The sequence below is a fragment of the Harpia harpyja genome, chromosome 11 (assembly GCF_026419915.1).
Source record: "Harpia harpyja isolate bHarHar1 chromosome 11, bHarHar1 primary haplotype, whole genome shotgun sequence".
Lineage (NCBI taxonomy): Eukaryota > Metazoa > Chordata > Aves > Accipitriformes > Accipitridae > Harpia > Harpia harpyja.
The window spans coordinates 7030509-7152404 of record NC_068950.1 but is presented as its reverse complement, the minus strand read 5'-3'; the positions used below and the strand labels follow the sequence as shown (position 1 = coordinate 7152404).

General features: G+C 46.2%; 2 protein-coding genes across 3 annotated transcripts; both read left to right on the top strand.

Moving 5' to 3' along the window:
• The first annotated feature begins 4489 nt into the window (after positions 1–4489).
• Positions 4490–8676, top strand: CRIP1 (cysteine rich protein 1). Its single transcript, XM_052801714.1, has 5 exons — positions 4490–4634; positions 7548–7642; positions 7734–7791; positions 7923–7970; positions 8325–8676. Exons 1-4 carry the CDS (start codon positions 4595–4597, stop codon positions 7961–7963), a joined length of 234 nt encoding a protein of 77 aa, XP_052657674.1. The 5' UTR covers positions 4490–4594; the 3' UTR covers positions 7964–7970; positions 8325–8676.
• An 8819-nt stretch (positions 8677–17495) lies between these two features.
• On the top strand, positions 17496–94298 carry TEDC1 (tubulin epsilon and delta complex 1). 2 transcript variants are annotated; one of them, XM_052802036.1, is made up of 8 exons: positions 17496–17660; positions 18686–18764; positions 26443–26645; positions 39531–39701; positions 45987–46085; positions 67697–67783; positions 70689–70901; positions 93052–94298. In XM_052802036.1, the coding sequence occupies exons 1-8, from the start codon at positions 17529–17531 to the stop codon at positions 93409–93411; spliced, it is 1344 nt and encodes a 447-aa protein (XP_052657996.1). In that variant the 5' UTR covers positions 17496–17528; the 3' UTR covers positions 93412–94298. The 2 variants fall into 2 exon arrangements, with proteins under 2 accessions (XP_052657996.1, XP_052657997.1); XM_052802037.1 differs by lacking the exon at positions 39531–39701.
• The last annotated feature ends 27598 nt before the right edge of the window (positions 94299–121896 follow it).

The window sequence follows — 121896 nt, the reverse complement described above, 5'->3', positions numbered from 1 at the left end:
CTGGGACTCGGAGGGGTTGGAGAGGTGGGTGAAGGCTACTGTGCTCTTCTATCCCATGGATGGAAATCCCAGATGCATCCCCGGTGTGGCCCTGCATGGGCAGCCCCACGCTTTCCCGGCAGCGGGGCTCACCCCGTCCCCACCGAGTCCCTGTGCCGCACAGCAGTGCCTCGCTGGGCTGGGAGCTGGCTCCGGGGCTCCCGTGTTTGTTTTTGGTCACACAGTGTAACACTAACCGCGTGATAATAATTCACGCCCTGGCTCTTGAGGTTGAGAGCTGACCTGACAAGTGACTGCTGCGGGCAGCCAGCTGCCTTAACCGGGCTGGAAATGTTTTTACAGTTTCTGCTAGAAACAGCCGTGTGATTGCCCATGCCCACAGCGGGACAGACTCTGCACTGCATCCAGGAGGGCAGCGAGCACAGGTTTTGGCATGGCAGGGAGTATGTTACACAGGCTCAAACCATTCGGGGTTTTACAGCACCAGTGGCAGCGTGTTGGCGGGTGTGCTGGGCTCCCCTGCCAGCATCCCCCAGGGTGGCCCTTGCCGAGCCCCTTCCCCAAGCCCCCCACTCCCGCATTGCCTTTCCCGCTGCCATCCTGTTCCCAATTACCCCCAGCCATCGGCCGCCTGTCAGCTTTATGAAGACATACCCCAGAGTTTTTCCTTAGGGTGTAATTTGCCCTGACAGCCGCCTTCGTGCTGTTGTTTTCCCAGCCGGCCGGTAATGGGATTAGCTGCGTGCAAATCCGGAGATGATGGAAGGCGAGTGGGTGGGGGGGGCACGCCGGCCCCCCCGCCGCGGGGTACCCCGTGCCACTTCACAGTGCCGCAGCGCCGGCATCTCGCGGGCCTTTTGATGGGATCATGCATCTGGCAGCTCCCCCCAGCCTCTGCTGGGCTTTTTTTGAGCCACCCTATAATTTTCTTGTCAAATTAGAGTCCCTTGCTGACCTGGGTAGGGCATATTTTACAACAAATCATCTTGGCTGAGCGGGCCTTTGACTTGCACGAGTGTGGGCTGAAATATGGCCGGGGAGGCAGATTTTGCAGGACTCGCGGTTGTGCGAGTGCTGGGAAAACGCTGGACCTGGCTGCCACCAGCCCGTGGGTCATGCCTTCACGGGTGCATCATCTCCCTGCTGTGCAAGCATGCGGGGGGGCTGTGATGTGAGAAGCGTGGGACCCCCTGCCCAACTCCAGCGACGGGGGGGGCAGGAGGAGAGCCGGGAGCTGCTGCCCTGGCAGATGGGCTGGTTTGCTACGCGGAAATAGCTGTTTTTTTCTTGCTGTGTTAGCAAAACAAACCCAAATCGGCTTATGTTACCCGCCCTGCCTGCTAAAATGCCGGTGACTTTTCCAGTCATTAATCACCAGGGGCCAAGTTGCTTGAGGGGGATATTTGGGCAGGCAGCGTCTGCCCACAGCTCTGGCATGCCCAGGAGCTCTCACCTTGCAACCCTGCCCCAAGAGCTCGGGAAACTTTTGGGGGTCCAAGGTCCTTGCACAAAGTATGCCACACACAGACCTAGGGAGCTGGTGCTGGCTCTTGCCGGCGCTCGCTAAGGGACCGGGGAGGGGACCCCGGCCATAACAACGCCACCCAAACAAACAAACGGGACAGCCCAGGTTTTTCCGAGGACGGTTGCTATGCCATCGGGGAGTGTGGGCGCCTGATGCTCTGGGATGGAGCCTCACCCACAGATTCCTAACAGAGGGCACAGCTGAGGCGTGCTCTGCTCTAATGGTTAAATTAGCTGGAACAAGGTCTCCAGATAAGATAATACTGTGGTTTGCTGAGGAGGCTGTTCTCTGTTGGTGTTGGCCGGGTTGTTTCCCTGGCAGGCTATGAACCTTGCTTTGAAGCGGTGCTTGGGCTCGGACATGGCTTTGCTGAAAACACCACCCCTGCCCCTCTCCTGCTGCTCCCTGGAGCTGTCTCTGCCCAGCACCAGAGCTTGCCCGCTGCCTGCCCTTGCCCGTGTCTGTGGGCACGGTGCCGTGGGCAGCGTCCCGCTGCAGAGGGACGAGCTGGCTGCTGCTCGCTGCTGCTCCAAAACAGCTTGCAGACAGTCGTGGCATGGTTTTGGCTCCCGGGGAGGACCCTGGACAGGAGGAAGAGCGGTGACCCCAAATGTCGGGCTGCTGCAGCGTTTCCAGCCAGCTCCCTCCAGCACGGGCCGGCAAGGGCTCGGTTTATTGCCCCGCTACGACGCGCTGATGGGTTTCACACACCGGCATTAGGAGTGTTTATGGACTTGCTCCCTGTAAAACGAGCAAGAGGCCATATCCCGTGGGCTCCCAAGGTGCTGCCGTGCTCCGGGAGCGCCTGCAGCCCTTCCTCTCTGCCAGGGGCCCTCTGCCAGATGGCTTTGCTGTGCTGCCCTGCTGCCGTGCATGCCCACTGATGGATGAGATGAGAGCAGGGCAGTGGCGATGAGCAGGATGCGTGCACAGCCACAGTGGGGCATAGAAACTGGGGCTACTGACCCACGGCAACCTTCACCCCGAGACTGGCTTGCTTTAATTCCCATAGGTTTGCATGGCACACCATGTGCTGACTCTGTGCTTCGGCTCACCCCTTTGGAAAGCAGGCTGGGGGTAGCCCAAGGCGTACACACCCCCGCAGAAGGGCTGGCCAGGCTAAATCAGGGGGCTGGGGAGATGTCTGCCGGGTGTAAAGCCCCATGCGGGCAGGGCTGACAGAAAGCAGTGTGCGGCTTGGTGGTGCCCACTTTGTTGTGTGAACAGTCTCCAGTAAGCGCGTGGGGGAAACAAGGGGAGGAGGTGGCTGGGCTCTGCTTCAGCCGGGTCAGTCGGCGTGCGGTACCGCATGGGGGCACGGGCTGCCCTGGCCGGGACAGTTGTGTTCCCGCTGTAGGCTGAGCAGTCCATGGGGACTGGCCATAGGGCTGGGCCAGCTGGAGGAGACCTGCAAGAGGCCAGTTTTCAGCTGCTTGCTGGCATAAAACCTGCCTTAAAAGGGAGCGCAGCTGAAGACAGCTGTCCTAGCCGGGCAGTGGCCTCAAAGCAGCCTGGCACCGTGTGGGAGGGGAAGCAGGGCCACCAGAGAGGGTAGAGGACATGCCCTGTCCCCCATATTTCATCAGGGTGCCAGCTGCAGGGGGTCCTGGCCCAGGCAATGCAGCCGGTTGCTCACGGGGTGCTGCGGCTCGGTGCAGGGGGACGTGGTGTGGCTGAAATATGGTGTTTGCATGTGTGTGGTATCTCGGGGTGGGAAGGACGGGGAGCAGGCAGGGTGGAGGCAGCAGCCCTTGCAGGACACGGCTGTCCTCCCATGCTGTAAGACACTGTCTCAGCGTGACTCATGCCTTAGCCGGGAGCGGGCTTCCCAGCAACGTCCCTGCCAGTGTGGGCTGCTGACCACGCTGCTGAGCCCAGCAATGGCCTTGCAGCAGCGTGCCAGAGGGGTTCCCCAGCCTGCGGTGGGGCTGCCGGCTGGCGGGGTGAGCCCAGGCCCACGGGCAGCAGCGGGGAGCATCAGCGGGACAAGGGCTCTGGCTGCGAAGGGAGGCTGGAGGCAGGCTGGGTCGTAAAGCAATCCCAGCTGAACCATGAACTGCACCTCCAGGCACAGCTTGCCGCCTCTCCTTCTGCACCCACGGGTGGGCTCCAGTGTCAACAGGGCCCTCTTTGTGCCGGTGGGAGGGCGAGGGGTGCCCTGCATTTCGGAAGGCAGACACTAGGCGTCCTGGCGCTGGGTTTCACAAGCCTTCATGACCTTTGCAGCACAGCAACATGCCCTGGGGAGGATTGTTTCATGCAAAACAGACCTTTGGATAGGCTTTTCATTTCCTTCGCAGCTAAGCTCAAAGGAACAGCAAGTCCTCGCTCCTAATAAAATGACAACAGTCAGTAATGCAGATGGGCTGGCTCTCTGTGGTGAGCAGAGCCCTGTCCCACACCCACACCATTCCCGAGGTCCTGCAAGAGGGGTTACAGCTCCATCCCGCTTCATCTCGTACCCCAAACTTCCCTGCAGGTGGGAGTTGCTGCCCAAGGGTTGACTTTTACACTGCCTCGGCAGAAACAGATCTGTGCTCAGAGGGGGTGAGCCCTGGTGGTCAGCACCCCGTGAATCTTTATCTGGGAGCATGGTTAATTGACAGATGCCCATCGCACCTCCAGCCTTGCTCGGAGCGGGGCTCTGGGCCACCCGCACAGCAGAAGCGCGGGCAGGGAGCCAGGGTGCAGCGACTAGGGGTGCCGAGGGGGCAGGGCTGCAGAGTGGGGGGCGTGCAGGGGGTGTGGGGCACAGTGGATGTAGGGGTGCAAGGGTGCAACTGGTGTAGGGCTGCAGGAGGCAAAGGGTGAAAGGGCTGTGGGGCGCAGGGGGTGTAGGGCTGCAAGGCCTGCGGGATGCAAGGGGTGCAGGGCCCCGTCCTGGGAGCCCCGGCTGGGCTGTGCCCCGGGCGGCTGCCTCCAGCTGCGGGCGGGGCCGCACATCTGGGCGGGGCGGGGCGGGGCGGGGCGGGGCGGCGGGGCAGTGACTCCGGCGGGGCCGGCGCGGAGCACCCCACAGCCGGTGCGAGCGGCGAGCCGAGCCGAGCCCAGCCGAACCGAGCCGACACCATGCCCAAGTGCCCCCGCTGCCAGAAGGAGGTCTACTTCGGTAAGGGCTTCCCGCTCCCTCCCCGGCCGCCCCCAGCCCGCGGGGACCGCAGAGCTGTCGGGCTGCTTAAGCCGGGGTGCCCCGGTGCTGCACCCTGCCGAACTTCAGGTCCCCGGGGCACCCCGGTGCTTACGGGTCCCTGTGCACCCCAGCGCAGCGGGTCCTGGGTGCCCCCATGTTGCGTGCCCCAGCAGTGCAAAGTCTTGGGGCGCCCCAAAGTTGCGCAGCCCTGCGCTGTGGGTCCCCGGGGTTCCCTGGGTGGGCGGCCCTATAAATCCACCCAAGGAGGTGCCTCGCTGCGGGGTGCAGGCTGCGGTGGGTACCGCCGGCCTGCAGACGGGGCCACGGCACGGCATGGGAGCTCAGCCCTATTTCCTTCCCAGCGTCGCTTGCAGCCCCGTGCCAGTTTGGAGCCCAAAGGCCTGGCTGGTGCAACCCACTGCTCTGAAAGCCTGGGTGGGCAAGCAAGCACCTTCCCAAGGGCAAATCCTGCCCTGGGGCATGTTCCTGGGTCAGTGGGTTGCCCGCATGTTGTCCTGTGTGGTTCAGCACAGCAAGATGACAGCCCTGGGACGTTGCAGGCTAGCCACAAGCCTTGTTGGGCTGCTGTCTGCTGCTTGGCTTCAGGCAGATGTCCTCTCTCTGAGCCGGGGTGCTGAAGCTTCAGGTTCCTGCCTCTTCTGGTGCCGTGGTCCCGCTGTCCTGCCCGAGGATATTTGGGGGGGGTTTGAGCCTCTCACCCAGCTGGCAGCAGCTGCTGGAGCAGGCAGGTTCCAGCTGCCAGACCTCCCCACTTCCCTGGTTTAGCTGACGTTGAGGGGGTTTGCTGGGAGCAGCTTATACGCACTCCCCACTTTTTAATTTACTACGGGTGAGGGATCTGAGGCCCGAGTGCCGTCACTGACTTCTGCGATCGCTGCCTTATTTCTGCTCTGCTTGTGTGTGTGCCCCAACTTCTACTTCTGCTCTGCCCAAGAAATCGGAGGCTCAAATACAGGGGCTGCTCTCCCTGCCAAACAGCCGTGTCCGTTTTAGTGATGCCCACCCTGGGGAGCTGTGCTGGGGCTGACACGGGTGCTGTCTGGAGGGCTGCTGGCTGGGGATGTGGCTCTGGTGATTGGGGAACATCTCTGCCTAAACTTGAACTCACTGCTTGCAGCTGGGCTTTGAGGTGGGGTTTTGGCACAATACAGTTCGTGGCTCCCCGCTGCAGCCAAGGGTCCTGGGGTACCTCTACCCACGTGGCTTGATACCAGGAGCTACCAAGGGGCTGGTGTCATTGTCTGCCTTTCCTGTGTCCCTGCGGATCTGCTTTGATCCCAGTTGGGGTGAGCTGGGTTTGCCGTGCTCACAGGTGCGGCCGCGGAGGTGCCGGGATGGGGCCATTTGACCAAGGAGGGGTTTGGCCCTGTGCTTATCAGGCTGCTCTTATGAAACCATCTCTGTTGATGCAGGGGCTGAGGAAGGTTGAAAAGCTGCTGGAAGACAGAGCTCGCTGCTTAATTTCTGTCCCTGGAGATAAGGAGTGCTGAGGCAGAGCAAGCCCTGCTCCAGGGCACCCTGGGCTCTCAGAGCCTGTCGGTCCTCCTCAGGCATGCCTCGGGCTGCTTTTGGCCAAATCCTGTTTGCAGAGCGTGGGGGTGAGGAGGAGATGATGCCAAGAGGGATCATGGGGATGATGGGGTTTGCAGGGCCACCACCAGCTTTCCGGGGAAATCTCACCTGTGTGGCTGAGAGCCAGGAGGGCCCTGCTGCAGCGAGCCTTGGCAGAGCTCCTGCCCACGCGTTGGTGCAAATGTTTGTGCAAGAGGTGGCAAGGCTGAGCTCTTTCCAGAAACCCTGTGATGGGAGGGCCCCACCGCAGGCCAGGCTTGGGCTCCTGGAGCTGCCCCAGGGGAGGATGCTGTGGCCCCTGCCAGGCTGCGGGCACAGGAGGCTCTTTGCGCCACTGAGGGATGGCAGCGGGGCTGCCTCGTGACATTTGGGTGCTGCCCCCGCTGCCACCTCTGCAGCCGCCGGCTCGCTCCTTGCGTAAGCTGTTGTGGGCATATTTGGACTCCAAAGAAGAGGCACTGCGAGCTGCCGAGGCCCCCCCGGGGCACACGCTGCCAGCAGTGGCTCAGTCCCATTGCTCGACCTCCTTTTGCAGGCATGGGGAGACTACTCAGACCTGGCTCTGGTGGGGTTCCTGTGGAAAGCTCTGCTTTATCACTTAAATCCCCAGGAGTGCAGCTGCCAATATGAAGAGCACATGTGTCTGCAGAAAATACCCTCCTCCCCCGCTGTGCCGCAACTAAAAGCCACCCTGTGTTCCCCCCTCTCTCTGTAAACATGTCCTGGCTCCAGCAAACAGCATGTTGTTCCCCCCGCAGCCGCCTGAAACTCAGCCAAGCTCCAGCCCCTCTCTGGTTTGCCATGGTGCATGCAGAATTGGAGCTGTGGCCAGAGTGCTGGTGGCTGGAGGGGACTGATTTGTGTTGGCAGGGCGTGACGATGGCTTTGCCTCCCCGGTCCTCGCCAGCATCCCCCCTTTGCCCCTGCCAACTCTAGTGATTGCTTGGGCTCCAGCTGGCTGGGGAGAAATTCATCCCCTTGCAGGCTGATGTTGGAAGGGGGGAGATCCCCAAATCTTTGGAAGTTGGATAGAAGTCAGTCCATCCGCATGGATGCAGTGATGTTCACTCTGGGCATGGCACTACTGTTTCGGATCCAGGTACCTGGAGGTGCATGGTGATGTGTGCGCACAGCGAGCACTTGGGTTTGAAACACGGTGCCCTCTGTCCCGGACAAATAGACTTGAGAAAATGCCCCAAAATGTCCTTCCTAGGGTTGACGACAGGGAGGCCAACCTGCCAAAACCGACTTGTTGCGCTTGTTCGGTGCCTTAACTAATCCATCTCCTCTCCGTGGCAGCTGAGAAGGTGACTTCTCTGGGGAAGGACTGGCACCGGCCCTGCTTGAGATGCGAGAAGTGTAACAAGACCCTGACGTCTGGAGGCCATGCAGAGGTGAGGTTTGCTGCCCAAGAGGTCCCTGTGGGATGGGGAGAGATGGAGCTGAAGGGTGGTCAGGGCTGATGCTCTTTCTCTCTCCCTGCAGCACGATGGCAAGCCGTACTGCAACCACCCCTGCTATGCTGCCTTGTTTGGGCCCAAAGGTAGGGCTGCTGTGGCTGGGGTAATGGGAGGGAGAGGAAGGGGGCTCGGGGCTCCCGTTTCTCAGTGAGGTACGTCCCTCAGTGCGCTCACTGTCCCTGACAATGCTCACCCTGCTCTGTCTCTCTCGCAGGGTTTGGCCGGGGAGGAGCTGAGAGCCACACGTTCAAGTAAACCTCAGGTTGGTGCCTCCCCTCGGAGCTCCCCTCCTGCCTCCAGCTCCATGGGCTGGCTGGGGCTGTCCCCCCCCAGGGAAGCGGGGAAGGCAGGCGCACCGCGGCATCCCTCCGGGTGGCTGTGACTCCCAACCCTCGCGCCGGTGCTCGGGAGCAACCTGCTGGGTGCCAGCTCCTCCTCTCCACCAGCCCCAAGTGACCGTCAGCACCCGCTTAGCTCCGGCAGCGGACGCCAAAGGCTTTTGTTTTGTGGCCTGTCGGCAAAGACGGGCTCTGTCCCAGGGCACCGTTGTCCCTGGGATGTCTCTGCTCCCAGCCCAGCCTGACTTCATCCACCCCTCTCTTCCATCCCTCTCCAGGTCTGACAGCCAGGGTTCCCAGCACGGCCCGAAGACAGCACAAACGCACTGCGACAGACATGCATTTTTGTTTTTAATTCACTCTGTACTAGACTAGCACGTTAAAAGCAATAGGTAACCAAGGCTGGGGCTGGTGTGGAGAGGGACTCTGCTCCAGATGGAGCGCTGCCAGGGTGGGGGCGTTGGGACGCCCTGCCGGATAGGAAATTTGGCCGGTATTGCTGAAGGCCGCCTGGAGAGGAGACCGCACCCTTCCAGCTAAAACCCAGCTCTGCTTCTGGCACCCAGCTCTCGTGGGTGGGCCCACAGTTGTATTTTCAGTCTTTAATAAACCCAGACCGAAAGATGCTTCCCCCATGTAGCAACTGTACTCTCTGTAACAGGGGTCCCACGGGACTTGCTTGCAAAGTGCTTGCCGCTCGTTTAAGGACCTCACGTGGCCTCTGGATTGAGCCCCACCTCATGTGATGGCTCCGTGTGCTTTTGCTCCCGGCGTGTGTGGGGTCCTGCCTTTAGCTGCCCACCCCAGGGGCTGCCTGAGTCCTCAGGGGTGAGAGCAGCCCCCGGGTGCTGTGGGCACTGGGGCCGAGTGTGCCCCAAGGGAAGGGGTGGTGGGTGTTTTGGCTGTGCTTGTCCAGGGTTGGGGTTTCCCTGGGCTCGGGGGGAAGGTCTTACCTCACCCACGGCCTCACTGGATCCGTGTCGTGACATTTGCAGAAGCCTTGAGTGTGGTGGCTCCCGCCGTGAGCCACCTCTTGTTGCTTGAGGCTGTCACAGGATTAAAGCAGAGGCACGCAGTGCTGCTGGACAAGGGTCTGAGACTGCTGACCTGAGGTCTCTGTGGCACTCAACAGCTTCCTGGCCATGTCCCAGCCCCTGGCAGTGCCTGCTGGAAAGCCATGCCTGTGGGCAGCCCCCAGCTCTTTGCTCCTGGATCTGAGATGGCACTTTGCAGCCCTCGACTGGGGCAGAGAGGTGTCTTGCTGGGAAGCGGCTGACTGTCACATCAGGAAAACCTCGTGTTTGCTGCTTTCGCTCTGAGCAGCCATACAAAAAGGCCAAATAAGGCAGAGGTTATGGGCAAGACAGAGCCAGCCTCCCTTGGTAGGGAAAGCAAAGGTGCAGTATTACAAAGCAAGAGTTGGCTCGCAAGCACTTTGCTCTTTTGTATTTCAACCTCTTTGCCCCGCTGGAAGAACAGCACTGACAGATGTAAAAGATGTCAACTTGAGGGATGTTTCTAAAATGGTTTCTTAACCATGTCTTTCCGTAACCTGAACCACCCCATTTACATATTCAGAGATACTTCATAACACACTGGGATATTTTTGTCTACATTTTATGCATGCATTTCCTTAGAGACTGCTCTGCATCTTGCTGTCACACAAGCCTTCCTGGGACTTGGCCAAAACCCTCAGGGGTCAGAGGTACATGTCCAATGTCAAAATCTTTGGTGTCAAAAGCAGCCTGATCTGATAAGCATCTTAAAACTTCCCATGTGCTTGATGCCAAAAGGCTCTGCACCCACTAGGTGTGCTTCGGTGGGACAAACTTGACCAGCGGGCACTGCCTTGCCTCCCACCCAGTTAGCACAACAAACATGGGCATCTGTGTCAAAGGCAAACCCTGGCTATTGCTGTTCAGCCACTACCACGCCTCCCAGCCAGGGCTTGTAGGCCCCCCTTGCCCTCCCACTCCCACCGCTGCCCTTGCCAGCAGCCTTCCGGGGGTGCCAGCACCCACAGCTCCCGGTCAGTGAGACATGGTCCTGCTCTGCACCACCGCTGGCACCCAGCCCACCCCTGGGGCACTGGGATGTGGCTTTCCTCTGTGAATGGGGCTTCAAAGCAGTCTAGTGATATAATCTCGGCAGCCTTGAGTGTGCCAGTGAGATAGTGTTTACCCTCGGCATTAAAAATAACGGCAAACACAAGCCTCCTCATCCTCTGGGCTTGTGTAAGTGAGTCCAGGTGCGAAAGGGACCCATGAATTGGGCTCCTGGTCTTTCCCAACAGGGACCTGCACCAAAACTTTTCAGGAGCAGCCAATTCCAGGTGCAAGGGGCCAGGCTAGAAGGGATGAGGAGGGAACCAGTGAGAGGTATGGAAAAATAAGTACTGCCTGGGGAGAGTCTGGGGTGATCCAGCCCTCCAGCTGAAAGCCCTTTCCGTGGGCAGCGGCTGCAGCTGGGGCAGCAGGCAGCATGTTGCTGTTTGCAGTGTGCTGCCCGGGGCTGCTGTTTGCTTCGGTCCCTGCCACCGATTTGCGATTTGCGGTGTAGGTGTGGTGGCTGGGGACAGCTCTCCCTGCCCTGGGTGCATGGAGGGATGCAGGAACTGTGCAAGGTCCGCGCAGCCTCAGGAAACCTGCAAAGAAGCTAAGCCTGATCCCGCAGCTGCCTCACTCTGTGCTGCACGTGGTGGGGTTTAAAAACTGGGGGTCCCTCAAGCAAGGTCTGGGGACAAGCCCTTGGGTATTGATTCCCAAATAGCTCCGAGCATCCTATTTCTCTGCCTGCCCTGCAATAGGCACTCCCACTGAGATGGCGTTTAGCCCCAGATAGCTGTCAGGATACTCCTCTCCGAGTGCTGTGCTTGTTTGTACGAGTCAAGCTCTCTGCCTGCTCCAGCCTTGATGCCGTGAGGTTGGGCAGTTCAGGAGCAGGTCACATCCTCAAGGAGCCTTGGTCAAAGAAAATACATGATAAATTGATTTTTTTAAGACTCGCTTCAGTCTTTGGAGAGGAAGCAGAAACAGCTGTATTGCATTTGGATAGGAAATCCGTGCCCGAGCCAGGCTCTCCTCTCTGATGCGCAGTGAGGCTCAGCAGCGGCCAGCGCGCTGGGGAGGTGGGCTGTCAGCAGACACAATCTTTTCTCCATTTAACAGTAAATCTGCATGGCCTGGAGCATGATCTGCGCAGACAGGCAGCAGTGTGGCTTCCAGCGCAACTTGTCTGTGGTGCTCTCGGCTCTGAGCCCCAGCAGGACCTGGGGACGGGCAGAGACGGTCCCTTCCCCCCCAGTGTGGCAATGCCCTGGCTGTGCTACTCCTGCAACAGAGGAGATGGTGAGAGCAGGATGCTCAGGGCAAATCCCAGCTTTTGGGGGGGGAGCAGCCAAGGGATGCTGGCTCAGTGTGCCCCACCAGCTGCTCCCACCACTCTTGAGGCAGAGAGGAGACCCTTGGGAGGTGGCTGGCAGCTCCCATGTCCCACCTGGTCACCAGCCAGCAGCCACAGGGATATCGCTGCCATCACAGGTGTGGTCAGGCCGCAGAGCCCCAAGGTGCCCATCTGGGACAGCAAAAGGTGTTGGGTGATCTCCAGCCTGGTGATGCCCAGCATGAAGGTCCCCTGCTTTGGTGACCTGAAACACCACCGTTGCTGACTCTGGAAGGAGCTGTGCTTCCTCTGCCATTATTTCGGAAGCTTGGGCTGAGATCAGTGAACTTTGTGGGTTACGCGGTGATGGTTGCTATAAACACTATATCACTGTGACAAAAAAAACAAACAACATCACCCATTCCTCTGGCGGCTGGGTGTGGGCGAGTCCCAGCACCCTGGGTAGGGAAGCAGAAGAGGTTTTGGCCAGGGACAGGAAACAGGACGGGTTCAGAAACTAAACTGCTGCTGTTCCCCACCCCGGCTCTGCGGCTTTCTGTACAGAAGAAAAAAGGAGAGGGAGGCAGAAGGGGGGCTGGGGCGTCCTTTAGCTGATCTGTAAGAGGTGGAGGTGTTGCTTCAGCCCCCAGTGAAGGCAGGTGCAGGCAGGAGGGGCTGGTGTGGGTCACCTGGCCCTGTGTCTTCCTCCCAGCACAGATGGGACAGACCTTAATCCCAAGCAGGGGACAGATGTGTCCCTGAGCCCACAGGTGACAAGGGGGACAGCTTAGGTTGGAAGCCTTACAGCCCGGTGCTGCCCTCAGCATTGCTCCCTAGGGCTGTCCTTAGTGAAAGCAGCAGCCTGGGGACAGGGCTGTGTCCTGCCAGGGTGGCTGCGGGAGCCAGCTGCAGCTCACATCTGGGCTAACATATGCTGGGGATCCGGGGGGGTCTGGTTCAGTGCTGCCTCACTGAGACGCTGGTGGGGCCACTGACCCTCCCCAGCCAGCCTAGATGGGGACACTGATGCGACACCTCTGGAGCAGTGATTTTACGTCTCATCTGTGCAGGCTCCAGCCCCTCGGGGGCACAGCAGCCCTTGCTGCGCAGGTGAGGCCAGGCACCTGCCATGGGGTGGCTAGCGGTTTATTTCCCTGCCGGTGTGTTTCTGCAAATAAAGCTGTGTCCTCTTCAGGGACAGGCAGGGTGCAGGCAGGGCAGGGGAGCGTGGCACAGGGGCTGCGGCTGCAGGGATTCCTGCTCTTTACTTCGTGGGGCTCAAGGGGATGAAGCTGGTCGGTAACTGGGTGGTACCCAGCTGACCACCACTTCAGATATTTTTAAGGCTGATTTGTGTTAAGCTCAAAGAGCTCTCATATCTTTTAGGTCAAGAAAGTGTCTGCCCATCTTCTAACACCTCAGAAATCTGCCTTCTTATCCAGGCCATGGTAAGAGGGACCGTGCAGCTGATGTCAGGCAGCAGGAGCTCTGCAAGCTTGTGTGGCGAGCTGAGACTTCCTGGCCCAGCTCTGCAAAGCAGCGGGTTGGGGAAGCCCCATCCCACCAGCGGAAACAGCTTTGCAGAGGTGGCAAAGAGGGGGTCAAACCTCATTCCTGATGGGGAACAACATCCCCAGCAAATACGGAAGCAGCTGAAGATACTGAAGGCAGAGGGGCTCTGGGTAAGGGAGATGGCCAGGGACATAATGAGAAGCGGAGGAGACCATGAATCATGGTACTGGAGACTGAGGTCTAATCAGGGAGCAAAGAGAGGAGAGGATGGGCTGTTCCAGCATCACCCCGTCCCCAGTGCTGACGATCCAGTGTTGGAGAGGACCTGGGTGCAAAGAGCCCTGGCAACACTTGCCAGGTCCAGGGTGGCTTTCCCCAGCAAGGAGCCCGAGAAGAAAAGTTGGCATCAGGCACTAGAGCTGCATTTTACTGTCACGCCTCTTGTGTTATTTTCAAGGTATAAGAGCTTCACACCAAAGCCTCTGTCTTTCTTTGGTGAGTCTTGGATTAAAGACCCAGAGAGGGAGAGGGCAGAGGGAGTTTCCCTCAGTGCAGAGGAACGTCAACAACTTGGCTATTTAAGTAAAAAGGAAAGGGCGAAACTCCTGAGAACAGAGAATTGCAAGATGTCAGATCTTTTTTTTCTAATCCTTCCCAATTCACTTATCATACTGAAAGTGCAGACCCTGCATCAGAGGGCCGAAACGCCAACGCCTATCTTAAGCATCCAACTGCTGGGAGCTGACCTTGAATAATTCACTGTGTCCAGGAAAACCTGCACTAGAGTATTTGTGTAGCCGTTACGGTCCCTCTTGGGGACCCAGTGATCTGTACCTGTTATGTGATGCAACTCAGTGTGTTAAATGTGTGCTAGCCATGCCAGTAATATCAGCACCCTCTGCAGCCACCAGTGAGGAGGGTGCCAGGCGGCAGCTCATTGCTCTCTGACAAGGAGATGCCTACTTACAACCTGACGTGGCTGCTCTGACTGTGCTGATGGCTGGACTACGACAGCAGAGATCCCAGGGTGGCTGGTCTGGAAGGCACCATCCTCTCCCCATCCAGGAAGGGCTGCTCGGCTGATGGAGATATGAGCGCAGAAGTGATCATCATCATCAGATGCTGGGGCTGCTCCATGCCCAGCGGGAGCTGTGATCCCTGAGCCTTCCCCAGGCGGTGTGGGGCCAAGCATCGCTGCAGGCCTGCCCTGCTACGCAGGCGCTCTATGTTCACAGCCCCTGTGCTACTCTGCTCCTTCCTGCTGGCATGATGTTCACCCTGCTGCCAGACTGTGCCTTTTCCTGCTTGGATTAACCTGGCATCCCAGCGAGGGAGAGAGTGCATGTATAAAAGAGCCGTGAGGCCTTTGGGAAGGAACTGGAAACATTTGCAGTAGGAAACGGTGCAGCCTGCCTGATCTGCTCAGGGTGTGAAATGCTACGACCACGCAAAGCCTCCCTTGCACAGGCAGGGAGAGCAGCTGCTCTCTGCTCTGATGTCCGCTCAGCAGCCACCTCTGCTGCGGGGAGGAGAGGCGTGTGGAGAGGAGCTCTGGCTGCCCTGAGCTGGCCGAGGAGTGTGGGAAACATCAATGCACGACTCTGGGGCCTGGCCGGGAGACAGGCTGGCTCCTGCCTGCAGCTTTACAGGGATAAAAGCATTAAAAAAAACCAAAAGAAAAAAGCACAAAGGGGTTGTTTTCCCAGGAGGAGAGCTCACACCTTCCCCTTGGCAGGGCTGGGCCGAGGTGGCATCAGGAAGCCGTGCTGCTGCTGGAGCGAGCAGAGATTGCCGTTATCGCATACAATCTGCATGAGGCAATGGGATGTGGTCATCATCTCTGGCAACGGCCACAAACAGTGGGGCTGTCTGTGGTGGCAGGCTGCCATGGTACAGGCGCAAACAGGCACCCTCGGCCCCGCCTGAGTCACCCGGGATGGAAATGACCCCAGCTGACACATCGCGCCGAAAACAGGCGGCTGCGCGATATCACTCGAGCCCCAGGAACTGAGGGAGGGTGAAGCCCAGTGACCTCTTCCCAGGAGGAGCATCCCTGGCCTCTCAGCACCCGCCCGGACCTTCTCTTCCCGTTGTGGTCCCCACCGCCGCGCTCGCTGCTGGGGCAACCCGCAGCTTGGCACTTCCCGAAACTGCCTCGGTGCCTGGGCAGAGCTGGGGGGCCTGGAGGAGCAGCCAGGCGGGTCGAGCCAAGCTCTTGGAGGCTTCCGCTGGGCTCCTGCGACCTCACAGATACACGCTCTGACATCAGAGTGGTGTGCTGATGTCAGCCAGTCATTACTCATTTGCATCTGTCAGTCCCCATGGGGCCTGGGGTCCAGACAGGGGAGGTGATGGTGGCTGGGATGCAGCGGGGCAGGGGCTCTGCTCCTGTGGGGTGGTATCGCCATCCCTGCTGGGACAGCATGCCAGGTCCATCACACCATCACCTCCTTTGTCTGTCCACAGCACAAGGTCCATCTCTGCGGCAGGAAACCATCGCCTTCCCATCAGCTTCTCCCACCCTGGGAAAACCGCCCAGGCAGCCGGCAGAGCAGATAAGTGGGGCCTCGCATGCTGGGACTGAGCCCCCGCCGCGCCGTGCCGCGCCGGAGAGGCTGGGATTTGCTGCCTGGCGTCCGACTTGCCCGTGGCCGGGCGCCAACCCTCCGCAGCGCCAGGCGTCTTGTGTCAGCTGCGCCCACGGGGCTGCATGCCGGCGGAGCCGTGGGGCCGGGGACCAGGGGATGCCGGCTGGGAGGGCGGCCAGCCTGGCTCTGGGGCACCATGGGGCTGGTCCGGCCAGCGGAATGGAGAGGTGGCATGGTGGGGTCTTGATGTGCTGGGATGGTGTGCATCCCAGCTGCTGCTTCCATGCCAGGTGATGATGCTCCCTGGCTGAGGTCTGGCACCTTGGCTGGGGGACAGAAGCCTAGAGCGGGGGTGATGGGCAGGACCACCCACTGGTGCGTGCACAGTGCTGCTGGAGAGCCCTTGTCTCGGCAGCGGTAAAGCAGGCAGCTGCCCTGGGGAGGAAAGGCCTAGACAGAGGAATGTGTGTGGGGACAGGGATGGCTTTGAGCAGGGTTTATGGAGTGGTCAAGAAAACACAGGAAATTGGCTCCAGCTGAAGGTCCTCCTGCCTGGAGACTGCAGCAGGGACAGGAAAACAGACAAGCGATGTGTCATGGAGGGACCAGACAGCGCCTGATAGCAGCAAGGTATGAAAAGCCAAGAAGGATGCCAAAGACAGCAGAGGATTATCCAGGTCTGATAAGGCTCTGGGCAATAAAAAAGGACTTTATGGGCTGTTGGGAACCAAAGGCAAGGAACCATATGGAGATGCCAAACCTGTTAGGAAGGAGAGCAAAGAAGTGGATAGAGACTGCTGAGCTAGAGCTGGACGAGGGATAAGGAAAAATGCTTTCCAGGCCATTAGGAAAGAAGGAGGATGTGAGACAACAGCTGCTAGAGAAGATATTTTAAAAATCCTTAAGCCTGGATAACTCACACCCAGGGGTCCTTTCAGGGCTGGCTGGAGCAGCAGCCAGGATCCGTGGGGCTGGGAGATCACTAGTGCAGCACTCGGCGTCGGAAAGGGCTGTGCTCCCCAGCACAGGGGTGGGAGGCAGGAGAGACAGCAACCAGAGAGGAAGAGTGCAAATGCAGTTCACATTAGCAAGCGGGGCTTTGCCGAAGGTCTCGTTGGACCGGTGCAATTTCTCTCCTCATTGTGAGCAGCCGTTTGGCTGCGAGAGGCCGTTCTGTAGCTGGAAGGAATTTCACGTGTTGTTTCATGGTGTTCGGATGTCGGAAAAAAAAAGGGAAAAGCATCATGCTAGATCCATAGATAGCACATTAAATGGGTTATGAACCGGGTAATTGGCCAAGAAACCATCAGTGGAGGTTTCGGGCAGGTCTTATGTACAGGGGGATCCCTGCTGTGCTGGTGGAGCAGACCAGTCTCCCTGGCACGTGCCAGCCGTGGTCCCACTGTACTGCCCGCAGTGGGACTCTGTCTCAGGGCCAGGTTTTGGCCATGTCGACCCCAGCTGAGAGGTGGACTTTTTCTCTCTGTGACTCAGGCTATCTCCCAAATGGCAGAGCCGTTTCTCCCCCACCACACCCCCAAGGATTAATCTCCGGGATTGCTTCAGGTAAAAGTTTATACACCTGGGGACCCCGCTGAGCTGAGAGGGAGGCGGGAAGCCGGGGATCGGAGCCGATCGATCCCCTGCTGCCAAACCCGCGCGTTCTCCCGTCGGCCGAGAAGCGATTCCTTGCTCTGGCAGCAGCAGAGTCATCAGTTTAGAAAGGCCTAAGCGGGGTTTTGCCCGAAGCCGGGGAGAAAGGCTCCCTGGGGCGGCCCGGCCGGGCGGCGCCCCACACGCAGCTCTGAGGGAGCGCCCCACGCGTGTCGCCCCCACGCGGCGCAGGGGCCGGCGCTGCAGTGCTCCCGCCCAGCGGCCAGGGGGCGCCGCCGCGGGCGGGCTCAGCGGAAGGGCGCGGAGGGGGAAGAGAGGGGGCTCCCCGCCGCACTGCGCATGCGCCCACCGGCAGAGGGCGGGAAGCGGCGGCGGCGGGGAAGCGCGATGCGGCGGCAGGAGCGGCAGCCGGGCCGGGCGCTGCCGGGCGCTGTGGGAGCGCTGTGCCGGGCACTGCCGCCCCCCGCCCGGCCCGCCCCCGACACCCTCCGCCGCGCCAGGTTTGACCGGCCGCAGGCGGTGAGCGCGGGCCGCCCCGGGACGCCCTTCGCCGGCGGCCCCCGCTGTTGACTGACGACCCCCGCCCCTTCATCCGCGCCCCCCGGGGAGGGGAAGGGGGGCACAGGGACAGGGGCGGCCGCTCGGGGCGGGCCCGGGTGGGGGGACGTCTCTGCGGGCGGGCAGGGATCCCCGTGCGGGGCCGTGTCCCGCGTGGGGAGGGACGGGGACACCTGTGTGGGGCCAGGGCCTGGGGGACGACGACACGACTTCTGTGTGGGCCCCAGCTGGCTTGTCTTACGTGGCTCTCGACAAACTCGCTGCTCTTGAAAGGGTTTTATCTTGTGGTGGTTTTCACTTAAAGCGTGATATGTCACTGTGGTCTGCAGCTCCTTTCTAGTGTCGCCTGAGGTTTGCTTCCCTTGACGCCAGCTTGGGTCTTTCTGCTTCAGGGCTTTACAGGGCGATGCTTGTGAGGCCTCCAGCTCACACGCAGGGTGCTCCACTTGTTCAGTTAGCTATTTTAAGCATTTTATGAGTGTTGACTGAAATTCCAGCTGTAAGAATTGCTGTCTCAGTTTGTCAGTGTGCTGTCCTTGTGTGGCCAAGCAATGCTTTCCGGTTCCAACTCATTGTGTGCTGCCTCTTGTTTGTGGGTTTGTGGTACTATCATGGTCAGATCTTTTCAGTGTCTTCAAGTGTTTGTTTGACTACAGGTGAGTTGTGCCATACGTGGTTATATCAGAGCAGATATTTTGGAAGCCGTGCGCCTGTATGCACGTGCCTCAAAGTAGAAGTGCTGGGTCTTGCTTTACAACCAACATTAGTGGCCCTTCTCTTTCTGAGTGCACCTTACTGTGGGTAGCGTTCGTAAGACAGCTAACACGTGAACCTGCCTGATTCAACAGTGTTGGCAGGATGCAGGTGTGCTCTTCCATGTAACAACTGATGCTCAGATATGGGTTTAATTGCCTAATTTTAAGACTAAAAATATGGCAGATATTTTGCCTGCTGATCCTCCCCCCACCACTCTCTTTCTTTTGCAGAGCCTGGATTTCTGGAGGCTGCTCTACGCTCTTCTGAAACAAATCCACGGAGGCAAATGGACAGAGTCTGATGCCATAGGTAACCTAGTCAGTCTGGCTGACTGTATGATTTCCATCTGTCCCAGGAAAGTAGTGGGACTGGTTTTGTAGCACCTTTTCTTTGGCTTCTTGTTCTCTGTCAGGAATGCCCTATTTTGAATACCTGTGCCACCAACTTACTATTGCATCACAGCTGCGCAGGCAGGTTTACTCCTCTTTGGCTTGCTGGGATGTTCTTGTGTCTGCTAGGGGCTCTTGCTTCCCTTTGACATTTTACTGCAGGTAAATCTCTGCAATGATCTTATGTGTTCTCAGCATCTGCAGAGATAATTGCAGAAATAGATTTGTTTTTCCTTTGATTACTACTTTCCCCATTCCACATATGACGCATGATTCTGTGATGAATTTTCTATCAAGTCCTACGTCAGGGCCGTGAATTTTAGCATATGAACCATAAAGGCAGTGTTTTGGATTGAAGTTCTAGACAAAACAAGAAGTAAAGTGTGTGTGATTATTTTAGAGGGACCATGAATATCTCTGTGGACAGCGCCACTACTCCAGAGAGAAGCTGAATGGAGGTTGGCTTCTTACAATGACAGAGCACTATTTACTTTGTAAATGTGTGTTATTCCAAGTATGATACTACTCCCCAGACTTCTCTCTTGAAAGATTTCTATCTAGAGCCCTTTCATTGTCAGAGGAAGTTTTAGGAATGGGATCGTCTGTGATGGATAAAGGTCTCCTCAGACCAAAACAACTTAAAAACCACTTTTGCCCTTGAAAGCAAAAGAAGCTAAACACACTGATTAAGCCCCTGAAGAGCCGGGAATCTGATGGCTCTGTAAACAGAGTTAAAAAAGGCTAAGCATTGTGGAGTATGGAGCAAAACTAGCATAGCTTTGCTGGTAGTTCAGCAGGCAATCAGCATGGTTCTGTGTTACTCACAGGATTGCTATTTTTCATTTGGCTGTTTTTGCTTTTCCGCTCATCCACAATCTGCTGTGTATGGTAAGTCAATTTATTGGCTGTCTTCTACAGCTTTGTGGAGGTAGTCCTGCACAAGTGTAACCTCACTGAATAATCCTGGCTGCTCCCATACTGATTGCTTGTAGCATTTGGAGACAGGACTTCCATGTGCATGTGGTAGGTTACTGGCTCTAGAGAAAGCAAACCCAGCCTCTGCTGGTAGACTGTGAGGTAGGAATGTGTGGTTCTGCTCAGAACTGCTGAGCTGATTTTTAAGAAACTTGTTAGTCACAACTTGGTGATTAAAACTGAAATTCAGGTTAGAGAGCCGTACTGTTTCTCAAATTACACTAATTGCCTTTGCTTGGCCAAGTGAATGAGTTGTCTGCTGCGAACACGATCAATATTTTACTGTCTTTCTTCTCTGTCCCTGCTCCTGGAGCGCTTGTGGTCTTTCATATATTTATTTCATGCAAATGAAGTGAAAGCCTTGGGCATAGGGGCTAAATAACTTTCTCAGATTTATACAGGATCCTGTTGCACAACAAAGAATTGAAATGGATTCCTCTAATCAAAGTCTAGTGCTTTGGTCTGTGGATCAGGCTTTCCTTTCTTGCTGTTTTTGTACAACCTCTTAATTATCTTAGCTAAAACAAGGAGAGCAGCAGCTGCCAGATCCCAGAGGAAGGCTGTGAAGACTGCTTTGGTATAAGGCTTACTGCGTGCATAGGAACAGCTTTCTGGCAAAGAGAAGCCATACTTACATGGTCTTGTACCCTTTCTTTTTCCAAAGGACACATTGAACTTTGGCGTGTAGTCTGTGTGTGTTGTTGGGGTCACAGTGGTTCTTCTCACTACTCCGTAGAGTGAGACCTACATTTCAAGGACTGCATGCCAGATGTTGGGCCATTTGCAGTTGTGAGGTGTGAGGAGAAAGCAGTGTGTTGCAAGGACAGTGCTCTTGCAGATAAGCATTTTGTCCATGAAAAGTACAGATTTTTCCAGAAAATTTTTCCTGGATGTGTGTAGTCCTTTTTATCAAGTGACTTGGGAAGTTGCACCCCAGTGTGTATTTCTGGTTTTTGAGTTAGTAGTTTTCATTAGTCAGTTTTTGATCTAATCTTGTCATATAGGTGAATTTTAGAGGAGATTAAAATTTGCTTTGAATAGAACAGCTACTAGTCATTCCCTTGTTACGGTTGTGATGTGATATTGTTTAGAAAAACTTTCTGCATCAGGTTTTTAAATGGTTGATGTGTTTTATTGCCTAGCTAGCAGAAAATAAAATATTTGAAAAATCACATTAAAAAAATCCATACAGTTTGATGTTTTAAAATGTAGGAACTATTGCATTCTTTGCAAAAAGAAACCAGAAACCCCAATGAAGCCTACCAGTCAGTGGTTATAAAATTCTGCAAATGACACTTTTGGTTTCTCATTTTGGAAGAATTTTTTCTTCACACAGTAAAAAACACTTACTGTAAACTTTGATGGGAAGCTATTAATACACTCCAGCCCCTTAAACATGTCAGAACAATGGATCTCTTGTCAGTGGAGTACGAGTCAAAGTAAGCTGTGGCATAGAACTCGGCGCATAACCTCACTGATGAAGTCACGATTAGTAGTTTCATGCTGCTCTTTCTTCACAGAGGCTGAGAGCTGATAGACTTGGTTAACCCCCTAACAACCACACCAGGTAGCAGTGCAATATGCATTTAGGTAGTTGGAAGAACTGTTTCTTTCCTGGAGTTGCAATTCACTTTTTATAGTATGGGAAAGAGGTCTGGAGCTGCAATATATTTTTGTTTGTTTGACAAATGAAGTGGAAAATGTTCTTCTGCAGCAGTAGTTTCCCATAATACCACTACCTATGCAGGTGTTTCTTGCCTGAGTGCATGAAGTAATGTATCTGTGTCTGTTCTTGTACTTGATTTAGTTCCTTTCCATCTTAGCCTGCCAGGCAAATGCATAACCCTTATTTGAATATCATGTTGTAATTCACTGAAAATATTTTGCAGGATTCATAAAGCGGAAGAGCACAGCTTGAGTATAGTTTTAAGGGAGCTGAACCCTGAGGTTCATCCACAGCTTGGTCTTTCTTGCTGAACGTACTTTTATAAACAGTGTGCATGCAGAAGGGGATTAGTTGGAAGGACTGTGTGGGTCTTTCTCTATAAATTGCCAAATCCTAATGGAGTGCTGTAAGAAGATGTTGTCAAAGAGGAGGTGTTTGAGTGACTGGTGTTACCTGATATCTGAGTGATGGTTTTTCCCCTCTCAGCTGGACGTTATGGAGGAATCCATCTTGGTCTTGGGTACTTGTATAGCCTCTACTGCCATTTATCTGACACCATTTCATTGTAAGCAGAGCACTGTAGAGATGAGGAAAACTCAGTGCCTTCTCTAAGGTCATGGAAAGGCTCTTTGAGCCCCAGTTCCAGCTCCATGCTTTGACTGCTCACCCACAATTCCTGCCTGATACTCACACCAATTGTACCTTCTCATGTGAGGACAATGTCTTGCAGAGGAAGAGATGAAATAGGGGAAGATAAAGGACCAGAGCAACACAAATTCAGGTGGTGACTTGCCTTGGTGGGTGTCCTAGTTTCAGCTGGGATAGAGTTAACTGTCTTCCTAGTAGCTGGTACAGTGCTATGTTTTGAGTTCAGTATGTGAAGAATGTTGATAACACTGATGTTTTCAGTTGTTGCTCAGTAGTGTTTAGACTAATGTCAAGGATTTTTCAGCTTCTCATGCCCAGCCAGTGAGAAAGCTGGAGGGGCACAAGAAGTTGGCACAGGACACAGCCAGGGCACCTGACCCAAACTGGCCAACGGTGTATTCCATACCATGTGACGTCCCATCCAGTATAGGAATGGGGAAGTGGGGGGCAGGGATTCGCCGCTCGGGGACTGGCTGGGTGTCGGTCGGCGGGTGGTGAGCAATTGCACTGCGCATCATTTGTACATTCCAATCCTTTCATTATTGCTGTTGTCATTTTATGAGTGTTATCATTATCATTATTAGTTTCTTCTTTTCTGTTCTATTAAACCGTTCTTATCTCAACCCACAGGTTTTGCTTCTTTTCCCGATTTTCTCCCCCATCCCACTGGGTGGGGGGGAGTGGGTGAGCGGCTGCGTGGTGTTTAGTTGCTGGCTGGGGTTAAACCACGACAGTGGGTCTGTTCCTGAGTGGTATACCAGAGCAGGAAGATGGTGATAAAGGAAAAAAAACGCCTAGCTTGCTCTCTATTCCTTCTCTTTCATATGTGATTTCTTGGGGAGCTCCATGAACTGCAGATGGCAGCATGTGATGCTTGTTTGCTTCGAAAAAGAAGGAAAGTAGGTACTGGTCTTCCTTCCTTTTGGAGTATTTCTACTTGTACCTGTTATGGCAGTTCCTTTCTTGACAAATGCACAAAGAAAAGGAAAGGACGACATGAAAACCTAGCTCATGTGAGAATGTTCGAGTGATCAAAATAAAATCTCTAATATCTGCGTGCTCCCCCTGTGCGTGAGGGATCGGAGTGCATATCTACAGCAAGATTTTTAGCAAACCATAGGCATTTCTGCCACCCTAGCATCGTGAAGGGAAGCTGCTTGTTTTTACATTCACAGGTTCTGCAAAAAGCAAATGGAGTGATTTAGGTGTTTGGGTTTCCTTTTTGTGTCTTTAATGCAGAAACAAGCTAGGTTTAAAACCATTTGTCCAACCGTCACGTGTCTCTGCAGAAGCTCTGCTGTGCAAAACACTCGTCCTGCGAAAAATCAGTAGCTCTGCACCGTCATGTCACCTGCATAATCATGCTCCTGATCTTGTTTTTTATTCTTCAGTCATGGTTAATGTCTTTGTCAGGAATTCATTTGTAGCTTTTATATGGCCAATCATGTATTCCTGCTCCTACTGCTGAATGAAGATGTGTAGTAATCTGTGTAATGGTTTCAGCTGTGTATTTGGACTGAGGAGCACTCTTGGATATAGGTGTCTCCTTAGGGATCTTCACTCTTGTTTCCCTAAGTCCTAAAGTTGGTCAAACAGTGCAAACAATATATCTTCCTCTGGTTTGTCAAGGCGCAAAGGGCTTGGTGGCTCTTTATGACTACCAGTTCCTTCCAGCCTCAGTGGAGCTGTAGCAATGTACTGCTGCTGTAGGGTTACAAGCATAGGTCAGCTTATAGCTCCTCCCTGTGACTTGGCTTTGTATTACTTTTGGTGGATAAGACTCCTTTAGCGATTTGCAAATCAAGTTAAATCAACCACTCTTCATTGTGAGAGTCTCTTTTAATTAACAAATTCTTTTTCAGAGCAACAGGATTTTTTTTCTTGTTTTGTGTTTTGAAGTTGGTCATTATGTGGTTTTTGAGCTTCAGCAGTCGATGCCAGACAAAGAAAGATTACGATATGTGTCAAAGCTAAGGGATGTTTTTACCACAAGTGGCAAGGAGCAGGCAAATGAGTATGTAATGTGAGGAATTGGTACGTTAATTAAGGACAGCAGTGACAATCTCTGATTGTGCGAGGTTTGTACTTCCTGTTATTTTTGTGTGTGTGAGTGTGTACCTTTTTTATGAAACCCTTCAGAGATACTGAAACGTTATACTGGGGAAGGGGAGCAGCTTTCTTCCTTACTTTGTAAGAATGCCTAAACTGGATCAAACTGAAGGTTCTTTTAGCTCCATCCAGCTGTGGCAGCTGTCAAAAGTGGATGCCCAGGGGAAAGGAAAGAGCAAATATAGAAGGATGCTTTCAGGGGAGTATTCTTTCAGCCTCCAGTAATTTACATCTCAGACTTCCCAAACCAGAGAGGATATCTTTGTATTTCATAAGCTTCCATGAACTCCTGTTCTGTAAATCCAGTTCCTCCTTGAGCCTGTGTAACTCTCAGTGTCCATAGTGTCCCATGGCCAGAAATTTCAGAGCTTTGCTGTATTTTTGAAGAACATCTCTTTAACTTGTTTTGACTCGCATGCTTGCTAACTTTGTTTGGTGGCTCACAGTTCTTGTATTGAATGTCACGCAAACAGATTATTCCCTATTCACCCATTCCACAGCACTTGTGGTTTTAAAGAGTTTTGTCATATCCATTCTCAGTCGTCTTCTCAGCCTACATTGTCAGTTCTTACAATGAAGCTGTTCTGTACTTGAGATAGTACTTGTCCTTTCTCTTTCTTTTTTTCCAAGTCGTCTGTAGCCTTTTTGGGACTGAAGAAATAAAATAATGCTAGCACGTATTTAAATCCCTTAGTGCTCTTGGTCACGTTGCTTTTGAACCTGGCCAGATCAAACTCCTGGATGGCCCGCGAGACACCAAACAGGCTGGATGAGACCCAGTGAATTTGAGATGTGGGGTCACAGAGGATACACACAACAATATGATGTTGTTCCCTGTATTCTGTTTAGTTTCCTTTCTAGGTTTCTCACATTCAGTTTGCTCTTGGATGCATATGAGAAGCAAGTGTGATATTATAATGAAAAGTCTTACTGTCTAAGATGGTGTTCCTGAGTCCAGTGGTCAGCTCCAAGCCCATTGCTATGTCAGTAAAGTTAGGATTGTTTTTTCCCTTGTGCGCATAATTTTTCATTTTTCCTAAAAAGAATTTAGTCTGTCACTTTAAAGCTTGGGCTCATTAAGTTCTGCAATCCTTCACAATCTGCCTGCGTTCCTTACTACTGAGTGATACCACATCAGCACCAATTTTTCTGTCACTATCACATTGTCTGTGTGTCTTTTTGAGTTGGTTTAACAGCAGCTCTTTAGCACAGAGCCCTCATGTGAAACCACCATTTGTTCCTACCCTCTGGTTCTCATCTGCTAGGCACTTGTCATTGATTCAAGTGCCTTTCCTCTCCTTCCACACAGTGGCTTAGTTTCTTTGTGCTAGTTGAATCCCACTGCGAAGTCTGAATGTCCTGCGTTGGTTGAATCTTCCTTCACCACTTGCTTGTTGTTGCCTTTGGAGAACTCCAGTAGCTTTTTGAGCAGGACTTCCTTTTACAACAGCTGTTGGTTCTTCCTCAGTATGTATTGTTTATCATTGTGCCCCCTAATTATGTTCTTTATTATAGTTTTGACTTAGTACAGAGCTGAGACTTAGTGGTCAGAACCTTTTTTAATAATAGTTTTCTCTGTGTTTCCTCAGTATTTTACAGTTCTGTAGTGCTTGTCTTGTAGCTGTCAGGTACCATTTGCTGGTGTGAAGGAATATGGATCAGACCATTCCTGAGAATTAAATAGTCCATGTGGTCTGGTATGCAGTGCAGTGTGCTGCATTATCTCTGCCTGTTCACTGGTGCTCAGAGATTTGCAGCAGGCTGTGAAAATCCTATCTCTAAATTCCAGTTTCATTCAGGAGTAAAGTGACTCAGAGTGTTTACTAATTCATAGCATGCTTCGTGGCTCATAAAAAATGAATAGGTGAATTGGAGTCTTGTTATAGTGGAGATGGCTATTTACCTTTTTTGCCTTTGTTAATCTCCAAGAGGCCATTACTGGCCTTGATCTCAACTTTGAATTTCTTCTTTTCCCTTAGCGGTAGTTCCTTTAGGTCAGAGTGGGGCAGCATAAGGAAGGCTTTTACCCTTTACCTCCTGTCCTTTATCAGTTTTTGATAAACACTGTAGTTTCCACTGTCCTCCACTAATCTTAGGCTTGAATAAAAATCTGGCTCTCAGAGGAGGCAGCAGTTTCTGGAACTGAATGGGTAAATGCATTGAGTAGTGCAGTGTGTTATTCTTGTTTTCTTCTTTTCAGATAACCAAATTAGGTTTGTAAAATCAGCATTGTGGTACCACGGCTATGGCAGGCCAGAACTCTATCGGCTCCCCTCTGACGGCTCAGCGGGTAGTCGGGAGCTGCTGCTGGCATTTTCCTGGCTGCTGCACAGACTCAGCCTCTTGGAGCAGCTTTTGGCTCGGAACAGAGTACAGACAGGGGATGAAACCTCTGTGTGCACGGTGAGCATGTTTGTGTCCTTCCACCTTATCTGTCCATAAATAACGTTCTGTGACAACAGCTGTGTTATCACTAGTGTGTAATGTGTAGTATCTTGGTACCTTTACAAATAAATGCTGTATTCCAGGGTTAGAAATACTTAAAGGGGCCAGCACCTGGAACCTGTTTTCTTTCCCTTCTCTAAACTTTCTGTGTGCAGGTGGTCTGGGTTCCTTCTCTTTCTCAAACTCCCACCCCTGCCTGAATTCCCTGATTTTTATTTCCAGTATAGGTGAGACCACTGTGGAAAAGTGCAAGTAAGTGAATGTCTTTGATCTTTGTGCTTCTGAGTTTTGTGCTTCCAGACTGTAGCACGGGTTGTTGAACAGTGTAGGTAAACAGGTTTGCTGTGAGTGCTGGGTATGTTGGCATAGGGTAGAGCAAGTAATCCTAAGGAAAATAGTACTTTTCAAAAACTTCAAGATCTCACATGGCAGCTACTGCTCTTGGGGTAACTAATGACCTTGTAGCCTCCTTGAGAGAACAGTGGGGTATGTTGTTGTGTTTCCATTAATAAAAAGATGTTAGCACATAGAAAGCCTGCTCTGAAGGAAGCTAAGGATAGCTGATTGTCTGCTTTAGCTGCAATACATATATGTGATTTAAAAAAAAAAAAAAAGGCAAAAATCCCCACAAAAACACAGTCTAGTAATGTTTGGTAATACTGCTTTTAAAATCTGTTCCTTGCATTTAAGACCGCATGCACTTGTTACTGTATAGATAGTTGCTCTGGAGCATAGACTGAGAAGCTCAGGAGAGAAGGTGATGTTTTTCCGTGTTTATATCTTGTTTGTTGCAAAGAAACTGTCGCTGCTCTTAACACAACAGATAAGGTAGGGTGAATTTAAACTGATCAGTGCAATGTGTTAGTGTGACCAAGGCCTTTCTAGATGGTTGTGAGTTTGTTCTAAGTCATCTTCATCTGGTCAGACGTTAATTACTGGTGAGCCTGGTGCAAAATGACAGGCTCACAGAATTGTCTCATTTTTTGGCAAAGGACATTGTAGGTCAGAAACCCTACCTACCTGCTGATATCTCATAATGTCTAAGACTTCGTGGTCTTCATGGTCATGTATATGTGCTTGCCTAGACTGTAGGCTGCCTGGCTTTCTGGAATCTTTTTAGGGGACAGCAAAGCGGGAGTTTGGAAAGCTATGATATGGGTACAGTGTCTTCGAAAGGATAACACTTGTACAAATGGAAAACAGTTCAAAGGGAAGAGTCACCTTTGTAACACTATTAACAGTATTTTGAGAAAAGGGACCCTTCTTGCTACACTACAGTTGTTTGCTGCACAGAATAGAGAGCACAAGAGGCAGTGCTTGGTGTGCTGCGTGTGAGTGGTGGTGCCCTCCAGTGATGTGAAGGGTGCCTTGAGACTTCAGGAAATACACACTTCTGGGGAATTTTTACTTTAAACTTCTCTTACCTTTTTCTTGTTTTTCTTGTCTGGTAGCAGATTATTTTTTGTGTCTTTAATTTCTATTACAAGAGAGCGATAAGTGAAGTGTAGCAGTGACGTGAATTCAGGAAATGGGGCAGTGCCTATGTTACTTTCTCTGAAGGTCTTACGTTTTGCATTTTCCAAAAAGAAATGAAAGAACTATGGTAATACAATGTTATCTCTTATTGCCACACAGAAGCACACTGAGAAATTTATTGCTGTGCCTTTCACTGCAATTCTAACCTGCTCTACCTGTGTTTCTTAAAAGGCCTGGAATACGTATTTCATGTTTTTTTATCCAGTAACTGTCCGAAACAGTGTTTGGAATGGTTTACAGGTCTGGAAAATTTTTTTCAATACACCAGACAAAAATTTGTAGTCTGGGAGTTGGAGTTAGCATGTGTATATAAAGCTCATTGTATTAATGGCAACATTTCTTGTATGGTGTTCATCTAGCAAGTTTTCATGCTCCAGTAAAAACAGATGTTCATGGGGAAAAAATGATAGAATGTAGTTACAGCGTAACTAGTGTGTTTTGTGATTCTACATCACAAGAAAGTTAAAACAAACAGAATTTTGAGGGAGAGGTCTTATCTTTTACTTGATCAGCTAGGCATTACAAAACCAATATAGTCATCCAGTAAGACCCAACCAAATTAAGATCTAGGCATGCATGGTTAAAGATGTAAGGAGGTAATGGTGGGTGAGAAGGAGAAGATAGGTGGGTCACACACCTCATTTTGGTTAGTGAGTCAGTTCCTTGTAAACCACTTATGAAAGCCTGTTGTTTGTTGCATAAAAGTGTTGTAGTTTTGTTATTGTTATGTATTGTTATTTGATAATTGTTGTTATTTTATGGGATACCTTCATGTGGCAAAGTCTACTCATCAGTCAGACAGCATTCAACAATATAGCCCTTAAAATCACAGTAAGAAAGGAGGAAAGTGAGGTTGTCAGTTTGATACCTGACATCTTGTGAGTTAAAGTACAGCTTGAACAATTGGAAGTACTGGAATTTTCACTCTGGGAATGTTAAATACCAGGCACTTGTGATACTTAAGCTGGAGTGTTCGAAGATGTGTAACAAAGTGTAAAGGCATTGCTAAACATGCCAGAGATGTAGTCTCTGCAGTTGTAACTCCCTCCTATTTAAGTAAATTAAAGGAAAAAGGTAAAAGGAAGAAGTAAAAAGCCTCACTAGAGAAAGATCTCTCTCTCAAAAAAAAAAAAAGAGGAGGAAATGCTCTTTAAAACAACTGAAATTCTCAGCTGAGAAAGAGCTTGAAAAATATTCCACCACATGGAGTCTTTTTTTTTTTAAATGATTACAAACAATTGAATTTTTTTTTTCCTGAAATGAAAATGTTGCAAAACAAAAATCAATGAAATAGTATTTGGTTCTGTGCAATGCTGAGATCTCTGCCAAAATCAGCAAAGTGTGAAAGCCAGTACTTACTGGCAAAGCACATCTGTTGGTCTACTAGTGAGAACAAATGTGAAGAAAATCCTTATCCTTTGTCTTCATCTAAAAAAATGGGACTCTCAAGAACTGTAGGCATAGCTGTAGTTCAAACTGATATTCATGTGCTTTGCTTTTAAAATTTTGTCTGAAATCCACAAAAGTGGACAGGGTCTGTTGTATGAAGAAGAGAGAATGCAGCTAATCCCTAAATTAAGGGTGCAATCATGTTCTGACTATTCTTTCAGCCTAAGTTTGAAACAAAGCCTACAGCCTGCTAAATTGCTGATAATATGCCAAATACCCAACATATCAAGGGCCAATTAAATTAATTCCTTTCATTTCATTTCAGATTACCATTCTCTGGCCTTTTTTTCTTTGCAGTTCCTTAGCAACACAGTTTTCTTCCCCTGCAAATTGAACACTTCCATCAGCTCTAAAGGATTTCAGGCCGGTTATTTATAGAGGGACAAGGGCATTCATGACAGATGATGGACATGGAGCTCAGCTGCTGCATGGAATTCCTAATCTCAAGATCCTGAGCTGGGGAAGGCATCCACAAGCTTGCTTTTACATGCACTTACATCTTCAGAATCCTAAAATTATAAACTAAACAGTGGTGAAAGCATGATGGAAGGGTTAAGGTGGTAGGAGGTAGTGTTTAATGTGGCTAATGTGATTAAAAACATAATCTTGAGGTAGTTGTTGGTAAGGACAAGTAAGGTTAGTAGCCTAGGATGGTTATATGGGTTGACTGCTTTTGTGTGTTAGGTAAGAAAATCCTGCAGGGCACCTTGTCTCATGTGGCCTCCAGCTCATTTTTTTTGGAAGGGCAGTGCTGCAGTCTCTCCCAAGCCAGGGTACTGTGTGTCTGCTGCAGGATGCCCCAATGAGCAGGACTGAAGGAGCCACTGCTCTCTCTAGCCTTCCACTCATGGATCTCTTCCAGTATGTGAAGTTTATAAACTGAGGGGGAAGACAGTTAAAAGAGCAGACTGGAACCTGTGTTGCTGTGCAGGAGGAACGGGAGAGGGAAGAGGGGATTGATGGTGCATGTCAAACTCTAGTACCTGGCTGCTGTAGTGCAAGTCCCTTCTCTGAATTTACTGTGCTGATCTGTCAGGAGGCTGGTGACTCCAAAGGCAGTAAGTGAAAGTTCAAACCTTGCATTGGTCAACTGTTTAAAAAAAAGTAATCACTAATTCTATTAGATCTATAAAGACTGAAGTACCATCTGAATTGGAGGTTCACATCGATTTACTGAAGCGTCCACTTGGGAATTCTCACCTGTTGTTATTGCCTTAAAGCACTTGGTGATTAATTGATGGACATTGTCTTCAAAGGCTTTTTACACCCCTTGTGGATCTCTGTCTCAAATATGCACTGCCATGATGTCAGTCTTAACATCTTTTGTCGCTTTGGTGATCATGTACAGGCAGATTATTCTCAAGTGCCATTCATTGATTCCTATTTACACATGAAAATCCTAGAGTACAAAACACATCTGAAGACCTGTAGGTGAAATGCTGTCCTTCACTGAACTTGTAAGGCAGACCTGGGGAGTTCTTGTATTCTCTCTCTCTCTTTGAGAAGCAGATAACTGCTTGATATGAACCTGCCTTTTTAGCACACTCACTATTTGACTAAATTTTTTTGCCTCGCTTTTTAAATTTTAGTGATATCATCACAGCTTTCTCCAAATCTATGATGGTTTGTGCAGATAATAGCAGTACTCTGTGAGCATCTATTCTTTCTGTTTCCAGGGAGGAATACTGCCTGTACTGGTATTATTTCTACAGCTGAAATTAATCTATGTGTGCCCCGTAATTTAATTATGTGTGGAGGCTGTTGAGTTTTTTAGATGGGGGTAGTGATGTTATATCCCTCATTATCACCAGACTATGTTGTACGTTGGTTCCACTAATTCCCTCTGCCTGCTTCTTGCCCTCTGAGTGGAATTGGATTCCCCTCCCCTTTTGTGAATTTATCGTAATCAGCAAATAGAGCTATTATGGCTATTGTAGTTGGAATTCATGCGTGTCTCTAGCATGCCAAAGTGAACTCAGTTTAATTACTTCTGGTGGGGAAAAATGAAACTAAACATGCCTTCTGACTCTTAGGTTTGCCATTTGATTAATCTTTTGTTTGTCACGGTCTAGTTTGGCTCACTGGCTATTTCCAATATAGTGTAAGGCTTACGCTTGGTCTAATCTTGTTGATGAAATGCCTTTCTCTTACAGAAATCTTGACTGTCACTACTGTTCCATAAACCATGTTATTAGAGGAAAGTGTTAACGTAGCAGCCAAGCTTGATGTTCTCCCCAGTAGAAAACCAGGAAACCTTGGGCACTAGTGTCAGTAAATATAAATTTTCTGGGTTTTTTTTTCCCCTCTTCACCTATTCCAGTGGAGGCGGAGGAGGGAATTTTATTAACCTATTGATTCTGACTCAGAAGCATAATTACTTTCCAGATCTTTATGGGCTATATTAGTCTGTCAACCTTCATTTTTTGATTTCGCTCCTTTATTCCCTGTGCTTACACTTCTATACTCTTTGTCCTCCTGTCTTCCTAATAACATTCAGCATTTATCTTTTTGCCCTTTTTTTGCTACTATTGTTGCTGTATTCAGTAGCTGCTAAGGAACACTTTTTAGAAAGCCATCCCTGAAACCTGAACGAAGGGCACAGGATCCCTAAAGTTTCTCCTGCAGAATTTCCCTCACCTCATTTTTGCCAACAAGCAGTGCTGCTTTGCCCGCGGCAGCCTTATGTGTTTGGTGTGTGCTTCACCCCTCTCCACGCCGCCTCTGCGGGGGTAGCACCAGGGCTGGATCTTGCAGCTTGCTGGGCTCCTGTGTGGCTGTAGGTCTATTGTAGCAGTCTCATTGCACTGCTGCCCAACCTTCTAAAGGCTTCTACCAGAAACTAAGGGAGAAAAATGCTTGAATTTTGCTTTTCTGCCTTTTGTACTTTTTTAAGTCACCTCCTGAATAGGTAACTATTGAACCCTGAAGTGTTAATTTTTGTCTTCAGTTACTGATGTTGCCTGTAGGCTTAAACATATTTTGTGGTCAGAGGTGATTAAATTAGGAATATGTTTTGCCATACAAGAACTGGAGCACGTTTCAGTTTGAATTCTTGAAATGCATTTTGTGTGTGTGTTACATGTTACAGGTGATAGCTGAAATTGTCTCCCTGTCATTCTGCATGTGCATATGTACATGCTATTCATTCTGATCTTTTGTGTTTTTTTAATTCCATCGGACTTTTCATGGAAAACAATTTCCTGTGGTGCACTGGAAAATGTGTGGTAACAATATTTATTTCTGCTTGACACAGTGAATATGCTTTTAAGAGTGGTTTTCTTTTTTTTTTTTTTTTTTTTTTTTAGACAGCATGTCAAGGTAAAATGCTCTAAAAGAGTGGTCTGAAATGATCAGAAAGGCTTATAATTTATTGAATCTGCTGTTTCTCTGGTAATGTCTGAATTCCAAGTAAACGCAAAATTTCTTGAACCTGACATTACAGCTGATGTGTTCTGGATGGGGTTCTACCAACAGGCACTGGAGTCACTTGAGCTTTCACGTGAGGAGAAGATGATGAGGACAGGCGTGCTGATAGGAGGGCTCAGCATGGTCATACTGGTACTCTGTACTTTGCTGAAATCCTGTGTAGGGGGCTTCTTCCTTGTCTGTTTGGGAAACAGAGTGATTTTAAGATGTTTTAGTGCCTCTCCTGCCCTCAAGTGGTGGGGAGCAGCCAGTACCTTTGTTACCTTCTGATTATCTTTGCTCTACGGCCTTTTGATTTAAATGAGAACATCCTCTGCTTTTGGTGTCCCACTTTAAGTGATCAGGGTCTAACTCTCATTGGAGGATCTTTTGAAATTAAGCACTTTTTCCTCAGGAGGACAAACAAAAGGAGTGTGCAAAGAAGGGCATGGCAGGCCGCCTACATCCTCTCCTGGAGGGCAGTTACTGTTTCTTCTCCTGTTGGCCTCTTGCTTCAGATTTGCTGCTGATGTAGCACGCTGCATCTTTCGTTCTTCACTGGTTACCCCCCTGTTCAGCAGCTTGCCACAGTGGAGCAAAATGTATGTGGGCAAGCAGGGCTGTAGCTGCAGGCAGAGGAAATGCAGTGCAAGACATTATCTATCCTGCATTTCTTGAGCCCTGCAAAATGTGGTGCTCTGTGAGTTAAGGTCTACCCTGCCATGTGTTTGTTTTAGTATATTTGGTTTCCATGTTTGTCTGAATACATGATGCAGTGAGCTTTGGGATTTAAATGTTATTTTAAAACCTTGCAGCTCCAAAGATTAGGCAATGCTGCTGTGCTCTTTTAAAGGCATAGCGCTTTTGCTCTATTGCAGAGCTCTTAAGTAACCTCCTGAACGAGTGAGGAGGGATGGGATAAGGGACTGACTTGCTCTGGTGCCTCAGGCCTGTGGCTACTGCCAGACAGGTTTGTTTGAACAAGGCAGGAATGGGTAGAAGCTGTGTTCACATTTTCTGTCTTCCCTCAGCACCTTCTCTTTTTCACTCTTTGCCAAGAGTGAGCTTTTGGGAGTGCTGTTGTGAGTAGTAATTTTTACAAAAGGCATTGAAATTTAAAAGCTAAAAGGCCTTGCGGAAACACAGGTTTTTACTTTTTTTTTTTTTTAATTGCTGAATACGCTTTGAGCATAAGTTCTATGTTGTGAACACTATGTTTGTGGAAAACAGTCTTCTGTGCAAATATCTGAATATTTAATTGGTATGTGCTTCATGTGGGAGTGGGTTCTTACACCATCTATCTTTCCATGCATATGTCTAATCTGGATCCTGCCTTGTCTAGGAGGAAATCCAATTAGTGTTGTTGATAGTGCTGCTAATGAAAATAGTGTTGTCCCTTTTGCATTCATCTGTTCAAATTGTTCCCTTTCACATTTTCCCCTCCTGCATATAGATATATGGCTGTATTAATTAAGAAAGCATGTCTGATACTGTTATTTCTGGCTATGGTGTTTAATTTAAAAAAAAAATTATGCTCCGTTTAAAGATCTGTAATTACACAGCTTAACATATGTTATGTCACATCAAAACCATTGTCTGAATTATGAGCGGTTCAGAATGAGCGCTCAGTAAAAGCTGCAGAAGCACTTTATTGGCTTGATTTATGTGATTGCTTTGCTGTTCCTGAGTCCTGCAGTGAGGGATCTAGATATGCTTCTTCCCACCTTTGTGATACCAGGCTGCATGCTTAGTGTAGTTAAGATTTGAGTAGTACCCGAGAATAAATAGTTTCTGTCTATACCCGGATTAACTTAGGTGCAAGTGAGTAGTGGGCTGGGGACATGCATTGGAGGTTTCAACTGGCAGTTGCTTTATTTTGCTCTGCTCATGGATTGATGTCAGGGAGTTGACTTAACGCACCTATCCATGAGTTAAATGTGTTATCCATGTTCCAGTAGGGTTGCTTCTCCATGGGAAGAGCAGCAAGCTGTTTGCTGTCTGTCCAAATATGTAAGCAAAGAGCTGATCCTTGGCGGGATTTGGAAGATGTCCGGGGAAGAGCCGCAGCACGCCGGGGATGAGCCGGTGGTGGCTGGGGTCTGTCCTTTACCGACAGGTGGCAGCTCGTAGTCAGAAAAGAGCATCTCCTGGGGAAGTAGCCCTGCCATAGCCTTGTTTTTACAGCAACGCAGGCAGCATAGGCCTTTTTATTTCCATTGTGCGTACAGGGCATAGTCAATTTATTAAGGTAAGAATTTATGAGCATTAAGATAGCTATATGAATTGGAAAAGTACATAAAGTGTAGAAGTGTGATGAAGTTGCACAACAAAGGGTTTTCTTTGCAGTACTGCTTGTGGCAGATTGGAATATCTCCACTGAATCTGCAAGGAATTTTGCTTTAAAACAATTTTTGGAATTTGTTGAATTCAAAGTGTATGAACAGAGCAAGGTCTACAGCATACCAGGTCACTGAAATCCTCAAATGGAGTCAGTAGTGCAAAAAGTGCTCCCTTCTCATATGTCTACAAACACATTGATGCTTGTGTTGTTCTTTTATAGACTATTTACATGGTTAAGTACTTGTTTAATTATCTTCATCCACTGTTGGTAGAACTGCTCCCCGATTTCCAACAACATGGGATTGCTTTGTATTTCAAACCAAAAAGAAAAGCTTTATTTCTGCTATAAAAGTTGAAACTTCTTAATCTTTAATTTCTGTTTAAACATGTTGCATGCAAGTTGTTTGCTCAGATGTATGGAATAGAATGAAAATTGATATATCACCATGTCTTTTTTCACACCCTCCTTTCTCCCACCCCTTATTCTTCTCTTCTAAGTACTTTTATATCTGATGGCTTTTTTCAGTTCACTGTGTTTCATGAATCTGACTTGTCTGCTCAGAGCACTTCTGCCACGAGGACTGTGTTGGCTTTTTTTGCACTTGCTTCATTGTCTAACCACAAGTCCATTCACACGTTTTGAGAATCATCTGGTATCTTTTTTCATAACAATTGGACTTGAAATAGCCTGGGGAGGAATGTTTAAGGAAAAACTGGTGTGGTGTTGGAGACTGAATTCTAGGCTGCCTTGCAAAAATTTTAAATCTGTGCTCTTAGGACATAAGCCATGTTTAGCTCTGACTAAGCTAGAGATGTATTTATGAGCTTGGGGTAGCTTTTGTAGTTTGTGAGCTACCTTAGTTGGGATGGCGATGCGTGGTATCCTGGAACGTGTATTTATTATGGGGCTTAGCTGGTTATTTGCCTGAATCTTTTCCCACAGGAGAGCTGGGTTTAAGTTCTGCCTAAGTGTGGGCAGGGTGATAGTTCAGGAACTGGCTTGAAGAGAGTTCGTGTAAATATATGCATGTCACCTTCATCAGGCTTGTGCTTGCTTTTCTGAGTCTTGCTAAAAAATGGATATAGAGATCTTCTAACAGCAGTACTTTGAGCTTTTAGGACAGAAAAGCTTGTTTGGAGTGAGTTACAGTGGAAGTGGAATTGAGGGGTTTCACTCTAGCTTCTGCTTAAGTTAAGCTAATCACAGGTGCTCTGGCCAGTCCACATCATCCAGTTTGACAAGACTAGCTCTCATACCGCCAGTGTAATGGGAAAAGACTCTGAAACTGCAATGAGAGTATCGGTACGTGTTGATGCAGCTTTTGTACTGCAAGCCTGTGACACCATTCTTTAGCTGGAGTCCATGTGCCTCCCTTCTCTGAAACAGAATCAAAAAGAAACATTAATTGCAGCAAACAGTTTACAAGTAAAAAAGCTTTTCTGGTAAGTGGCTATGAAGTGATCTCTTCCAGAGCTGGTGTGGAGCATTCCAAGTGCGGGGAGGCCATTGAGAGCCCTGGGTAGTTGCCTTGGCTGCTCTCTCTATGACTTTGACTAAATAATATGCACTTCTGTATCTCAGAAGTGAATGTAGGTGTGTACCCATATTGCTGCATAGATTAGATAAATTCACAGTGATATTTGGAGCAAAGGCTCTAGCTTGGGCTGGTATTTTAGTGATTTTTCTCCCACTGGGAGAGCAGTAAATAGTCTTAGATTGTAAAGATGGGACTAGAAATTGAGGTCACAGTATAATATGCAAGACCTTTTTTTTTACCTTGTTTACTTTATGCCAGGCTAAGTATTTCATAGCAAAAGTAAATTTTTTGTGCAGTTTGTGAAATAAATAAGAGAGATCCTGTTAAAAAATGCATTGCCTGGCTTCCTTATTTTAATATTAATAAGGCAGGTTGCTACAATAAAATTAGCTCTGCATGGTGTTTGTCACTGTACTGCCAAAGCAATCGAGTCTAATGCCATTCCTTCCTGAAATGAATCCCCAGGACAGCAGTATTTGTGCTGTTCTGAAACCTCTAACCAGGGAAGTTGGAGTTGAACTGTAAATTATGGAAAACGCAGATTTTAATCTGGGAATCCCAAGTCTGTCTTTGGCCTTGCGGCTTTCTGGCTGCTTATCTGAAGTGTTTTAATGTTGTTTACACATGCGTTTTCTCTGCTGTAGTGACTAATATCCAATTGCTTGGCTCATCATGCTTATTGACAACTTGGTAATCATATCTGTATGGTTTCGTAGTCCAGAAACCTCTCCTGGTGGGGGTAAGACAATCTGAACCATGAAGGTACTTAGCTAGGACTGCAGCACCCTAGGACACAGTGCCTTTTGATTTAGGGGCACGGGGCTGAAGGCATCTGAGGAAAAAGAGTGACACTGCAGTTGTTGCAAAGGAGATACTGTCTGTTTTTTGTTTTTTTTTTAAGAAAAGATGAATCTGTGCCTTTAAAAGGAAAAGCCCTTTACCAACCCTGTGCCCCTGTGATTTACAGCATGCATTTATCCGAGCCACAGAGCAAAGGGAAAAAACCCTGTAATTTTGATACATTTTGTTATGTGACCAGAACAGCATTTTTGTGCTTATAAATAATATGAACACTCATTGTATTAGGGGCCCTGTCAACTGAGGTGATATTTAGGTTAAAACAAGCATTAGGGAGTTATTTGATCATGGTTATAGATACTCTTCATCTGCATTTAAGGCAAGATTAAACTCTCTTCATTTTACAGTTTGCATTTTTAGTTTAGGATCCAAATTGGAATTACATTCAAGCTTTGCCTGCCAGCTGAATCTTTATAAGATTTTATTGAACATGAAAGTATGTGAAGCAGGGAAGCACATATGTTTAAATACCATCAAGGTCTATGGGTCCAAATATCTGCTTAAGTGTTTTCTTGAAAACATTCATGTTTCAAGTAGGCTTTTTAAATTTCCACTATAAAGAAATGTCTTGAGAGTCCAACAACTGGGAGACACTTTCTTAGCCGGTGAACACCCGTTCTGAATAATCAGGTCTTTGCAGTTCTGTGTTATTTCTACTTCTTAAGATACGCTGTAGTAAAAAATTTGGAATTACAGATTCTGTTTATTATATGTACTTTCTATAGACTGGATGAAGTTGACAGCTCAGCCTTACTTACTGGCATCAGAAGTAAAACAACCCATGTCTTCCTCCCCTTTTAATTTGCAATCTGCAGGAGTCTTAGCTGAAAACGGAGAGAGAGATCTGTTTGTAAACGTGAATGATCTCTTTGTGCAAGAGGCTGGGGGAGGTGGAATTCCCCCATGTTCCTTGGGAAAGAGATATGACAGAAATGTCTTGCTTTATGCCATTGGCCAAGCAGAAATTTCTTCCAGAAGATGGAGATGGTTGTTGGTTGGGTTTTTTTTTTTTTTTCTGCAGCAGAAGGAAAGTGGGACAAGATGAACAAAAGGAAACTCTTTGCTTCTCCCTTCTTCCTTCCAAGTTATTCTAGAGAAAGGCAAAACAAGGCAAGACAGGTGGTGCAGCTGTAGTTGGGAGTGTCTCTGGACTCCTGGCCAATGTTAGCTGCATGATTGATTCTTTTCCTCTGTCCTGCAAGAAAGGAAATGCTGGATGGAGAAAAGAAAATAGCTGGATAAGCACAGGCCCACAATTTTGTCCCTATATAAGGCATTGATTTACAAAATAGGGTCACCCAATACAGCCTGCAGCACTTTTGGGAAGACACTGGAGGAGCTAAATCTGTTTTTTGTGTTCTTTGACTTATTAGAATCTAGTCAAAATATGATTTTTTCCCATCTGGGTAAAGAACATGCTTGCTGTCTCAGGAACACTGTGTCTTCCTGGGTATGGAAAATGAAAGACGGGAGAGGAGACAGTTTACCACGTCATAGCTGAGAAGCTGGTATTTATTCCAGAATTCAGTACTTGTTTAGACTGTTCCTAGTCCTGTATTCTAAAAGATTACAATTTCTCTCTACTGCTGGGACTTACTTCTTTTTTGGGGATTTTTTTTCCTCTTTGGCCTGTTTACCTTGTATGTTCTTCACTACTGAATGAATTGAAAGTGTTGAAGTTAACTTAAAACATTTTGGTATTCTCTTCTGCTTTTAGTGTGAAGATGATCTGCCTAACAGCCAGGCAGGTACAACTGAAATAGCACCTGAATATGGGCTTGAAGACAGAGTAGATGTTCGATACCTTCAGTGGTTAAATGGGAGGCTGAGGTTCCAGTGGCGGAGTTTGCATGCTCAGCACCAAGAGCAATGCAAACTTTTGCACAAGGTAAATGGTTCTTCTAACTCACTGTGGCATTGTTGATTATTTAAAAGCCTTGTCAGCTACTGCTAAATGTACAAATTATTCTTGTTTGCTAGTTCTGCATTTTCTGTAGATAAGAGTGAATTACTCTGAATATAAATACCCCCACCTTTCAGGGGCAGAACCATGAGAAAATGAAGTATGTACAATGTTCATAAGGTTATAATTGTTGTATAAAAGTCTCTCTTGCAGGTTGGCGCATTAGTCACTTCTGCAACCAGAGGCTGTCTCCATTTTTCTCAGAAAATGCCTGGTAGAAGCAAGACAGAGCATTCTGGTCCCACAGACAAGAAGTAGTGATTCAGAACTATAAGTTCACCTGAAATGTGGATTCAAAATATTGAGCCCGAATGTTGAAAGTAATAGCAGCAAAATAAAATGCAGTTTCCTTTTCTGAAGTATTGGGAACATCTGAGCAGAACCTTCAAAGCAGAACCCAATCTGCTTTTAAATCAGGTATCAACAGTGGTCTCTACATTGCTAAGATTCCAGTTCTGTTCCCATTTACGAATGATGTTCATATGCCTGTCTGAAAATCACAGACGTCTGGGAGCATCATGTCTGCTTAGGACAGAAACAGCCTGCAGTTCCAAAGTTGAGAGTGATGGTGACTGCAGAGACAAATTTAAAGAAATGGTTCTAAAGTTAGTCCTAGAAGCTACTCAGTAATGTTTTCCCTAGGCCCCCTTTCTCCATATCTCTTCAGATAACTTATATGGAGCCACTTGATACTGTACCCAGAACCTTCAAAGAAAACCTTTTTGAGAATAAGAACAGTTTTGAGAAATTTCTCCTCAAAGAATAACATTTATCAGAAAGTTGTCAGAATCGGAACAAGAGGGTTTTGAATGAAGATGCCTTCTTGGTTTTAATCCTGTGTCTGACAGAGCAATGCTGAAAACTATAATGAGGTTACATTTTGTTCTTTACATGAATTGATTGCTAGGGAAGATGTCTGATTGACAGCCCGAGGGAAAGATCAGATGCTGTGTGTGCAGCATCTAAAATAACCTTTTGCTTCTCATTGCTCACTGTGAATGTGCTTTCCTGATCTGGGAATGAAGACAGCAATTCACCGTAAGTGCAGGTGCAGTCCTTGGCTTTGGCACTGAGATTACAGACAGTGATGCTATTGGGAGAAGTGGCTTAGTGATATAAAACTCAAATGAAACGATTGGCATCTTCTTCCCTTGATAAGCTACCTCTATTTAAGATATGCTGATTTTTATAGTAGGCAAGGCAAATACCTCCATAACTCATCATCAGTGCTCTGATTTATGTAGTACTTGGCAGTGACAAATCATTAGGCAGCTTCAATACCTCAGCTTGCAGTTAATGAGGCCAAGGAAGAATTAAGAGCAGGTTGAACCTGGGGCCTCGAGTACAAACAGAGGTACTCTCAGTGGTCCAGATCAGGCACTGAAATGATGTGCTCATTGGGCAACATGTAAACTTGTTGACAGGGGAGATGATGACCTCCTGTGGGCATTGTACTTTGAAATAAACTTGGACTTTTTTCTCCCCTGTGGCTGTCTGAGGAAAAATGTTTGCTAAAGTTAGGTCTGTCACAGTCAGGCAAATGTAAGAGGTTAGTTATTCTGCAGTTCCCTGGACCACAATTTCTAGAATCTGGAAGAATAAGGAGGGAGAATATTTCTGTCTGTCCAGTTTCCCAAAAGCTGCCATTACTGCCTTCTCCAAGAGTCATCACTGGACTAAACTGAAAGCAGTAAGCAGTGCTGGTGATGATTCTTGCTATCAGACTATGTTCTGCAGTGTATGTAGAGGGCTGCCATCATGGATGCATACATAGGAGGATAGATTGGAGCCCAGCTCCTCCATATGTGATCACACACTGATATTATGCGTGCTCAAATACGTATGTGCAACTGTGGGAGTTCTGTTCAGAGCTGTAATAAAGTGCAGTGCTCTGATTTATATTTTAGTCTGAATTAAAAACAGGAAAATTGAAAGGTAAAAGTGACTTTGGAAGGGACTTCATTACAGTGCCACATTAATGTTAACATTTATGGTAGCACAAAATATAACATACTTACACAATTTAACAGCTGCATAAACAATAATTGATATTTCCTGACTCTCTGTAGAGAAATTGTCTGTGCTACTGCATTAATTTTAAAACTTTTAAACTAGTCTGTGTTAGAAGACTGAGCTGACCCAATATGACCTCTATATGAGCTGCTGCTTTTCTCATATAAACCACAAAAACAGTATACAAAAGGCTAATGAGTGTTATGTTTTTTAATTATGCTGACAGATTTACAGAGGGCTTTCTCTACAAAATGATAATTATGGCTTTTACTTGCTCTGTTTAATAACTTAACAGGTTATGTATCTCAACTGTGGAACAGTCTTATTTACTGCTGATCACGAGCTATAATTTTTGCCAAGTAGTGGCGACACTTCCACAGATTTCATTCTGTGACTCACACAGGCTCTAAAATACCATATTCTCTATTTGGGGCTTTCTGAGAAAAACACATCACACTTGGAAAATATGTTCTTATTCAGGAGATGACTGCTTTTCCATTCTGTATTTTTTTAGTATGGATATTGCTACTGGAAGTAAGAATTGTACATAGAGGATCCAGCAAGAGGCTACCAAGATAGTCAAGGACTAGCTAAGTTGGGCATGACCTCCAAGAAGAGGTTGAGGGAGTTGGGCTTGTTTGCTCTCATGGAGGGGAGGCTGAGGTCACCTAATAGCTGCCTTCAGCTATTTGATGGGTAGTTACAAGGGTGGTAGTCACAAAGAGTGATCACTGGTCTTCTCAGCAGTACCAAAAGACAAAGGGGAAATGGCCACTGATTATAGCTCAGCAGGTTCAGACATACTAGAAAAAGCTTCTCTGGGATGATGGGCAGCATTGGAGCAGGTCACCAGAGATGCTGAATGGCCTCCATCCTCAGAGGTTTCCGAGACTCACATGCAAAAAGCCACAAACTGATGTTAGCGATAGGACTAAAGACCTCCAAAGGTCTTTTCTGTTTCTATGATTTTGTGAAAAATTCTGAATTGCTTGGGTGATCAGGGACATGTACTTTCAGATTAGAAGTGATGACTCATGTCTTAATGAAATAATACTCCACTGCCTGAAGAAAGGGTAAGGGAGCAGTAGGAGGGAAATAAGAGGGGGAAACAAGCAAAAATAAATGGCTGTTCTTTCTCTAAAGTACACAAAGGATAACTGAAACTGATTGCTTGGGCCTCTATCTGCTCTGTCCTGCCCCCAGCCACTTAAGGTTGATGGTATGAAGTTCTGCAGCGACCCGTGTAGGTTACTGAAGAGGGAAGCCTCCCTGGAGCTACAGCCAGTCATGTGTTGGGAATTGCTTGATAGGTGGTCTTGACTGGCCATTCCTCTTTGCTAGTTCTTCTGGTGAGCTGCTTTTCAGTGACTTCAGCTCCCAGAAGGCATGTTGAAGCTTACAGACACACACATGTCCTGCTGTAGGAGGAAGACTTCCTCAGGCTCTGGTGCTGAGGAATTTTGCAGCCTGAGGCTATGAGCTGTTGAATAACATTATGATGCCTTCTCAACATGGACTGGTTGGCCTGCTTTGAAAGTATAATATAGTAATACCATTATAATTCCCTCGACATTCTCAGTGGTACATATTTACCTGATATACCTTCAAATATATGGAAGCGTGAAGGATAAATTACCGTGTTAAGGCATGCCTCTTGGTTCCTTCTGTTTCTTCCTCCTTCTGTCAAGTGCCAGAGGAATATCTATCTAACTGGTTTTTGATCCCTCTTGAATTCATAGGGGAGAGCAGCTGGGTTTAGTTGGGCTTTGAATTACCACTTTGCCTTAAAAAATGTGAATGAGAAACCTTGCATAGTTTCAGAAAAACAGGTAGGAACCTGTATAACTTAAAACTGGCGTTGTATTTTGGGTCTGTTAAATGCACTGTGCCACAATCAGCATGTGTAAAGAAACAGCAGAGAAAGTGAGTTTCTGCAAAACTGATGGATTTCCTGTGGGTATTTTCAGCTATCCTCTATCCACTAAAAGACTAGGACAGAAATTACACCTGAAATAGGGGAGGGTTAGATAGGGTTCAGAGGTGAATTTTGTTAAGCAGTTGAACATCTGATTGTGGACTATGTGTATAGGTTAGTAGGGATAAAATTATATTAAATGGAATTTTTCATGATAGAAGAAGAGTTTAACATTATCAGATTATGGTAAAATGACAATAATAGTTGTAATATGCTTGGAAACTGTAAGAGCAAGAGTTGTATTCTGTCAGTAAGAATGCAGAGCAGCACTGGGAAATACCTCCTATGAACGGAGTGGTTTCTTGTGCCTCCTCTAAGGTAAACAATATAAAATAAGATGTATTACAGTGGATTGGTCGTATCTATATATCTGATGTTGTAGCAAAAGAGTAAAGGACAAGGACAAAGTCTTGATCTCTGAATAATGGAGAGACTGGTGCTGGGTGATTACCTCATTGTCAGTAATTTATGGGTGAGCTAAACTGCAATTGTTAGATGCATCTGTATCTTGGCATGAAGAATCTACCACGTTACTCTGTAAATTACTACATTGGTTAATTGTATCTTTTTTGTCTTGAGATATTTGGTTTGAAAATCTTTGGTTTTTTTCCTAAAGTGAATTTGCCATTAGATCTCAATAGCATATTCTTTAATGCAGTAGAAGTTTTTCCTCTTGTGCAAGTGTGTGTGAACTATGAACAAGCCCCCTTTTCATCTTCTCTTAGGTGAATTAGACAAGCTGATCTCCCTGCAGGGTGTCTAAGCTCAAGGGCATTTAGGAATTGGTACTGGAAACTCCCCCAAAGTGGTGTGCAGTGGGGGGGCTGGGCCTGTACTCTCATGCAAAGGTTAGTGTAAGGTTAAATCAGACCTGCCTCAACCTCAGTCAATTCCAGTCAGTGCCATGAAGCAACAGCTGCATGTGCTGTGTCTCTCACTCTCTCACCTGCTGCTTTTACCTTGGTACCGTTTCCCTTTTTAAGCCTTCTTTCATCTTCAGTGTGTCATTGTTATCAGTAACAGATTGTGAAAATATAAATACTGGATTATTCCAGTATCCATCTAGTCTGGTCTCAGGGGAACACCTTATTCCTCTGTTGTTACAGCTTTAGAGTATTTGTTTTGGGCTTTAGCCAGTGATGCTGCTGCAACATACTTTTGAAGAGGGGCTGAAATTCATTCCTGGTGCTGGAGGCCCAAAGGTTTGGCAGCCAGAGTTACACAAGAATGCAGCAGGGAGAGGAGTGGCAAGTAGAAAGGAAGAACATTGTGTGGGGAGGTGCTCTTTTATTTTTAAACTCACATAGCTCTGCACATGTGACAGATGGTTGTCACCAGAAGTGAGTTTTGGGAAAGGAATGCTAAAATATTCTGAAGTTTCAAGGAAGGGCTGATAATTACCCAGTGCTTGTCAACTTTAAAATAGTTGTCACTACCCAAGTGTATGATAAAGTTCATATTAGAATAAAGGAAGAAAAGCAGGAAACATTCTCTGTCTTCTGGCAGAAATATTAATGAAATATGAGCGATTGTCTGACAAATGTGCACTGCTATCTTGTTTGGCAGCTGCAGTTATTACAGTAACAAAGGGATCAGCTCTGAATAGGAGGAATTGCTTTTTATTGTTCCCTTGACTAACTTGGGAAACTTCTTCATCAAGTAATTGATGATACCATCACCAACACAGCTGGGACAATGTCCCAGTAAGCGAAAGCCAACAATATATAGCAGCAAAAGAGTAACTTACTGTAACTAGGTAGCATTTTCTGCTTTAAAGGAAGAAATCAAAAATTATTCTGAGGGTATCCTTTACCTCTGTTAAGACTTCTGCTATCTGTGTAAATGGTTTTTCCTTTCATGCTATGCACAAGAGCACATGTAGTGTAAGGAAAAAGACTTTTGGAGAGGAAGAAAGAGAAATCTTTCAGTTTTACTGTGGCAGCAGTAGTAGCAATTCCTGCATGTGGTTCTGGTAACAATACCAGATGGACCATTTTATAAGGTGATAGTGGTGCATGATCATCATTTTCTGCAGCCTGTTTTGAAAAGTTCTCTTGTATTGGTGGTAGTAGTTACATTTGTACTTGTCCATTGGGAATGGGCTTGTAACCACTGGTTCACATCACCATTCCAATCCATGCAGCTGTTAGATGGTAGCTAATGATGTTGTTAATGATCTGGTCCTTGTACTGACAAATATCTTTTAAATGAATCTATTGCAGATCCATTTATTCACTAGTGGCTCCCATATGGACCAGACCCTTGGACATTTTTCTGTCACAGAAACAGATCTCGTTAGACAACCGGAGAACTACAAGCAGGTAATGCTTCTCCTGTAATTCTTGGATGCTTAGTATGCTTTACACAAACATTGTTCGGCAGAAGACTGCACTCCTTGTGTTTGACTTGGTTTCCAACAGAAATAAGAGCTTCTATATTGAATTGTCAGTTTCCTCACTTACAGCTTGTATTCACCAAATAGTTTCTTCCAGTTTGATAGAACATAGACACAAAAGTATTAGGCTAAGTTTTGTAAAAACTGGTAGATGGAGTGGGGAGAGACCTGACTGAATGTGCCACTGAAGAAAAGGCTTGTAGAATGAAACATTCTAGATCAGTTGGCTGACTGCTGTTGTATACTACCAGTAACCACATCTGGGCCTGCCTGTGACCTTGCTTGAGTGGGTTGTCAGAGAGAACATGGAGCGATCTGATTTATGTCTCCAGGAGAGCCAAAGCACATCTGATGTTAGCATTCATTAGTTCCAGAAATTGTACAAGCTGACTACCTTTTTGGTAAGTAGTAAGGGGCTTTATTTTGAGAAATATTTTAGAAGCACAGAATGATTGAGTTTGGAAGGGACCTATGGAGGTCACCTGGTCCAACCCTCTTGCTTAAGCAGAGTCACCTAGAGCAAGGCTGCCCATGACCATGTCCAGATGGCTTTTGAATATCTCCAAGGATGGAGACTCCACAGTTTCTCTGGGCGACCTGCTCCATGCTCAGTCAGCCTCACAGTAAAAAAGTGTTTCCTCATGTGTTCAGACAGAACCTCTTACAACAACATCATTTTTCCTAGTGTACTGTTTTACCCTTAAGTATCTCTGATGTTCTGAAATACTCAGCTATCATAGATGTTTCAGTTTATTATTTGAAGTAGTACAATTCACTTGTTTTAATACCATATAATACATTTGTTTTACAAATCAGTTTGTAAAATTTCATTCTATGTGAAACTGAAACAAGATTGAAATTTTAAGCTCAGCCCTAACAAAATCAGTATTTGGCAAATTTCTGCAGTCTGTCCAAACCTGTTTAGTCAAAGAAGATATTCCTTCTGCTGCTACCTTAAGAACAGAAGTGGGCATTGTAAATACCGTGCACAAAGAAATTCAGAAAAGTAAATTTGAAGATGGAAGATAGTCTTACGTTCAAACCCTGTAAAGTGCACGTTAATCTTTCATTACTGAGCATTCCTTGGATGAATGGTTTGCATCCAGCCTCTTGATAAGGTTCAGCTGTTTAGAACATTTTCCTGGAAAATTGTTGTTTTTCTAGATCAAATGGCTAAGTCAGCTTTAGATTTCTTTTTCATTCCTGCTTCAGAGTCCCCATCCTACGGTTTGCTCAGCAGCTCAGAACACACAGCAGCACAGTCCTCAGAAGCCTATACTTCATAGTCTTCCAGAGCTTAGCAAATGTTCAGAAAGGTCTGGTGGGCTGGTACTAGAAACTTCCAGGCTACGTAGAAGGACTTTGCAACTACCTTTTGCAAAGACTTACCCTGAATATGTCGCTGACCTGTTACAGTACAGCATAACGATACTCTAATAAAGCCTATTTGGTTTTGACTACACTGATAATGAATCATTCCAGTTTTCTTTCTTGCGTACTGCTTCCTTTCCTGGATGTCTGCTTCAGGTGTGCTGTTCAGTGGAGGCTCAGGATAAAATGGAAAGAATCTTTTCGTATTTTAAATATTGTGTTTAGGTAAAGGGCTATAGTCAAGAAGGTTTAGTGGGCAGCTATGTTGCTTAGTTAAAATCTGTGGAGTCTTCATTCCACCTTTCCCAGGCTTAAACAGCAAATATATGAAACAAGGGACACCCCTTCAAAACAAGGGTGATCACTGAGAGTGACAGAGGCAGGGTGGCAGAAGATGTTTTCTTCAAATAAACTATGAGTGGCCACAGTCTCCATCTCCAGCTCCTAGGCTCTAACAGGTGCAATCCCAAACAGGTTCCAGTGCCAGTGCATGTGTGTTGGAAATTCTTTTCTTATGTCACTTACTGCTTGAACTGGTCCAAAATTGGAATTGTTTGTCAACATAATCAGCTGTGAAATTCTTAATCTCTTGAAGCTCTCAAACCTTTTCAAGAAACAGGGTTCCTCTAAGCTGTTCTCTTGTGCCCAATTCTAAAATAAACAGGAAAAATTGCAGGAAATTATCACAACACTTCAGTATACATATTTTCGAAAGACTTAAAATTCTCATTGTCATCATCTGAGCAGTCTTTGTAGTTTTTGTCTCCCCTTACCCTTATTTCCCAAAAGCAGCTTCCAGAAGTCGTATGCTCAGTATGTATAAAAAGCCCGATATAACAAGGTGGTGTGGACTTGAAAACGCAAGGCTGTTTCAAGCATCAGTTTTCCAGATGGATATAATACTCGATATACAAATTGATGCTTCTTTGGAAAATGTAATAAAAAGCCTCTAATTTTCAAATATCTTGATAAGATTAAGTAAATTATGCATATTTGAATAGCTTGGTTTTCAAATATTGGTGCAGATGGCAGCACTCTGCCAAATGTTTTTTTCCAAAAACTGTGAAATAATTTTTTCTCTTTAAGTAATGTGACATTTCTGTTAATGTTACCTCAAATAACAACCTGCTGCATGGATCAATAAAAAGAGCAAGCATGTCAATATGTCTTACTGTAATGCGCCCCTGTTGGTGGATGGTGTTATGAATTCCTTCACATGTTAGGCATCCTTCAAAGGATAGAAATGTGGATTGAAGTGTCAAAAATTAGCTATCACAGAAGGGACGTTGGGCTGTTTTTATTTAAGCCTAGAGTTCATTTTCATCAAAAATATCCCGCGAGATAAGTTGCTCTGACCTGTAATAAAACAAGAGATGTTTAGTCTGACAGGAGAAGTATGATAGGATACAGATAGCTGTGAAGTTGAACTTCAGTTTATGAAATGGAAAAGTCATGCTACTGCTTCTCTATAAAAGTTGCACATTAACTTGTTTAAAATGTTCTTCCCTTGGATTTCTGACTATAAAACTTTTAGTGCTTTTATGTACAGGGATTTTACTGGACATTATTATTCTTTTATCATCATAAATGTCTTTGTCAGATTCATAGAGCTGGAAGCTTTCCAAGCGTAATAGTTTTAATTATGTTTTTCTCTGGTGAGGCATGATCAAAATTCCAACTTTTCCTGTGGTTTGGCTTGGCTGTGGTTATATATATGTGTGTGGCTGTGAGTTACAGGTCACTGCTGTGTTTAGCTCCTGAGCTGCCCAGGGGTGTTGGTGAATGGGAGGTGATGTTATTTCAGCCGGTGTTCAATTTCCAGTTGAAGTACATGTGCGTGCTTATGTTAGCTCTTGACCTCTACATGTATGTCCTTTCTTTCCCAATATGCTGTCATGTCTTTTTGAGCACTCCCTAGCTTGCAGAGTGTTGCATGAGAAATATGCTGGTAGTCATTTTCTCAGCAGAAGCGCCTCAGTCAGTGGTGATGGTTATGGAACCATTTGCCTGCGAGGCCATGCTGGAGCATGCAAATCGGGGACAATTACAGCACAGCAGCATGCCACAGCCTGTACATTGCTAGGGACCTTGGATGTTCATTGTGTCTTTTCTTGAAAACCTCTTGTGTGTATCACTTAGGGTGTGCTAGAACATAGTCTAGAGCATCTTGAATGTCTTGTGTTTTGGTACATTTTCCAAGCTGTATTGGTACTGCTCGTTTTTAAATGGTTCCCCATGTCAACTCGTATGGGGCTGGGCAGCTGCTGTTATTTGCCAGCCTGAAATATCTCAGAGCAGAAATGGAGTTCTGCTCACTGGCACTGTGGCTAAAATAGTTTGGAAGTGTACTGGGGAGAACATGCAGAAGATGTGGCTCGGGGTAAGCAACATCTGCCCCAAACTTTCCAGGTTAGTATGGTCTATCTCTGAGGATGCAGTCACATTCCTCTTGCGACTGTGAGGACAGTGGTTGTGATGTGTGACTATTTGGGTAGGTTTCATCATTGTGAGCATAATATAATCCCATTCTTGTCTATGAAGCCCATTTACCTTAATTCTACATTGCAGTGTCACCAGTTCTGATGTTTTACCTTGAGCTTGAAAAAATGTATGTTGCACTTAAGAGTCATTAAATTAACTTTCTCATCAAATTGTTACCATATGGAGATCAATGAACTTTGAAGCAAAGAAGCCTAGTCCTTTGGTTTCTTCTGTCTCTTGATATACTGCTTTATAAGTGGAATTCAATCTTGCAGGTTTTGTGATTAGCAGAGATTAAAAGTTGTAGTCAGAACTCAGGTCATTGGTACAATGCTGGTAGTGCTGGAGTGATCATTGAAATTGTAATGAGTAAAGATGACACCTTTAAATGCCAGTAAATCAATTTACTGAGTGTGACAGCAAATAAATAATGCAGCTGTCTGCCAGATGGACATGCAAAGAAATTCATAGAACTTGGATGTGAATAGCTAATAATTTTGTTTTAGAATTTTATGAAAAATATTTATACTTGTTGATCACTAACACATTTTAAAGGGAATTTATTTGGCTTAAGGAACTAAGGTCCTTGGTAGCAAGTAAATAGGAGAAAACAAATAGTCTGTCTGACTTTGCATGCATAATGTATGGTCAATTCCATGCCCATAAAAAATTCAGGTGAGCTTTAGCTCTCCAAGCAGCAGGGATTGGGTGGGATGGGATAGGATGATATGGGCATAGCATTGGTCTGCTTTCTGGACTGTTCATGTATTGGGGAAGGAAGCCAATGTACAGTAAGTGTATTGCTTCCTTCAGTCAGATGGGACTCCATAATTTCTTATTGGGACATTCAAGAGGTAAATGATCAGGTTGTAAGATAAGTTGATTGTAGACCCTAAATCTCATAGCAGTTTCCATTTAAAACATCTGTCCCAGCTGGCTGTTACAGATGGGTGACAACAGGTTTATTCTCTGTGAGTAATAGCCCATGGTTTGAATTCATGCAAAGCACTGAAGAGCTTCTGTTCTTTTCAGAACAAGTACGTTCAGGTTGGGAGCATTAGGAACTGATAGGCTTTGAATTTTCAAAAATGTTGAACATGTATTTACTAGTTACTTTGCATGAAATTTGAGTCTTCAGTTTGCGTCATGTCCATATGCATGTGGGCTTTTGCACTACTTGCATAAAGTCCTCCTGATCTGCTGAAGTATTTTATCTGCATAGGCATGTTAAATGGTAGGATCAACCAGTATGTTCAGTGCACAAATACCGTGTGAGAGTTTTTGGTCCGTTTCTGTCCGAATGACAGCACCACCTCCTGGAATGTATGTGAAGGCAGAGCAGCAAAAGTAAAGTCTGTTATCTAATACAAGTTACTTAGCTGGTTACTGAATAATTACTATGGTACTGCATTATCTCCAGAAATGGATCCTAAGTTACTGACTGTCTTGGATGAAAATGGAGTAACTATGGCAGGATAATTCCAGCTGCTGTGTGCCAGGCTATATTTGGTGTCCTTGTGCTGGTTGTCTGAGACTTCGTGGAATGTTCCTGGTGGTGACAGATGCTGCAGGCAGGTGCTAAATGAAAATAAACAGTTAAAACCCTGCTGCTAAGCTTGACATTGTGTCACATTACTGATTTGACACAGACCTGTGCTAATATGTAGTATTTCTGTAATCAACCCTGTTGTGGTCTTGTATGGTAGGGGTGAAGGATATGTAACCTTATTTGAATTTCAGTGAGCCTGCTAGGGGACCATGTGATATTTTATGATGTCCTTCCATCTGTTGTACAAGAAGCAGTTGAACCAACACATTTCTCAGCGTGTAGATACCAATGGAAAAAAATCACATTCATGCTATAGTCTGTGATGCTGCTGTGTAGATTAATTCAGGAAGCGAAGGCTTGTACTGCATGCAAATTCCAGAAAAAAGATTTGTTCTTTTCTGAAAAAATGACCTTGAGCTTCAAGGACAAGCTGCCTTCATTGGTATAAATTGTCATAGATTCATTATCTTCTGTGATGCTCTGGCAACTAATTCTGTTTGATCTGGCCCTCAGCTTTTTATATGTTCATTGCTTCATTCCCTTGGTAAAAGCCATAGTTGTCATTTCTATCATGGAATAGGATCAGTATTTCGTGTTGTCACTACCATTCTAATTAAGGACAGCTTTGTCTGTTTGTCATTGTGTTTCAGTTTCTTGAAAGGAAAAAAATACTTGAAATTTCTCAAGTGGACCCTGCATAAAAAATAATACAGCATAAAGTTCAAGAGTAATTGCATCAGGGCTTGTGAGTATTTGTGAAAATGTGGGGGTTTTGGTTTGGGGTTTTTTTTCTGTGCATGTTCTGTCTGAAATCCCTCCTTGGCCAGTCTTGACTCCGCAGAAATCTTCATGGAGATTGATTTTACTAGGTGTTATGCGAGGCTCTGTGTGAACCTAGCATGAACCAGTTTTCAAGTTGGGGAGAGACCATGTTGCTGCAAATGAGATCGGAAAGGTGGAGAACAGTCTTCCCCAAATGAATACAAAGGTCTCTGACACAGTTCTTGGAGCAATAGGGCAGAAGAGACAGCCAAGCCCCAAAGGATCTAAACACAATGAGATTTTAGACTTGCTCTACACACTGCCAGAATAAACTTAGTTTGAATCAGTAGTGACTTCTGACCATTTACTAAATCTGCTTCCAGGGCTTCAGGTGACCAGAATCTTTGGATTCTGGCACTGTTGAATTTTCAGAACAGCAAGTAAGCTGATAGATTCTGTAGCAAAACAATTTTTTTCTTTTCCTTTTACAGAACTTTTTAAAGGTACAGGTTTTTCTAACACAATGCATCAAAATTTTTACTGTTTCTAAGCAAGTTTGTTTTTCACTGATGATTGCTGCTGCGTGCATCTTAAATAAGTTATTTAATGATGAAATGAGAAGAAGTTCTAGAACTGCTGACCTTTAATAAATTTCAGGGTTCAGCAATGAATTGTATGTTAGACCCATGGACACACATGTTTTGAAAAGGTCAATTATGACAAGTTTTTTGAATTTGCATAATTATGCTCACCACAGCACTTTGAATAAAAATAGTAAATGCTTTGCCCTTTTAAAGTATTCAGGTTTTCCTCTCTTCCTATCTTTAACTTGCTTTTACTAAACCATTCTAACATTATTCATTGAAGAACATGGGGAACATGGACTGAGTCTGTTAGGAGCTGCAGGCTGGACAGGCAGAGGAAAGGGATAGGACGAAGAAGAAGAAAAGCCTCTTTTCTCTGGCTCTTGTTCAGTGAAGTCAGGAGCTGGAAGAGACCCCTGGACAAGAGGCCTGCATGAGGGCATTGGGAGGCAAGGTGGCTCTGATGTGAAAGAATTCAGATCGTCTGGGTGAAAAGAGATTGAGTGAGGTGCTGAAGAGAGGCTGCAGCAGGAGGGGCTGAATGCTGAATATGGACAGTAAGGTCAAGACTGGAGAGGAGAGTTAGGACAGGGAGCTGTGAACGAGGAAGATGAGTCTGTCTAAAGACATGAATCACTGTCTTGCTTCTTGTGGGATTCTGAGAAATTCCCTACTTGCAGGAAAATGTCATCTCCCTCCAGTGATGGTCCAAGTGGACAACCTACTACTGCTGCTAGTTAGTCTATTGACCCAAGAATCTGAAGCATATCTAGTATCTCTAGAGGTTATGATCCTGCAGATATGCAATGGATATCTCTGATGCTGCAGGAGGGATTTTCAAAAGTGTCTTTCTAAAAACACCAAAGATATTATTAGTCTAAATTGGAGTACGTTGCAGTGTAATGTATGTTTATTAGGATATTTTATCCCAGAACTATGGTATCATTCAGAGAGCAGAGTGCCTTGTTTCTGAGTCAGAGCTGTGGTGAAGAAAGTCGTTCATGAAGGTGAAGAAGTAATAGTAAGAGTGGGAAAATTGTTGGAAGAGGAAGGAAGCCCTAATAGCTGAGGCAGTAGAACTTTGTCCTGGAGAGCTGCAATACTTCTGTGCCCTTGGGTTCTCAAGTTCCCCACGGCAAGTTACTTAAACTAGACTTTCCATGGTGGGCTGCAGATGGGATGTTCACATTTTTTTTGTGCCCAATTTGATGCTCAGAGATCTGACTTCTGGAAATGTTGAGTGTTCCTAGCTGCTACTGAACTTGGTGGGACCTCTGCTTGGAGCTCCTCAAGAATTTCAGCAGTGCAGGCAGCATCACCTAGTAATGTCAGATTTAACCCCAGATGGTGTAGTAGGTCCTTGCAGCACACTGCTCCACTGAAGTATTAGGCTGGATGCTAGAGTAGGTAGAGTGGTGTGCTTTAATGCAACCTGGGCCAGCTGCCTGGTTTCTTCCACTAGAGCTGATCTGCCGAGGCAGCGTGCCATGGCTATGTTGGCTCAGGAACTAACTCATTGAAAACTACCTAAAGCATCCCTGCAAGTTGTTGAGTTGCTCTGGGTAGATGTATCTACGAAGTGCTTTATAGTAATTTTTAAATTCACTGAAAATCGGGTCTCAGAAGTCTCAGTTAAGGCATCCAAAAGAAATGGAAGCATTTTACTTTCATCTCTTTGCTTTCATTTCCCATTTGTAAAACAACTGTAATACTATCATCTCATCTCACATGGGTCATTAGGAAAGATAACTTGTTTATGTGGAAGATAAAAATTCTGTCTTCAGAATGGGATTTGAATGATGTATGGCAAATAAGTCCATGGCTTCCCTCTGAAGAATAGACAGAATAATATGCAATTTAAAAGGAAAAGGAATAGCTTGTGGAGTGAGCACCAGCCATTCCATGCCCTTGGTGAGACAGATTATAAAGGGAAATATTTTGGTCACGTAATTCTAGACCTTATACACATGGGATGGTCAAATTAGTGTTGTTTAGGCAGCTTGAATTCTGGCACTTTTTAACTTTGAATGCTTCAGTTTCCAACCTTAGCAGTTGTCTTGCTGGATTGTGCATTAAAAGTGTAAAACATACTTACTGCCATGTGCTCTGAACAACACTGTCAGTCAAAGCCAATGCTTTTTTTTTTCCACTGTTAAATTACTTAATGTTTTGTGTTGTTGTTGCAGCCACAGTTACTTTAGACGTTTTACATGTGTGGTAGTCAGATTGGTGGGAACTAACATGGGAGCTGACATTAATATTGCAGAGGAGAGCAGATCTGATAACATATTGAATTATATATGGGGCTCCAGCACCTAAATGCAGGAGGCCTGGAGGCTCACACAAGAAAGCTCAAGGGAGCTGAATGATCCAGAGTACTCGATTTTTGATAGCGGTTGTTCAAATAAGAAAGAGTAGAGGCTGTAAGGATGGATTTAATATGAAGGTCATACGAAGGCTCAGATGAAATACAGCCTCTTTGCTGCTGTATGATGAGCAGGGTCTGGAGTGCATCAGTGATACTTGGCTGGTCTGAGCTGGCTTTCTGACCCTGTCTGAGAGTCCTGCCCAGTCCTAGACTACTGCTTTCCCTTTGGTGCCCTGATATTGGTAAGATGAATGATGGAGCAAGAACTGGCTTTAAACCCCCATGGGCTGTGTTGGTTGAAAGATTTATTTTTTCTCTGTAGATCGCTCTAGTTTGGTCTTTTTGTGGTATAATGTCAGGAGCAGAGTGCCTGCCGCGGTGCTGTGCACAATGAAATCTGCTACACTGGGATAGGTAGAGTTTCAGAGCCTGCAGGGAGGATGAGCTGTACTGGGAAACACATTTTCCTTGTGTGTGAGGATGTTCAGCACAATACATTAAAGTGTTTTGGTCCTCTTAGCGGGACTGCCTAGATCACCTTTAAAATCCAGAATACTTACTACTTGTTGTTGTTTTTCTGGGAGAAGGCTCTGTTAGTTTGATGCTTGGTACATTGAAGGTTATTGAAATTGGAAAAAGCTGTTGTATTTTGTTTCTTCCATCTGTGTACATGGGAACCCCTCCTTACAAGTACTGGAGCAGCAGTGGATACTGTCTTACAAATGGGGTGATTTGGTTGTTGTTATGTATTTCCTGTAGAGTAGGAGAGTGGCTACTGAGAAAACAATTGAAAAATGAAATCAAAAAACTCTCGGTGATTCAGGTATCATTTGTCCTTCTCACATTTCATCACAAGGAAAGAATAAGCACTAAGAAAGCAAAGAAACTGTCAGTGACAGCATGTGCTGCCTACCCCGTGCTGCGTGGCAGGAACAAAGAATTTTATTCCTGCCTTTTTTTTTTAATGATTCACTCTACAGAAGGAGGGGGTAGGCTGCCATATCATTTTCCTTCCGAAATACCGTAGGCAATTGATTTTCAGTTCTTTTGCTGACATTTATCACATAAAACATGGTTTGCTATAGTAGTTATTAAAACCTGTTGGAAACAGTGGATCAGGTACTCATTTGCAAAAATGAGGCAGAGCAGATGCAACCCTTGTCATCTGTGTAAAATCAGGAAGAATTACAGAGGTCAAATGGCTTCAAAGCTGGTTTTAGACAGTGTCTACTTGTAGCTGAGTTCCTGATCCTTCTTAAGAAAGTGAAAGGCTGTGGCCAGTTGTGCACTGTATAAGCATGAGCAATCAAATTGTGCAAGATAATGTATATTGGTATTTCTAAGGCAGATTCAACTCAATTTTAGAAGGGATGACTTTGAAGAAAAGTTAAATATAAATGACTTGCCTTTGGATGCTTTGTGTGGTCTTCTGTTGGGGCAGACAGCAGACCACTTGTCTTGGGTGAGGTATTCCTCTCCTAACTTCCCTGGTTGTCCCTGTTGTGCTGCTGCTGGAGGTTTTACCCCCCCCTCTGGAAGCAGTGGGGCTTGGCTTTCAGATCCTGTCTGGAAGATGGACAAGGAATATCCAGAGCCAGGAAGCAGCTGGAGGTCAGGCTGGAAGTTTGGGGTTGATGGCAGGAGAAGGGATGAATGGGTACCTGTGGGAGAGTTAATTTAGGGAGGTTGGAGAGGCTAGAAACTTATGGAGTGACTCTTCCTCATGCTGTAGAAAGAAAGAAAGAAGCCTCTGCAGGAGCTAAACTGCTTTAAATCTCAAAGAATGAATATGATCAAAACAATCTCCTCTGTTTCTCCTTCCCTGCAACTGTCTGCGGTGTCAGATGGTTTTCTGTTCATCTGATGCCTGCTGTTACTGACTGGTTCAGTTCCGCCTGCTCTGGGACAGGCGTTTTTCACCTCCACAGTCCCCTCAGATCCTGCTGGCGGTTCCCTTTCAAAGCAGTGTGGAGTATCCCATCCCAGAAAGAGGCAGACACATGTAATTAAAGAGCTTTGAGAAAGGCAGATAGGGACAGAAAATGTGCCTGTGTTTATGTATCGCTACAGGAAAATACTTATAACTGTGTTCGTTAGAGATGGGCTGGATAAGTGAGTGGTAGTGTGAGTGGAAAATTGTTTGGGCCACTGAACTCAAATTGGTGTCTGGTTGTTAGTGGCACGCCTCTGGGATCAGCTTTTGGGCCAGTACTGTTTAACATCTTATTCATGGCTTGAATGATGGGATGGAGCACACCACCAGCAAGTGTGTGCATAACACCAAATTGGGAATAGCAGTGAATACACTGGAGAGCAGCGCTGCTGTTCAGGGGGACTGAGATGGGCTGGAGAAACGAGCTGAGAAGAGCCTCAGGAAGCTCCGTAAAGGCTAATGCAAAGGCCTGCATCTGGAATGGAATAACCCCTTGCAGTGTAACAGGCTGGGAGCTGACTGCTTAATAAGCAGCTTTGCAAAAAAAACAAACCAAACTAAAAAACCAAACCCAATACCTGGGGATCTAGGTGGACAACAAGTTGCCCAGGAGCCAGCAGTGTGCCCAGGCAGCAAAGGCTGAGCGCATCCCAGGCTGTGTTAGCAGGAACGCAGCTGGCAGGGCAAAGGGAGGGATCCTGTCCCTCTGCCCAGCGCTCATGAGACTGAGTGATGGGTGTCTGGTTTGGGATCTCCAGTACAAGGACAGTGGCATACAGGAGCAAGTCCAGTGAGGCCACTGAGGTGGTCAGGTCTGGAGCACAGACCAGGCTCTTCTCACAGGTGTGCTGGGACAGGAGAAGGGGCAACAGACACAAGTTGGAACATGATAAATTCTGGCCAGATATAAGGGGAACAAATTGCCATGAGGGTGGTCAAACTCTGGAACTAGATCCTGGAGAAGGGGTGACATCTCAGTTGTTGATGTTCAGGACTTGCTGGACAGAGCCCTGAGCACCTTGCTTTCAGCAGGAGATTGGATTAGAGACCTCCAGAGGTCCCTTTCCACCTACGTGGTTCTGCTTGGCAGCTGACGGTGTTAGCATGAGACCAGCTTCTTCAGCTGACAAGCCTTAGCTTGTCACCCAGCCATGAATCATTTAGTTGTTGAACTCTGTACCTGATTTCACTTTCCCAGTGCCCCTTCTTGAGAAGGATGCTTTATTTTTTTTATTACTCCAGACAGTTTTAGTGCTAAAATATTTCTTTAGATATTTTTTAAGCAAGGTGGCCTCTGGCTGCAATTAGTGTCCCATTGGAAGAACTGGCAGCATTATATAGCAACACTAAAGCAAATCATTCTACCTCATGGCATTATTACCTTGATCTGAAAGTTTCCTCAGGCTGCAATTTGTCACTAATATTGCCTTCAGCTAAACTTATCCATACAAAAAAAAAGGAGTTGATAGAGCTGCATTTCTGGAGTTGCCATCACCATTTTTTTGGGATGACTTATTACTTAGTACATTTTATTGACCAAGCATGTAGAGTTCTTGGTCCTTGAAAAACGATGTAGTGGTTCATCACGGACTTCATAAATTGTTGGACTATGTAGCAGCAATACCTTAGTCTCCTACACCATAAGAAAGAAAGTTATCTCTGAAACACAGTAGATACGTACTGCACTGAAGTGGGAACTGCACTATGTGGCTTGACTGATATGAACACTTGGTTGTGATTGCCAGTGACAGAAAAACTGATAGGATGGTACTGAGTTTCGCTGCTGCTTTTGTGCTTTTGCTTGTTTTATGCCGCACTTAACATAGTTTGAATGCTGTGACAGTGACAATGACAGTGACACACTATAATATAATTCCACCTGAGACAATGCAGCTGGAATTAATAAGCTGGAGAGACAAGGCTGAGGTGCTTTGTCATCAGTTGGCATTGGATAATTTATTTTTGGTGGAAGTGCTAACAAACCCAGTGGTGGCAGCAAGCTGCCCCAGCTCAGGTGATGCTTTGGGCCTGCATAAGGAGGCCAGGCAGGCTCTGTGGTCCCATACAGTGCTATGGAGAAGGTTGTGCCAGCATCATACCTTGTGGCTGTAAGCTGAATGATGAAATTCCCATTTATCAGCTGGGTCAGCTGAGGCTGATGTGCAGGGGCATATGTGGCGAGAAGTGTGTCTTGTCTCCATATTCATATCAAAGTACCCTGGTCATGCTGCTCTTAACCTTCCTTGGTACGAGACTTCAGAGTGAGAGTTGCTTACTTGCTGCCATTCTTTGGTGATGGAGTCTGAAAGGGTCTCATTGGTCCAGCCTACTGAATCTTAACTGGGGTATCAGGCCCTGAAGGAACAAATTAAATCTCAGGAAAAAAGTGTTAAGGTGAGGAGCTTTAAAACTCATAACCCATCTCTTGAATTGTGCCTTGACGCTAACAGTAGCCACTAGAGAGTGCAGAGCATCTTTGCTTGTGGAGTCTTTACTGTTATTGTTTTCATCCAAAAGAGAAATCAGTTATCAGCTTCTAACAGAAAAGGGACTTCAGGCTTGACACTCTTCTCCTGTGCCAAAATACAGCTATTGGTGAAGGCTGATCCTGAAGTACCCCAGAGCTATGGTGATCTTGTGATCCCTCGTTGGGACCTCTGTCTTGCATCCACCACTGCATCAAAAAGACACTTAACCCATCCAGAAAGTCAAGCAAAACAGGACCACTGCATTCTGCAGCCTCATGCTAGTTGAAGAAGCAAACTACAGTTAAATTCATATATTGCAGTGGCTTTGGTCACAACTGAATTGTTGCTGGAAAGCTGAACTGAACTGAACTCGGTTTTTTAGAGGTGAGAATGCAGCTCAGATCGGGAGGGTACTGGTAGAGCTTTTTTTATAGCCTTGTAAAATTAAACTTTGTGTGCAATTGGCCCATAATCCATAATGTTAACTTGGCTCTGCTGGCAGGTATTATTGTTTTTTTTAAATAGTCAAGGAAATGGAGTTATATAGGAAATCAGCTGTTACTCATGCTTTGCAAGTGGTTTCGGATTTGTGGTTCTTTTTAAATATGTTTGTCGCTTAATTTAAAGCACTGTGTTAAGAGACTAGGAAGAGAAATGAATTGACATAAGGGAGACTGTAGCAGACTTCAAATTAGTAGTTTCTCTAGTCAATAATGCATATTTTAAAATGTGTGAAAATACCTGCATGCATGATAGGCTATGACGGCTTGTCAAAGAAGAGCTAGGCTGAGAGAAACTGTATTCATATCAAGTTGGCAAGCTTAGACTAATCCACATATTCAATAACTTTTAAATTCATTGTTTAACTAATATGAACGTCTGTGATAATTCTGTGTGCTGTTGGGTCTCCAATGGTGGAAGCCGTTCTTCTTTATGTTTCTTTTTCTGTCTTTGGGTGAGAGCTAAATTTTATTTAACATTTATATTTGTTAGTGCTTAGAGGTTGGGTTTCTGTTGCTGTGGATGCTGTACAAGCCAGTCCTAGTCACGATGTACATCGGATGGTGCCCTGGGAGTGCAGGTGAAGCCATGCAGCTCTGTCCCTGATGAGCTGTCCCTTGAAGCAGAACTGGAGAAGCCCTGGATGTCACTGCTCATCCAGTCCTAGGTTAAGGACCACCTGGTCCTTACAGGCCAGTAGGCAAAGAAGGTAGCAGGGAGCTGGCAGGCACCTGTGGGAAGGTCTGCACCAGTAAGGCACTTCACTTGTGCCTCTGAGCCCCTGTTCTTGCAGGGAGCAGACAGGGAGGGAAAAGGAGGCTTGGGAGCCTTGCATGGCCTTTGGGACTGGCAGCCTGTGGTGTACTCAGTTGAGACTAGATGAACCCATATGGAAAAGCCCCCACAGGAGTTTAAGATGTCACTTGTGCACAACTTGTGCTACATAGCCCTTTTGAAGAGAAAATACTAAAGCTCAAGGGAAGCAAAAAAGCCAACCCCTTGGCTTAGTAGGTGTTTGCAATACAGGTTGATTTTTTTTTTTTTTTTTTAAAGAAAAAGCATTTCTTTGGCTTTGTATGAGAATAGTGTTTTTGTTTATTCACTGCCAAATGCAGGATAAGGATGTCAAGGAAGGACACAGTAAGTGCATATCATAAGCCGCTGGCAAGGATGGATGGGATAATAAAGGGGGAAGGGTAAAACCTAAAGGGTTAGTTCCCCTGCTGAACTTAGTCGTAACACACACACACAAAGGAAGGGAAATGCTCCTCCTATGACTAGCTCTTCTTCCTGGTGTAGTAACATCCAGTGTGGAAACATACAGAAACCAGGATATCGGTACTGTTCGGAAGTGTACCAACAATTCTGATTTCAGATGAGTTAAAAAAGCAAATTAGAAATTGCTTCTTCCTGTTGATCTCTGTGTGTGTTTTTGTGGTCTGTTAAAAATATAGGAAAATGGGCAAGTATATGGGGGGAAAAAAAGAAAAACTGAGTATGGATAATGCTTTGTTCTGTGTACAGAAACAGTCTGAATAAAAGCAGATGAATAATGGTCTTTTTTTGACATCAGCTACATGGGGGTTCTGGTTGGCAGTACAATATGAACAGCTGTCAGGCAGTACTGTTATACAATTTGGTGGTTTCCTTTGAAATCCTCTGGCTGAGATTTCTCTAAAATAAATTGTGATTTTTGGTACCTACTGGATGTACTTTAACTGAGCATATATTCAGCTAAAGGTACTTAGTACTGCCTGAAAATTTGGCTCTTCAGGTATGCCAAGTTAGGCACCCAAAATCAGTGGTACCTTTGGAGAAGAAAATGTATACCTCTTCCATTCTCATACATCTTGATCTTGGCAGTTAAAGTATAAAACTCACACTTCAGTCTTCTTTTTCCTGATCTTTTTCCCCTATTTTAACATGTGCCATTTCTACAGGGAAAAATGCAAAGCGGTCCATTCATTGACCTGTTCCTCTGCAAATGAATGTCATTGTTAGTACATCCCAGTGCATTGCCTATCAATGTGAAAGCTGTAGTACAATTTTTATGTGCCAAATGCCTCATTTTGTTTGCTTTAAATTCCATTTTCTTTCAGTTTCATTTTAAACAGCTGTTTTCTAAATCCCTCTACAAATAGCAATTATGTTTTATAATGATGATCTTTGTCACTTAAGTTTTTAACTAGTGGTTTGATTCCCTGCTCTCAGCAATGTAAAACTGAGATAGCTCAATTGAAGTTTGAGCTGTGGTGGTATAAAACTGGTGTTGGTGAGTGGGAAAAGTCGCATATTTTTTTAGGTGTTGGAGGTTTTGCATACATCCAAGCATCTGGAATTAAACTCCTCCACCCTAATCTGCTGTGTTTTGTATTTTGTGTATTTTATCTTCTGCAAAAGATCCAAATCCTGTTTTCCTTTACAGTCTGCACCACAAAAAAAGCGCCCCCCAAACCATTACAATTCCAAAAGAAATGATGCTCAGCAGATGCAGAAGTACCTGCTTCTGGAGCCACAGAGGGCCTTTCCCCATCCCTGCTAGTGTTTTGGTCAAGGTCCCTATGGTGTACATAGCTGGCAGTGGGAGAAGTTCTTATCTACTTTTGTCATCCAGGAGCTTTTCTGATCCACCCGCCTTGTAATAGTTAGGCTGCAGTGATTCTCCTGCTCTTGCAACCCTCAGTGATATTTCGCAAGCAGAGAAAATACTCGAGTAGATCTTTATTTGCCTTGTGGCTAGAGGCTGCTTATTGGTCTGTTGGTTTTTGCTCTTCAGCTGCTTGTACTTCACACTACTTCAGTGTGACTTTCTAGTTTTCAGGCCTATTTATTTTTGCTTCAGCCTTCAAGGAATGTATGGGAATGTCTTAAACCAGCTTTGCTTCTGAAGAAATCACAATGTGGAATTGAATCTTGGAGCACTAAGTGTGACCACCTACAGTGTTGGGTTTTTGTCCCAGCCTGAGATGTTTATGACATCAAGATTTTCTCTGTTTTTTGGTGAAGGGGTCTCAAAACTTAGCTCTGCTAAAGTGCAATTTGGGCAGTATGTGCTATTTCAAACCGAATGTCATCCACCTAACAGCCTGCCTGCCGAGAGGCTCTCATTTGCTTGTTTTTTTGGTAAGGGAGTTTTGTATTAGTAGCAGAGATGAAGCTGTTTTGTAATTTGTTTATTTCATCTGATGCTTGGTTAGGTCTCTAAAGCCTTAATCCCGGTTATGGTTTACTTCTGGTAATGTAAATTGTGTAACTTATTTTCATGAGTGTTTACCCCTTTCTTTGCATTTTTGCAAGGAACTTCTCCACTTATCTTTTCTCCTGCATTTGTTAGATATTCAGAACTAGTATTCAGATTACCAAAATTCAAGTTGAATAAAGCCATTTCCTATTAAACAAATAAAAGTATGAAATAATCTCTTGATACTGTCCCAACCTAGGCTTTCATTTTAAAGCCAGCCCTGTCCAACCCTGTCTCGAGCCTTGAGTCATACTTCAGAGATGTTGGCATTTGGAGTGAGGTTTGCAGTGATCTGGAGTCCAATGCAAGTTTTCTATCTACAGTCATACGTGAGTAGGTGATGAATCAGCAGTATTTTGTCTCTGAGCCAAGAAACATAATTATTGCTGAAAGACTGTTTTTGTCTGTCTAACAATAGGATGATTTTCTGAATATTTAGGCAGAGCAATTTTTGATTAAAAATACTCTTAGAGTGATACGGTAGTTGAATTATGATCTGTGGACAGCAGAGATTAAATACGTGTTGCAGGGAGCTCTCTGGAACTCAGCCTATGAAAAGGATGCATTATGCTGCAAATTATTAAATATTGATTTCTGTAACAGTCTACAGGCATCAATGAATTTAGCAATAAGCTTGTAAATAATATGAAAAAGATTAATATCTCAACAGAAAAAGTAATTACAAATATGTTTGTTTAATGATTTTGGTGTGAGTTAGATTTGTGGATACCAAAGAGGACTCAACTTTGGCCTCTTGTTGAGTATCCGAAACCACCTAGAAAATGTTGTCACCTAGATCTTTTGCAGCTGAAGTTCCCAAAGTTTCCTGAGGTCTGTGAGCTGCGTTGGATGCTGGATGTTTGGCTTTGGAGATCACAGCCACATGTCAAGAGGAAGCGAGGCACGTTCCTTACAGAGTTCACATTCTTCTGCATCACTCTGAGGTTTCCTGCTCTGAGACAGCTCAGTTAAGCACAGTTTAGCCTCTATAGCAAAGCTGTTGCTTGCAAGTAGTTTGCACCAGTGATGGTTTCTTTACAAGGGTTTAGAGAAGTTGTTACTGCAAAGTGTTTGCTCTCAGCATTCATTATGGAATTACTTCTCCACAGAGATTAGCAATTTGAATTTGTCATTACTTTTTCTCTTAGTGTAAGTATTTTAGAGCAGTAACTTCTTCCAGAAGAATGAAGGAAATGGATTTTGTTGTCTTAATTTTGTGTGGAGGGAAAGACAATTCTCATGCGTTATCCCTAAGCATCACTTAGATATCCACGTGAGGCACATTTTTGACTTGCTGCTTCACTTTGTTCATGAGACAAAATTAATGCTTTTCTGCAGATGTTAGTCTTTAAATTTCATTAGGAGGCATGACAACATCTGGGTCCTTAGGTCACTGAAAATGAGCAGGCAGCTTTAGTTGCAGCTTGCAAATTTGTCTTACATTTTGAGAGGTTTATGTAGCAGCAGCAGTGGAACTGCTCATTGCATATAAAAGCATCTCTGTGTGAACTGTTGTTGGTACTAAATGAATAAGAAAAGGTACTGTGTTTGTGGAAAATGCAGAGGTACACTTTGGGCTTTGGTTTCCACAATTGCAAATACAGCTGAAATACCAGCTGTGGCGTGACTGTGATGAATGACCTAAGACAATGTACGCCGTTCACCTCAAAGTCACAAAATGCATTGTCCAGTTAACAGTAAATGCTGATGAGAAGCTTGAGTAAAGGATGAGGTTGGGGGAAAGAAGCTGGCTGATATAGGTAGCTGTTCGTTTGCTAAGTGCAGGTATGTCTGAGTGAAAGCCCTTCACCCCGGGGTCATGTGGAGACTGTCCTTGTGACCAAATTCATGGCATGCAGACATACAATCCGTTGTTCTGTCCCCGCCTTGAACGTTTATTTGTTTTTATGGTTTTTGCTAAGGTATCTCAAGGATACTTGTAGTACATTAGTTTTTATTGTGTTCTGCTTTATTCTCTAAGCTGCAATAACATCAGAGTCTTCCAAGACCCATATAAAGGATGGCAGAGGATACTGGCATCCAGGAACAGTGCCTTCAGTCCCTCGGGGCAGAAACTCAAATGTTGGCTATTGCAGGCTGCCTAACGCTTCATGGCACACTCCAGCTAGGTTGAAAACTGTCCTCCTAGGATGAGTGGTGTAGTCACCCCATTACTGATTTATGGCTGAAACAATCTAGCACATAGTTGCTGGCCTGATATTTCCGAGGGTGGTAATACCTTAGAGAAAGGTGAGGATGCCATAAGTATGTGAGTCAGATGAATGCTTTCAAATGAGCTGTTCAAGTTTTGTATAACTAATGGAGCAGTTAAAAAAAAAAAAAAAAAAAAAAAAAAAAGGGCCCCAAATGCAAAAGATCCTGAAAGACTTGAGATTAGGAGACTGCTCAGAAAGCTTTGATTGTTGTTAAGGTCAGTTAACTCCAACAGATCATTTACAGGTTTGGTGGTGTTTCAGAACCATATCCTTTCAGTTGTGGTGTGAAAGCAAGTGGCATATGGTTTTTTTAACATTCAGGAGCTCCTCTAGTGAGACTAAAACTAAAGATGATGACTGTGTTTTTACTAAGATTTTTTTTTTTTTCCCAAGGCTTAAAATTAAAAGCTTCCCATTCCAACCTTCAGCCCTCTTTAGCTGTCACAAGACATGTTCATACCGCAATCACAGCTCATGACCACATTACAAAGCTACTTTAAAATCAAGTAACTTAGATGTTGCCTGAATATTTAATCAACTTTTTGCCTGGGTTTTATTGCCAGCATCAGATCCTATAATGTAAGCCATTTGTGCTGTAGATATGACTATGAAAAAAAGGAGAAAAGAAAAAAGGAGACAGAAACCCATTCTTCCATCTTTCATATGCCAGCTGAGCCTGAAACTAGCAGAGTCATTAAGCCTAATGCCAAGTGTCAGTTGTGCGAACAAATGTGTAATAACTGTATTTTGGATCCAGCAGTGTTTTAGAGCAAACTGCTCATAATTTCCAGCAGTTACTCTTGCAAAGTGCATTTCTTTCTTTGATTTCTTTATCTTCAAGTTATATCTCCAGAATAAAATTACAAAGTCAACTCATGCTTTGCAGTTACTTAAGTTATATTTTATGTAGTAAGTAACTAAACCCAACAAAGCTAGCAGAAGATAGTTGTCTATATAAGGTGGGTTTAACTGGTCATGATCTGGTCCTTGTCATTCTCTTCGAGACCATATACTGTTTGTGTGTCATCTTAAAAAGTTGCCTTTGGTGTCAAGATGGGTGTTAAACTTGTTCATTTCAAATATATGGCCAGTGCTGAAATTGTTAAAGCTGGTAAGCTCTGATTTATACCTAATTTGTTCATCTCTCATTCTTTCCAAGAACTTTTGTTTTACTGATACATAAATATTTAGTCTTGGAGTGTCTCTTTCTCCATATATGTGTATGCATACATGTGTGTTACGTATATATTTATGAAAAATTTATAATTTGTGTAGCTAGAACATAACCTCTCTCCTTCAGGTGCTCTCAGGTAAAGAGAGGGATTCCTCATGCAGCAGATCAGACAATTTATAAAACACATTTTTAGAGGGAGTTCTTCCATGCTATTTCAGAGCACCAGAGATCATCTCCATTTGATGAAAGGTTTTGGGGGAGGAGGCAGAGAGGACTGGAGATACTGGAGTTCTGATTTTTTCACAGGTGTGGGAGCAGCATGGGAAGGAGATATATTGGACTAGTGGAGGTACCTGTATATCGCAGTTGGGGTCATTGCTATTGAATATGAGGAGACCCAGTCAAAGATCAACTGTGTAAGTTTTAGTTGAGAGAAGGCTGTACATGGCCTGGAAGAGAAGGAGGTGTTTAGACCTTACAGCCTTGATAAATGTGAGTGAATGGATAGATGAAAAAAATACTCTTGGTGAAACTAGCTTATTTTGGTAGTCAAGAAGCACAGAAGATTTGAAGATGGTCATGCATCTAGGCCTTAATATATCAGAATTATGGCTCTCTGATCCTTCAAAACAATATGGAAACTCACATTTATGTATATAAAAGCTGATGTTATTTGTACATTTGGGGTGAGGAATAAATCAGTGATGCTGGGAAAAGTGTTTCACATCATGCTTCCGCAGCTGGTTTTACAGTGTTCTTGTAAAGTAACCCAGTGTTGTCCCACGTACCACTGACACTCTTTTTGTACTTCAGACCAAGCACACATTTCATTTAGTTCACTAGTGACCAAGTTTACCTGATTTTCTTTCCTTTGTCTCCTTTCCTGTAGCTGTTACAGCTTCTGGAGTTTGAAACCGTGCAACTAGAAGCCTTTCTGGAGTGGAAGCAACTGGAACCAGTTTACTGGCAGTGGATGGTAATGAATCAAACTGATTTTGAAGGGTGCAGCTTTCTTGACTCTAACATAGCTGACCACTTCCAAAGGCCCCTTCCCACAAAAATAAATGCTGCAAACCAACTGTTCAACAGCACTTGAGAAAAAGAAAAAAGCCTATGGTAAAGTAAGGAATGTTTTCTTAGTTCTCCTTCGTCGCTCTGTTTTCTTCAGTAAGACTCACCCAGCTAAGCTGAGGAATTGCAGGGCAGAGTGGCAGAATTTCATATAGTTAACACAAATGAAAATGCCTGATCTTCATCTCTTTTAATGTTTTTTAAACATAGCAATCGTACATTTTCTTAAAATTAAATGGCTTTTCAGAAGAGGGCCTCTAAGCTTTATTGCAGACTTGAGAACAACTAAATTTGCAAGCAGCTGATACTGAAAACAACTTCATTTTTCCCAGCCAAATAGCGCGTTGAAATTGCTGATTTCCCCTTGAACCGTGTTGAATGATCATAAGAAAATCAATAAGCCTTTCTCTGCGCATCTTATGATTTCTCAAGTGAGTGTAAACGGAACCATCCATCTTGCTTCTCTCTACAACTTTTGCCCATTCACAGTTGCTGAAAAGAATCCTTTAGAGCACCACATTAGCCACATGAATTTACAAAATTTTGAGATCAGTGAGCTGACTGTTGATTGCCCATATGCCTTGTTCTACACTAAAAGCAAGGCAAAGGAGTGTAAATTACCTCACCTGTCTTGGAAGAGTACTTCCAATGCAGAGCCATTCAAATTGCTGTTAGTTCTATAATGTTTTTTGCTTTACATGTCTACCATCTTACAGTTATTTGGAAAGCATCAACACTAGCATAAGCCTGGCTCCAAATAGGCAAAATACCACTGCAAGTGTTATGGCACTTCAGTGGAGCCACTAAAATGTTTGCCTCTGATGTGCTGAACAGTGTGGGTAGTATTGTGAGTGTTAGTGTGCTTCTGGGAGTCAAGTCCTAAATAAATACTTGCAAAAAACCTGATCAGCACATCTTTTTAAATTGTTCAATAGGCTGGATGGTGAATTTGCCTTTTTCTTTTGTTTCACCTGATGATGGTTTTTGTTCCCGGATGCTGTAGGATGTATGGGAATGAGATGTGCTTTAAGGATACAGTAGTTTTGTCTTTCCACTTAACCCGTGTCTTGCATTTGCTGATCTGATGGATGGGATGATTCCTGCATAGCTACTGCCAGGTCTTCCTGATGGCTGTGGGCAGGAGCATGACATAACTACAGCAACTGGAGTGACTGCAGTAATGTTACTTTAGAATTCTGTCATTTAATGAATTTCAAATTAAAAAAAAACAAAACCAAAACAAAAAATAAACCCAAAACCCCAAAAAACTAACCCCCCTTTGTTTTATTTCCATGCAGTTTGTTAGTCTGTTGGTGCCCAGAACATGTCTGCGTTGTCATGAGCTGGGCCTTTGATCAGCATGAGCTGCTGGCCTCAGTGCTGCTTTGTGCCAATTTGCAATGCTGATGCTCGCTGAGAAAGGAGGTTTTGTAGGGTGTCTTTTGCCATTCTTGGCTATCTTACAAAGTTTTTTCTTGTATGAGCCTAAAAATCTCTTGCTGTGAATGAAGCCAGAGTTAACTACCTGCAGAGAAGAAAGAGGGAGGGAAAAAAAATATTCCCATCCTCTTTATAGCAATCTTTTATGTAAGTGGAGCCTGTTAGCATGTCACTGCCTTCCCAGTCCCCATTTCTAGGCTAAACAAAATCAGTTCTCTTAATGGGTCCTTGTAGGCCATTCATTCAAACTTCTGATTGTTGTTGCTGCTCTCATATGGGACTTTCCCTCCCATTTGTCTGTGTTTAACTTCAGGTGCCTCACCTGTATATCAGTGTTACAGTCAGCATTCTTCTATCATGGAGACTTGTGTTTATAATTTCTAAATGGTGCTTGACTTTAACAGTATGACATTGGTGACTTCTGGTTTTCTGACATCTCTTCCAGCAGTGTTGCTGCTGAGCCAGTAATTATGTGTTTGGTTTTACCTTGCCTGTGTGTAGACCATGCTGCTCAACTGCTGAATTTCCTCTCACTGGTTTCAAATTACTTCTCCATTTCTAAAGAGAATTTTGAATACAAATTATGTCCTTAAAAGAGATTATGACCTCTCCTATTTAATGTCTTCTTGATAACAATATGGAAATAAATATTTAATAATCTTTGAGTGAGGAGGTCTGGGTCCTTTAGTTATGCTATGCTACCCTAGCTTGAAAACTGTGTTTCTACATAATTTGTGCACCATGGTGTATAGGTACGTGCATTTCAAGGACTCTGAAGTTATTTGATATTTTTTGAGTATTTCAAATAATGGTTGCTATCTCTGAAGGCAGTTGCAGAATTAATTATAGGTGGTCATGGTCAAGCAGAGCTGACAAGAGCTTCTGACCAGCCTGGAGCAGGGATCTCTTGGGGTTCTGCAACTTGTAGAGTTTTACATAGGTACAAGTGATCCCATGGGTGTTACAACTTACTGTGCCACATAGCAGATGGGGCTCTCCTGAACAGTGTAACCATAGAAGTGCATCCAACCTCAGAGTATGAGGGGAAGGGGCATATCTAGAGCTTCTACAGTACTGATGATCTCTGTCCCATGAGTGTTACTTTATGCTTTAGTGCAGTGGAGAGTGGCTCACAGTATGCAGTGCTTTCTAAAATAAGCTAGGTTAGCGACCTAAGTTTTCTGTTAACTTAGAAATATGTTATAGTGAACTGAGGAGGTTATCTCTTAAAATAACTCTGAAATTGTGGAGCAACTGTATACTGAGATGGCAGCAGTGAATTCCTAGTTATGAATTACCAGGAAGATCTGTGTGTGGGGAAGCCATTTTAGCTCCTGCTGAAAAGTAACTTTTATTGTTTCTTCCTTTAGGAAACTGTGTTAGATAATATGGCTGAAGAGGGAAATATGTGCAAGTCCCAGGCCACTCATGTAGAGAAAAGCGGGCTGCCAAAGGTGACTTCGTGCTGCCCCTGGGCTGTCAGTCTGACTGGGCAAATTGACAGATTATCCAGAGATCTAATGACTCTCCGTGACCAACTGCATAAGCTTGTAACTCACCGAAAGGCTGCATGGTGTGAGAAGGTAAGGCTTTGGGTGGTGTTCTTGATCATTAGTGACTTTTAAGATCCTGTATTTTTCAGCTCTCTCGCTATCGCCCATCCTAGGGCAGCCTCCCTGTTGCTGCTTTGTGTCAACCTTGCTGCAATCTCGATGTCAGATTTACAGTTACTTGTCTGTTTATGCCCACAGCATGCCAGGTGCTCTTTCAAACACAAAGTAGGCATCTGTCCCAGAGAGGCAGCATGCTGAAACAAAATAAGTGCTCTTTTGGAAGGGAAGGCATCAAAGGATAGGGTTTGCAGAGGAGAGAAAAGAAGAGGAGGAGGAAATCACGGCAGCCCCTGAAGGGGATAGAGGCAGCAGGTTGGAAGCATCAGTAATGGTTATAGTGAGAAAAATGAAGATAGGTATTTGCAGGGAAAGGAGGGTGGGAGAGGCCAGAGCTTGTCGTCTTTCACTGAGTTTGTAGTCTTTGAAATGTCTGATGGGGGAAGGAATAAGAAGGATTTGAAACCTGTGAAGTGAGAGAAGGGACTAAGCACAAGATTTGGTGGAAGAACAGACTGGCTGTGGGAGGCTGGCTGTGGAGGAAAGCAGGTGATACGAAGGAAGTGTACATGGTATTTGCTGACATAGGGATGGGGAGACACTGGGAAGCACCCAGAGGGGGTGGCAGGGCATAAATAAAGCAGCTGTTAATGTAGATATAGAAGGTGAATCTGAATATTAACATGCTGGCACAAGGAGAAGATACGATGAAGATGCAGGCATAAAAACTAGTCATTTTTTTCAGGCATCAAGAGGAAAGAAGGATACCAGAGAATCTATGAAACCTGTGGATGGAGAAAAAGTGAAGGAACCAGTTGGGGCAGACAGAACAGTAACAAAAACGCTGTATCACTATTTTGTGTCTGTATTAACTCGGGAGAGGGGTTTTTTTGCTTGTGGCTTTTTTTTTTTTTTTTAAAGATTGAAATTTTGGTAGGCAGGATTTATAGATCAGCTGACAAAATGAAAAGTGGCAGGTTGTCAGATCAAGAGGTATTTGCCCAAGAGTTCAAAAGGGTCTGGCATGGAAAAAGTGTGTGGAGAGCTAATTGCTCTCTTCCACTGTAAGGATAAGGAACTAATCAGGATCAGTTAGATGGGGACAGGCACAAGGAGCTGCTGCTTCACACAGAGTACAGAACTTCTTCCCACAGGGCACTGTCGAAATAAGCAGTGTACATAGATTCAAAATCTGTTGGACACATTCTTGGAAGATGAAATCCGTCAAAGACTGTCAAATATACAGATATGTTTTACAAACTTAGGAATTTGCAGGAGTGCAAATTGTTGCAGGCTGGGAGAATATTCTGGGGAAGTATCTCCATATATTTGCCTTTGTCTTACAGTCTTCTGTAGGCACTTGCTGTCGATCACTGTCAGTGATGGGGCACTGGACTAGGAAGGTCTCTAGTGTCATCAGATTTGGCTGCTTTTTATGACGTGACTTGCAGGACAACTCAGACTTTGAATTCTAAAAAGAAAATTTCCCATGCATGATTTCCAAAGCAAGATATGCTCTGACTCCTCTTATATGTAACAATATATATGCTGTTAAATATTATATAATAATCACACTTAATATTTTTTTTATGCTTAAATTTGGAAATGAAGTCCAAAAAGATTAACTGATTAATTCTTCATTGTACTTTGAAATAGATGCACTGATTGGATTTGAATGATGGTTGGTCAAGTTCCAGTGTTTCTGAGATTCAGTGAATGTCATATGAGTTTATGACTGTGTGTAACAAATGGAGTGCATCTTAAGTGTGTTGTTAAAAGGATGGTTTATCACAAATGCTTCCTCTTCTACATGCCCTGGAACAGAATTGTTTTGTAACTCTACACGACAGCATTTTTTTGGAATGCTGGGGGTCAGATGACTCTCCATCAATCCTCTTGATATCAACCCTTCCTTTGAATAGTGTTGCTGCTTATGTGATGCTTTCTGCCCGTAGTCTGCCTTTTTTTTCCCCACAATCAGGATGCTGGCTGAATGCAGGCTCCTCTATCAATTGTATGTTTCTGCCCCCTTCAGTCTTTTCCTTGGAGAAATAAGCTTATCAAATCTTTCCTTCTGTATTTTTTTTTTAATCAAACAAAGAGAAGATATAGCAGTAGCTAAAGTGGTCATTATCTCTAACTTTGTATCTTGCGATACTGAGACATCTGGAAATTCTCTTGGCTTTCACAAGCATGCCTGTCTGAGGGATAGTACAGTTTATTATAGCTTTTATGCCCACTACCTTGTACTACACAAAAAAATGTGCTAATCCACAGAGTAATTATGTCTGTTGTTACCAGTAGGCCTGATGTCTGTGCCAGGCAACTGAGTAGAAACTGTTCTGAAGAACAGAATTGAGGGCACGTGATTAAACGTGATATAGTGGGGAACAGACAGCATAGTTTTTGCACAGAGGAATCATGACTGTAAAATCTGTTGGAGCTCTTTGAAAGGACCAGTGAGCATGTGAACAAGGGAGGTTGGATCAGTGTTGTTTGATTGCATTTAAAAATGGCACTTGATAAAGTCCCTGAAAAGATTCTCAACACAAATAAACTGCCCACGTGGCTGTCGTTCCTCTTATCCTTGAGCAAACAGCAGAGCAGGAAGCAGAGAGGAGGCGGCTGTGATCAGTTTGCGGAGGTGGTCACCGGTGGAGCCTCACAGGCCCATGCTGCTCAGCATGTGTATAACTGCGCTGGGAAAGGAGGTGCATAGTGAGGTGCCCAAGTTGAGAGATGAGACTAAATCCCTGAGAGCACGTGAAGGACAACAGCAAAGGCTTGTTGAGGGCACTTGTAGTGAGTAGCGAAGTGGTAAAATGTCAGATAAAATTGCATGGAGATAAATCTAACAATATCCACCTGAAGGGTGAATCATAATTTTACATGTGTTTTTTTCTGATCTGACTGTCATGGCATGTGAACGAGCTCTTGGCATCATAACAATGGTTCTGTGGAAATGTCAGTGGTCAGAAATAGTACATTGAATCCTAAGAATTGTTAGGAAAGTGGAAGAAAGCAAAACTTAAAATATTCCCATCCGTTCCTGGAATGCTGTGTGCAGTTTTGGTCCCAGTCTTAACTCAAAAAAAAAAAGTTGTGGTTGAGCTGAAAAGGCACAAGGAGGGGAAGCGATAAGTGATGATGACCCAAGTTGTGAAAGGGTTTCTCTGTGAGGAAATCTACGTAGGCTAGGGCTCCTTGCACTAGAAGAGGAGAGAATGAAGAGGGGTATCGTGCTGGAGCAGGAGGAAACATTTTTTTTACTGTTGTTCTGATGCTCCTTGGTTTTTATGATGGGTGAACCTAGAGGGAATTGCTGGACAAAGTAATGAAGAAAAAATAATTAAGCAAGAAATATGGAAAGTATTCTGGTTGAGAAAGTCCTTCAGCTGCAAACTACTGGAGTTTAGAAGTTGTATCTTCCAGTGAGGTATTGTTACATATTCATCTAGTCCTAAACTTATTCCCTAGCTATTTCCTATTGGAGACAGTGCTGGGTTAGATGGAGCTTTGATATAACAAGGTACAGTTGCTCTTTCTTTACATCCAGTTTTGAGCATCACAAGTCAGGAGAGAAATTGGGAAGAGTCCAGAAGAGAAAAATGAAAATCATCGTAAGTCTGGAACGTAAGGTCTTTGAAGGTCTTTATGTTAAAAATGGAAAGACTAAGGTGACATATATGATTCTTTGAATATGAAGAAATTTTCTGTGGGGGAAAGATTTTTTTTTTTTTTCCCCCATGTCCTCAGTGAATGGGACAAGAATGTGTGTAAATCGCAACACAGAGATTCTAATTAGGTACTAAGGAAAAAAATTCCTAATGCCCAGGGCAGAGAAATGTTAGAGTAGGTTGTCTGGTGAGCTGTGAAGTCTCCATTCTTGGACCCTGCACAAACCAGGTTATGCAAGTATCTGTCAGGGATGGCTGAAGAGGAGTTGAACCTGCTCTAAGGCTGTAGATTGGGCTTGAAAACCTGTTGATGTCTCTTTCGCTTATGCAAGCCTGTGATTGATTGATTGATTGATTTTGGACTATGTAGAGGTAGTTCATGTGTGTTAAAGTCATTGCTACGCCAGGTAGCAATGTCTGGTTTGCACCACTAAACACAACTGCTTATTATTCACGATGTGTTTTCAGGGGCAATGTGCCTATTTGTTGCAAGTTTAATCATTTGCACACTGTGATTCTGGTAGTTAAAACTATTGATCTTAAAACTTTTAAAATTAAGGAACTTATTTTTCTTATTTTCTTTTGTTTCTTGTTTGTTTCTTTATTTTCTTTTGTTTGTTTCTGCCTGCCCCCATCTCACTCTTTGGTTATGTGTTTGGAATGACCCTGAAACCATTTCCCCTTTCAGGGACATTCACTAGAAGACATCTGAATGTTGCCATGGGATTTGGGTGATTTGTGAAACCCTGATTAATATGACATTTTAACTTGTATCCATCTCTAGGCAGCAATGTGTTCAGTATCTTGGAGGAGAAAGGCGTATGACAGAGGTGTGATGTAAATATGGGGCTTTCTTACTGTTAGCTTTGTTCTTTTCCATGCAGTACTGGGCAAATAATCATCATTTCTTTGGTGACATTTTGGGGATTTGTAAATGATCAAAAAGTTGAGCAAAATGGTTAAGCTTTAAAAATGTTTCTCTTCTTAGAAACAAACTTAACTGTAAAAGATGAAATCTCCTAATTCCAGAAGAGAACTTGTTTGTTTGCTTTTTCCTTTCTGAATATTTCATGTTATCTACTCCTCTATTTGAGAGGGGGATTTGATTTCAGTCTGTGTTAAGCATTTGGCATCCACAAGCTGGAATGCAGAGTATTTGACTCCAAATTGTGATCGTTTCAGTTTTCATCACATAAATGCTCACCCCATACTGAGCTTTTGTTGAAACTTGGGCTATTGTATCTTGGGATCCTCTGTGTTCAATAATATTTAAAAGCAAGCCAGACTCCTTTGAGATGGCGATATGATGGGATGGAGCTTGCTCATGCATACAGCTTGAAGCATGGCCCAGAAAGACTTAGAGCCATTAATCTCTTTTCACACTAGAGTCTTCACCAGAAATACTGGTGGCTGTACTTGCATGCTTGGCTCATGTTGTGCCTGACTACCCACAGTTGAGCCTTTCAGAGGTTGTAATCCCTGGCCCGCATCAGACTTCCTTAATGACAGTGGAAGAGCATGCTGAAACCTGCATTTCGTCTTTTTTCTGTATTTTTCTCCTGATTGGTCACCTCCACTTCCATTCAGTAACCCCTAACCTTCCCAAACTGTTTCACCTGCAGCCTTGATAGGGCAAATCATGCCTGGCAAATTTGGTGGCCTTTTACAACGGGGTTACAGTGTTGGTGGATAAGGGAAGAGCAACTGATGTCATCTGCCTGGACTTGTGCAAACCATTTGATACTGTTCCACATGACATCCTTGTCTCTAAATTGGAGAGACATGGATTTGATGGATGGACCACTTGGTGGATAAGGAATTGGCTGGATGGTCACACTGAAAGAGTTGTGGTCAATGGCTCAATGTCCAAGTGGAGACCAGTGATGAGTGGCATTCCTCAGGAGTCAGTATTGGGACCGGCACTGTTTAACATCTTTGTCGGTGGCATGGCCAGTGGGATTGAGTGCACCCTCGGCAAATTTGCCAACGACACCAAGCTGTAAGCTGTGTGGTGCGGTCGACGTGCTGGAGGGAAGGGATGCCATCCAGAAGAACCTTGACAGGCTTGAGAGGTGGGCCTGTGTGAACCTCATGAAGCACATGGGTCGGGGCAATCCCAAGCACAAATACAGGCTGGGCGATGAGTGGCTTGAGAGCAGCCCTGTGGAGAAGGACTTGGTGGTGTTGGTTGACGAGAAGCTCAACATGATCTGGCAACGTGTGTTTGCAGCCCAGAAAGCCAAACGTATCCTGGGCTGCATCAAAAGAAGCATAACCAGCAGGTGGAGGGAGGTGATTCTCCCCCTCTACTCCACTCTCGTGAGACCCCACCTGCAGTACTGTGTTCAGCTCTGGGGCTCCCAACATAAGAAGGACATGGACCTGTTGGAGCAAGTCCAGAGGGGGGCCACAAAGATGATCAGAGGGCTGGAGCACCTCTCCTATAAGGACAGGCTGAGACAGTTGGGGTTGTTCAGCCTGGAGAAGAGAAGGCTCCGGGGAAACCTTATAGGAGCCTTCCATTACCTAAAGGGGGCCTAAAAGAAAGCTGGAGAGGGACTTTTTACAAGGGCATGTAGTGATAAGACAAGGGGTAATAGCTTTTTAAGACTGAATGGTTTTTGATGCACCTTGATTTAAGGCTTCGCTATTTGAAATAGGGAAGCAGCTCCAGAGGCTGATGCTGAAACATAGTCCTACATCCTTCTGGTTTTGGTTGGGTTTTTTTGTTTTCTTTACCGAGATCGAGTTGAATTTTACCTACTCAAACAAGTACACTTCCAAAGTTTTTCTATGTGCCTCATAATGAATTTGAGGGGGGCATGGGGAGTTGTGGGTGCCCTAGTAGCCACTGCTGGTGCTTGGTGGCTGTGCTGTGTGTGGCTAACCTGCATGAAAATAAAGGCATGTGCAATGTATGTATGTGGGTGAGGGAAATACAAAGTCTCATTATTTTCTCCACTGTGTGAATGGTGAGGAGCACTGGTGGGGGTTGGGCTGGCTCCTGGTGTGCTGCGTTCCCTCCTGCACCCTTGCAGGGCTGGGTTGTGTTTCTGCTGCCTTGAACCCGGCACTTGTGGCAAAGAGTCAGCTGAGCTCTCACCAAAGAACTCTCTGAAGGCTTGTCAAAAGCTCTTTTTTTTAAAGCAAACTGTTCGCATTGCATCATTACTGTTTCTGCTGTTTATTCTGGTTCTTGGGGCTTTCTGCTAATATGAAGATGTTACTGTAGTGAGTAGTTAATTATCCAGGCTGTCTGGGGCGCAGGAAGTGGAGGAGTGGTAGGGAATGGTTCAGTGCCGGAGTATTTCCTCAGTCAGCACGTTCCCTTCCCCTGCCCCCTTCCCCGGTCCCAGAGCGTTTCTGTGTTCCACTTTGTATTTTCAAACCTCCATCTGGAGCACGGAGCAGCTGTCAGTGGAGCTTTTCATGCAAAAAGAAATTGAAGAACTAGCAAGGCCACAAGAGCAGCTTTTGGAAATGCACGGTTGGCTGGGCCCAGATGCCTGGATAGGGGGATGAAACCTAGAGAGATCAACAGAAACATCCATCAAAGGGAGCAATGGAGGACATGGACAGGAGGATGGCAAGGAGGGACAAGGCTAATGGCTTTTCTGTGTAGTTCTTTAGTTAAATGTAGGATTAAATTTGCTGCTGATGGAATTGCCATGGTATTAGCAGATTTAGGTTATTAGAAAGCACAGATCTGCTGTAAACAGTAGGAAGTAAGATCCTAATGTTTGTATTCACTTTTTGCTCATGCATTTTCTTGCATTAGTTTATTTGTTACTCCCCAATATTCCTAGCAGATCTGAGCCTGCTTGCTTCTAGTAAGTGCCTGTGGAGACTACAGTGGAGATCCAAGTGATTGTTCCTGGAGAGCAGTGTGCTCTCTCTTGTGTTGGAAGGAGGAGAGAAGCCATCTCGGTGCATTGGTTCTTTTCTTAACAGCAGAATCTAACATTTGCATTAGACCTGAAGCCCCTGGTTAGCTCAGTTTAAGGCTGGCATGCACGTGGGAAATTACTGCAGATAAGCAGAGCTGGGAGATTTTTGAAAGAATCTTGCTCACTTCTGAGAACCCTGTGTAGGTTGGTCAGACTTGAATAGTCAATGTTAAGCTTGCAGCATACAAAGAGATGGAAAAGATAAGTATTTATTCTTCGTTTGCAGATGCAACTTGCTGTGCAGGTTGCTGAATGAGTGCTGAACTGTGTGAGAGACAGACTCTGTACCAGTTGCTAAATCAGCGAACCGATTTCAAACACATACAAAAACTGTAACTGAAAATAAATTACCCAGGCTGACATTTTTTGATGGGGCTTATATATTCTAAAAGACTCCAGGTCCTTAGGGAAGAGAGAAACATTAAAAACTTGAATGCTGTCTCCTGTTTTGTGTGCAGAACTGGGGTTTGAAGTAAGTGTGGGTGAAAGTTTTTCTTGCTTCCCAAAAGATGCTGTTTTCCTTTCTTTCCTGAAATGCAGAATGTTTGCTCAGGTGACAGGATCAGTTAAAGTATAATCAATAGCCAATGTTAATATTTTACTCGTATTATTTGCCAAGATGTTGGATACAGACCAAGGCAATCAAACATGTAATAAATGCAGCTGAAGAATTATACTCCAATAAATTTTAGATGAGCTTTATTTAACAATAAACTGTAAAAAACCCCATTCCAATGAGAGAACATGTTTTGTAGCCACTGTAAACGTTTTAGTACATTTTTAAGAAGTAAGTGTAGTACTTACGTTCTCACAGTTAAAACACACAATAAAACATGGACGAAGACTAGGAATGCCTGTAGGGCTCAGATGCCAAGGTGTACGTAAGATTGCAGGTCCCAGCACCACTTTTATCTTTTGCATGTGAAAAACTTGGAGGCTGATAGGTAAGTGGGATTTGAGGTACCTATGACCACAAGGTTGCTGGATTTTGAGACTCTCTTGCAAGTGGTGAGCCACTGCAACAAATGTTGTCCTCCACAAGGGCAATATCTTGGGGACATAACTAATTCTGGCTGACAGAGGCTATATTAAACACCATAGCCAGTGGCTGTATTTTAGAGCCGCTCTACCTGAAACACTGTTAGTGTGTTTTACTGAACCTTTCAGAGTGGGTTTTGGGGACAGTAACTTCCAGGAGGTATCTGGCTTGCTTTACAGCTCCGGGCAGACTGTCGGGAGGGGTTCCTCCTCTGCCAGCAGGAGTTACAAGCATTGCGTACTTTGCAGTACCGCTTGGTTTTTAGGTGAGTTGATAGAGGTGCTTTTAGAAGGACTGTTTGCATTCATGCATTCAAAGCTTAACTTTAAGTTTCCTTTTTTCTTAAAACCTTGGCCTTGTTCTCTCAGTCTTCTGCCCTGAAATTGAGGGTACTTGATCATAAGAGAAAAAAGTATCCAGCTCATGTCTGTGTCTTTGTCCCTTGTGCTTGTAGAAGAGCTGACATAAAAGCAAATCTCTTATTTAATGTTGTCACATCTCTTCTTGCCAGCCAGAAGTGTATCTAAATAAAGCTTTAGTACACTTCTGAGCTCAGAACGCACTACTTTTAACTCTTCATCTTATCAGCTCTCTCAAAATGCTGAGAGCTGTTTGAATTTTCCCTTTGCAGGCTAGCTGTAGGGCCCAGCCTTTGACTGCTGCAAGAGTCACAATGGCCATTCAAGCAGCTTCGCATCCACCTACAGCTGCTACTCACCACCAAAACTGTGACCTAATAAGAGAACCTGCTGAATGCATTTTAAGAGTAGTGGCTTTAGAAAATGTCTGCTTTTTAACTGGAACTCTGAAAATGTTTTATGTAGACAAATCTCCACCTGGGAGTTAAAGTTCATTTACCTCATACCATAAGCTGGGTTGCTGGAGTGACCTTTGGTGCTGTTGCCGAAATCCGGAATAAAACTCCTTAACAGCAATGAGAAGTTAAGAAGCAGGCACTCCTTTATTGCGGCACTGGGCACACGGGGGATCGCTCCACCTATCGTGTGCACCTGTCTAGTCTAACTGTGCAGGTTAAATACACACCTGTTATACATATTCACTAAATTTCTGAAAAATGTTATACATAATCATTAACTTTCCAATAAATCATTAGCATATGTAAATGTCTCTTCACGCAGGTGCAGTGAAGGTCTCTGGTGGTCTTCAGAAGCCCTCTGGTGGTCTTCCATAGTCTTCCTCACTTGTCCACTTCTTGACCTCTCTTAGGGGATTCTGCGCAGTACGATTCTTACCATCATCTATATTAATTTACATAAAAATGCATACTATGTCTATTCTTAAATGTAACCTTTCTAATAATTGGTCCTTCAGTCACACCATCTTATTAATATTCTTATGTTAAAACAATCATCGGTTAATCTCACTTAGCTCTACTGATTAGAATCCTCGATAATTAGATCGAGCTGGGAAGGGTAAGGGGTTTCCAAGCAGCAAACTGGTGTCCATAACGGTTTCCTTGGTTTCCTGAAACAAAACGCTACAAATCAACAAATCTTTGTCAAAGTTTCTGTGGTTAACTGATTTTAGACAATACTTGAATTCTTATGGTTACACATAGTACATTTTCTAAAGTTCCTAAGTTCCTATGACTACATTTCAAACTTAACACTCCCATACCTATGCTTCACAATTTTCTACTTCTTAATTAAACCAAACTCTTTTATGTGATTAAATTTTTATTTCTTTACCAGAATATTTGCAACAGTGCTCTGGATGCGCTGGTCCTGCCTCCCCCAAAAGCAGAGAGAAGAGCTGCAGTGCTGGTGGAGGTTCTGCAGTGGTCGATGCAAAGCCCCTGGATGGCACAAGGGAGTATTCTCTAACTGAAAACCAAACTGGTTTAGGCATAAAGAAACTCCCTAGAAGTCATGGGGTTTTGGTTTTTTGTTTGTTTGTTTGGGTTTGTTTTTTTTTCTCCTTGTAATTTTTGCATAAGAAGGACCCTTTTCTGAAAATTTGTATGACTAGGTGGTAATACCTTCCTCTAATTTGTGTATTTTAGAGGTGGTTCGTATAAACATTCATTTTTTTGGCTGTATGTACAGGGACTATATTCCTTGAATTTGTTTCACATCCTGTTCTTCCAAAGCAGGATAATATAGAGAAGTGCAAGTCACAAGCAGCACTCTGTTTCTGAAGTGGCTACTTTCATGTTGCACAGTGATAAAGCTCTGCTTAAAACAAAGTGGGGCCCTCCAAGCCTCTGCAAGTCACTTAGATCTGAGATGATATCTCATATCATCAGTGTTTGTCTCTGCTGCCCAAGATAAAAGTTGGGAAGAACAAATTGAAAAATAAGTGAGCAATTTATTATATGAAGCAATACTTGTCTGTTGCCTTCCTTTGTAATTTGTAGTTGTCAGGGTCTTTTTCAAAGTAGCACTGCAGCCTTTTTGCAAGTGTCTAAATTACTTACACTGACATACTCTGGTTTTTATATCATATATTTTCAGTATGTGCCTATTACTACATTAATTTGTGTGATCTTCTAATTAATTCAAGGATTTTGAAAAGTCTAGAGATAAAACTGTAGTTACAAAGAAATGCATTATAAAAGGCTGGGCTGTTAGAATGGAATTTTTTTTTTTTCTGTAAAATGCTGAAGATTTATAATTTGGAGAAGGAAATAGGTGTTTATCTCTTATTCCCTGTGGTGTGCATTCAGAATTGTGTAGCATATGGGACTTTCACAAGCCTGAACTGTGTCTCCTTGTAGTCAATGGTAAAGAATCTGCAATTCTGATGCTCCTGCCTGGAGCTGTCCCACATTCCGGAGAGCAGCGGGACTGTACTGGGTGGTGGGCTTGCATATCTTCTTGGGAAGTAGCTGAAGAGGTTTTGATGCGCTCCTGGCTCCAGAGCACAGTGATTCTGGCCATCTTGTTGTATGCTTGTGCTGATGCTTCATGTCTGCTTTTTTTGTGCTGGCATCACTGGTGTCCTCTTAGCTGAACAGAGGTGATGCAGAAATTGCTGATTTCTTTGAAGATCATTTATTATTTTAAGATTTGTCCCTGGCTGGTTCTGCCCACAGAGTTGCTGCAATAGAATAATCACATCAAATGTTTGACTCCCATCTATTTTTTTTTTCTTTTTTGAGTTCAGTTGTTCTCCTCAAAAGTTAACCACTCAAAAAGCAAATTACTCATGCCAAAAACTCACATACATACATACAACAAGAAAATATACATACAACAGAAAACTTTTTTTATACCTTTGTGGAAGAGGGATGTATCTCATGAGGCTTTCAGCATAGCTACCTTTGTTCTGGGCTGTTTGCCTCAGGTATGTCCTTTAGTAATCCAACCCAAAGGCTGTCTTTGAAGCAACTGCCTCTGTGTATCTCTTCACGGGTAGGATCCTGTGCAACTCCGTTGCAGGAGGAGAGCTGGGTGAAGCCCTTATGGTAAGGAAGTCTGCTCACACGCGCTCACTGCACAGTAGTCACAGAGTTCAGTGCTTGTAGGCCTAAGAGGATTAATCTCTCTTTTGCTTTGCCTGTGTGATAGATATTTGTAGACTCAGCAAACAGGCAATGCTTTTATCAGTCATGTGCTTTTGTGTTTCGTATTGATATTTGGAGGTAAACTTTGCATTTTTCTAGTAAAGACCCTGAAAAATCTTAACGTTGCTCTTTTCCTGTTTTATTCATCCTATATCCTTTTTGTTTATCTTAAGCTAGACTGACTTTTCTGACTCCTATTAATGTGGTATTTAGATACATGAGTCTAAACACAGACCCATTTGATTATTGTAAAAAAACCCAACCAAACAAACAAAAAGACACCCAAAGCAAAAAAAACCCAAACCAAACCCAACAAAAATACGTTATCCATTCAGACAAGATCAGATCACTCCTCTTTATGAAATTCTCATTCAAATGCTTTAATTAACTCCTAACTTTCCGTTACTGTGCTTCCTCACTATCTAAAAGCCTTCCATTGGAGAACAGCATGGGTGTCGTTCTGAAGGCTTATGAAGGGCTTTGCAGTATTCAATGTATAATAAAAGGAAGCACAGAGCAGCAGTGCCCTGCCAGACCATGGTAGCTGTTCTTGTCGGATGCAGCTGTGTGCATTCCTGGTATTAAAACTATATTTTTAGTTTCTTCTCAGAGGACTCCCCCAGTTAAAAGATGGCCTTCTATTCCTGGATAAAATAGGTACATTTCCTCTCTGTGGCTTCCTTGTCAATTTGTTTTGGAATGACAATAGGTGTGCCTGGGAGCTAGCGTTTGAATAGTGAATGTCTTGCTTAAAATGCGTAAGATGGAGATGCATACATTCCTCTCTAATTGCAGGAAATTGCAAATCCGGGCAAAATTTGGAATGCAGCTGCTTGTATAATTACATCTTCTGTCAGTTGCTATAGCTCAGCTTTACAACCCTTCTAAAATGTCTTCATAGTTTATGGTACAAATAATGCCCCCATTAATATTACTTTGGGATCACCCCTTTCATTTATTCGCCACCAATTCCAAAGGCCTAAGATTTTTCCTCTTCCTGAACTAATAATGAGTGTTAGAAATTAGTAATTATAATAAGGTGAAATTTTGCTTCAACTGCTATAATTATTGTTAAGCCAAAAGAAATTATTTGAGTTTCTTACTGTTGCTGGCGTTTGGGTTTAGTAAGAAATACCCATGCATGTACCTCGAACCAGTTTGATCTGCCTACAGCATCAGGTTTTGGATATGTGCAAACCTTTCCATTTTGTAAAATAGAAGGCAATGGTAATGGGTCATGGAAGAGTTGTTAGGTTACTGGCAACTAAGTGTTGCTATCTGCTACTCGTCATTAAATGACAGATAAGATATAGATCACAATTCAGAGCTTAATGAAATGTGTTGGCCGCACTTACACCACCATCACAATTGGAAAATGGTTGAAAGGTTGGAAAGGATTAAAGGAGGGGTAATAAAGGAATTATTTGCTCTGTCTTTTTGACAGGTGAGAAAATTGTACTTTAACCAAGGCAAAGTTATAGCTGGATCATGTTCTGCAAGTTCTTAGGCAGAAGTGGAGTTTTGAGGGTATTAGACTTTAGATGAAAGATGGTATAAGAAGACCCAGTGCCTGAGGCGGCACTCACTGAAAAGGGGCATATTTTTAGCCATAAATGTATTTCACTCCTGAGATAACACAGTGATAAGGTAGTTTCTTGATCTGCTGGAGCCTGTGTTTAAAAAACAAAGTATATGTTTATAGAAGAGATCCTGTAACTTACCAAAATGTAGTAGAACATTGCAGAAATTACTAGGTGAGATACTGTAGCCTGTGCTTTGTGGTAGGTTAGACTAATCAAACAGTTTATTATGACTTTAAATCCATAAATGCATGAGCATTGGTATTAAATAGGCTATTTCAGAAGAACATCAAGTCTCTGTGTACAATCAAGGATCTCACAAGAAGAAAGAAACCTCATTTAGGCAGGACAGTGTGGGAAGTGTTCAGCTATTACAATAGAAAATGATGGTTTCCAGCGTTTTTAACTGGTTACTCTTCAGTGTGTAGAAATTGCTGCAGAAAATTAAAAACCTTGAAAGCTTACAGCAAAGAAGCTTGATTCAATAAGACAAGTTTTATAGAACTGCAGTACTAACTCTATAACTTTCTTAGAGGTTTGAAATTACATTTAGGCAAGTTACTATAAGACATGAATTTGAAATTAGAGTAAGGTTTTTTTTTTTAATAGTAAAACACCTGCTTACTCAGTGTTGTAGTGTTTCCAGAACAGCTGATTGCAGATACTGCTTTTGCTTTAACTTCTGGGTTTTTTTGTACAAGCAGCAAATGCCTTCAGATGTTTTTCTGAAGGTTGGGGGTCTGATTTTCCTGGAAGGTGCTGTTCAGCAAACGTTTGAACTTCATAGGCTCTGCAGGGTCCTGTCCCCCCCGCTCCATAATTTTTCCCAGAAGCAGGAGCTGCAGGATTTGATTTTCCATTACTTATGCGTTCACAGCATCCCTTGAAATGGTGCCTTTCTCTGCTTCTCTGAGGCTGAATGGGTCACTGTCTATAGCTAAGGAAAGAAAGTGTTTGTTATACGCTTAGCCATGATTGTTCAAAAAAAAAAAAAAGGCAAACATTTCTGTTAAAAGTAACTGCCCCCCTTAGCCAAATTATTATTTGTTTATTGTTAAAGAAGTGTAAAGCCCTCACCCTGCTTATGCGTGAAAAACGCTTTATGCCTTTGGGGACACACAAGCACACAAAACACTTGGGTTATTCATAACTGTTCTGTACAGAAAACAGTGACAAACATGGAGAGCAATGGTGTTGGCTTGTTCAGTTCTTGATACCTCTAATGATGTTTGAGATGAACTCTGCCTGGGCACCTTCTTTCACAGACAGACCATGGTGCATGTTTTTCAGCGCTGCTCTGTGTGCAGCAAGGTGCAGAACGTGTATTGTATAGCCAGGAAATTCTTGTATAGGAGCACAAAGAGGTTGTGGGTAGGAATTGTGGGATCCCTGTGACTATTTTTAGTGTATTCTACTTTTATTTAATACTTCCAGATCTCTCTGTTATGCTTACAGTGGACTCTGCTCTTCCCCCTTCTATGTTATTGATGCTTTTGCTTATTATTTCCTTTTGCTCTCTTTCCTTTTGTACTTGGTGCTGGTTTTTCAGTGCTGACTTTCTTAAAAGTAGTCTGCAAATCCTTCTCTATCCTGTTTTCTGTATCCCAGATAGACTGTCAGCTGGGATTGCAGTTCTGCAAGGTTTTTCTCGGGGGGTGGGAAGAGGTGGTGGTGGAATAAACACTAGATATAAACTGTAAGACAGCAAAAGGTATAAATAATGATCATTTATAAAGTGTTATTTGGGCTTGTACTGATTAAAGGCAAGTGTTTGCAGGGTTCAGGCCCTGGAATGATCTCGATTCCAGTCTGGAAACTGAAAACTCCTAAACTAGCCTTAATTTCCAATGCCTGGTTCCCAGCGCTCAGCTGTCAGGATTTCTGCGCGGCATCTATGCTGGCAGTCTCTGAGCGATGCCAATATCTCCATGCTTATCCAACTTTCATTTTTTACTTATAGATCTTTATCTATAATTGATGCATGTCTGTTGAATGAGAGTCTGCTCAGTATACATGGAGACTGGGAGCTCTGGGCAGCTCCTCTAACCTGGGGAATGCCTCTCAGTACCCATGCTTGGGATATTGTGATGTGCTGGGGAGCTGTTCAGAGCCAGGCGGGTGAGTGCACCGGCTGACCTGGCAGATCTTTTCTATTTCTGCAGTCCGGTCCCTCATTAATCATACATTTCCAAGCGTGTAATATTTCACTTCAAATTTTTCAACTCCCCAGGTACAGGGGGCCATCTCAGACATGATAGCTTTAAAATAGAGCTCGAAAATGAGCTTCCTTTAGGAATAAAAAATTCTGCAAGTCAAATGCTGTTTGGTGTTTTCAGAGCAACCAGATGAGTTTATGAAAGGTGTTGGGTGGTTATGCCCTGATAGCAAGGCAGTATGACTTAGTGGCTTGGATATTGCATCCATTCATATTTCCTAATTTCCTTTCACTCTCCAACCTGAAAAGACAAGATCTGAGATTTTTCTATTTGTTTCTTGTGACTCGGAGCACAAAGGAACAGGCTGCACTGTGTTTTCCAGCAAAGGCAGGCATTGTGGTTTGTAGTATCTGTACAGAATGGCAAGAATAATTTGTATTTCATGCTATATGCATATGGGGACTTCTCCCTATTCATAAGAGAAATACAAGAGAGAATGAGTGGACAGATAGGACTGGAGACAGAAAATGTGCCATTTCTAGGCTTGTGCAGTTTGTTTTCCTGAACAATACCGTTATTATAGCCATTTCTGCAAAACTCCTAGAGTAATATGAAGAGATTGTGATTTAAAAATAATGACATGATTCGGGTCTTTATCATCCACTTCAAAAGGAGCTCCAACAATTTGGTTTGCTGCTTCTTCCTCGAAGCTCGCAACAATAAGATCATAAAATGGAAATGCTCCTATGCCTCCCCCCACTCTCTTCCTCAAAATAGATGTTTGGACCTTTCATTGCTGCTGCATTTTAGACTTCATCTCTAGCTAGAGGCTTCCTTCAAGTATGTAACTGAGAGGCAGAGCGTTCACTTGCTTTCTGAGGCTTTCAGGTTGCCATGTGAAGTTTTAACAAGCTGAAATGTTGACTTCCAGCATTTGGAAAATTGTCACTTTTGTTAGGTCAGTATTGAAAATGATTTCAATAACGTGATGTGGTTATTTAGATCTCTTAGCATCTCTTTGGGATGTCTTGCATGTTGGTAAAATTCTCTCCGAATAAGTTCACATCCAGCTTGCTTTTTAGCAGAAAAAGAACCATTTTGTGCATCATTTTTACTGCACTTTTCATTAGCGAGCTGTTAAAACTGAGACAGATTAGCCTCTTGGGGATGTTTCTGAGCCATGTGGAATGAGACACAAAGCTCTGGGAAGCTCATTACCAGCAAGGTGCAGGCAAATGTGAGGGAGCTGAGGAAACCACAGCAGTAATTGTGAAGGGCTGGAAGGTCTCCTCTTTGAGGAGAGATCAAATGAGCTAAACGTGTAGGTCATCTAAGCAGTTGATAGAAGTAGAGCTCCACAAGATGGGCAATTGAAAGACTAGGACTGTCCACATGACAAATTAGAACATGTCCAGAGGAGGTGAATCTGGGTATTACTGTTCTGGCCTCAGAACAGTGGAACATGCAAAGAAACTGGAAGGCAGCTTATTTAAAATGTGTGACACATTACCTTTTCTATGATTTGCCCGCAGAACTCATCCCTATAAAATTTATTCAAAGCCAGAAGATACCCAGGACTGAAAATAGCGGAGATAGCTGTCTGGATGAAAATGACAGCCAGTAGTGTCTTAGGTTAGAAGAAATTTCAGAGAACGTAGTGATGAGGAAATGCTGGGGAAGTTAATCATGTGCGTAGGTGTTTGCAGGCTTGAAGTCTCTCCTGCACATCAGTGCATAAGTTAATCCACCATGGTGGGGACTGAGCCAAGCTGCCTGCTCAGCCTGTTCCTTGGATGTGCCCCTTTCCAACTCTGGGCTGGGCCCATCCTCTTCTGTTTTGGCTTGGCCATTTTCCTCAATCAGACCTCAGCCCGAACATTTTTGGGAGCAGAGCATCAGTCATGGCGCTGTCCCTGGGGAGATGGGAAATCCTTTCCACATTTGATGGATTTCCCGCTTGGCTTAATTCTACCACGTCAGGAGCTAGAGGCCACCTGTCTCTGCCCACCCTCCAGCCGATGTTGAAGAGATCTGTTTTATTCTAGTGCTTATTCCTTTGCGTATTCCTGCGTGTGAATCTGGCCGCAGTGTCTGTGCACACCGCAACCCTTTGCACTGTGCCAGGCTCAGGAAGGGCAGCACAGGCTGTCTGTCACTTCAGTCCCTTTTCAGTCTGTGATCTAAGATGCAGTACTCCTATCTGTAACTACACTAGTTCATTGGCTTCTCCTTAGAACATGAAAATTATTACAGTTTTCCCTTTAGCTTTTAGTTTTTAATACCTTTTGAAAACCTATGGTAGTCTTTTGGAAGACTTGAGTTATTTTAAAGGAAACCATCTAGGAGCAGTCAGGGCAGTTTGGCCACTATCCTGTCCCAAACAGCGGTCGGTGACATGGTGAAGTGAAGAGCTAGAAGGAACCCAGCAGGAGTACTTGCCTCATTGTACATTTATGGCATCTGTCCATCTGCAGCCCTTGTAGGGCTGGTGAGGATGCTTGGTGCCATGGGAGGTTCCTGCCACCTTATCATGGTCTTGGGAGTGTGAAACCTGGTAGGGTACGTTGACCCTGGAGCGTGCAGAGGGACAGCGTGCTTCCATGGACTTAGTTACAGTGTCTGTGAGTGACTGCTCTGTTGTGCTGTTGTGAACAGCTAACCAGATCAGTACTCGCTGCAGAGCGGGATATGTGTCAGTTTGAAAATGTTCATTCCTCATCAGCTGATTCCCTCTATGTTTGGTGTGGCTTTTCTCAAAATGCAGCGGGTCCCTTTGGGATGAGGTTGGCTCTGTAGAAGTGGAAACGATGATTATCATGGTGTTGCATTTATTTGGAGAGGATGTGAGCAGTTGTCAGACAGCACTACATACCTAATTGGGAATTCAACTTGCAGCTGGTAGATTGAGACTGAAAAGCAGAGCTGTGGGATAGAGATGGGCAGGCACAAAATGCTGAGGCTCCTAATCTTTTACAGTATGTTTGTTTAATACAAAGTGGTCTGCTGAGATTGTTTTGCAGTGTAGAATAATCATTGTGTGCTGGCTAATGGGAGACGGCAAGCTGTTAAAGAGCATCAATTAACCGTACAGGAGGAGGTTATTGAGTATTTTCACAAGCGTTCAGGATGTAAAGAATAAAGAATGTTACTTGACAGTAACCCTCAGAGATTTTTAGCTATTGAAATCTACAAACCGCAACAAGAGTATTTGTGGACATACATATGGTTGCAGAGCTTACTGGGAAGAACAGTGCAAAAAAGAATTTGAGCTAGCTTTCCAACTCCAGATAGTGCTGATACGAAATAAATAGTGCTTTCCTAAACTTGTTCTCTTATTTATATTCATTATTTTGAATTCCCGCTGTTAAATTTATCTAATGTTGTCCCAGGAAATATTGGTCGTCTTTACAGAAGATAGCATGTGCAGTGCCCTTCTGATACTTGGATGTCAGAATTTGTTATACTTCTGCTTCCCTGACTGCTCTTACAGTTAGGCTGTTGTCCTTGTCCTTACAGCTGTGCCTGCTTCAGTATAGTAATTCCTATTCTTGCTATTGCTATGAGTTAAAACTCAAAGCGCTTAGTGCTGAGAGGAGCATGCTCTTCCATCATGTGCCTTGCACAATGGAAAATAAAATTCTCCAATTTTGGCCGGTAGAGAGTATGAAAACTTATGTTTCATTAGGAATACTTTTATACAGCCCTAATAGTATTGTGCCTGAGTTTAATGCAATAAATAAATAACATTTTGTGGGCTCTGTTTGCTGAGTGATTTTGTTCTTTGTAAGTAACAGGAAATTTTTCCCATCTTGGATTCCAGTGTTAAAGCCACTTTGTGCAAACATCATTTTCCATTTATTCATTGGCAGTGGGGAGACCAGATAGCATTGAATTTATTTTTTCAGCTTTGTTTCTTCTAAAGCAGTGTTAGAGAATTGGACCTTGGATATTCTTTTAGCCAACAGCAAGAGATGTCCTGGGATTCCTTGGGGATTATGATAAAGAGGGACCCTTGGTTCTTGGACAAGGGCAAAGATAGACTTCTCTTGGCTTCAACTCTATTCAAATGCCTCAATCAACAGAGGTCTCCTTTAACAGATGGTTCTGCATCAATAAAGCCTTTAACGTGGTAGGAAAAATTCAGAGAAATTTACTCCTTTTCTAATTTGATTTATTTTCTTAATCTTTTTTGAGCGGGGGGTGGAGGAGAATAACACATCAGAAGACTATGGAGAGGATTAATTACTTGGCTGCAAAGGTCACGAAGATACTCTGGTGAAAGACTTGGGATAAGTGAGTGAATTCCTGGTGAAGTTGGTGTCAGTGGGGAAGTTTAACTGTGACTGCAGCCCTCGTGCGTGCAGTGTTTCTTACCATGAGAGAATGTAATCCGAGCCCCTCTATGTCAAAAGCTTCTGAATTTGTTTCAGTAATGAAACCCTCCCGACTGATCTATGGAAAAAATCCTTTTTTCTCCAGATACGGCAGCTGGTTTGACCCTGAGCGCTTGTAGCTTGGCAGTGGCAAAGGCAGGGGGACTTTGCTACGTTAGGACTCTCGTCCTTGCAGCTGGTGCTCCTTTGAGCTCTGACTGATCTCTGGTGCCTCAGAGAGATGCCAAAATACGCCTGACTTTACAGGGAACTTGTCAAAGCCCTAATATGTGAGATACCAATATCTTAATGCCTATCTGCAGATTTAAAACCCCAAGGAGTTGTTCAGCTTCACACATGGCCAGGGAAGGGAGGGGTTGCAGAGCAGTTTCAAGGCTGGAAAGGCTGGTGTCATTAGCACTGAGCTTGACCTGAGCTGAGCTTTGGCCAACGGATTCATCCCTGGAGCTGCAATGAAGCATTTCATGGTTCATTATTCTTACAGTAGGAAACAATGTCTTATTCTGAAGCTGAATATCTAACTCAAATTTTCATCCATTTGATCTTCTTATGGCTTTGTCAGCAAAGTCTGGTCTCTCGCCACTTTCTTTTCCACTTTCTTTTAGGATCTAAACCAAATTATATGTCTGTCTCCATGAATGGAATAGTTTAAGCTCTTGAAGTTTCATATTATAGGGCTTGTTTTCTGGGCTGCAAGTCATTGGGTGACCTGCCTTCCAATTCGACTCTCTGTTTCCCTGTGTTTTTTTGAAGCATGAACTCCGGAACTGTGCACAAATTCCAGGAGAGCTCTGGGATTTGTGCAGGTTGCAGAGGCAACATCGCTTTTCTGAAACATTGCTGCTCTTTGGCTGAGCTGATTTGGCAGCTTGTTGCTGTAGCAGAAACAGAAGATGCCATTGGACCAAGAACTGTTTCCCTGAAGGGCTTAGCAGGGTACCTCTTCTTACGGATGTTTCCCCACTGACAGCTACATTTTGAGATGAGTCACTGAATTCATGTTTAATCCACTGGTAAAGTAAAATTGGCAAGGCAATTATCATCTTGCAAGTTCTTCAAATCAAATTGTTAGAGAACATTAAATCAAATGCTTTGGAGAAATCCCAGTATATACAATTGCTTTTATCATCCATTCTGTGATTCTGTCACAAGAAAAGCTTTGTTTTATTGGGCCTATCTTCAGTGAAAGTGTGCTGCATGGTACTAATTTTGGTCTTGGCCTCTACTTCTTTGTCTCTGCTCCATTATTTTCCTTTTCCTATTTGTTACCCCATAATGAGAATTGAGAATTAAGGAATTTCTAGCTTACAGTTGTCATCCCTACTTTTTAGCATTGCCAAGTACAGAAAGCATTTGCAAACTGAAATAATACTGTTAGTCACGAGGCAATTAATCTGTTACGACAACATGGTGGCTTAAAGCACAACGGTGATGAAGGTCACTCTGCTGGGTCTCCCTTTTTGCTCCATGCATTTTGCTCCGAAGTCAAACCACCCACTCCTCAGTAAGAGGGAAGCATGCAGAGCCCTTGTGTATTAGTCATCAGTGGAGGGGTTGGTGGACTGTGAACCTGCAAACAAATGACTACAGGCAGCTTTTCGGTCACTGGGGCTGCTACCTGATAGAAAGCACATGTTAGCTTCACTTTTTACTGCCACGCACTTAGGTTTACACTCACAGTTGGCTCTCTGCTCTTTGGTACATCCTAATCCAAACATGACATTTTGTGTTGTTTCCTGGCAGGAGGATTTTTTCACAGAAATCTACCATGCTCTTCCCCCTCCCTTTTTTCTTTCCTCTACAGGTGAGAACAAGAGAGGAAGAACTACAGAAGGAGGGGTTCTCTGCCATTGCTAGAAAGATACAGGAAAGTGTTGAACTAAAACTGCTAAATCTTACACACCTTTGTGCTCCAAAAAAACCCCAACTGCATGGTTCATGCAGACTGGTGTTCAGAAGCAAACATCCAGCCAGCAAAATGGGCTTTGGTAGGTCTGTATCCAAGGAGCCTGTTTCAGCTGTCAGTGCTACAGAGGTGATCAGAGAACTGCAGATGAGAGAGGCCAGCCTGGAGAGAGAGCTGAAGCAGCTGCAGGAAGAGTGCAGGCAGAGGCTGGATGAAATTGCAGAAGGGTTGGATGGAGTGATTTGTATCTCCCCTTGAAGAGATAAAGCTGGACTGAGAAGAGCAAAGGAACAGACTGACTTGATCAGAACACATTGTGCAGCTTGGCATGGGGGAGTGCGAGGTGAGGAACCAAATGTAATTTCTAATTTTTAAGCCTGGGAATCATAACTTGTTACTGCTTTGTGACTTGCACTGGGGCCATAACCTCCTGCTTCTCTCTGCAGCCCCTTTATTGCTAACCTTGCCAATTAAATTCTGCAGCAGGCCTTGGTGGGAGTGTGCGTAAATCTCCCTTTTATCTTTCGGATTTCTAGTTCTTCTGCCAAGCACTGGGCTCTTTTATAGTGCTCAGCTGCTAGGCACAGCATATATTGAGGCTGCGCATTGAAGTACTAATTGTATTCAATATTTTCCAGCAAATCGAAGAGTTTGTTAGAAAAATCCAGGTATTGGAGAACATGCAAAGTACCAAGGCTTAGAGAGATGCGAAATGCTCAAGAAAGTGTGCTGTTTTAATTCAGCTAGTTTGCATATTTGTGGCAGCTGTAATGCAGTCACCATAAGGAAAAACAAATGCCTAATAATAAATAAAGCAGCACTCTGATTTCATTTACTGGTGTGATGCACTTGAAGTAATTGGGTTCTCAAAGAGAACAAACTAGAAACCCATTCTACCGAGTTATGAGTCACAATGAGATGACTTACAGATCTGTTATAGGAAGTTTCTGTAAAATAGAAATATGACCTTAACTTCCAAGCTTGAGGAGTCTCCAAGCTCTGTCTCTGGAGGTTTCTTCCCCTGGAACATGCAAATGTTTTTCACTTGGCATTCATTTCCTACCCTTTTCTGTTTTGCTTTCACCAAGGAGTATTTTTATATTCTAGTTGTACACTTTCAGGAATAAATAAATTTTAAAAAACCAGTTTGCTTTTCATTTGTGAATTGCTATGAGCGCTGGGCTTTCCTCCGTCTGGATTTCTGTCGTCTACCCCAGCTCGGTGGTGTCGCTGATTACCAGCTGCTCTTGGCTCACTCAGCAGCCAAATGTGAGGAACCTTTAAGGACCTCTTTCCAGGCATCAGTACGATTGCTGCTCTGCAGGGAGACCATGTGCAGGTGGGAGTGGGTGGACAAGGCTCAGGTCTCCTGGTTTCTGCTGCACCAAGTAAACTTCAGATGCTTCCAGACCCTGCTCATCTGTGCCACCTGTGTTGGTCTCATGTATTTTTTGCAGAAGTGAGTGGCAATACAAATGTCAGTGGAGAGCCACATGGGGAGGGCTGATTTGCCCTGGTTTCACCCAGTTGAACGCAGCATTGCTGGTAGGCCAGGAGTATGCAAGTTCAGTTTAATACAGGCCAAATTTCAGACAGCCTTTCCTCTGCGTGGACCTGGTGGCTTGTCCAAGGACCAAGCTTGAGCAAGGCTGGTGGGAGGTTTAATTCTCAGCTAGAGACCTCAACTCCAGTCAACACTAGAGATGGGACAGCTGCTGGGAGCGGGGTGTTTGTGTGCATTGACCGAGGCTGTCAGTCACAACCAGTGGGCCTGCCGTCAGCTGGCACTGAGGGTGACAAACAATAGTCCTGGAGTATAAAACCCCAGCAGGCTAGTGAGATCCAATTCTGGGGCAGGTGGCCCCAGGCTGCTGCTCTTAGAAGAATAGCCCCATCCTTAAAAAGCCAATCCACAGTGTTCTGCTTTTCAAACCATCTCTGTGGGTGCAGGGTACCAAGCACTGAAGTGTTTCAAGCTGGTACAACTTTGGGAGGGTGTTGGCTCCAGGGCTGCTAAAATTCAGTGCACAAGAGGACTTGTTCAGACACAGGTTTCAGATAAAATTATGCATGAATGTGGAAGAAACAGTATATCCTAGAACTAACAAGAGTGGCAGCACCAGTCTAGCACTCTCTGAGCATTTTATATACTCCTTCAGCTTTTGTACAAGGGAATTTTCATACTGCATCACATTTAGGTTTAAAACATTGCCCTCAAAAGCTACTTTGTTCTCCTGGGATTTTCAGCAGAGTGGGCAAATAGTCTTGAGCACGGCGAGAGCACTCAGATTCAAGTGCAGGTCTAGCTCATGCCTTGCTGTGGCTTATTGGGGTTGGCTTAATGCTGAGTGCCACAATGTATTATGCTGCTGTCCACTTAAACTGACAGTAGTCACTCACGGGATGACTTATTTCCTAGTATCAAATATTTGTCACCGCACAGTACTTAGTGCAGTGTGCTTCAGTGTTCATCCAAGGATCCCGTTTCAGCAAAGACCACAACTGGCAGCGCCCTTCCCCTGCTTGACCCTGAAGAATTATTTTTCTCTCTGTTGGAATGTAAAAATGATGGTGCTTAGTATGTCTGTATATATGTGTGTGATATATGAAAGTGCCTACAGTGGATTGCAGACAGCTGCATTTACCACATGACACAAATCGCTGTACCGAGGTGACCATATGGGAAGCTGTCAGGAGAGCCAACGGGTTGGAGCTGGAGCTGCTTGTCCTGGCATGTACATCGAGAGGGGCTACAGCTGAAAGCAGCTTAAAAGAAGATCGCCTTTCCACCCTTGTTGCTGCACTGGCATTGTGCACTTCAGACACCTTGTGCAAAGAGCATAGGCAAGTATAGTTTTTATTTTCTGGCACCAGTTTCCCACTGCCTTTTGTTTCAGGTACCAATTAGCAGTTTAAACCAGAGCAAATATTCTGCAGTCCCCGTTGAAGGTCAGCAGGGTGTTTTGAGCTGGCAGTGGTTTTAAAACCAATCCCTGCAGCCCCCTCTTTCCTTTGCCCCCATTCTCAGCACCAGCATGGAGAGCACAAAGCAGGAGGTACTTTAAGGGCTTGGCACTCTCACGCACCAAATTTTGGAGGGTGGTTTTCCTGTGAAGGCTGCTTTTTAAAAACCACAGCACCTCTGTGGGAGTTGGACACAAAAGGACTGAGCTGTGGTCATGCCTCAGTGACTGGTTGCAACTTTTGACTGCTTTTGAGGCATATCGATGCATCTGAAATACAGATGCTTTCCAATCCTCGTGAGCTTGGCGAGGCATCAGCTGTCTCTCCAGTACTGCAGGGAGATGCTGTATGATAAACACCACTTAAAAGCCTAAGAAAATTATCCCTGGATTAACACCAGCTGCAATGAGGGCAGGAGAGCGAACTGGGTGATTGCAGTCACGCTTAATGGGATCTAACCTAGGAACAAATAGATGTTTGTCACCTCATACCATTACCATGGCATTTGAAGTGTTTTTCTTCCCTTGTTTAGGCTGACTTCTCTCACCCACCATCACAGCCCACTGGTTTTAAAGGCTGCAATGACCTTCTCGGTCACTGGGGCTTGGCCCTGTGTCAGCACTCAAAGATGCTGTAGAAGGGGGTATGGCTGCCCTGGGAGACATGTGGCTACCAGCAACCAAATGACTGGTTGGTCTCTGGCAGATGCTGCGACAGGCGGAAGATGACTCAAGCGGTACATTTCATCCATCGGCTCAAGCCTGCTCAGTAAATGTTAAGTATTACTTCACAGAAATTGGAGAGTGTTGTAAACAACCCACTACAGACTGACAAGCAAAGCTACAAGCTGTTAAGTGGTTTATCCTTTGCCATATCACCACGCTGGCTGTACATTTCCTTGTGAAAGCAGGAACCTGCCCTAAAATTGTTGATGGAGTTGAACAGAGAAGGGTGGGTATCGGCTGGAGAAGCTGGTAGAGAGTGAGTTGCACATTGTGTGCAACTGGTTGCTAAACTCAAGTGGTGGGGGAAGGCTGGTGGTGATGCTGCCCTAACATCTGGAATAGGCAGCAGGGTTTGTTTTGTTTTGTTTTGTTTTTTTGAAGAGGCTACAGCAGAAGTTCTCCCTGTTGGTGCATCTTAAAGGGAGTTACTTTAGTTTGGGTTTGCATCCAGGGTTTCTAAGTGATCTCAGGAAGAGAGGAGCGTAGTAGAGGCGATGGCCCGTGCTGGAAAAGCGGGAAAGCAGGGTTAAATCAGCACCCGCCAGAGATGCTGCACGTGGTCGTGGGGTACACCTGACAAGGGTCAGGCAGTGAAGAGCCGTCCCAGATGTTCACCTGGTGATAGCTCCCAGCAAAGCCTGTCCGCAGGAAGCCCCCGTAGCAGCTAACCCTCTTTGCGGGGTTGGGAGCGCATGGCCTTTTGCTTCATGCTCAGGTAATGCTTCACTGAAGACAGGTGGAATTACTGCTGCTGTGTTTAAACCACACTCTCTCTGGTGATGGATTGCTTCCAAGTGTAGCCTTAAGAGAAGCTTTTACAGGACTTCTGTATGTGTAGTTTCTGGTAGGCCAGCGTGGAGGTGTTTATAGAAGAGCACGGTTTAACCCGTTTTTCTGATGTAACTGGTGCTTCTTTCCAAACATCTTGCTAGGAAAATGGGATTGGCCATAAATACTTCATTGCCTGATAACTCTGGCTCATACTGTGTAGCTAGAAATATTCCTCCCCAAATAACTGAGCATCAATCAGCTTGCAGTCAAAACAGGAGGTTTACTTTGGAAAAGGCAAGCGAGGCATCTGCAGTCACTGCTCCTGACAACATTGCGCCTGCTGGTAAATAAGGGCTGCAACCTATGTTTAAAAATAAGAGCTGCTGGGAGTAGTGATTTCCAGCCTAGAGTGTTTTGGTTTCCCTGTGGGATTCCTCCACCAGCTCCCGCAGGAGGATGAGCTGGTAGCAGTTGGTGTGAGCATGTGTGCGTGGCAGCGTGGTACTCAGCGGGTGTTAACACATGCCTGAGGGTCAAACTCTCTCTCAGCCACTTGCAGTGAGAGCCTCGGGTCTTTCACCCTTACCCTTTGCCTGCTGGAACCAACAGCTTGTGTGATGCAGTCTGTCAGAACTGCTGCTCCTCGACTGACAGCCCAAGTCCTTGAGGCCGGTGTCCTGTAGGCTCCAGGCAGGGAAGCTTCTCGTCCTCCCAGCCCCTCTGTACCTGCCCTGTGTCCCAGCCGCCAGGCCATGGCCAGATCCCTATCCCTAAGGGGTTTTGTTCCCCAGCTGCTCTGAAATGGGTGACAAGGAAAATGGAGGTGTGCAGCCCACAGGGACCATGTGAGCATCCAGTCTCGTGTAGTGCAGGCTCCTGGCCCGGGCTGGGGGTGCCTGTCCCAGCCCCAGCTTCTGGGTCCGATGGACTTTGTGCGTACGAACGACTCTGCCAGTCTTGCACCATCATCTCCCAGTGACAAGGCAGCTATGCCCCGCTAAACCAAGGAGCTGTAGCAGTCAGGTACCTTCACTGTTAACTGTCCCACCTTATTTCCCAGCATGAATCTTAAGAGTCTGCATCCAGTCCTACTGGTTTGCTTTCTTCTGCAGGGCTGGAGAGCCCTTTTCTCACCAAGAAATACTCCTTGTGCAGGTCCGTCTACACACTGAACGTGAGTAAAGGGAGTGCAAGCACTTTGTAAGCCTGTAAGTAAGGCAAGTTACCCCAAGTTTGACCTTTTCTTGCCCCTTGGCTCTCATTTGTTTCACCCTTTTAAAGTGGGAGGCAGAGGGCTGACCTCTCTTCAGTCCTGCAGGACCCCAGGGTAGATGTTTGTACCTCGGGCAGCCCCCAGCAGCTGGGGAAAGCAACCCCCTGTGGCTCTGGGGGGCTGAAATGGGCAGCAGGGAGGAAGGGGAGAGGCATGGCCCCAGCAGCCAGCCTGGGCTGGGTGGGCAGCCGGGCTGGCAGGGAGCCCTGCTCTCTTGGTGGCTCATGCTTTGGTTTAGCATTAAGTACAGCTAAGAAATATTTGAGCGTTAGCTTTCTAGCGTGGCTGACTGCCTCAAAGACAAGCAAACAAGGAATTTGCTAGGGTAGCTGTCAAAGCAGGCTCTCAGCCCCTACTAACGCTCTCCTTCTCCCATCTGACCTTATTAATGCAGCCCGGTGGTTTTGCAAGCCGCCTCCTTTGCCTTGCAGCAGCCCAGGGCCGCTCTGGAGGGAGCAGAGCTGCCAAACCTCTGGAAGGACTGAATGGCTCAGTGGAGCACGACCCGAGCTCTGGGGAGGAGCGGGATGTGGGGGGTGAGCCGATGCGGCAGGACCGTGCCTGCCCTTGGGCTTGTCTTGCAGGAACCACCAAATGCCCTTTATGTTACAAATACAAATGTGAGCTAAAAAGCTGGTATTTGCTGTTGTTCCGACTGTTCAGCTAGCAAAATATTCTCCCGGACTTGAGGGGTCAAGTAAAGGATTTTGCTTAATCATGCCTGCCTCTTGTCTTCCAAGTGGGATTTGCAGTTTCCCTGGGCCGCACCCTGATGGGTGCCTGGGCTGTGCTAACAGCCGGCTCCCAGGAGGGTGCAGGGCATGAGGGGTCTGGCCATGGAAAGGGGGCAGGCAGAGTTTTTCTCGGGATGCTTTTACGTGAAGGCTCCCTGTTGAACCGGGTTGGCCATGGAGCATAGCAGGGGAGCTGGTGGGTCTCCCAGCCCCCTATTCTTCTGCTGCTGCAGCCCCCTTGCATCCCTTGCCAGGGAGGGAGGAAAGGCAGGTAAAAGCCAGTGCGTTTGCCGTAAGCACAGAAATCGCTGCCTCGTGGGCTGGCCCAGCCGCATCGCTCGACAGCATCAGGCCCCTGTAATGACTTGGCTTCTCCAGGTTGCACCGTTAATGCTGTAAAATGCCTGCTCCTGCCGCGGGCTCAGCAGGGAGCTGGAAGAAGCCTTAGGCTGGCAGTAAGCTCTGAAGCGCAGTTCATCCCGTGTTTGGCATGAGACGTTTGTGACTCCTGGAACAGGATTAGCCCCTGATGTGAGCTGGGAGGAGAGGGTCCCCGCATCAGGTGTGGGAAGGGCCTGGACGTGTGAGGTGCGGACGAGCTGCAAGCCTGGGGAAGTTCACTCTGTGTGAATGCTTCCTGGCCCTGAGACGTGATATTAATTCTTTCTGGTCCTCTAAGTAAATGAGCTTTCCAATTAGCTTTTTTTAAAGGATTTTTCCTGCTTATACTGATTAATATTAAAAATGCTAATATGTATTTTCCAGTGCTAACCACCCGTGAGGAGACCACGCTATCACCCTTGATTAATGCCAGCTTTCATGGTGCTGACATAGTGTCTTCTCTCTTTACAAATCTCTTTTAAAAATGAAAATACACTGTAAAGCCCACAGCCAAGGGTCCAGCCCGCGGGGCTGGGGGAGACGTCCTGGCCAAGGCTGCGTGCCCGTCCCCTGCCTGCTGGGTACCACAGCGGGGGACGGGGCAGCGTGGCCAGGCTGCGCCGTGCACATTGACGTCCCCTATTAATCTCTGGCTCCCCGCAGTTTCAGGACACGCATTTATTTCAGGTTCTTACAGGTTTCCATTTGTATTCTCCCTTTTTCATTGCCACCCTCTCGAGGCCAAGACCAGCAACAAAAGGCATCATAACAATAAAGCTCGATTGCAAGTTATTTACTTGGCATCGTTGCATCTGCCAAACAACGATATTAATTTTGTCTCTCAATGAAGGAAATACTCTGCTGATTAGCCACGGGGGCAGCATTTGTTCTAGAAAGCAGCCTTTAATAGGCGTTTATATCACGCCGTAATTCATATCACTAAGTCAAGAAGAGCTTTTCATTGACGCGCTCAGGGTCTGCGCCTCCATTGCCTGGCCGTGGCCGGGCAGGGGGAGAGTGACTCACGGCACGGGAAGGGCACAAACCTGCGTTCCCGCGGAAAACCAGATGGCCGTGATTTGGGCCGTAAGTGCTGTGGGGAGAGGGGGCTGTAGGATGGGAAGGGCAGGACTGCAGCGGGGAGGGACGGCATCGCCCCGAGCTGCCATCGCCGCGAGGGTGCTGCGGGGACGTGCCGCTGCGGCCAGTCCTGCTGTGGGGGTGCACAGCTCTGCTGCTCCCCTGGGAGCTGCAGTGGGGACGGGGATGGGCTCACAGGGCTGTGAAACTTCCCAGGGAGAAAATTGCAGAGCCCAGGGGGCTGGAGAGCATGCTTTCTGCAAGGGTGTGCCTCTGCCCACCAGCCACGGCCATGTTCCAGCCTCTGTGGCCAGCAGGGATAGGAAAGGGAGTGATTTATAGTCTCACTGCTGAGCAGGGATTTTTTTGCTTGCCTGTTTTTAGTTTTGTTTGGAGATGATGGTGCGTTTTAAAAAAAAAAGATGTGTCTCTTCTACACTCGAAGAGAAAACCTGGGGCTGAAGGTTCCTGGTGCTGCCATGGCGGTGCTTAACACAGTCGTGCCGTGAGTAGCTGATGTGGGGTGCTCCGAGCCTGCGCTGAGGGAGCCGGTGGGGATATTCCCTCCAGTTTCAGCTACAGCTCAGCGTTACCGCCTACGTTGCTGCTGCTCTTGAACACGAGCCCCAGCTAGCCATGCCCTGGGCTGTATCGCCAAGGGCAGCACTGGTGGGTCTGGAGCCCCCCCCGGCAGCTCCCTGCCAGCCAGCTGCCCTCCCCACCCGCAGCGCTGCACATCGCTCCCCTCTCTCAGCACCATTTTTCCAGGCACAGCAATGTGGCACACAGCTTTGAGCTTCGTTTTTTTCTGGCGGGCACCCTATGGAGCACCACGGTGCCCATGGTGGAGCCGCCTTCCCAGGACCCCCCCCACCCCCGGAGCGCTTTGAAGCGGCAGCCCGGGGGTCCCGGCGAGCGCGGGTGGGAGCTGCCTTTCCTCCGCTGGCTGCTCAGGGGGAGGCAAATGCCCCAGGCAATGCTGAGGGAGCAGATGGGATTGAATTTCTAAGGGCAAAGATGCTTTTTAAAATATTTTTTTTGCATCAATTGCTCAGAAATTGTTTGTCTCAAAAGAAATGGGTTAGAACAGAGGACGAAACAGGGATTTTGCTGTTTTGGCTGCAGGGACTCTGTATGCTAACAAATTATCAAAAGGACCCAAGTCCCTCTAAGACTCCCACTGTAAGAGATGCTCCGTCTGCCACTCATCCCCTCCATTGCCACCTCTGGCTGTGAGGACAGGGCCTCTCCCCCTTTCCCCATCTCAAGTAGCAACCCCAGCGAGAAAAAGCCAGGAGGACATCACCAGGCTGCACCTCCTCTCCTTTCGCACGTTGCTTGGGGAACAGAAACCGAGGTGCGTGCTGCTGTCCTGGACCGAGGGCAATGATATGTTCTTGAGCAAGGTGAAGCCGGATGGACCTGGGGGCTCTGCTAGTGGGGCTATGTGGCCGGGGGAGAATGGTACAGGGTGCTCCTGGGCTGCACTCACCTGCTTCATGCTCTACCAGCCTGACCCAGTGAGGACCGAGCTGCTGCCCAGCCCGGCTGTGGCCAGCTCGTCCCCTCTCCTGCCAGGCAGCAGCTGGCAGCGACCCTCCGGGGTGAGCTCGGTGGCCTGGAAGGCTTGCTGGCACATGGGGCTGCTCCCAAATAACCCTCAGGCACCCAGGGAGAAGGTTACTTTCAGGTAGGAGCTTGCTAAACCTGTGGTTGAAACATTACAGCTTTGCTCAGTGGGAGCATTTCAGTGAGATGTAGGTCTTTTCCCCAGCTGTTATTGAAGAACTGCCACAAGCTAGTCCTTGAGGTGAATATTATATTCACAAAATTATTATTTCATAAATTATTTCTTTACTAGTATGAAGGTTTAATGCAGTTTCAAGTGTGTTTCTGTGTGGGAAGTCCACATATTTAGGAATGCTTATTTGATAACTTAAGACCTGTTTATCTGATAACTTAAGACCTTTCCCCACGCACAAAATCCCCATGGTCATGTACGGTTCCCAGGCGGAGTCACGCATCGTCATGTTCATTTGTTTTGAAGAGGTGATACAGAATGTGTACTGAAAATTAAGTGGTGACAGCTGATCTGCCTAACACATTGGTGCAAGTTTAGCTCCCTGGTTTATCAGCCTCCTGAACAATCTGTATTTAATTCTGCATCCCACCTCTCTGCTGACCTTTGAGACCATCTCACGTGGCTACCAATCAAAGGAAGAAAGAAATCAGAAATTATTTCAGATGGGGCTGAAGTATTTAAATCATTTCAGTCTGCAAAATATTCAGTGGAGGGTCTTCTAGGTAACATCCTCAAAATATGGTCCACTAATATGTAATATGTAATCAAATAATCAGGTGGCCTATGGCTTTTTTTGGGGGGGGGGGGTGGCGGGGACGAACAACACACAGGTATTGCTGCTGTCTGCGCATCCCTCACGGTCTTACACTCCGCTTGGTGACACACACACACGAAGGGAAAATCCACGGCATCTCTGCCAGACCTGCACATCCCCAGTGCCCTTTGGCTTTAGAAATAAACTAATAAAGGATAAAAGGGAATTACGGGTCTAATGAAAAGGATTATTTTTCCCCAGGACAGGCCGTGTGCCTTGGTCCCCGTTACACAGAGCATCTCAGAGCCTCACTAAGTGTCAAATGAAATGGGCTAATGAAATGGATTAGGATCTTAACAGAACATTTGATTAGTGAAGCTCTCACCTCCAGGCACTCTCTCATGTGTGTTAATGGGCGCTGCGGGGGACGGCTGCCTAAATGAGCCTATTAATGGGGAAGAGCTGATGCAGGCCCCCTGCCACCGTTGGCCGCAGCCAGTTTGGTTCGCCTGGGCTGCAGCCTGAGCCCCCGGCAGCCCGCGGGGAAACCCGTGTTTCTGTCCAGCGTGGGAAAGTGCACTTTTGTGTAGGAAAAAAACCACCACCAACAAAAAAGTAAAATAATAAATTTTTTATTTGTTGGTGAAAAAAATGACCGGTCTGGCCTTAACTTAAAGGACACCACTCTAGGAGGGACTAACATTTTGTGATGGGTGGGGATTTATGAGTAGAGCTGCTGTGCTAAATGTATTCGTGGAGCCCTTTAAGAACGTACCGCCATAATTCCTAAATACTGGCGTACCACCCGTCCTCCCCAGTGGCTGGACATCACCAAGGTCTCAGGCACAGGGAGAAATGCCTCTGCGTTAGCGGTGCCTTCTGCTGTAATTAATGCTTCCTAGAGTGGCGCAAGGGTGAAATCAGTGTCTTCCGCTAACTAACATGATTACGCACAGCGCCTGCTCCTGCTGTCCTTGAGGCCCTGGAGGAGGATGTGACGGGAGCGTGGGGGCTGGGGGGAGAAAGGAACCGCTACTGCCCTGCCTGCAGGTTGGGCAATGGAGGGTTAAATACATTAGAGGGATGTGAACACCGGTGCATTTCAGGCTGCATCTGGAGCGGGTGAATAATTCCTTAACCTATTTTCATAATGTTTCTTATTTCAGTGTCAGGCAGTAAATAATACAGAGCCATAAACAGCTAGGATGCTGTAGGGAGCCAGGAGTTATAAATTGCTGATGCAATAAGCTATCATGTTATCTTAAAGAAGGGATTTAAAATATATAAATGAATAAACAAGCAGGGCTGGTTTTTTTCAGATGGCTCCAGGATCCAGCAGATTACTGAGAAAAGGAGTCCACAAGCAGTCAGCCCTGCACATGGCTGCTGTCTGCTGTGAGCAAGAGTTTCATCGTCCCATCCCATGAGTTGCCTCTGACTGGGGCCTTTTTTATAGTATTTGTCAATTAAAAGCAAAATAGTTGAATAGCTAACCCCATGACTGCTTTTCACATCAGCTGTTGTGGCAAAGTGCCTTCTCCCCAGAGTTTTTCCTTTTTCTGAAGTCTGATGAAATCTCTGAAATTATGTACTGAGGGGATTACCAGCAAGCCCCAGCCCAGACACTCACTGTGCTGTAGGATGGCTCCGGGTATGATGCTCCTCCCTGCCGCAGCAACAGGGTGGAAGGTGGCCAGGCTGCCCTTAAAAATATTGGGGAAATTGCTAAATTTAACAAAGCTGGGGGGAAATAAAGAAGCCTGGCTCTGTTTGTGCAGAGGCAGGTGCTGCCAGTCCATGGTCACCATGTCTGGGCTCCCGTCCTGGCTGTGCAGCATCTCCTCCTGCACACCGGGCAGCGATGGTGGCACCAGCCCCGCTGCAGCAAGGTGCCAGCGAGAGCAGCCCTCGAGGCACTACCTGGGCAGCCTAAACAGGTACAAAACAGCTCTTGAGGAGCCTCCGAAAATTAGGATTCAAAGTAAGGGTGGGCTGGAGCCCAAAGAGCCCCTCATCCAAGCCCGGGCGAGGGTCCCCAGCTGTCCTCCTCCAGCCCTGCCTGGCATCCCTGCAGGTGAAGGATACATTTTGGCAGCTGCCTGGGATGTTAGGTACAGATCTCTGGGGCCTGAGAATTGTTTCAGGAATTTGGCTTGCCGTTTGTAATGCAATTAGTCATTGGAATAACGTTAGCAGTGCCTGATGTCACCGCCGTTTCCATGGCAATGGCCAGATTCCCGAGGCAGGCAGGAGGATTGTGCGTGTGCCCAGGAGCTGTGGCATGGGGAAAGCGGGAGAGCTACCAGTCCCAAGCCAGAGCCCGGAGGTTTCCGAACCATCGCACCAGCAGTGCCGACCCTGCCAGTGCTGCAGCCCTTGTGCCCCTTCGCACGGCTCTTCTGCAGCAAAGCCCAGGGCGGCTCAGCTCCGGGCGGTGAGGAGCCGACATTCCCGCTCCATCCCTGGTGGTGCTGTCCCTGGAGAAGCTATGAATCCCTCTGCTTGTTGGCCCGGACTTGGTGGCACAGGGCCATCCCAAAGCAGAAGGGTCCCAGTCCCTTCGGTCCTGTGTCCTTTGCTAGCTGCTAAATGTTGCACGGGGAAAATTATGGCAGGAGAGGGAATAAACCCAGAGCAGTGCCGTTGCCCACGGAAGGGGAGCGTCTCCCAGGTGTAAATGCCTGCAGGAGGGACGCCCTATGCTCTGCAGCGCCAGCCGGAGAGCAGGGGGAAGTGACAAGCTGCTTATTAATGACAAATGTCATTAGAAATGTTGTGAAGTACAAGGTCAGGTGAGTTATGGCCTAACTTGTATCATATTTAAGTGTGCCAGCTCAATAAGGCTATTTATTCTGCTTTTCACCCTACGTGCTAGGTTAGCACTGAAGTGACACCTTCTGTCCGGAGTTTGCAAGACTCCAGGTATCCCGCGGGTACCTGGAAACCTGCCGGGAGGGGAGCAGAGCCAGGCTGAGCCTCAGGATGCAGAAACAGCACCAAAAGCCCCAGTTAGGAGCGGAGAGTGAGCAAAGGAGCGTGGCTGCATCCCTGCTTCACAGAGAAGGTCTGCCCGGTCTATCTCTTGCCTGAATTAACCCCCTTGGTGAAGCTGGAAGAGGAGCTCTGCCCAGCCAGCTCGGTTCCTGATTCCCTGCTGCCAGCCTGCATTAGGAGTTTGGGAAACCTGTGAGAGCCTGTTTGCATCCCAGCAAGGTATGACGGGCAGGGCGGCCACTTTTCCACTGCCTGAGCATTGAGATCTAATTCATGTTGAGGGCAAACTTAGCGAGCTGGTGGAGAGCATCTGTCAGCGAGGTACAATGAAGGGAGGGAGCATAATGCAATTGCTTCATTTGAAGCAATTAGAGCGGAGCAAAAACATGTTTTTATAAACGGACTCAATATTGGTAAGTAAGTGATGCACGGCTGCTTTTTGTTAGCGCAGAGTCGAAAAGCAATTTTCCTGTGCGTTAGGGGCAGTGCAGAGGTCTAACTCGTTTGCGGTGTGGGCCGCGGTGGGAATTTTTGGTCTGCATTGGAATGAGCTGCTCCGTTTCCCGGTGAATTTAGAAACAGGCTGAGAGCAGGGAGGGGGGGCAGGAGGCAGCTCCCAGGAATTGCCGCCAGGCTCTCGATGGCACTTGGCATGGCTCAGGTCACAGCAATCCTGCCTCAGCAGCATTTATGCCATTGGATTTTGGACCATCCTGTCTTCTTGGGCATCTTCTGGCCCAGAAACTACTGCCGGGGAAGGATGCAAGGGGACGCTGGTGCCTGCCGGGGTGCAGCGCAGGATGCTGAGGGACATCCCTGCATGTTATTTAAGTCAGCTCTTGGAAGAAAGGTTTTAAGGAAAACTGGAAGTTAATCCCATTAATCCAGCCTCGGGATCAAGGCTAGGAGAAGACAGGATGATGTGTTCAATCTGCGGATCAGGAGATAGCAGCAAGAACAAAACAGCATGAAAGTGCTGCTGTTTCTTCTGGCGCTTAGAGATGGGGCCAAGGAAACTGATACCCAGCTGAGGCCTTTTGCATGGCAAAGATCACGTGCAGGAGTCTGAGAGGCTTTAAGCTGTTGCTACAACAGTACCTGATAGCCCGAGGTGTTTCTATACCTGTAGAGAAGAGAATAATAATAATAATAAAAATGAGGAACATTTAAGGTAATTAACGCTCTAAAAAGGACTGAAAGGCTGATTCTATCATTTGTGTGGGAAGTGCAGGGATGGTTTGTACCCAGTAAGGTCGCAGACACGTCCAGCTGCCTGCAAAGCCATCACCGTCTCCCTCTGCCCACACCTCCCTAAAGCACGGCTGACACGGTGCCAGGCGCGGCGGTGTGACCTGCGCCCCTAAATCCAGGCTTGAGGGGGCAGACATGTGATGGAGACCCGGCCTTGGAGAGCTGCAGCTGCCGTGGCCAGCGGTTTGGTGGACTTGTTCGGTGGGGCTGAGCTGCGCAGCGGCAGCTGCCCTTTCACAAGCACATGTAGAGTTATTTTGCAAGGGACGTCTGTGTTTGCAGCCAACGGAGGGCTGGGGTAAGGAGTTCACCATGCACAAATTGCCCAGCCACGGGCTTCTCCACAGTGGAAACAAGAGGTGAACATCTGGAGAGCATCAGCTGCGAAGGGGAGGAGCGATCGCATAGGGAGATCGTTAGCTGGAAAGGAAAATGGGAAGCAAAGCGTTTCCTTTTTGGGGGCCTTTTCTGTGCTGGCTGTGGGTGCCCTGTGTGGGACAGCAGCTTTGACCAACAGCACTGGTGCCTCTGCAGCATGGTATGGCACAGCTCGGCTCGGCTCGCTGCCAGTGTTTCCCCCAGCTTGGTGGCTGCACTGTGCTGGGTGAACTAGGAGCAGGTTTGGGTCGGGGACACTGGTCCCCGTCCCATCAGCCATGTCCATGCCAGCTGTGCACAAAGGGACACGAATCTGGATCTGTGCTCGGGGCAGCCCACAGATGCCCGGGCAGTTATGCCATCTGGTATATACCAGTATGCCTGTCTGGTGGGCAGACCGGGGCATGGTGCAAGGCACCGGGGAGAGGCTTAATGTCTCTGGGACAGCAGCATCTTGTGATATTTATCCAGCCTCTCTTGCTCTCATCCCAGAGCGCCTACACTGACAGCCCTGGTTTAAAAGTTGCAGGCTGCGAGATTAATTGGGCTGTCAATTCTTTTTCCTGCAAATGAACTATCCAGAGAGTCTTTTCCAAGGTCCTATTTGCGGTAGGCAGAAATGTCATTTCAATATTTGGGGAGAAATATGGATGGGAGCTTTGTGAAACAGAATTTATATCTTACTTGCTCTGTTTTAAAGCTGAAACTAATTGGAGCAAGCCTCAATGGCTAAGGAGCCGATGTGTTTGATTGATTTGAATTACTCCATAGCTGTAGGGTGAGCTGAACCCTAACTGATGCACGAGTTTTCCCGTGGGATGGGGCAAAAAGCGAGACCTCCCACCTAGAAGGAGAAGGGGGCTCTTTGATGTCTAATATACTTTAAATTCAGGTCAAATCTTCTCTTGCCTCTGGGGGTCTAAATATACCAACTGTGGGAGACTGAAAGAGTTACTGTCTCAAACATTGTGGTGGGGCAAGTTCTGCTTAAAGACAAACCCTGCACAGCAAGGAACCAAGGGGAAAAGCCCATCAGCTCAGACATCAGCAACAGGAGGGGGAGGGCGTGCTGGAGGGTGAGCAGCTCCCTGTTCTGATAAGCTGTTCTGATACAAAGATCAAGCAAAGGCCACGTCTGCAGGGAAGAAGTTACTCCCCAAATAACCCCCAAGTCCAAAGGCTCACAAGCTGCTCATTAACCTGACGAGTTTGGGTGCCCGCCCGAAGGAGGGGCAAGGATGATAAAAGGACACAAACTGAAGCCCTGGGTGCGTGAGACCACTGGGACTGGACCCCTGGGCTGACTGAACCAACGCTGGACCCAGGACCGGTGAAATCTTTCTCTCTTCCCTTTTCTCTCTCTGTCTTCTTCTCTCTTTCCTTTTCCACAATCCCTACACTTCATCCGTTTCAAGATATAAACTGTTGACCAAGTCTGAGACTAAGAGTGGATCCATCCGCCCCTGGGCTCTTCTCTGAGGAGGAGTCTGGAAAGCAAGGGGGTCTGCTCTGAACCTCGTGACTCAACGGGAGGGATCTCCTTATTCCCTGAATTGATGTATATGGTTACACAGTTTACAGAAGTAGTCTTATCCCAATTCCTGTTGTGAGAAACCCTGCTACCTACTACCACGGCTCCCCAGTTCAGTTTGCTTCTGTCATGAATAAAATCTTTAACTGATCGTTTGGTGTCGTTTCACCTTAATTTAGCCCGAGGGAATTTCGAATTAAACACGACTCCCTGGTCTGTCCAGTCTGGGTCATGACACCAACCAACCCTTCCTTAACGCTTGCTTTCATGACCCTGCTGTTGTTTGCCCCGTAATGTGCTTGCTGCTCACCCAGGACCTCAGCAGCCTTTGGGGGGGTGGTGGGTGGGTGAGTGGCCTGGTGGGAGTCTGTGCTGAAAGGGGGGGGCTCTGGCTCCCCCTCCCTTCCCATCACCGCCGCAGCATCTTCCTGCCTTCATTAGTACCTGAGCCCAGCCGTCAGCATGGCTCATCACGTTCAGTCTGTTAATATCTAACTAGAAATTAAGCTTTATTAGCCTAAATGCAGTTGTGTTTTCAACAGCCCACTAACCTTTTCCTCTTGAATCTTTGCTTATGTCTTAAAAATCCACTTTTGGTATAAGACTGTCAGATTTAATCCTTTTTAAATATCCTTTTCCCTGGTGAGGCAGCAAGATTTCCCAGGCAGTCCTGAAACTTGCAGATAAGATTTTACTGGAATGAGACATCCAGATGAAATGAAGTCTCTATTTAAAGCTGCTTTTTGGGGGGGGTATCCCACTTTGTCTGTGTGTGTTTGGCTATAACTTTTAAGCATCTCTTTTCTGGACAAAAATAAAAGCTCTTTCTGCTTTACAGCTGAGTCCTGAACCCTGGTTGTAAGGTAGGCTGGGAAGCTGGTGGGTCTCTGGCAGCCGTCCATCCCCGTGGGGAGGCTTCATGCCTGTCACACAGCTCCAGAGGGCTCTGCTGGGATCTCCTGGGCTTTTCCTTCCTGATGAAGACCACAAGGAGCCAGAGGAAGGGACTGACTTGTAGTGCAGTCATACCAGCAGCCTCCATTGGTGAATGAGCCCATGCTGGTCACCATCATCTTCTTCTGCAGCCCCACCAGTTGAGCCACACTGGTCCTCCTTTTTTATCACCATGCAATGCATCCCGTTACTATTAAGGTCTAGAGCATGTGTTCATCCCCAGCTTTAGGACTGGTAACTGCGGTGAGCGTGTTGGAGGGACCGCACACAGCGTGATGGGACAAGTAGGTGAAGTCACTGTCACAAGCACAAGAAGGGGTGCAGTTCGGGCAGGCTAGGCTGGTCTGCGCTGCTTCTTAGAGAGAGCAGAGCACCATACACCGACGGGCTTTTCCCTCTCACCTGCGCATCCCTGTACACCTTGCAGTGTGGCTCCGGCCCTGGGCTGGGCCAGGACTCGGCTGCAGCAGCGGGGGGAGGGGGGAGCCGGTGGGGTGGGGGGTCCCCCATGTCCCGTGTGGGCTCGGGCGATGTTGCCTTGACAGCAGAAAACCAGGCAGAGGCAGCCAGCCACAAACGGCTCTCATGGTCGGTGGAACTGCGAGCTGGGGGGGGTATTTTTCAAGGATGTATAGGTTTGCTTTTGGCAGGGGGGGAGGTGTTATTTATTTTTTAAAAATTAATTTTATGGCCAAACAAGTGTGTAACTACCTTCTTCTGGTTCACTAAAAGTAGCCATAAACACAATGCTAAACAAGCAGTGAGCAGGTATGTGGATGTATGCCTGTATTTCAGGGACAACATCGCCATTTAGAGATCCAAACCATGGTTAGATTAGAGGCTTAATGGCTGCAATTAAACTTCCTGCAGAAATGATTTCCTTGCTGAACTTTACCCGGCAGCTAACTCTGCGGTGCCAGCATTTCCATAGCAGTAAGGAGGTGCAAAGGCAAAGCCCAGCCAGAGGTGCAACCTCTTGCTTCTTGGCCAGCTGACAGGATTAAACAAAGACCCTTTGCAGCTATTTCAGTGGGCATTTCTGGTGCATCTCAGGGCTTGCTCAGATACTTTTCTCTGCAGAAAGGGTGTAAGGCAGGGATGAGAAAAACCAGCGGGCAGGTGGCAGGGTGCCATCGGGCAGCGCTCCGCTCGGGAAAATCCCACTGGCTTTCAGCAGCGCTTAGGAAAACCACTCGATGAAAATGAGCACACAGTTCAGCTCAGAAACAGGGAGAAAGTACCCGATAGCCACGGGGCAGGCAGCAGACAGCAAGCTTTGTCTCCCCAGCAGGCAGCCAGGCATTTGGTGTGGGTGCCTCCCAGGCACCACGCACCCTGTGCAGCTGCCTAGCCAAGCCGTGGGGTGAGGAGGGTCCCCACTGTCCCCCATGGGACCCTGCACCTACATGCGGAGGTAGGAGCTGGTGCGCAGCATGGCAGGGTTGTGCCCTGCCCGTGTTTCTCCAGGCATCAGACCTTCAAAGGCACCTGCATTTTGCAGCCTGCATTTCTGGGGTGAAGAGCAGCCACTCCTGGGGCAATGGAGACCTCCCAGCAATGGCTCCTTTAACTCAGCCTGTGGAATGAGTGCTTTATCCCAATTAGTCCTCAGCCCCGGGGACAAAAAGACAAGAAATAAGCTTTCCAGAACTATTAATGTGAGACACTAAGGTTTATTTAACAAACCACATTCACCCACAAAGATGAAATATTCTGGGGTGTTGCATGGGGAGCTGCAGCAAGGCCCCGTGGCACCCCATGGCCCCCCAAAACAAAGTCCTAGTGAGCAGGAGGTTGCCATTTTGACTCTTATTTCAGTCCCCATCAGCAGGTTGGCGCTGCCCCATTCAGTACAGGGAGAAGCGTTTTGCCTTCAGACGTGGTGGCAACTGAGGGATGCCCAGCCTAGGGTTGAAGCCAGTCTCAGGTGTCTATGCCAGTCCTGGTACTTGGTCTTGCAGGATGCATCTTCTTTATACATAGAGCTGTTCTGATGAGTTTGGGGACGTTCAGAATGTGTTTGCATCATTACCTGGGTTTGCCCTGTCCTGGGCCAAGGTTAGGCTCAGACTGTGCCATGGTGCTCAGTCCCCCAGGTACAGTCAGACAACCAGGGGATAGGAGACATGTTTCGGTGGAGTAGCAAGACCTCAGCTCCAGCCACGTCTGCAGCATGAGGACAAGCCAACAGGGCGCAAAAGCCAAGCAGCTGCGTTACCCCCACCCCAGACTAAAGCCAACTCTCTATATTCAATGGAAAAAAAACCCCAAAACCCAAACCCCAAAACCAAAAAAGGAGGATTCAGCTAATCAGGCAAGAGCAAACCTCTTCTTGGCCTCAGTGCCAGGTCCTGCGGGGCAGTTGCTGCGACTATCTTTGCTCAGACAGGTGGGCACGAGCATGTCCTGGGGGAACAGGAGAGCCAGCAAGTCTCAGATTAACAAGCTGGTTTCAGGTAAAGGAACACAGCAAAGCAAGCAAAAGCCATATTTCTGCTCACCTTTAAAAACAGGGCTGCTGACAGTGAACTGGGCTGTAAAGCACTTTGCTGTCCAAGGATGAAAATTGCTAGATGAAAGCTTTGTATATTATTTTTGCTTCAAGTACAACTGTTATCATTTAAAGTGATCTTTAGTGCCTGCTTCTGACATCTTCTTTTCAACCTTGCAGACTTATTTTCATTGGCCTGAAGAGTAAATCTGGCCATTTCCGAGCAGAAACAATTTTCTGGTAGAAATTGCAGCAAGGTCAAAATTAAGGCTAATACAATATTGTTTGCAACTGTTACACAGAAATGGTGTTCAGATGAAAACAAACGTAACGGGGGCCCAAGAAAACAGCCAGAAAGTCACAGCACCAAACTGCTATATTTTTTCGTTACAACAGCAGTGCTCCCTTTGAGCTGGCCATAAATTTAGAAGTCTTTAAAAAGAGGAAGCAAAAACAAGTTAAAAAAAAAAACAGAAAAGGATCAATAAAAACAAGGGAATGAAAAGCAGGGAGACTAGGCTTGTATATGGGTTAATGTCCAGCTCTTGATAATTACACCTTCACCACTGTGGCACTGGCAGGGTTCAGGAAAAGAGATGCCGCTCATTAACTCCCGGCTGCTCTCCTTGGGATCAAAATGGAAAGATTTAAACCAAAGTAAAACATGATCAAGTCTTTTTGGTCCAACGGCAGAGCAGGCAACCCAGGAGGTGACTCTGCTCTGCAATTAGGAGGTGATGTCCTCAGCTGTGCCGGCAGCTCTCCAAATTGCGCTCTGGCTAGGCGGCAGATCTGCTTTTTGATGCTTAGATGAACCTGAAAATCAGGGCAGAGGGTGTCTGTGGTGCTTTCTTGCAGAAAGCTTCCATGGGGGAAAGGGCAGTGAACTGCTGAGCAGTCACTTACCAGAACAGTGGCTTCCCTCAGGTGAGCAAAACTGCCTGGAGAAGGGCGGGCAAGCAGCGATGCTCCTCAAACAGCCCATCCGCGGCAGGTCCTGCCTCTCCAGGCAGGGACGCTGCTGCTCAGCTGAACCAGCTGTCCTTTCCCCAAAGAGACGTTGCCTATTGCACCCCGCATCCTGACCTAAAAGCCTTCCTCATTTACCCTTCAAGCAGAAGTTGAGCTCAGGTCCAGCAAGTCCATACCTGGCACCTAAGAGCCGGCGTGCAGATGCTGGTGTGGTCTTCTCAGCTTCTAGCTGGACACGCTGCTTTTGGTCCCATCTCGCCCAGCCTGCGGGCACTGGGGAGCGGTGGGCACACGGCTGCCCTTATCACTACTATGGGAGATCAGCCCTGCAAAAGACATGGGGAGCAGGAGGGTGGTGGCATCATCGTGGCTTGGGCACAATCCCCATCGCCATCCATCCCTGGATGGTGTCTGCAGCCCCATGGTTTCCATCCGTTTTCACCCGCTCCAGCCAGGGGAAGGCGGCTCTGGTCTGGTTCAGCTGCTAACCGCTGGGCAGGAGTCACCCAGGCAATGCTACAGGCTCCGGAGAGGCAGCTAGGTAGGTCAACCAACTTTGAAATATGCCTCTTTAGTGCAAAGAGAAGAGAGAGCATCCATCACCTTCAGCTGGTATAAACACATGCCCTCCTTCTTTCAATCACACCTGCCTGCCCCTTCTGAATTGCAAGCCTTTCCTGCCCACAGGAGGATCTGCTTTCTCTTTTCTAACTCTGTTTAAATTCTCCTCCTTGGAACAGGGGCATCTATACCAACATTTAAAATTCTTAGTACTTTGCTTCTTATCCCAATTTCCTGTGATTCTCATAGCATCTTCTTCACAGACACTTTTCCCTTCCTTGTTTTCCAACTATTGTTCTCTTATTTTTAACAGCTGTCAGGCTAAACTTCTGGCAAAATTGTTTCCTTCACTGTTTCTTAAACACTTCTTAAAGAGGTCTTTAACTTTCCATTCACAATCATTTAATTATTGTATTTTCCACCCAGTCAGTTTTGCTGGTAATTTCCCCTGATTTATCTTAGCCCTTTTGAAACATCTAGTAGCTGCGTTACTGGCTGGGGCTGCCCTCTGTTTGCTCATACTGACTATAATCAGATCATTGTCACTACTCCCTAAGCAATTACCACTTCTTTAGCAATTAAATCATTACAGCAATACAGCATCTTCTTGCATGCGGCTTAACAGTTTCTAGATCAGGCAATGTCCATTTGAACCCTTTGGAAACTCTCCTGACACTCACCGTGCTCGCCCACATTCCCGGTGGAGGTTTCCGCACAGCATCACCATCTGGACACCGCAGGAGGGATGTTGCTGGGACCTGGCACGGACCTCTGCTTTAACTCAGCAGACTTTTTTTTCTTATTTCTTTTTATTTGCAAAAAAACCCCTAAACTGCCTGATGATGCCACATGAATGATCAAAAGATTTTTTATTACAACACCCTTCTTCCAGGGTGCCCCAGTGGATAGTCCTTAAGGCTTTCAGGCTCATCTAATGCTGATTGCACTGTCTTCATGACATTAGCCTGTAACGCAGCAGGGGCAGGAAATATTTCCCAGCTGCTGTATAATTCTCCTACAAGTATAAACCAAGTGGTTGGGCCCTGTTTGCCCATTTACCCTAGATCAGCTGCAGTCCCCAACATGGGCTCCTGCACTGATACCGTACAGAATGGCTGTTAAGTATTTTTGCTGCAAGACTGCAAGAAATGATTTATAGCTCAGGGATTTAGTGACATCTTTTTCTTGTTAAATCATCTCTTCTTCACCCAAGGTGTAGGACTTGGTGTCTTTCTGACAAGAAAAAAAATTTGCTTTTTGTCTTTCTTTTTTCCAATGGTGTCTTACAAGGCTCGCTCTTTTGTTGCATCTTCAGCACAGATTTCTACTGTGCTGAGCAGCCCAGGAGGACCTGCTCCTCAGAGCTGAGGGGGAAAGAAAGTCTGGTCCCTTCAGGCTACTTTTCCCTGCCAACACGCTTAGACCCCTTCAAGGCAGAGAAGGACCCAATTTACCTTGTTTTTTTACAGAATTTCTTCTCCTTTCACAGTGGCTGCCCTGGCTGGATCCACCAGGTCACATGGAAATGCACAACAGCATCAGTGTGGCTGCTGGGGTTCACCTGTATCCCAGGTGCAGCACCTCAAGAGGTAAAGTAAAGCCTCACTGTCCCAGCTCTGCTTTGGGCAAACCCCCAGGTAAAGAGGCCCCAGCCCCGCTCCCTTTATAGCTGGAGACAGCCTCAGCTGGTCACAGGGATGCTCCCCTGATGCATAACGAGCTGAGCCTGTCTCCAGCCTCTGTAGCCTTTCCCTGCAAAAAAAAAAAAAAAAAAAGGTTTGCACACCAAAAAAGGCTTTGCAAAAAAAAAAAAAAAAAAGTCTGTTTTGCCTTTCTGTCACAATTCCAACCAACCTTTAGGGCCAAGAACAATCATAAATCTGTATTTTTTTCCCTGGGAAAGGCTTTCTGCCTTGCCCTGGTACCAGTCCCAGTCCAGACGGTTTTAGCCCCAACCCTTTGCCGTGGTTCCCCTTGTCCTGCCACCTACACATGCCCTGTGGAGGTCTCCCAGGGCCCAGCACACAGGAGCGGCTTTGCAGCCCTGTGAGGGTGTAGGGGGGTTGCTGCCACTTCTCTCTGCGGTGTGCTGGCTGGGAAGATTGCCGTCACACTGCTCAGTCTGTATTTGCTGGGTTTTTCGCTATATATTTTCATTACTGGAAAGAGCTGAGGGCTAAGGATACTTAAACTGTAATAAATACATAAATTGCTGCTGAAGACTCCCAAACACTGTGATGGCAGGCCTGGGGAAGACACAATTACCTTACAGTGTAATTGAAGCCCTCGGAGAGGTCACTTTATTTCCATAGCCCTTAATTTTTATGAAGAATGGTTCCTAATATGTGCTTGACAAAGATGCTCATATAGTGTTGCTAAATGAGAATACGAGAAAAGGGAGGGAATGCAATTATGGTGCTGCAGAGAGCGACATGCCATCTTTCACGGCACCGTCACTGATGCCCCCGATGCCAAACGCACATTGGGGCCGAAACGGGTGAGGGGCAGGCTGGCTATGGGGAGCCGGAGCCCCCCCCCCATGCAGAGAAGGATGCCGGCAGTGTGACCGCACCTTGCACCCCCAACTTTGGGGACCCTAAATCTTCCCTCCTGGTCTGCCAGGGCCGTAAGGAGGAGCAGGTGGACCCACTGCGTTGGGCAGGTGCCCCCCGGGGGGACACCAGTGGGCAGAGGGGTGGCCGTGGGGCGGCTGCCAGGCGGCGGTGGGGAGGCAGCCTGCCAGATCCAGCTCCCGGCGGCAGCATATGCTCGCCCAAATGGTCCCTTGAAACCTTCCAGACAACTAATTAGTACAACCTGGAATGTGTTTGTTGCTAATTTGTGAACGGAGAGAGGGAGGGTAAGAGGAAAAGCGAGTGAGCGAGCGACAGCCCAGCTGGGGCATGAATGTGCGCCCCGGGTTCACGGACAAATGCAGTGTTGTCCCACGGGGCCACGTGATGGGACCTTTCGTTTTGGTGGGGGGAAAGCTGCTGGCAGAGGTTTGCAGGTGGTTTGTAGGCGGGCAGGGAGCCCCTCCGCTGCCCATGCCCGTAGTGGGGGTGATGCTCCAGGGGCTCCCATGCACCAAAGCGCCTGCCCAGCATATCCTGGCCGGCATGGGGTGGGTCGGAGGAAACCTCGTCCCTTGCAAATGCAGAAGCTGCTTTTGCAGCGGTGCTTTATCTGCTGCATTAACTCTTGGCGACTACAAGTTATTTAGCTTTGAAATGGAGCTGGGCATCCGGATGGAAGGGACTGACAGCTCAATTTTTCAGAAATTTATTGTCCCTGATTAATGATATGACCCACTTTGGTTGCAGGCTTTTATCTTTGCCTGCTACTCTTTTTGCTGTAAATCTCTGTCCGGAAGTTTTGACTCATGGGATGCCATATAATTTGGTTCTGTATATTCATTAGCACTTTCTGATATCGCAGTAAAACCTTTTTGCATAGAAGTGGCTATTCATTTTCCTGCAGTAAGTGTAAAAGACAACCAACGTTATCCATAAAAATAGTTTATTTCAGCAGCAAGTGTCTCCACAGGAAGCACAGGCATCATTGCCAGGCCAGCTGCCTGGTGTGCTTAGAAAGTGCCCTCTTACAAGGAAAAAGCAAAGTCCTGAGTGGGTACTGCTCTGTCCTTGTGTAAAGGGGATGGCTGGCGTAGGCTGTGAGAGCACCCTGGGGACCCGCCAGCCCCCGTCCCTGGGGACCGTGGTGGCCCGAGGCCCAGCGCTGCAGGAGCAGCGGCGTGTCGGGACGTGGAAGCGCAGGAGCCAAGCTCTTCTCAAACCAGCGCGAAAGGACGTATTTTGTTTGTTCTTCCTCTCCTCAGCCTGAATAAACACAATACGGTGTGTCTTCAGGCTTTTCTTCACACTGTTGTCATCTCCCCCGCTGTAACAAGCACTTTCCATTTTATCCCACCTAATAAATGACAGACTCTATTATCGGGCTCATTACCGAGGCAACTGGCTCATATTCTCCAGCGTGGACTGATGCCGCGCTTCTCCTTAGGCAGCACCATGGATGCTGCCGGCACGGGGTCCCGGCGGTTCCTGGGATGCGGGCAGCCTCTCTGCTCCCCAGCTGCAATTAGGCATTCAGAGAGGGTTCATATCGGAGGATGTAATTCCATTCCCACACGTTCCCTGGAGAAATGAGAGTTAAACAATGAAAAGATTGATTTTCCAATGAATGCCAATTTGTTTTCTAACCGGAATATCAAATTACAGAGGGCTGGGAGGAGGGGAGCACTGCACAGTGCAAGAGGGGACTTGTTTTAAATGGGCAAACAATTAATTCCCAGATTCATTACAACGATTGTAAGTGAGGGTACATGAAACAGTAAATGCATTTAATTTGGAGCCTAGCATTTCCCCTGATGAGATCAGGAGCTTCAATATGCTCTTGCCATCAGTTAAGGTTCTCTTCCCCTGCAAAATTTAATTACCTCTTCATTACTTCAGGAAATTGATGGGAGACTGATGTGAGGCTGGAAACTTCACATGATGCTTCCCAAGTCGCCTTCCCCACCCTGCTGCAAGGGCTGTTGAAGTGGGACTGGATGGGACCTCGCGGCCCCCCCAGCTCATCTCCCTGTCTGCGGGGAGAAGCGTACCCTCGCTCCCCCAGGTGTCCATGGCAGCAATGTGGGGATGGAGACCCCAGCCGGACCAGGGCTGGATGCCCCAGGCTGCTGGCAGGGCGGCAGCATGCCGGCTCCCAAGCTTGCCTTGATGTGGGAGCAGGCAGTTGGGGTGCATAGGACGGGGGTCCCGGCGGTAACAGCAGCAGCTGGAGCACGGGACAGGACCCCTACATGGCTGCTACCCTGCAAATGGGCACAGGGAGGGGGGTTGTGCCCATTCTCGTGCTGCTCTCTGCTCCACCAGAGCAGCTCAGTGTCTCCTGATGCAGCTCCTGAGGATGCTGGCCACTCGCATCACTGCCTGGGAGCAGCTCTTCATGGCTTGTGGGCCTGGGAGGAATCAGCAGGATGGGTGTGCAAAAAATAAATAAATTCATCCAGGCAAACCCAATTGACTTTCCAGGTAATTACCTAGTGACTAGCTGAGAGGAGCACAGCAGATATAACACCGCAGTCTCCAGGAGGACCTCTCCTGAGTCCTTGCACATCCCAGGCGTGGCAAGAAGATCAGGTACGGACACGGCAGCTTTGGACCTGGCTGATGAGACAGGCTCAGCGAGTGATGCTGAGCAGGGATGCTGGCATCAGCGTGGCACCAGGCACCCGCAGACACACAACCCCACCGATGGCTGGTAAGGATCCCGCTGCCCCGGACTGCTCTCTAGCAAGGAGAGCCCTGGTCCTGCTCCCAGAGCTGGCAGCACCCTAAGGGGACACACCGACCCCCTGGCATCAGTCAGCAGGGACTGGTTTTGTCTCAGCAAGGGTAAGGAGAGCGGGATCCCTGGGCTCAGGTGCTAATTAATGGGTTTCAGGGGTGGGCAAGGGCATGCGGCTGCTGTATCCTTCCTACAAAGCCCGGCACTGCCTCCAGCACTCCTGAGGTGCTTTCCCTGAAAAGTCAGCTCCAGACAGAGCTGTCAGCAGTGCCGATGCAATAACAGATTTCGTTGGCAGTGCTGGTAAACAAGTGCCTTGGAAACCTCAGCTGAAAATAGAGTTGTGGCTGTCTCCTACTCTCCTAAGGAGAATGGAGCATCCCCCCCTGCCCAGGCACTTTTTCTGAAAAGTCCCAAGATAGCTCAATCTGCTGGTGAAAATGCAGCAGTGATGTGCTCTGGATGGGGCCAATGGCTTGGAGCCTCCCCCCGGATCCTCCCGAGCTCCCCAGCAGGCACCAGTATGCAAGGCAGACCTCAGCCGAGCTTGCGATTACCTGCCCACGTCTTTTAAGACAGATGATCCATTTTATGGGCTGCCGTAAAAGCACAAGGAAACTCACACAAATCAGGCAAAACTGCCATTTCCCCAGAACGATCCTTTCTTCTCTCGGCAACAGGGACCTGCGTGAAGCCCATTAGCAGCGCTCCTTGGAGACCCCGGCGATGCTGGGGAAGCTGCCAAAGCACATAGCCCACCACGGAGAGCCACCTGGAGAGGTCCCAGCGCGGCGGTTCTCCCACCAAACACAGCTCCCCGGGCCTGATGAAGCATTGCGGGCAGTAACGCTGCTCCGCAGGAGTAGCCGGGCACCGCAAGACCCTTTGTACAAGGTTTGGTTTCCTACAAACAGATCCTTGTCCTGCAGACTGACCCTCTGGCTTCCAGACTGCCCCTCCTGTTAAAATATATTTTAGTTTTATACAGTAAGAGGAAAGAAGCACACTGATTTGGGGGGTTAGAAATTGCCTGGGGTTTGCAGAAGAGGATTTTTCAAAATTACTTTGTTTTGCTGCAAAGTGAATGGTGAAATTGCCCCTAAAGCACTTGCCCTGGCTCCCTCAGCTTTGCTTTTATCTTCCAATCCCACAGGCATGTTGAAACCCTCAAATTTGAGACCAGCAAGATATGATTCAGCAAGAATATTACAGCACCTTTTAGGTATGAAATTAACGGTATGTAATTAGAATAGCAATAACAAGAAGTTAGTTAATAATTCATTTCTTCTTATGAATTATTCGGAGTATGCTCAGCTTCAGGGTTGATGTGTTATTTAGCAGAGAACACCCCCAGAGCCCTCTCAGGGCATCCTCTGGGTGCTGCTTGTGCCGGACCCTGCTCCCCGCCAGCTCCCCGAGGGCCAGAGGGGCAGCACCGCGGAGCTCTGAGCTGGTTCTAGGGTTCCCCAAGCGCATCCCCAAATGCAAATCCTTTAAAACAAGGAAAATCTCATTTCAGGCAACACTGCGGCCACAAGAGACTTCTGCTTCTGCAGAGGGAGGAGAGACCTGTCATCCGCATGCCCCTGTTTATGGTTTGAGCCTCCATTTGCTCTTGTTAACTCTAAGTTACTAAATTTACAAGGAAGCTAGTAAATCAGCCTCGGCCCTTCACAACGGCACGTGACGTTATCTGCAGGCTGGGTTATTCTCACAGAGGGTCTGAGCTCAGCTCTCAGAATAAATGAGTTTTGGCTGTAGCCACGGAGCCATCTGTCCTGCCAAGCTCAAAACCCAGGGGAAACGTTGTCCTCAAAACTCCCGGGCTCTGCCTGCCGATGCCAGCCATCGCCCTGCCCGCAGCCTGGGCATGCCCGTCTTCCCTGCCCAGTCCTCCGAGGTGCCCGAGGGTCTACCGGGCACCAGAACTGCCTGGGTTTTCTAAGCCTCTCGGCCCTATTCCTTTTGACACCGGCTTCCCAATGAGATGCTGACACTAGCAGGACCGTCTCTGATTGCATTTCTCGCTGCGGT

Coding starts and splice junctions, on each gene's coding strand:
- CRIP1 (XM_052801714.1), top strand. CDS start 4,595: ATGCCCAAGTGCCCCCGCTGCCAGAAGGAGGTCTACTTCG. Junction 7,643..7,733: donor CGTCTGGAGGCCATGCAGAG/GTGAGGTTTGCT, acceptor CTCTCCCTGCAG/CACGATGGCAAGCCGTACTG. Junction 7,792..7,922: donor TGCCTTGTTTGGGCCCAAAG/GTAGGGCTGCTG, acceptor TCTCTCTCGCAG/GGTTTGGCCGGGGAGGAGCT.
- TEDC1 (XM_052802036.1), top strand. CDS start 17,529: ATGCGGCGGCAGGAGCGGCAGCCGGGCCGGGCGCTGCCGGGCGCTGTG. Junction 17,661..18,685: donor GGTTTGACCGGCCGCAGGCG/GTGAGCGCGGGC, acceptor TTTCTTTTGCAG/AGCCTGGATTTCTGGAGGCT. Junction 26,646..39,530: donor ATGAAACCTCTGTGTGCACG/GTGAGCATGTTT, acceptor TTCTGCTTTTAG/TGTGAAGATGATCTGCCTAA.